This window comes from Salvia hispanica, chromosome 5 (genome assembly GCF_029641045.1).
Source record: "Salvia hispanica isolate PSC_SH4W2 chromosome 5, Shi_PSC_v1, whole genome shotgun sequence".
In the NCBI taxonomy this organism is placed as follows: Eukaryota; Viridiplantae; Streptophyta; class Magnoliopsida; order Lamiales; family Lamiaceae; genus Salvia; species Salvia hispanica.
The window spans coordinates 29,019,668-29,128,956 of NC_142696.1; the positions used below are offsets into that span (position 1 = coordinate 29,019,668).

Sequence of the window (109,289 nt, forward strand, 5' to 3'; positions counted from 1 at the left end):
GCTATCTTGACAAACGGACAAGCATGATTAGGTAGAAGAGGGGAGGGAAATGAATCTGAGATTGTAGACAATTGGATTGACCTTAAGCTTGTGGGGACAATTGCCAATAAACATAAACCAGTTCTATCCTCTCTGTTTGTTTTTCATTTAAGTGTCAATGTGTTTAGTTGCTTTTATGTTTTTCCTCCTTTTCTAGATTTTTAGGTTTTGTTCTTGGTTTTGCCGTTTTTCAATAAGAACTATGCATTGAAACTTGCCTCTTGTCTTTTTCTTTTCTTTCATACTTGAGAACAAATATGGGTTAAGTGTGAGCAGTTTGATAAGGCTCGTTTCATTCATGTGTTCCATAGTAAAACTGCACCTAAATCCGTGAATTTACGACCCTTTTTGAGTCAGGTGTGTGTGAAATTCGCCAGAAACTAGAGATCGCACAAATCTGGAGGACGAAGGCAATAATCAAGGAAAAGAGGAGAAAAAGACGGCAACAAGCTGATCAAGTCAATATTTTACTGGAGCCAGCCAGAGTTCTGCATTGGAAAGAAAGCGAGAGACCCCACCTAAGAGTGTGAAGGGAAGCATTGTCGTTTTGGAGAGGTGGTACCGTAGGGATCAGAGCCCTACGCCTCCCTATATAAAAGAGTCCAATAAACGAAGAGAATGGAGTTCCCCCATTCTTATTTTCTGTGTTGTAGTTTAGGGGGGTTCTCAACAGTCTTCTTAGAGTAGGTTAGAGTCTTAGCTCTCTTCCAGAGCTGAACGCAGAGCTCATTTCACTTCCTTATTCTCGATTTCTCCACACACGCACTTGGTTCCTGTTTTATTCGCTGCTAGTTCTTGTTTGGTGTTTGTTTCTCGCACAATTTTCCATTTCTGTTCTGTATTCCATCCCGAGAAGGGATGATGAGACAATTTACTACTTTCTTATTTGCGTTCCAACTTAGTTTCCATGTAATCGACTCTTTAATATTTTGATTTGAACTTCTGTTTTCATTTTCCAACTTTGTGTCATGTTTATGCTTGATGTTTTAGATCTTTTTTTTTTTGCTTCTATGTTTCGAGTCTTAGCTTAGATCTGTTTTGTTCTGTTTTATTCCGTTCAGATTTGATGTTTTATGTTTGAGTCATCTTCGTGTGTTTAGATCTAGGAGTTTATGTTTCGTTTTTGCATGAAAATGTCATAGTTCTTGTTTTTACGTAGTCGTAGCTTAGATCTTAGGAGTAGATTTAAGTTTTAAGTGTTTTCTGATGTTTCGTCTTCTTAACTTTCCAGATCTGTTTCATGTTCTATTTTCTATGTTGATTAGTTGAAGAAGATGAAGTTGTTAGAAAGTTTTTATTTTATAGTGCTTTATGTAGGGGACTGACAGTCCCGGTTTATTCTGTTTGTCTATTTATAATAATGTCAGTCTAGTTGATCAAGTAGTTTAGTTAAGTTGTTCAGTCCAGTTTATTTTTCAAGTCCAGTAGTTAAAATTTAACCCACCCCCTAGAAAGTGTGGAAGCAGCCAAGCAACCCATGCCGTGTCATGCAAACAAACCCTTACCAACGCCTCATCTCTGTGGGATCGATCCTTACTTCCCTATACTAATCAAATAGTATTAGTGGGTTAAGGTTTTGAAAGCACGCACTTTTGAGTTCCTCGTTTCATATCACTCGAGTCGGATATAAGCCGAGTTGATCAGCCTGAGCTTTTACCGGATCCACTCATCCGCGTTTTACGCAGGTAACCGGCAGAAATAGGCTGGCCTGATCAGGTCGACGGTCCAACTTGAACAGCCCACAACAATACACACACGTTTTGAAGAGAATGAATGAGAACACACAGAAGTCGCAACGTTTTAGAGAGCCAAGTTTGAACATTGTTTGGACTTGGTTAATATTCTGCGAATTGGAGCAGGCGCTTGATTGCGCCAATATGAAAGCACCCCGAGTCATTTATTTGGGTGGAGAAGATTCTTGTTCGGTGGAATTTGAAATTTTTCCAAGGTGGAGATTTGTTGAAGTTTGCCTAAAAACTTTGACAAATTGTCAAAATTTGTTATCCCACACTAGTGAGTCATAGGAAGTTTGGGGGAGTGGCTGCCTATAAAAGGAGAACTCCTCCCATTTTGTAAATGTACCTCAATATATTCTCTTCTCTATTTAAATATAAGTGGGCTCTGCAGAGGGTACTTGGAGACATAGGCAATTTAGCCGAACTCTGTTATCAAAGTTCTGGGTGTGTTCTTTCTTTATTATTTATTTTGTTCCGCATTTATTCCTGGGTTTTATTTTCTGTTGTGACATTGAATTCAATATTATTTGCGGGTTTAGTAATAGTGTCTTGTGCGGTTCTTTTGGGTGTTTTTATATTGTGATATATACACCGTGTTGATAAATTCTGCTAGGAGTCTGGTATTTAAGAGGGACATGTCCCCACCAGTTTTTCCAAAGAATTTATTTGGAGTAGTAATTTTATCGAGTAAACTCCATTGAGTTAACTCTAAAATTACTGAACGGTTCATTTCACTATTTGAGATTAAATTATCCGGTTTTCTCAACAAAATATAGTACTTCCTCCGTTCCCTCATAATTGAGTCATTTTTCCATTTCGGGAAGTTCCCTTATAGTTGAGTCAATTTCATACATAGTACAAACTTTTTTCTCTTTCTTACTTTATTCGCTTTTACTTTATTCTCTCTGTTTTATTCTTTCTACTTTTTTCTCTCTCTTACTTTTTTGTATATTTATTTAACACACTCAACATCCATTTTTTAAACTCTGTGCCGAAAAGTTTTGCCTCAACTATGAGGGAATGGAGGGAATAGTAGACATGTCATGGGAAATATCAAACAAAGTGCAAAGTTTGTGATATTATATACTCCCTCCGTCCCACAAAAGATGTCACACTTTCCTTTTTAGTTTGTCCAACAAAAGATGTCACATTTCCATTTTTGGAAAAAGTTCTCTCTCACATGAATATAAAATTAATATTTTCTCTCTCCAAACAAACACACGAAATAAAACCTCCTAAAATCCTATGTTGTCTCACAAGTGTGACATCTTTTGTCGGACGGAGGGAGTACCAATTTTAAAGTTTGTGAGAAATACCAAATTTTAGGCAAAGATTGTTATTTTAGGGACCAATTTCCCTATATAAAAATGGATCCCACATTCTAGTTTCTACTATCTTTTATTACCAACTTTTATTTATTTACATTTCTTAAAATTCATGTCAAACTCAAATAAGACTCCTAATGGCAGATGGAGTGAGTATAATATATTTAGAATTGGCCTAATTGGCTTTAAAATCACGAACTTTAATAAAAGTTCGGTTTTTCCCGTAAACTATAAATGTTGCGTAAAAAATCATGAACTTTACCGGGTTGTGTAAATTTCCTGTAAGACCAGACCCGGTATATTTCCGGCCAAAAGTTATCCTACGTGGTTGCCGGAGTTGTGACATGGCATACCGGCTGTCAATATACAAAACGGCGTCGTTTTTACACGCACAAAACGACATCGTTTTGTGTAGTTTATGTTAAAAATTTAAATTTAATCAATTAGGGTATATGATTCTTCTTCAATTTCTTCCTCCTATCTTGAAGTCCTATCTGCAATTCCTCCATCGCGATTCCTCCTCCTCCAGTTGCAATTCCTCCATCCCATCGCTATTCCTCCCCCTCCATCTGCAATTCTCCATCCCGTCCTCCTCCTCCAGCCGCAATTCCTCCATCACATCGCGATTTCGTGTTCAATCAAATAAGAGGTTAGATTTAATCGATTGTTAAATGTAAGGTTCGAAACCGATTGTTAGATTCCATAGCCCTCGCCGCCGTTGTCGTAGCTGTCGCCGTCGCCGCCATCACCGCTAAAGATGGGAGCACTTGAGCGCAGAAGATGGGTTTGCCAATTCTCGTTTGCGTTGTGTTTCAATTCAGTCAATTATGGGATTTAGGGATATGGGCATGTTAGGGTGCCACCACCTCTTAAAATAACACCATATCACCATTCCTAGCCAATCATTTGTACACGTGGACGAATAATAAGCTGCCATGTGGCAAAAAAAAGTTGAAAAACTCGGCCAACAATTTGTTGCTCTTATACAACAATTTTTCTTGTCCAGCAATATCCAACACGCTACACAACAATCTATATAATATTGCTGTATAAGTGGTGTCACGGTGTCGCTTTAAGAGGGGTTGTCATTTTAACACAAACCTTTAGGGATAAATATAATAAGTATAATAAGTAATGCTTTTGTTTATTAAAAAAAAATTCCATCTCATCAGCCAACTCATCGTCCACGTCAGCGTCAATATCGCCATCTTAGCCGGAATACCCGATACAGGAAATTAGCACACGGAAGCAAAGTTCATGATATTTACGCAACATTTATAGTTTACGGGAAAAACCAAACTTTTATGAAAGTTCATGATTTTTAAGGCAATTAGCCTTTTAGAATTTAACAATGAGTATTTTATATTAATTAATATAATTTATATTAAATTGATTTTTTGTTACCGTATTTAATTTAAGGTGTAAATTGCGTATTTTATCAATACAATTTATGAAAATAAGATAGAAGATAAATAAAATAAAGCAATGAAAAAGGTGAAAGTTAAAAAAATAATGAAAAAGAACTCTCATTCTCAGTACCTCTCATCATTTCCCAACAAAATAAAACAAAAAAAAGTAGGAGTATTTAGTATATAAATGGGAATTGATTTAGACGGAAAATTATTTACGGTATTTCCTTATTTTACAAGATGTGGATACAAATCCTAGCATTAATACATTTATTTATATTTATCTTATTTATCCATTGTTGAAAATTGAAATAATATACAAGAAGGATGTTGACTTCAACTTCAAAGGCCCACGAAGAAGAAAAAATAAACTTCAGAGTTAAAGAAGGCCGAGAACATACAAAAGTCTCAATTTTAAATTTTAATTGATCCAGCCCTTCATTAAGAAAATAAGAGTAGTAGTACATCATTTTTAATTTGCAAAATTCTTTTTGGAGCAGTTATAATTATTATGAAGATACGTATAAACTTAATTAGACACATCAATCTTATGAGATTAAAGTTTAAAAGGGAGCTATGAAGATGAAGTACACGTTTATAATAAAGCCAAATGTATAAAATATTAACGGTCGGCTGTATTTGGACATACGATTCATTTAAATTAAGGCACAAATGCAAAGCCGCCACCAATTCATATATATTTTAATTATTACCACAAAGTAAATAATTTGAGAAATGGGACTTTGTTGACCCTTGGACGTTACACCCATTATTTGTTTTCACACGCTGAATAACAAGTGTTAATTACTAATTAGACGACCATTATTCTTAAGACTAAGCTCTTCCTAATGATAATTAATGGAAAGCAAAGTCTGCTCAATTGTGATTTAGTGCATTAGATTAGGTGGGTCTTTTCCTTTTTTTGAAAATTTAGAGCTAGGATGAAGTTTAGAAATATAATCTCAATTACTATGGTTTATGGAAATGATGAATATCATTAATCTAAGTACGCGACTTGTACATAATTAGTGTTTTTTTTAACTAGGGTCATATTCTGATGCTTATAGCACCTTAATCCAAAATCAAGACCAAATCTTCACCCTTAAATTTTAAAATGAGCGAATGAGATTAAATCTTACGAATCTCAATAAATAGTAGACAAAATATCAACAAAAGGGTAATATCATCATTATGTTATCATATGATAATTTTCGTGAATGTTTTTTTGTATCAACATAGTGTATTACAAATATCAACAATATAACATAAGAATATCAACACTAGTACAAGAAAATATCAACACATATTTATTGAGATTTTTTGATATATTTGTTGATAAAAATTTGGTTATCAACATTTACGAAAACTAAAATAAAAAATATCAAATTTCATCATCCGAACGTCGTCGGAACATATGCAATTGAGATCTCGTTGGAATCCTTATAAAATTATCTTTAATTTGATACTACCTCTGTCCCTGAAAATTTGATACAGTTTACTATTTCGGTCCGTCCCTGAAAATTTGATACACTTTACTTTTACCATTTTTTGTAGTGGACCTCATATTCCACTAACTCATTCCTACTCACATTTTATTATAAAACTAATACTTTAAAAGTAAGACCCACACCCCATCAACTTTTTCAACTCACTTTCCATTACATTTCTTAAAACCCGTGTCGGGTCAAAGTGTAGCAAATTTTGGGAGACGGAGGTAGTATATTTTTTGCGAAAAAATAATTTAAATCGAGAGAGTTACGTAAATTTAAAAATTTTAAGATGATTTTAATGAGAGAGAATTGACATTAATACCCTCTAATTTTATTTATTAATTTTCTTAATTAAAAATATAATCTATGTGACATTATTTCAACTACTAGATCTTCTAATCTAGGCTATGATTTAGTCTTAGTTTGAGATTAATAATTAGTTAACAATTCATCAATCTCTTTTTAACGAACATATAATTTTATTATTACTAAGATTTTGTGACGACAACACAATTGAAAATTTGTGATGGTATGGAACATGCTTAAAAATACTTGTAGATCTATAAATGGATAAGAGATTCCTGATTTAAAATTATTCTTGAATCAGTAGAGATTATTGTTTGCGAATAATAGCCAATTTGCCATCAAGGCGCACATGGGCCTTGCAACTTTTTGTTCTTTTTCATGTTACCTTTTCTAATTAGGATCCTACTAATTTAATGAATTGTTTAATGACAATTGTATATTAATAATAGTGATGCTCCGCTTCTATATTATAAACTACAGTAATTGCTTTTGAACTTAAAAACACAGATATAAGAATATTTTGCCAAAATGGATCCGCCCATTTGTACTTCTTTGAATAGTCGTGTAATCAACGATTTTCTATGAACTTTTATAGCATCATACATGCATATAAATAATTTATTAGTATGTTCGTGTTTATTTTAAAAAAAAATAGGTATTTTGAGTTTTCTGCAATTGTTACTGTATCAATGTGAAAACGACCTTGCTTGTATTTAAATATGACATAGGAAAATGCTCTTTTAAATAATACTTTTAAACTAAATTAGTACGGACCTTGATAATTATAAAATGGCATATTGTAAGTAAAGTCAGAAGTAAAAAATTTCATGATATTGGATGAACTTTGTGTGAAGTGAAATGAAAGCACTATTATTGTAGGCGGTGCAGATTATATTTGTTATTATTTAAAGAAAGAAGTTTATGACCTGTAAATGATTTTTAACTTAAGAAGAAGGGAAATGATTTTTATTTTATAGTAGTATATATTGCAAGTGGGATATGTCGTTACTATATAGCAACTTGTAGTTGTATTGTTCCGCAAAAACAAAATATTTTAGTCACAGCTAACACATCATCGACGAGAACGACTTGCTTATTGTTTATTTCTTTTTTCCAGAAAGAGACTTAAACATAAAACATAAAACATAAAATTAGTAAGTTTAATATCTTAGCTATAAAATTCTATTCAAACAAATATTGTGCCACAATTCATACTCCTAAAGTTTGTGGGTTAAGGATGACCATGTATACTCCATCCGTCTGTTCGCATTTCTTTTTGGAACGTCTCCTCTAAAATGAGTTATTTCTCTTTTAGTAAAAATAAAATATCTTGGGTAATTTATTCTATTCAATTCTCTATTTTATTCTCTGTCCACTTAACTTTTTAAATAGTACTAATTACTACACTTTTTACTCTCTCCATTTCATTCAAGAACGACCACGTAATTACAAAATTTAGATAAATAGAAAAATACGTTACTTATTAGACAAACAGAAAAATATATTGAATATTTTAATAAAAAAATAAACTTTTATTAAATATGAAAACAGAATATCTCATTTTAAATTTAAAATGAGACAGATGAACTAGAAACCTTATTGTTTACCATATGCATGATTATACCACGTTTTATTTAAAAACAACAATTTGTAAAGTAATTGTTCTTTTTCTACATTTATGCTCTAGTATTACTAGGATTGAAAAAAAAGAAGAAGATAGCACAAATTAAACACAATAAACTAAAGCACATTGTAGGCAATAAAATCCTAAAGTGAAGATGGTTGATCAATTGGTCAACGTCAAATGCATACATCTATACTTGCAGAATGAAAACAGTGGTATTTTGTCTTGACGACTTTTCTAATATCCTAAAAAGTAGAATAAATAAACCAAAATCCAATCAAAGTCAGTAAAACTAAAATCATTTCTCTTCCCTTTATTGAATATATTGAAATGTCAATAATTTTGTGCTCAGCAGTCATCAACCAAATGAACAGCTACTCCAGTTGTTGCATCTCAGAATAAGTGGTATTCTGCGATCAAATAAGAATTTCAAATTAACCGGTAAGTTCGTTACCTTGCCTTGATAGATAAAATAAAATCCAAAGTCCTTATTTTCTTTGTATAGATAGTTTTGAATTTTGATCAAGATTCAATTTTTATTCTCTTAGCTTATAATGGAAAGTGAAATATCAGTGGGTGGAAAGGGCGGAAATTTAGATGTTGTTTTGGAGATTCACTCTCCCAAACCAGAAGCTGAAAATTCCAAAGACAATGGCGATTCCGAATCCGATATTCAGATGAAAATGAACTTATTCAACACCGCCGCCGCAGCTCCGGCTCCAGCTCCAGCGGCGGCTCAGCTGGTCATCCCAGCTCCATCTCCAGACTCGAAGGCGGACATGCGCCGAAGACCGGTCACACAATCGGCTTACTCGAAGCCGAAATCACGAATCGCCGAGCCGCCGTTCCCGAGCAGCTTGAAGCCAGCCGCCGCCAATTCCTCTCCTTCGCCAAAGCCCACTCCAAAAACATCCGCCCCCATCACGCCGCGGACGCCCCTTATGGCCTCGATGGACGACGATGATGATGACATTGACAACAACGATGACGACGTGTACAACACGGACATCCTCAAGCCCCAGGCCGCAAAGCGGAGCAGGAAGTGGAGGGCCATGCTCATTCTAGAATGGATTGCATTTGTGAGCATCACAACTCTGTTAATCCTGAGCAAAACGATAAGTAAGCTCGACAACGAGGTCCAGATATGGAGCTTGCAGCTCTGGAAGTGGTGCGTCCTTGTGCTGGTGATATTCTGCGGCCATCTCTTCACCGAGTGGGCGACCAACCTCCTCGTCTTCCTTATCGAGCGGAACTTCCTCCTCAAGAAGAAGGTGCTCTACTTCCTCTTCGCCCTCAAGAAGAGCGTGCGCATTGTCGTCTGGCTCGCCCTCATCCTCGTGGCGTGGGTGCTTCTCATCAACCGGGGGGTCAGGCGGACCAGAAGGGAATCCGACATCTTGAACAAGATCACCAGAGGGATTGTGTCCACTCTTGTGGGCGCAGTCATGTGGATGGTTAAGACAACGTTGGTTAAGATAGTCGCTTCCAATTTTCATGTCAAGACCTACTTTGATAGGATTCAGGAGTCGATTTTTCATCAGTACATACTTCAGGCGCTGTCGGGGAATCCCGTCTGGGATGGCGTGAGTGAGAGTTACAGGAGCAGCGGGCGGTTGAGTTTCAGGAAGGGGGTGCAGCAGAAAGGGGAGCAAGTGATTAATGTGGATAAACTGTACAAGATTAACAGGGAGAAGGTGTCTGCTTGGACTATGGGAGGGCTGATGAATGTGATAAGGAATTCCGACTCGCTTACCATGTCAGAGATTCTCGATGAGAGTGTCGAGGAAGGGGGAGGAGGCACGGTGATGATCACGACCGAGGTTGAGGCCAGGGCGGCTGCTAATGCCATATTCAAGAGAGTGGCCAAGCATGGACACAAGTGAGTTTGTCATCAATGTTTCCGTCTTCTTGTTTAATTTTCAACTTGAACCGTTGATGTTTATCTTTGCACTCTGTTGTGGATTAGATTCATTGAAGAAGACGACATCCTTCGTTACATGCCTAAGGAAGAAGTTGATAACGTTTTCCCACTGTTCGAAGGGGCTGCAGAATCAAGAAGGATCAAGAAATCGGCCTTTAGAAATTGGGTGGTGAGAACCCTGAATCAATTCAACTAGTAAGGCTATGTTCACGATATTTATGAATCCAAACTTGTATCTTACTCAGGTGAAGGCTCATAATGAGAGAAAATGCCTAGCCGTGTCTCTGAAAGACTCGAAAACAGCAATAGAGGAGCTAAACAAGATCGCTTCATGCTTTGTGCTGGTTGTGATTGTTATAGTCTGGATTCTTCTGATGGAGATTGCAACGACCTCCATTCTAGTCTTCATCTCGTCTCAGCTGTTGCTCGTAGTGTTCATGTTTGGAAACACGGCCAAAACATTGTTCGAAGCCATGATCTTCGTGTTTGTGGTGCACCCCTTTGACGTTGGTGATCGTTGTGTCATTGATGGCGTGCAGGTACACCCCTTTTTTTCTGCTCCCATCAAAACCTTTTCATCTGTCACCATTGTATAATTCATCAAGATTCCTGCAGATGTCTGTGGATGAAATGAATATCTTGACAACAATTTTTCTCAAAGGCAACAATGAAAAGGTGTACTATCCTAATGCAATCTTGGCTACAAAAGCAATCAGCAACTATAACCGGAGCCCAGAGATGATGGGTGATGCTGTCGAGTTTGCTGTCGATTTCACCACTTCGGTTGAGAGCTTAGCATCCTTGAGGGCTAAAATTAAAGGGTATGGTGCTTCTCAATATGTTATATACTTGTAGAATTGAAACTTAGAGAAGGTGTGGTATAGTATTAAACATAGAAATGAAGAATTACTTAAAACATATACTACTAAAAAACTCTTAGGAAGTACTATCTACATTTTGTAGGAAGCCTAGCAAGAAGCTTGATGTCCTGGCAACTGATAGTCATGGCAGGTTCACTAATGCTGTAACTTACGGACCCAATTCTTCTGCTAAGGTCCGTCTCGTGACATCAAATGCATCAAGTTATCCCTATTCCGACTCCCACACCCAACCTTAGTCTAAATTGTTTTGTATTGAATCTCATGAGTAAAAAATCTTGGTTCATTTTATTGGATGATATGAATGGTGCTTAGTGAATGATGGTTTTGATGAACAGATATTTGGAGAGTAAGCCTCAGCAGTGGAGCCCCCATCACAGTATGCAAGTGAAAGAGATTGTGGATGTGAACAAGATGATAATTGCTCTGTATGTAACTCATACAATAAATTTCCAGAATGTTGGAGAGGCGGGAAACCGGAGATCGGATCTTGTTGTCGAGCTTAAGAAGATTCTGGAGGAGCTTGGCATCAAATACCGTCTTCTGCCTCAGGAAGTGCAGATTAGCTATGTTTAATCAGCTATTACTGCAAGGTGATCCATTTTTTGTAAGAGTTAGAGATAGAGAGAAATGAGTTAGGTTTATTGTTCTGTGTAAATGCATCAACCACATGTACTATCAAGTTCATAATATTATTTATGAATTCTCAAGTTCAAATGCATTCATGGCTCATTCTCTTGAAGGGTCAACTGCCTATTTATGTTGAGGGAAACACCCCCAATTTGGGATTCTCTGCTTAGAAAATATAAAAAATTCGATATACTTACGTAAAACAAATGATTTAGTCAAGATACAAGTAAATGCCCACCTCAAGAAAATACTATCTTAGAACTTAATCCACATGTTTCTACGGCAAAACTAATGACAAAAAGGCTACTTACTTGAATTATATGGCAATATTGATTGAATTTTCCACCCTTGTAAATGATTAATACAAACTCTTAACTCAATAATTGTTATAGTGTAGGGACTGCCGATAAGTTTTTCGCTAGCTAAGTTGAGAAAACATAAATATTGGTCATTCTAATTAAATTTAATTGTAGTTCATTAATACTCACTCGGTCTCATTTTAGGAGTCACATTTGATTAGGACACGTGTTTTAAGAAATGTAAAAGAAAGTTAGTGAAAAAAATACTCCCTCCGTATCCCATTAGGAGTAGCACTTTGACCGGACACGAGTTTTAAGAAATGCAAAGAAAAGTTGGTTGAAAAAGTTAGTGGAATGTGGGACCCACTTTTTTATATTGGTTTTATAATAAAATGTGAGTGAAATGAGTTAGTGGAATGTGGGACCTACTTACCATTTATGGTAAAAATGAAGTGCTACTCTTAATTGGGGACGGGCCAAAATGGAAATTAGTAACTCTTATTCGGGGACGGATGGAGTATAATGGATGGTGGGTCCGATTTTTATATACTCTCTCTGTCTCATTCTAAGGGATACGTTATTCTTTTGGGATCTAAATGATTCATTTCGAAATGTAGAAATATCTCTCTCTCTCTCTCTCTTTTCCTTATCTTTTCTACTTTAAACAACACTATATAAAATCTCGTGCTGAATTTGCTCCACTTAAAGTGGGTCTAATGGAGTGAAAGGAGGTTATGGAATATTCTAACTAAAATGGTAGGACGGAGTGAGTATTTAATCAGTGCACCTATATTATGGAGTATCTCCAAAGGTACCGGAGCTGGAGCTTGTCTCCGAACTCCGAAGGAAATAGGGCCCTCGGCGAATATGCTTAAGTTGATTCGAAAAACAATAATAACAAAAAGAGAAATGAAGAAAATAGTGATTGGATAAGCTTATCTACCACATGCAAGTCGAGAAGGTGCCACGTCGGACGATGTAAGATACCGTCGATTCTCCACCTCTGCTTTGATCCTTTTCCATCTCCCACAAATCTCTCTTCCTTTATCAAAACACTCCCACATCCCACCTTCACACAAACACATTCAACAACACACAAATGGCCTCAACTTCAGCTCTATCAATGGCGCTGCCGTTGCCCCGTGCCGGCCACAACAACGCCTTCCTCAAGGGAAACGCGCTCCGGCCCTCCAAGCCGGCCGCCCCGGTGTCCAACCCCGCCGCAACACTCCAAGTCAAAGCTTCCTTGCAGGAGAAGGCCGTGGCTGGATTGACCGCCGCCGCATTGACCGCTTCCATGGTTGTCCCCGACGTCGCCGAGGCAGCCAGCAGCGCCTCGCCCTCTCTCAACAACTTCTTGCTCAGCATCGCCGCCGGTGGCGTAGTGCTCACCGCCATTTTGGGGGCTGTGATCGGCGTCTCCAACTTCGACCCTGTCAAGCGGGGCTGAGAACCCTTTTTCTCTCTGTTTCAATCGCAGATGTATCACTGTATTACTTAATAGACTAAAACTGTTCCTTCTTCAACTTCAATTCTTACACAAACCTGTCTATTTATATCAATCATATTCCAAAGTCTTCAACAGCTCTAAACAAATAATCAAAGAAGCATAATAATATGACTAATTTGAACTGAGAGTTAAAAATGTTGCTATAAAAATTATTTAATAGAAAAGGATGCATGCCATTCTAATATGTAGTGACATGGCGCTTTGTGATGCTATCAAACAGAAACCTACTCTCTTCAGAGTAGTTCAATTTGTCTGCCTTGACAACAGTGATCTTCAGCTTTTGTTCGTCGCCATAAATCTCCTCTTTTATTTTGAGCTTCAAGATGAACTCCCTGAAGAGGCAGTTTTGAATAACTTCAAGGAATTTGAGGTCATCTTGCATTTCGTTTTTCCACACGTACAACTCCTTGGCAGAGCACCCTAAGATCTCTTCACCGGCTTCCTGGAAAGCGGTCACCCATGTCATGCCGCTGTAGTCTTGAATCTGAACCTGAAGAAGGTATCTGTAATCACACTCTTCGAATTCTTGATTGCACCTGTCGCATAGCCACGCTGAGTTTCCAGACTTCGTCACTTTCTTGTTGCACTGCCTGTCACCGATCATCAAAGGGCAGGCTGTGTAACAGAACGAGTCTGTTTTGATAAAGGACACAGTTGCCTTAACTGCAATCCAGTCTGGTTTGTCTGATCTTCCCAGCCCTTCATCTTTTATCTGTGTCAAGCACTTGCGTGTCTCGTTCTTCATTCCACCGAGTATAGCGTCTTTGGTTATGGAATGAGAAGCAGTGTCTTTTCCCCCTCGATCAAACCAGTTTCTCAAGCTGTCAGCCTCTGCAGAGTCGGGATTTATGAATAGCTGTGTGGCAGATATGGTACCAATGGACTTCCCACTAAAATCATTAACTTTTCCAGCTTTGACAGCCAAAATGGGGAAAATTCCGGCTTCTACCATATCATGAAGCTGTTGTCCTTCCCTGTTGCAGAAATCTCCCCATAATGTCAATTCAACAGTTAACCCCGATTGATCCTTCAAGTTCAGAATTCGCCTCTGCGTTTCCATTCCATTCTTCCGCATTATGGGAACAGAAGGGTTCACTGTTACAACAACACCGATAATATCCAGTATGGAATTGCTTTCAGCATTTGCAATTTCACTGATAGGCCTAAATGAGAACTGCTGCCTGGGTATAGATGTATCTTCATCTGGACAAAGATCTACTGATGATGTTGTCTCCAGAAATATCTCCCACTCATTGTTTAGATGGTTAAAATTCTTCTGAGCAGGTTTCAAGCTGCCTTTGGATATCACATAGACTTTACCAACTTCGATAGTATCATAAAAACGGTCCACCACAGCATTGAAGCATGTCACCCTAATTTCCCCTCCATCTGAATCAAGAAGATCAAAGGAGAATACTTTTCCATCTCCTCTTGCATTGTTGTAACGACGGAGATCTCCTTTTGCTGTCACCCGTGCCTTGATAGCCCATCTACCTTGATAGGGATTCAAGGCAGCAATAGGTATAATGCGTGCAGGTGCCTCATTTCTCATGATTGCTCCATGATTCTTATAATTTGGAGGTGGCTGGTATGAAGGCTGAACAGTAGGACGGAAACTCTGCATGTTACCACCTTGGTTTAGGGAGCTTGAAGTTTTGACATTATTGTAGCTTGTTCGTGACAAATTCTGAGCACCAGCAACACTATTGTTTATTGATGGTCGGGGTCCAGATGATAATGGCTTTTCAGGTAGTGAATCAAGTTCCAACACACTAGGGTTACCAATTACATCGCAGTCCAGAATGATGGTTTCCATGTTTAGGATCACAATAATTCTGCAAGAAAAATGCATATTAATGAGTTTCCAATCTATAAAACAAAGAAAGGCAATCCAATCAATCAGCTTAGTAGCGTTGGTTTGCATCTTAGGTACTGCAAGTCTTTGTTTCACTTCACTCTAAAGTATCCTAAAATGTCTAAAGTCAAGTTTGGTGTTGTTCAACCTTGAAAAAAATACAGGGCATACTTATGCCAAGAGTACCCTACTTAATATTAGTCTGACTTGCAGAGGAACTGTCATCAGCATTGTGAAACCAAGTAACTCCTACCCATTCTGGTTTTTCAAACTACCGGAGGATGAAGAATCATGTACCGATGAAAAATGATATAGTGTGCCATCTGATGTCTATTACTATTATTTTGGGACATATAAAACGCATGACATTTTCAGTCTAGTGCCTGCATGTTCAACCACAAAATGTTCAAATCTAACAATTTCAGTAAAAACATAATATGATTTTCACTTATTCCCTACTAAAATTTTGCAAACCTTTCCTCTTAAACATTCATTGTCAATGTTCTATCGGCCGATGAAGTTCCACAATCCCACTGTGTCAAGTTGACTCGTACAGAATTAACTAGAAGCAACCGTATAGCCATTTTACACAGTTCTATCTCCATTTTACACAGTTCTATCTCCATTTTACTCCGGCAGCTTTAACATTATTAGCATTCAAAGGACAAATTAACAGAGAATTGTTGACACATAGTCACTTCTCCTTATGGAATGAAAACCTATTCAATCAACTAGCGGCATCAAACATGGTAACATCTCTCTGTAAACACAATAGGATAATAACTCGTACATTCTATAGTTTAAGCAATTTTCGAGGCAGTTAGTGAGAGCTCAAAATGTATATACCTGTTCTACAATACAAACAGGCAAGGCGAATAGATCATAACAAGTCATATACTGAGACACATACAGGCACTAGCACAGACACAGAGTTGGAATTTAAAATCAATTTACACAGAGTTACGCTACCTACTTAGATAATTAGCAGGAGAGTAGGGCGGAGAATTTACTTGCGCTTCTGGACAGTGCTGCCGATGTACTCGATGAGCTGGATGACGGATCCCCTGCGGACTCGACCGGTTTTGACTCGGTCATTGAGCTGTGTGGCGAGCATAGCGTGCTGAGTAGCCACAGCGTCAGAGAGGAGAAAGCGATAGCGCTCCTGCGAGGAGCCGATGAGCTTGATGTCCAACACCTGCACCAGCGGCTTGGCGTTGACGTCTCCGGCGTCTATCGCCGCAATAGCGTTGGCCGTCAAATTCACCGGCATTGATTTCAACTTTTTGGTGTATTTAATTGGGGATTTTTGTAACCGAAATGGAGAGAGGGGGAAGAGTAAATTTGAAGGAGAAAAGGGGTCTGATTATATATATGAGGATTAGCCGGGAGAACAACCGACCTATCCCGTGCCCGTTAATTTTATTTATATTTAATTACGATTTTAATCGTAGTTTAACTAAGTCATCACCATTCACCAGATTTTAGATTTAAGTAATTAGTAGTAATAAGTAATAGTACTAACTACTTTCTCCTAATTATAACTACTTTCTCCATTTATAGTTCCAGTTTAATTTGATATGAGTTTTAAAATATAATGAAAAAAATGGTAAAAATAGTCTAAGTGAAATGTATGTTCCATTTTTATAGGAGTATAAGTTTTACACTCCCTCTGTTCTCTTATAGAGGAGTCGCTTCTTTTTTGCATTACCATACTCACTCTGTCACACTTTAGGAGTTTCGGTCACTTTTGCCGTTTTGCGTATTTATTTTATAAAAATGATAATAAATAGTTAAAGTGGAGAAATGCTAAAGTAAGAGATGAAATCATGTAGATAAGACTCTTCTCTACATTATTCTATCTCTTACTTTAATTTTTCTTCACTTAACTGTTTATTATGATTTTTCCTAAAACTGAGCGCATAAAGAAGCGACTCCGCTACGAGGAAACGAAGGTAATAGTACTAGTATAATATGAGTGAAAGATTTAGAGAAGTATGAGACCTATTGCCTAAAACAGAAAAAGAAAAAGAATAAATGAAACTTTAAATTAAGGACGAAAAAGAAAAAGTAAATGAAACTTTAAATTAAGGACGTCGTAAAATAGCAAAATGAGATATTATTGACTATTGATGATGGAAAAATATCCAACAACAGAACTACTCTAAGTCTCAATTATGGTTCCTAACCAAACGGACCATATGGGCCACATGATCCAAGAGTAGATGGCCTCAGCCCATTACATGCAGTCTACTAATCTATAGAAGACATTACACCCTCCTCCATCCCTGGTCATTAGACTCTTTACTCATTAGAGAATTAGAACATTTGGTGTTTGGATGGAAAATGATGAAGAAATCAGAATTTAAACACAAATAAAAACTTCAAATTAAATAGCTCGTTTAATAATACTGTATATACAAAAATATTTAATGACTTAGAATTTCTACTTATGAATTCATTTAATTTTTATAGCAACTGCCAACTACTAAGGGGTAGCCAAATATCTACCGTAAATTAGATTTTTTTATGTAAAAAACTGTAATGATAATATATTCTTGTAAATAAATGACTGCACAATGCACATAAACTTGCCCTAAGTACGAAAGAACGTAACATTTTACAAATGCATTTAGTAGAATTTTTACGAACCCAACTTAACTAATTATGTCTCTTTAATGGCGAAAACTTAAATGGGCCACTCATGAAAAGTTGAAATAAAATTCAAAAAAAAAAAGAAATTTGAAATAATATAATATTTTTAACACTTAGAGCATCCACGATGGATGCCTTAGTGGAAGCCCTAGTGAGAGCCCTAGTGGTTGCCACGTCAGCATGCCCTATCTTTCTGCGATGGTGGAGCCCTGGTGCATGCCCTATCTCTTATCCACTTTTCATTTCAATTTTAAATCATTATTTTTTAATTTTATTTTTAATTACTATAAAATACCATAATATATTATTTTAAACACCACAAATGCTACAAAAAAAAAAACTACATTACTTAATAGAAAAGTGGAACTACATCATACTTAGATAAAAAAAAAACTATATTAAAACTAAAATACTAAAAAAAAAGAAAAAACCAAACTAGTCATCTAAATTCAACCTCTGCGCCAAATTCTTGATCATATTCTCAGTCCTCTGTCGGGCTTCCGGATCGGTTTCTTGACGAAGGCTGTTTTGGGCGTCAAGTATAACCTATACTCAACCACCTCGCGGTAACCTCCGAACTCCTCGATCGCCCTGTCCATGAGCTGAACAGATGGAGGAGGCGCAGCCTGCAGGGGGGCCGCTGATCCAGACGCGCCCGCCTTCGCCTTCTCTTTGGCCTGGGCTTTGGCAGCCTTGGTACCAATGGGACGTCTAAAAGTAGACGTAGGCGTGCCGAAACTCCCTTCCGGCTCAGCGTTCAGATCCACGGGAGATGGGCCGCTGCTCGTGTAATCGCCAGCGGCGGTGTTCTTCGTCCGCTTCGGAGCCGAGGATCCAACCGGTATCCCTCCGTTGAACTTCCCCTTGTCCTTCAAGATCAGCCAAACATTGTACAGCTTGAACGGCCCGAACTGCCATTGGTACTCAGACAACGACTTGTTGAGGACATCCTCCATGCTCTCACCGCTAGCCATTCCGTCCCTGTTCCTGCTGTAGATATAGCAGAAGTTGTTGATGTGGACCTTGATCCGATCCCAACACTTGCGCAGCTGAACCTTGGTCCGCTTGAACACCCACTTCGGTTTCACCTCGTTGTAGCGTTCCTCAATGCGATCCCACATCCTGGCCGAAGTCTGGTTGTTGGAGGCTATCGAATCCTCCGATACATCGACCCAACACTGAGCCACCTTCAGGTACTTATCCAACTCGTAGTCAGTACGCCCTGTTGCGTACTCCTCGTTCGGCTCGTCGTGTGGGAGTGGGACTGGAACCGATGGCGCCTTTTCTTTCCGCGCCATCTTCTTCCTCCCTTTCTTCGGCGGCGGCCGCACAGGGGCAGGAGGTTGCCCACAACTAGGCTCTATATCCTCAACCCGATACTCCTCGGTGCCGAAGAACGGATCGAACTCAGAGACAGAGATGAAAGTGGATCCTACAGATCCGGGCGTCTCAATCCGGTAGTCTTCGTGGCCGTGCCACCGGGCTCCGCCGCCGCCGCCGCCTCCTCTAAACATCGGCATCGTCGTCGACATTATTCGGACTTGGGTATTGACTCGGATCCATTGTTGAAAGTGTGGATATTGAGTGAATATAGAAGAGAAAGTGAAAGGTTTGGTCAAAAGTGAAGAAAATGGAGTATTTATAGTAGTTTAAATTAAGGTTAAATAATTTTTAAAAAAAAACAAAAAAAATCGGGCTCGGGCCCGGGCGCAATTCTGCAATGGGCGCCCGATCTCACGCCCGATCGATCGGGCGGGCGATCGGTCGCGACCGAACTCTCGGTCGCGCTCGGGCGTGACCGACGCCTGCAATGGATGCCCGACCACGCCCGAGCCCGATCTCGGCCGATCGGGCGCGCGATCGGGCATCCATTGTGGATGCTCTTAACACGCACCACACAACATACCAGAATCCACGTGAGGATTGTTACTTCTGCAAAACATGCATATGATCAGTTAACTATAGATGTGACAAAACAAAAGCAAAATAGCACCCCCTCTGTCCATCATTAGCCACATTTGACCAGACACGGATTCTAATAAATGTTATAGAAAGTAGGTGAGGAAATGTTAGTGGAAGGTGTATCCTTTTTTATATTCCCTCCGTCCCATTAAATATGCAACATTTGAGAATCGGCACGAGATTTTATGCAGTGTTGTTTTGTGAGTGAATGAAGAGAGATGAAAAAGTAGAGATAGAGTTATTTCCATTTTAGGGAACGTTTCATTTTAATTGGGACAATCCAAAAAAGACAATATTTCATATCTAATGGAACAGAGGGAGTATAATTAATTTATAATGAAATGTGAGTAAGATAAAGTTAGTGAAATATAAGATCCATTACAAAAATAGTAAAAGATAAATAAGATTTGTATTGGTGGACCGTGAACAAATAACAGTTAACTATAGATGTGACAAAACAAAATCAAAATAGTACTCCCTCCCTCCATCCATCATTATAAAGCCACATTTGACTGGGAACAGATTCTAATAAATGTAATAGAAAATGGACGAAGAAAGGTTAGTGGAAGGGGAAATGGATCACTTGCTCTGCTTAAAAGCATAGAAGCATTTGTTGTGGTCAAAACGCAGGGGAATGAACATTAAACGCAACACATTCTTCTCCTATTCTTGTTTTCTATTTTCTTTTCTTTTTTGTATTTAGTATTTTTATTTTATAATTCACATGTTTATTGATCAAGCAAATCATGGGAGTTTGAATGGAGTATAATCTGATCATTTTATTTTAGAAGTGATAATCATATTTTTATAATTGAATTTAATAATATTTATTTAGTATGGATATAATATAAAAAAAAAATATAATAATACTGCAGAAAAAAAAAGGAGAAGAATGTGCTGCGTTTAATGTTCATTCCCCTGCATTTTGACCACAACCGTTGTGCTTTTAAGCACAACAGGTGATTCATTCTATAGTGGAAAATGTGTCATTTTTATATAATTAGTTTTATAATGAAATATGAGTGAAATATATATGATCCATTACAAAAATAGTAGTAAAAGATAAATAAAATTTATGCTGGTGGACCGTGAACAAATAAAAATTACAAAATAAGACAGAGGGAACACTCAAAATCATTTACTACGATGTACTGTATTTGAGTTCCTAGTTGATTATATTTTATTGGTGGACCGTTTCAAAACAATTTTACCTTCTACATGTTGCAATATTAGCCCGACTTTGAGCGCAAATTGCAAATATGACCAGACTATTTGCAATATTTCAAACACCTCAGCCCAAATGCCATGCTATAATTAAAGTACTAATAAGTATTCTAATTATTTTATTAGTTGTATAAACTATAATTCATCTTATATTATCATTTAATTAGTTCCATTTTTAAGTATGATCAATATGAAAATCTAAACTTCTAATACATCATCAACTTGCTTCTAGAACTCGAATTTTACAACTCCAGGATCGCAATAGACTTAGTAATTATTGGAAACAGATTAAAATTACGATAGTTTTATAACTACAAGGTGGAAAGTGACTTTCTCTAACCAACTGATTTTATAAGAATTAATTATGGTGGGATGACACGAGGTTGATGTAATTTGGAAATCAATAATAGAATGATTATCTTGTAGAGTTTAAAGGCCATCAGCCTAATAAGGGCAAAATAAACCATCATGTCACCGGTCACCCACTAGATTATATGACAAAAAATGATAATACATGAATCTACACATAAAATGAAAATTCAAAACATAATTAAATGAAAGAAAATTAAGATCAGGAAATTGGGAGACACTAACAAATTAAATCATAGCTACAAGTACAATAATGGAGTACATAATTTTGTACAGTATTTATTTATTTTCTTCAATATCAATATTTGATGATTAAGTATACTAATCCACTCGTGCTTTTCAATTAAATATAATTTTTTTCAAACTTATTACTTGTGAGAACAGAGAAATATAATTAAATTACATAGTTATTAGTTAATTGTCTATAGTTACAACTCCGTTATAGTTATATGGCCAAAGCCTATATATACTTGCTTGATGTAATTTAAGATACGTTTGTCATAAGCATTTTTACTTTTACCAAATAAAAGAGAAAACTATTAGTACTTATGTTTGGCCAATCCAATCTGTTCTCAAGATTCATAATTAACATTCTAGTTAAAGATTTACATCAAGATTCTTATCTTATGTCTCAAATTTTATATGAGAACTCCTAAACATAACCAAACACATGAAACTAACTAAAGAATAGTGGTTTGATTTCATTTTTAGTTATAACTAGTATCTCCCCCTTGTTATGCACGGCCCAATTAATTTTCTATTTGTACTTATTCAAAATCATGAATTCATATTTAAGACATGAGAAACAAAATCGTTACATCAAGTTCTAAACCCAAAAATAAATATATAATAATAATTCATTGTACCAATAAAAACTATATAATCAAATAATGCGTGGGTGGCTAAGATCTACCCTACTTCAGCAACACATAACAGAAAAGATATCAAATGCTTTTTTTGTATCAAACAAAATCGATATAAAGATTTAGGTCTTATATATTACCCTAATAGATGCATATAAATCAGTATACATAATAAAATTACATTATCCTCTACTCCTTTTTCTCAAAGCATAGTGTTAGATCCGAAGCATGTATACTGCAGCTTCAATTTAATTACCAAAATATAAATTAGATTACTAAGAACTCAATTCATTGTAGGAAAAATTATTGTATTTAATAGGGTTTCTATTTTTGTTTACAGTAAAAATAGTTCCGGGAATATTAGTATACTTAATAAGGTCTTTCACTTTTTGCATACAGAATTAATTTCACATACTCGAAATTATGTACTCCAAAGATTTTATTTTTATGACTCTTTACATCCTCTTGAACTATAGTAACTTCTTGTACTAATACATATTTACATTTTCAGATTCCTTCTGCATAGGAAAGAGAAGACTACAAATGCCAGCTTTTGAAAAAAGGCAAAACACGAATTTTGAAGACAACTCCATTTATAGCAGACGAAACAATCAAGTGAACAAACATTTGTCAATTTTGGAGCTAGTTTTATCATCATGAGATCTAAATTTCAGCAATCATATAATAGTATTCCGACCCATTTTTCTTTGGTTGTGACATTGGCAAAAATTCACGTATGTTTATACAAAACATAAAAACATGAACACTCTCCTACAAATGCCTTCAAAATTGTGCTTCAAATTTTGTCTTCTTTTTTAGCTATTCATTATCCCAAGTCTAGCCCACAGGGTAGCTTGAATATGTTTTACTTTGTTCCGTGACTTTCGTCCTCGTCGCCAAGGAATCACCCTTGCACTTGCACCACCAAAAGAAAGAGTGTTATTCCTCTTCCAGTGCTGCAATCTCATACCGGACTTCTTCCAAGTATTCGTTTATAGAAATGACCGCGTCTTGCATACCTTTAACAGCTTCCTCGAGGGCATTATCATATCCAGAATCGGGCTCAGCCTCCTCGGTTCCAGATTCCTCAGTTATTTGCTGGATGTGCATGCATTTGTGCCCCGTATATCTGCAGTTTTCATGGCTTACCAAGCATTCTGAGGGCCGTCTGGGAGAAAAAGGAGCACATGATATTTAATGAAACAGAGCATGTATCAGAAATGGCCTACACAAAAAAACATCAATGGATACTCGAACACAATAGACATTTGAGCAAGGAAATATGCAAGTATGACCAAACTACATAAACATGGACCAAGGAAACAAAAACCACATAAAAAACTCTTAGGACCCATTCGGTTCCGACTATTGTTCATGCTCCTCTTAGGACCCTTTCGGTTCCCACAATTACCGAACTTCCAAGTTACTTCTTACCAGAGATGTGACACAAATATGCAACAAAAAAAAGATGAAATAGTTTGTGTAGATTATGGCTTCTATGTTCGAGTTTAAATGCCACCCACAGGAAATGTAGATATGAGCGCATCTGCGCATGGATACAACAGAATGGAGTAGTCTCATTTTCGATATTAGTAAGCGTGACAACGCTAAACTATAAATAATGTTAAATCAGAAATATTCCAAGAAAACCATAGAAGCTAACCGAAAACAGGATGACATAGTAAATTCAATTTCTCCTTTTCTTGAAATTGAACTGATCTCAGCAAGCTAGCCAGATACTCTCTGCAATAAGCCGGGCTTGCAAATACCGATTCCATTTCAATAACCCGAGATAACAAAATGCACCCAAAACACCTCATGTGCTCCACTACCCCACTTCACATATAAAATGGCATTTCCCTCAATATCTCTAAAATTCTCCTTATTTACTTAAATACCCTCAAAACTCCTCAATTATATATTGTATACATTTCTAGTTTCCAGAGTCGTTTCGCATTTTGCAAAGTTGAATAAATTTTAGGAAAAGTGCGTTAGCTCTTGTGTGAAAATGGAAATATGGCTCTAATGAATGATATGACGTTTTAGAATTATTGGTTTAAAAGAGTGAAAAATAAATTAATTTGATCGCAATTTAATATTTAAAGGGGGTTTCTATTTTGAATTGTAAAACCATTTTATTGGGTCAATTAACCTATCAAGTAACAAAATTATTAGGTTTAAAAATGTCGATCTTGATTCGAATGAAGGAAAAGAAAAAGCCAAGTAGCCCAGTCAATAAGAAAAATAAAAAAAATATTTTCTCGAGACAATGTCGGATCGCTTTAACAATATGCCCCAATGTATTAACAGTATATTTGTGATTGAAAATAAATAAAGCAAAAATAATTGGTTTAACACATTATAGAAACAAAAGATGGATTGCCATAAATAAAATAAAACTTCAACATGAAATGGAAATGGGGAAAAAAGAACCTAATTAGAGTAGTGATAATTGATAAGTGAAGCATAAGTTTTGATATCATAAAGGACATGTATTGGGGCCCTTGTCAATTTGTTGGGATCTCTATTCACATATTTCCGTCTCTTCTTCTCTCTTTCTTTTCAAACTGCTTTGGTTTGAACTACTCAACTTTCTATTTGTTGATCCAAAGCTCTCCAATTATGCATTTCCTCACATTTTTCTTTCACAGGCAATGGCATCCAAGATTTTGTCATTGGCATTGCCCACCTCCGAAGAAAAAATTAAGTAAAAAATAAAGACTAAGGTTAACAAAGATAAATCATAGTAGCGTTCGTCTACAAAAAATAGACTACTTTTACCATTTTGGATCATCCATCAAAATTAAACTAGTTCTATAAATTTAGAAATTTTTAAACAAATACTAACACTACAAATCATTCTAAATGTAGACCCCACAATCTATTAGCACTACTCCACTGTATTTTTCCTCCCTCTATCTTAATAAAATCAATGTCATTTACAACATTGCCTTTTTTTTTTTGGATGAATGGTTATACTAAAAAAAAGTCAAAAGACCATCATCATCTCATATCTGAGACGGACTGTGATCGGGAACTAGAATGATCTAAAAGCTGCATTTCACCAGAGCATCTTTGCAGTGAGTTTATTTTCTTGGTACCATTTTCTGATCACTTCTTCACATACAATTTCTCTAATGGTCTATTTGGTACATGAAATTGGAATTGAATTGGAATAGGAATTCCATGGAATTGAATTAGAATTGAATTAGAATTGAATTAGAATTCAATTCCAAATCCTTTGTATGGCAAAATAAAATAATTGATATGGAACTGAATTTTAAAAATTGCGCGAGAACACACTACACACGTTGCACAATCATTAAATACACACACATACTCACTAAAAACACATTGCGCGCGCAAACACACTACACACAATCATTAAAAACATACTACGCACACATACAAGCACACACATACACAACTCACTATATACACACACTACACCACACACTACATGCCACATGTGTGTATGAGTGTGCATGTATGCAACGTGTGTGAATGTGTGTGTGAGTGTGTGCAGTGTGTGTGTATGAATGTGTGCAGAGTGTGTGTAAGAATGTGTGAATGTGTGTGTAAGAATGTGTGCGTTGTGTATGAATATGCGCAGTGTGTGTAATTTAATAAATATTTAGAACTCTACAATTTGGAAAGTAGGGGTTTCGGAATCGGAAAGAAGGGATTTGGCGAAATTGAGAGAGCCGAGGAGATTGCGCCATGGTTTGCAAACACATTTGCTGATTGCAATGCTTCGGAGAGGGAGGCGTGAGAGGATGTTAGTGGTGAGTTCTGATGGTAGATTTGTGAAGAAATCACGCCGCGCCATTGATGGATTGAATCACTGCTTGAAGAAGAAATGGTAGTCGCGGCAGAGCTGCGTATGCTTTGTGAAGTGGTAATTAGGGCTTCTCCTCGATAGTATTTATTCTTTTTTTACTATTTAAATCCAATTAATTTTGTATTTATTCTCCTCAGTAGCGGTAATTAGAATTCCATGCAATTCTAAATCCTTTGTATGACAAAATGAAATAATTGATATGGAATTGAATTTTAAAAATTGCGCGAGAACACACTACACACTATGCACAATCATTAAAATACACACACATACTCACTAAAAACACACTACGCGCGCGCGCACACATACTACACACAGTCGCTAAAAACACACTACACACATACACAACTCACTATATACACACACTATACCACTCACAATACACACACTACATGCCATGTGTGTATGAGTGTGCATGTGTGTTTTTTCAATGTGTCGGTGTGTGTGCGCGCGCGCGTGTGTGGGTGTGTGCAGTGTGTGAATGTGCGCAGAGTGTGTGTGAATATGTGCAAGAGTGTGTGTGAATATGTGCAATGTGTGTAATTTAATAAATATTTGAAATGCTACTACTTTTGATATGGAATTCAAATTGTGAAATTGAAGGATTTGGAATTGTAATTTAATTCCAAATCAAAGAATTTTTACGATACCAAACACTGGATTTGGAATTGAAGGCTCCAATTCCAATTCCACACCTCCAATTCCGTGTACCAAACGGAGCCTAACAGTTTTTTCAACAAAAAGCAAAGGACCATTTTTTTTTTTTAACATAAATGAAAAAAGGAAGTCAAAAAGAATAAAGAGTTCCAACAAAAGGCATCAGTAGTAGGAGAAACAGAATATCAATTAAAAGATAAAAAAATTGAAGAAAAACTATTACATAAAGATGCACATGGACTCATGATAGTCAACCTTTTGACAAACACAAAAGGCAAAAGCTCACACATTTTGCAATGCTACTAGCTAAGAGCAATTTAGTGCCTATTATTTTCTTCTATGAAAATTTTTTGCATGGCAAATATACAAAACAAGCTAAGCATGTTTATTTTTTGTACACTACACTAGAGAATCAAGAAGCGGGGCGACGCCTCTTGTGGCCATCAGACTTGAAGGCCCCACTCGAGTCGCCCTCAGACGAAGCAACATCCATTGATTTGGTGAAGGAGGTTGAAAGATGAGAATAGAGATCAACAACACTCCTGATATTATTGTTGAGCTCCCTAATTAGGCCAACATTTCTGCTCAAATTATGAGGCTGTGTTTGGTAACACGGAATTGGGGCTGGGGAATTGGAATTGGAGCCTTCAATTCCAATTCCGCTGTTTGGCAATACAAAAATATGTAGAATTGGAATTGAATTCCAATTCCACCAATTCCAATTCCACAATTCTAATTCCACACATTAACAAAAGAATTGTAAATCAATTCCACAGAAAATCGGGTCAAAATTGAAAAAAACGAGGATCTTAGTTCCGGGTCAAAATGTAAACGGGTCACATATAAATTGAAAAAAAAAATCACTGTGCGCGTTTCCTTTCTCTCCCCCTCTTTCTCTCTGTGAATTTTCCCATGCCGCTCTCTCTCTGCTCTATGCCCTAGCTTCTCTCTTTGCTCCTGTGCCGAGCGATTCATCTCTACAATTGATGGATAATTAGGTAATGATTCAAACTCTTCCCCACATCTGCGTTTCGAATTCACCTTTCCTTCTCTTTTATGCTTCCGATTTACTTTATTTCATATATTTGATGGGAAAAGGGATGTTGGATGTTTTATGCTTTCATAGGCTGCTTGTGTCTTCTTAAATTGCAATTGCTCTGCTAGAGGCCACTGACTCAACTTCAGTTTGCATTTATTGTAGCCATTAGAATAAACAAATATGCAGATGATAAGCTGTTGCTCCTTTGAAGTTGTTTCTGTAGAGAAATTTGGTGATCCTTGTATTTTTTTTCATCTCATAGTGTGATTTATTTGTTGTAATAACCTACATGAAGGTGCTAAAATGCGTAATATAGTAGAACCTGCTCCATTTAGCTCATGATTGAGTGAGTGAAGTTAGACTTCATTCATTTATTAGTTTAGAAGTCTTGGTGCTGATGAAACTGTGGATTATGTCGAACTTAATTACAGCTTTGCAACAACAGACTTCATGGACATGGATATTAGCTAAGTGGAAAAGGGGATCAGTATAATCCTATGGTTTTTATGCATTGATTAAGTATGATATGTTGACAAATAATTGAAGTATGCATAGTTGTTTTGACCAATCTCACACTTCAATTTCCAACACACATATAAAGATTGAACCTTTAATTTCATGTGCTTAGGGTTGGTTTTCGTGGAAGATGGAGGTGATTCAGTTCGATGTCAGAGACCTACTCTCAACAACTACAACTTTGATAAAATTGTAGAAGCAGAAGCAGAAATCCGCTCTTAGGGAAGCCTACAAGAACAAGAATTATCTGCCTCTCGATCTCTGCCCTAAGAAGACTCGCGCTATCCCCCGCCGTTTAACCAAACACCAGGTATATCCCTTTTGCAACCTTTACCGTTTTAATTCAGTGATGAAAGTTTTGCCAAATTAAAATGTAGTTGAATTGTTGATCTTTATCTGGAGTTATTGGTTAACTTTGTATCTGTTTATATGTTTTTCTTTAGCAATATATATTTATGACTTACTTGGATTTTAGATTATGCAAGCATGGCTATAAGCTTTACTTGGATTTTATCTTTCTTCAGTAATGTGAATTGTAGTATATGTTTAGTTTACTAGTTACAAATTGGATTATTACCCTTGCAATCGTTTTGATCAAACAGTGGCACTATCCTATAGTTTAAAATTTGCTAAAGTTTTTGACTTTTGTGTCTGATTGGTTTTTCTACATAGTAAATTTATGCTATCTCATTCATATTTTTGTTGATTGTTGTTTGGATTTTCAGATCTCGATTGTTTGTAACGAAGCTATATAAGTTTTTATTGGAAGTTATATTCTTAATCAAGTGTTTAAAGTTACATCTTCTGCCACATACCTCATATTTCTCATTTTTCCTCAATTTTTTTTGTCATGGTTGTTGTTTATATTATAGTTAGAATGTGATTATTTTATAGCTTATAAATTTTCACTATCTTTTAACTTTAGTACATGGATATTTCTGAGTATGAATCCAGTGATGGAAGTGACGATGATAGTTCTTCGACAAAGGTGTTCACTATTCTTCAAGTTGTGAAATTTGCTACATTAGTTAGTCAATGGCATGAACAACACATGGTGAAAGACCCCATTCTTGACTTTTCCATAGCACGCGAGTTATATGTAAGACGGCTCTATTATGGAAGTGACAGAACTTGTAAGGAACAACTTAGATTGACTAGGAATTGCTTTACTGTGCTATGTTTTAAGTTAAAAGAGATGGGTTTGAAAACCACAAGAAATATCACGGTTGAAGAAGTAGTAGCCATGTTTCTATATGTCATCTCTTTTAATTTAACAAACCGTAAAGTCGGTTTTGATTTCATTAGATCCGGGGAGACTGTTAGTAGATACTTCCATATAGTATTAAATACTGTACTAAAATTAGGAAGTCATTATGTTGTCCAACGAGAAACAGTCATGGATGGCTTCGAAGATGAAAAATGGGATTGGTTTGAAGTAAGTGTTATTCTATTTGTTTACTTTTTGTAAATCTATCTAAATTATACTAATTAATTAGTACTTTCATGATGTAGAACTGTCTCGGGGCACTTGATGGAACACACGTTGAAGTAAGTGTTCCATTGAATGATCAAGGAAGATACAGAAATAGAAAGGGTGGGATAACAACCAATGTTTTGGCTGTGTGTTCTCGTGATTTGAGCTTTACATACATTTTATCTGGATGGGAAGGATCTGCAGCAGACAGCAGAGTATTACGAGATGCACTTACTATAAATTATCCATTCATAGTACCTAAAGGTATGTTCTAGTAAACAAGTTTCAATTTTTTTCTTTGTTATCTTATTTAAGCTTTAAGTAATAATCAGAATTTACTTTTTATCTCATAGATAAGTATTTTCTAGTAGATGCTGGATATACCAATGGACCTGGCTTTCTAGCTCCGTATAGAGGTATTCGATACCATCTCAATGAGTGGTCCACTAGAGGCAACAATCCACAAAATCCAAAGGAGTTATATAATCTGAGACATACAACTGCTAGGAATGTGATAGAAAGAGCTTTTGGGTTATTCAAAAAGCGATGGAAAATTCTTAGAGAAGTATCTTTTTTTGATGTCAAAACGCATGTGAAGATTATCAATGCTTGTGCTATTCTTCACAATCTTATTCGAGTAGAATCACCTAATGATCCATTGTTGGAAGAAGTGGATGCTGAGATTCAAACTAGAGTTACTCAACAAGTTGATGATCATAATGAGGGGGAAGAGACTCAACCAACTTTGCCGGGTGATTATCATAATGCGGAAGAGGCTCAACACTCGGATCGAATTACAGTTGTTCAAGTTACTAGTGAGTGGACTAGATTTAGGGATAATCTAGCCGAAGCTATGTTTCTTCATTATCAAAATAGGCGTAACTTTTAGTGTCGTGCTTATAAAACTAAATATGTAATAGAATTGGTTTTGTGGTACAATGTTTTGTGGTGCTTATTAGACTAAAAGTTATGTTTTGTGGTGCGTATTAGACTAAAGCTCAACGCAATAAGTAAGTTGTCTTTCAATTTGACTTTTGTTTGGATTTAATATGTTACGTACTGTGTAAACTAGTACACTTAGTTTATGAAGAATAGTAGTTTTTAATGTATTGTTGAAACCTTAGTACGTACCTTTTATACATAAAGAATCTTAACTTACATAATTAATCATCATTGCTTCTATTATGATTATTATTATATACTATTATATTACGTACTAATTCTATAGTATTTTTTTATCTTTGGAATATAAGAAAAAAAGTTTAGATTTACTTAGTTAGTTAACGTATATATAGTATATTGTTCAAAATGAATGCGAAAGTAATTATCAAAAGATAATAAAAAATAATATATAGTATTTTTTTCAAAGTGAATGTTATTTTAAAAATAATCAAACTAATTCCAAATCTATGTTAATATTTTAAGTTACCAAACAATGGATTTGGAATTATAATACAATTCTATATCAATTCTGTAATAATGCCAAACAATGGATTTGGAATTGAATTAAAATTCAATTCCACCAAATTGAATTCCATAGAATTCCAATTCCAATTCAATTCCAATTCCGTGTTCCAAACACACCCTGAGGGATTTTGGACTCTTGGTTTTGATTAATCTCATTGATGAGCAGCCTGTTCTGATCCAATATATTTTGAACTTGCCCAAAGCTTTTCTGAAAGCTCTGCATAGCCTTTCCATCTAGCTGGCTGCTTCCATTGCCAAGCCCAGAAAATGTGTCTCCCTCCATTTTTCTTCCAAATTGAATTGATAATAATCAACTCAAAGAGAGACACAACACAGCACCTAGGAACATAACAAGATTCAATCATGTTAGTTTTATTTGTTTTTGAGTTAGTATATCATATGCACACGTGCTTGTGTTCATATTAACAAAAAGACCAGACAAAAACATGGTAAGATTTGAATTCATTAAGCAGAATATGGGAATATGAGACAAGGCTTGATTGATATCACACCTACCTCACCCCTATATATATACTACTCCTTCCGTCTCATAATAGATGTCTCACTTTTCTTTTTAGTTTTTTTTTTTTTTTTTTTTTTTTTTTTTTTTTGTTAAACACCTTCACGGTGGAGGGTTAAGTAGGACCCTCATCCCATATATATCATGCAAACAAGGCGGTACAATCAGTCGATCCCAAAAGTGAACCGACTCAAAACAACGAGAGGTGTTACAATCAATCACCCCTTATACGTAACAAAAACACAAAACCAAAAACAAAAACTATCTGCCAAAACTAAAACTAGGCATGCCAATCTTGTCAAGGTGAGCAAGAGCTTTCACACGCGCCGGTGATGAGTCTGCCGTATATCTAAATCTCTCCCAACTATTTTCTCCAATGGATGCCAAAGCATCCGCTGCTTTGTTTCCTTCTCTCCGGATATGAGAAATTTTCCAAGTGAAATTCTGGAGTGCCACTCTAAGTCTTGTCATTATGTGCCTTGTTTTTGCAGGACCAAGCTGTCCCCCCCCTAGGTAAGAACACAGCAGTTCTGCGTCTGTTTCAATCCATAGGTTTCGACAGTGGCATTTTGCCATTTCGATTCCCTCTAGGAGAGCCCTCATCTCAGCTTCCCATGCAGATTCAACCTTCAGCGGTGCACTGAACGCCTCAACTATTTCTCCAAGGTTATTGCGAATCAGACCGCCACCCCCGGCTCTGTTTCTGTCTCCATCAAAAGCTCCGTCTGTGTTCAGCTTTAGCCAACCCTGCTCAGGGGGTCTCCATTGAACCTTTTCAACCCTTCTTTTCTTGCTGTAATGAAGATTAGAACCCATGCCTTCCATTCTTGGTTCACATCCACTCCACTGCCTCGCCCCTAGCAGACCTGCCAGAACCAAGTTCCTTAGATGCCTTATGATTCGGTGACAGACATTGTCTACCTTGAAAGTTTCCTCCGCATGGACAACACCATTTCTCTCTGTCCAGATATACCATAATATCAAACAGGGAATTAACACACACACATGCTGCTTGTCTCTCTTTCCCAAATGTGTCTGCCACCATCTCAGCCTGACTTCTATATTGTTACCTGGCCAAACAAAGTCTGGCGCTTGGGGGAACCACTGCGCAAAGTAGTTCCATATTTCTCTTGCTGCTGCTCCATTTGTGAACAGATGCAGCCTTGATTCAATGTCAGGATTTGTGCAGCATCTACACTTAGAGGCCAAGGAGATCCCCCTCCATTGAATCTTCACATCCACTGGAATACGGTTGGCTAAAAGCCTCCAAAGGAAAACAGATATCGTGGGATAAATACCTTTGTTCCAGATTATGTTATAAACTTCCATGTTTTCTCCTCTATGTCGCACCATCTCCCAGGCTGAGGCCACCGTGAAATTACCGTGAGGGGTCAGACTCCAACGAGCTTTATCCTCCCCATTTGTGTCAAACGGAACATCCATAATTTCCTCCATCACCACCTCTGGAACTCCCCATTCATTTAACATGTTGCTGAGAGCTTCTCTATCCCACTCTGAACCTCTCCATAGGTCCTTCACCCTTGCAAAATCTGGTCTCCCCTGTCTCATACAAAAGTTCGCAACCGGTTGGTCCATTAGCCATGTATCCTCCCAGAAGTTTATCTCTCCTTTCCCCATCATCCAGCTGATTAAGTTATTGCATTCTATACCTGCTTTAAATATTCTTCTCCAGGTAGGGCTGAACCTATTGGAATTGAAAATAAGGAGTGAGGAAGAGATTGACCAATACTTCATGTGCATGTATTCAGCCCACAACGACTTTTTCTCTCTGAATCTCCACCAGAGTTTGAGACTATAGGCTGCAACAGTGTCTGTCATACGCCGCAGCCCCAGTCCTCCTTCCTCCTTAGGTCTGCATACATCCAGCCACTTTATCCAATGTGTCTTGGAAGTAGAGTTACATGATCCCCAAAAGAATCTGGCAAGGACTTGTTCCATCATCTTTAGAGCCCCTTTTGTGGGTTCAAGCACCTGAAAAATATGTATAGGTATGGTTTCAAGGATACTTTTGATCAAAGTTAGTCTTCCCCCGAAGGAGAGGTGTCTATGACACCAACTGTGAACTTTTTCAGAGATTTTGTCTCTAATGAACAAGAATAAATTAGATTTCTTTCGACCACGGTAAATGGGAACCCCTAGATAAGTGCATGGAAAAGTCCCCTGTTGAAACCCTCCCGCCGTGATAACACCTGCTGCCCACTCTTCATGTTTATTATCTAAGTAAAAGCAGCTTTTCTCCACATTTATCAGCTGCCCAGAAACTTCCATGTAATGCGTAAGACATTTCTTAAGCTTCCTTATGGTCGCTCTTCTTGCTTGGGTAAATATAAGAATGTCATCTGCGTACGCAAGGTGTGACACTCCCATCGTATGTCGTGCAGTACAGAATCTCATTTCTTTTTTTCCTAGGATTAAACGATCCAGAAGCCTTGAGAGGTAATCAGCTGCCAGAATAAAAAGGGATGGGGAGAGGGGGTCTCCTTGTCTTAGCCCGCGAGAAGATTTAAAAAAACCAGTCGGAGATCCATTAATGAGAATAGAAAACCAACACGGATTTACACACATCTCAATCATCCCAAGCCACCTCTCCGAGAAGCCCATCTTCTTCAAAACTTTTAGCAAAAAAGGCCATTGAACTCGGTCATAAGCCTTCGCCATATCTAATTTAATAGCCAAATTTGGAGAAGGGTTGCATTTCCAGATTTCATAAAAGATTTCCTTCGCTAGTAGCACATTATCGCTGAGCAATCTTCCCTTGATGAAACCGCTTTGATTTGGAGCAGTTATCATCGGCAACAGAGGAGCCATTCTTGAAGCAATCAGCTTGGAGATAATTTTATTTGAGACGTTGCACAAACTTATCGGTCTGTACTCACCCCATGTTGTAGGATTTTTCTTCTTAGGAATCAAAATAATCATTGTTGCTGCGGTTCCCCTTGGCATTTGCGATCCCTGAAAGAAGTCAGACACAGCTTCAAGAACATCCAAGCAAACAATATTCCAGCATGTTTGGTAAAAAAGAGCAGAGAAACCATCAGGGCCTGAGGCACTTTCTGCATTAATGCTGAAAACCACATTTTTAACTTCTTGTTCAGTTGGCATTCCTTCAAGATCCTCCATGTTAATCTCACTGGGGAGTGAAGTCAGGATATCCAAGTCTGGCTCCTGCAAAATCTCCCCATCAGAGGATAATAGTTTTTGAAAAAAGTTAACAGCCGAGCTTCTGATTTCCCCATCCTCAGAAATGGTTTGGCCACCATCTTCAATAGAGTGGATCTTAGTTTTGGCCCTCTTGTGTTTTACCCATCCTTGAAAAAATTTGGAGTTTCTCTCCCCGTCAACCGACCACTTTATAGCTGCCTTCTGCTTCCAATAGTCCTCCTCCATCTTTAGCTTTAGGACGAACTCTGCTGCTGTTTTATTCATCTCAGCTCTAGATGCAGGAGAAGGATTTTGTTCAAAAAGCTTGAGAGCATCTTGTGCATCTTCCTCAGCTTGCTTCAACTTCACAAAGATGTTGCCGAAGACAGTTTTATTCCAAACTTTCAGACATTTCTTAAGCCTGCCCAGCTTTATTTGAAGATTTAACATTCCTCTTTCCCCTGTAGAGGCTGACCAATTCTTGTCCACCTCTTGCAGAAAGGTATGATGCCTCACCCACATACTTTGGAACCTAAAAGAAGGCCTAATAGGTGGTCCTGTAGCCTGACATTGTATTAGGAGGGGACTATGATCCGACATCACCCTAGGAAGATTTGTGACTCTGGAAGCCGCAAACAGTTCCAGCCAGCCTTCACCAATTAAGGCTCTATCAAGTCTTTCCAGCACCTCTCCTCTAGCCCAAGTAAACTTCGCACCATCTGCTCCGATATCAAGAAGATGGCACTCATTAATAGTATCAGCAAAATCAATCATTTCCCTTGTTCTATTTAAGTTGGAACCCTGTCTCTCCTCCTCCGATATAAAAATATTAAAGTCTCCCCCAACAAGCCAAGGGAGCCCCTCCATTTTAGCAGCAATCTCTCGGAGTTTGTTCCATAGCGGATGCCTCCCAACTCTAGAACATTTACCATAAACAACTGAGATATGAAAAGGGGCAGGGTGCATCAAAGAAGAAAACCGGGCATGTAGAACTTGCACCGAGCTGTCCCACTCATCCACTTCTATCCCCTGTTCCGCAAACAACCAAATCTGTTCATTCACGTTTACACCCTTGTATTGTAGCCCAAACTTTCTGCCAAAAAACTCAGGCCTTGGTTTAATCATTGGCTCAATAATTGCCAAAATAGAGACCCTATGAATTTTGACCAAATGTTTAATGATGTTTTGGGTGCTTTCATTTGCCACACCCCGGGCATTCCATATCATAATGTTGAAAGTCATGATTAACACATCTGAAGGTCTTCCGAGAGATCAAACCTCCCTTTCTTTTGTACACTATCATCCTCTAGCTCTCTGTCAATATCTACATTGGCTTCCCTTTTCTCCGCAATGATTATCTGTTTATCTTTTTCCCCTCCCTCATGTTCCTCCTCTGGTTCCCAATCATTTTCATCTTCATATTGCTCTGTGTCAAAATCCCCATTTGGAAGCGTTTTGAAGTATTTTGGGTTAGAGAGAGCCCCACAACAAAGCTCATCCTCCATAGCCACAACCTTCCTCACCGGAGAGCTAGATCCCCCATACACCTTCTCCACATACCCCACAGACCCCTCAACATCCTCCCTACGGGAAGAGCTTCCCCCCCCCTCTTCCACGATCAAAGGAATAAGACCGCCCAAAGCCTCTGCCTCTATTCCTCCCATAACGCCCCCTTTTGCTCCAGGACGTTTGAAAACTGCTCTCATCCACCTCTAAAGCATCGAACGAGCCAGTTACCGACACCTGCCGGTTGTTAGAGTTCCCCACCCCTGCTGGTAGGACTCCCACGTCCAGAGAGCCTTCCCCCAGCTGCTTTCCCATCTCTTTTTGCTGCTCAACTTCCCTCACGCCCATTTCGACTTGCTTGATACCCTCATTTCCAATTTCTAGCCCTGCTAGTTGTCCCTTGGGAGGAAATTTAGTGTAATCTTTTTTATTCGGCTTATCTCTATTACCATTTGCATAACAAGTATCCGTGGAATGTCCCACATGTCTACATTCCTGGCAGTATTTCGGAAATTTATCCCATTTGACCCTTTGTCGAATTTCCCTTCCTTGTATGTCAATCACAATCTCTTCCATCTGCGACTTAGAAATGTCAATTTCAATGCAAAGCCTAGCAAATGATAACCTCCTTTTGGATATAGTATCATGATCAACCTGAATTGGAGTCCCCAAGAGCCCTCCAATAGCAAATAACGCTGATTTCTCAAAAAGATGGATCGGGAGACCGACAAGATTGCACCAAACTACAGCAATAGGTGACTCAAAGAAAGGATCAAAGTCTGGTGTCCACTTGAACACTCTCATCGGGTGACGCTCTATAAACCATACTGGCCTTCCATTCGGCCCACTCAGAATTTTTGCATAATCTGAGAGCACCTCAAACTGGATTAATACATGTTTCGCGTTTATATAGCTCCATGAATATGCTCCCCAAAACTTTAACCCTTGGAGTGCTTTTTGAATCTGTTGAGATGAAGGAATTGAGTGGGAAAACTTTCCTACTACGGCATGCCCAAGCTTCTCTGCAAGGTAAGTGTTATCCGAGCCTGAAAAATAAATGGCCGGGAGCCCCGAGCGTTCCCCTACAACACCAATCCGTTTAATTTTATCTGGTTCAAACATCACCGGATCCTTCTCTCCTGCCTTGAGCATATCCGCCAAGGATTGTTTCTGCCCCACTCCATTACTTCCTTGGACATGAAAATGCTGCTGCCTCACAAAGAAGGTACCAGATTCAGCAACAAAGGGCCTACCACTCCCTGCATCAGCACCCCTTTCCAGATTACCCTCCATTTTTCCTGCCCTCCCCTGCTTCCCCTCCCCTTGGGTTGATGTTTTTGATTTTCCCCTCGTGTTAATCTCTTTACTCAGCGGAGGGAAATCCTCCTCTAGGAATTTCCCACCTAAGGGAAACTTCTGGGGGCTAGAAACATTCATTCCAGGTCCCCTTAATCCTTCCATACCCTTCCAAGCATTGGCACCCAACACTTCAACCTCCTTCCCACTCCCTTTCTTTAAGAAATCCATATTTTGAAGCGATTGAGCTTCACAAAGATCTAAGGCAATATCTGTTTCGGACATGACCAGTCCTGTTTCATTCAACACCAAAACTGTCCCATTATATATCCCCAAGGGCGCTTGCTTTTCCTCCTTTCCCACATCAGCTTCCCCTTCCTTCTCCAAAGGACCCGATGCCTTCAAAGGCATCCCCTCAAAATCGCCCTCTCTCTGGGGCAAAATATCGAACACCTTATCTGCTGAGTGAACTGAGGAATGGGTCTCACACACAGCCCCACCAACTTCTTCAGCACTTTCCACCACCATACCATCATTAGTCTTATCCTCTTCCTCTCCAATTTCTGAAAAAGAAAACAACAAATCAGCCCCCCTGTTTCCACCTCCCTTTTTTCCCTTGTTTTTGGTATCATATTCTTCACTACCCAATTTTCCGACCTGTCTTAAAGCTCTCCCACGCAACCCATTCTTCCTCATCTCAGCCATTCTCATCAAAGGAGATTTCGGCCTTGATTTTGCCGGCCGACCACGCGCTCGCCGCAACATCTTCTTTGGTGCAAAATCCAAAACCGGCGACCCAGAATCGCCGGCCTCCAAAACAGATAAAATCACCTCCTCTAGCCTCACCGGGGGAGGATCCCCACCCACTGGCACCCCCTCAACCAAATCCGTCATACCCGCAGAAAAAACTTTATACAACTAAGCACTAGACCACCGTCAGCTTCCGCCGGAAACCAAACGCCCACCGTCGCCTCCCATCGGAATCAAAGGCGGCACCGAGCAAACGAAGACCTAAGGGAACCCGATCACTGTGTGCAAATCGCACGCACACTATGTGTCAATCGCACACACCGAGCGTGAAAGGAGGAGCATTTTTCACTTAATTCTTCTTTTTAGTTTGTCTCACAAAAGATGTCACATTTTCATTTTTGGAAAATGTTCTCTCACATTAATATAAATATATCATTTTCTCTTTCCACCTAACACACAAAACATCTCCTAAAATCTCGTATCATTATCCAACTATGTCATCTATCATGGGACGAAGGGAGTACTTAAAAGCTACTTCCTCCCTCCTCCCTCCGTCCCATAAAAATAGACTAATTGTGGATGACATTAGTTTTAATGCATAATTAGTAAGGAGAAAAAATAATTGAAATAATGTAATGGATGGTAGAGGCCACAAATGACAAAGTACAACATAAGGTGAAAAAAGTTTCCATAAGTAAATATGGACTATTTTTATAGAACGGATAAAATGAAAAATTCAATTTATTTCTATGAGATAGATGTAGTCTAGTACTCTCTCTGTCCCATTAGAAATGAAACGTTTTCCTTTTTGGTTTATCCCATTAAAAATGAAACGTTTCTAAAATTGGAAACAATACTCTCTCTACTTTTTCTTCTCTCTTATTTTACTCTCTATTCATTAACTCACAAAACAACACTACATAAAATCTCGTGCCGAAAAATAAACGTTGAATATTTAATGGGAAGGAGGGAGTATTTCATAAAAAATGGGGACTAACAACAAAACTGAAAACATGTACAATTAATTATTTTACTAGAATAAGGAGTACCTACTTATATCAACATGATTGTAATTGGATGGGTTCAAATTATTGCTTTTGTTCAAGTGTAATAATACTCCATAATAACATAGGTGTATTTTTTTTAGGTATGATGAGATGTGGAAAAGCAGAACCTATTTCCAGAAAAGGGGACCTTTTTGCAATGTACTCTCAAATTTGAAAGAAGAATCTACACTGAGAAAGAAACCTAAAAACAGTCAAAGAAACCAAATGGAGAAATAGTGCAAGTACAATTCACCAAAAATATTAATATCGATAATATTGGTAAAAGCAGTAATGTGTTGGAATAAATAGTGGCGGTGTTTTTATTTTCTGGAAAATGAGAATTATTAAAACATTTATGTGAGAACTGAACCGTACATCAAAGATTTATTGAGTTACAGAAGGGGGGCGTTCAATCCAAATCCTAATTTCTTTAAATGGAAACACACAAGGGAACAAAAATAAAATCATTATGATCGCCAAACCCATTAAAGACAAAAATACATGTAGGAGTATCTTTTATATATATATAGAGTAAAGGCCAAAATTGGTCCTGAATATATGGCCATTTTACCTTTTTGGTCCTAAACATGATCTTTTGAATTTTTTGGTCCTGAACATATAGAAATTTGATCATTTTGGTCATCCGTCAACATTTCCGTTAAAAACTAACGGTCAACGGGTTTAATCCCGATTTTGACCAAATTAAACTTTCAATTCTGATTTTTTATTTCCTAATTAATTCCCTAATTAATTTTAAAAATATTCTAAAATCTAAACCCATCATCACCACCCACAATTCTGCTCCAGCGACATCTCCGGCGAGCTTCAGCGCCTCGCAACTCTCCCGGATCCCACTCTCAGTCAAGCTACCGCCTCTGACCACAACCAGGAGCCTTGTTTCGGTTTCCTATAGAGAGAAACGTTTTCTATGGAGATAATCGAGAGCATCTCGCAGGAAGACCTCCAACCAACCGTCAAGCTCTGCGTCGACGGATTGCAGTCTTCTTCAATTGCAGTCAAGAGGTCAGCGGCGGCTAAATTGCGGTTACTGGCAAAAAATCGGGCCAATAATCGGGCTTTGATTGGGGAGTCGGGCGCGGTGCCCGCTCTGATTCCGCTTCTCAATTGCTCGAATCCTACAACGCAGGAGCACGCGGTGACCGCGCTGCTCAATCTGTCCCTCCACAACGGCAATAAGAGCGTGTTAACCAAAGCCGGAGCAGTCAAATCCCTAATTTATGTGCTGAAAACGGGTACCGAGGCGTCCAAGCAGAACGCTGCCTGCGCGCTGCTGAGTTTGGCTTGGTCGACGAGTACAAGCTGTCGATTGGGGAATGCGGCGCGATTCCGCCGCTGGTTGCGTTGCTGATAAATGGCTCGGTCAGAGGGAAGAAGGACGTGCTCACGACGCTTTACAAGCTGTGCTCCGTCTCGTTGAATAAGGAGAGAGCGGTGAGAGCTGGTGTCGGAAACCCTAATTTCTCTTGATATTTGGTTATACATAATTGGGGAGGTCGTGGCTTGACTGAGAGTGGGATCCGGGAGAGTTGCGAGGCGCTGAAGCTCGCCGGAGATGTTGCTGGAGCAGAATTGGGGGAATGACGATCAAAATAATTGAGGAGGTGATGATGGGTTTAGATTTTAGAATATTTTTAAAAATAATTAGGAGTCGTTCGCTTAGCTATTTTTCTAAATGGGCGGTTTTGTATGCGGTGATATTTGGGAGTGTATGGCCCACCACACTCTGATACAAAACATATGTTTGGTTAACATGATTTGGAGGATTTTTTCAGCTGCATTTTTTTATTGTATAAATAAAATGTACCTTTTGTGCACTATGATGACCAAAAACACCTCTAAAACTTTCAAACTTCCAAGTACTACCCTTCCCCTCTAAAGCGCGGCAAATGAATATTTCCAATTGTGAAATTTCCCTCCCAAATTTTGAAGGGAGTCCATCTGCCCTCCATTAAATTGGGTCTGTATCACTACGCCTCATTGCAACATAGTAACTGGTAATTTGGATTATCTTTGCGAGATTATCGTCGACGAAGGTAGACTTCGAGCATTTGTTATCCATCCTTCTGTAGTCGGCATTGTGATGCTTTAAAAATTGTGCTCCTTGTTCTTATGCGTTAATTGTCATTTGTAAATTTTGCCTCATATTTTCGCATAATTATTTCTTGTGTGACACAATGTCTATAGGCGTTGACCTAATTTAGCTATATAAAATGCGTACACCTCACAATATGCTATATAATCTTTGTCTTTACATTGTGATAGGTAGTATGTCTGCTTCGCAACGCGCAATTGGTTCGGGGCGGGGGGGGGGGGGGGGGGGCTCCGTCCAAGGTGGTTTAATCTTTAGTTATCCTGGGTTGCTAATATGTTAATTTAAGTCTCTTTGTAAGCGTATATTTGTTTGTGTTACCTTGTTTTGCCTCAGGTAGCAATGACTCTACATATCGGAAGTTTCGTAAGGGGGATCAGTCTCGTCGTCTGTGGTCCATGAGGGAGGAAGAAATCATGGCCGCTATGTTGCTGGATCTTGTGGCCCGGGGTTGGAAATCCGATAATGGCTTCCGTACGGGATATCTTCAGCGGATAGAAGACAGCATACGCAAGGAGTTTCCTAACTCTGATGTGAAGGCGAGTCCACATATTACATCCAGGATGAGCGCATGGAAAAAAAACTACAACAGCCTTCGAAACATTTTGGCACGGACTGGGGTTGGGTACAATACCCATGGCGATCACAAGATTGACATAGACGACGACCAATGGGCACAAGTCGTCCAGGTGCGCATACATTCTATCCAAAATAATTGATAAATGGAATACAATTTGATGCGATTGCACTCCTTACTCGTGTTTGATCTGTACTTGTGGCTCACATTTACAGGTGGATAAGGATGCCAAGTTTATGCGTTATAAGTCTTGGCCACTTTGGGAGGATTGGAAAAGCATCTTCGGGAAAGATCGTGCGACTGGCGGAACAGCTGAAGACCTTGACGAAGCCACTGACGAGGTTCGTGCCCAAATGGCTAGGGGAGGTGAAGACCATGACAACGACTACCATCCTAGTTTTGAGGACTTTTTGCCAAATGATGTCCCACATATGGTGCCTGATACAACAAACCATAACAGCAGCTCTGCTAATACCGATCACCAAGCCTCGAGCTCGAAATCTGGTCGTGAGAAACGTAAACTGGCCCCTGCTGACGCTGCACTGATGGAATTCCTCGGACATCTACATGCAGATACAAACTCCCGCCTGGACACCATTTCTAAAAGGATTGGGTATGAATTTGATGTTGCAAAGGCAAGGGAGACCATTTTCACCAAGCTGGGAGGTGTGGCGGGTCTTACTCTTGCTCAGAAGTACAAGTTGTGTAATATCCTTGGTGATAAACCTCAGCGACTTGAAGTGTTCAATGGAATCCCAGATTCTGAAAAGCTGGGTTACGTTCTCATGCTCATTGAGGAGAACAGTTAAACAGGTTGCCATCGTGGTTGATGCCCTCCTGTTGGGGTTTTTATGTTTTGGTAGTAAATGTTGCAGTATGAAGTTACATTATGGTTTGTTGCGGCCTTATATGATTCCATTCTATATAATGGAATGGCCTGAACTTTTTTGGGTAAGCCACCACCCCCGTAAGTGTCTCACTTGTGATTGCGGGACTTCTTTTGTAACTTTTGTAGCATGGTTCAGTAGAATCATGCATTATGGATGCATAATATAGCTATCTTGTTGATTAATGACATTTTTTAAGCTTTTAGGATGTCTGTGCATAACAAAATCTTCCTAACTATTATTTTACAACCGTGTTCTTCCGGTTTATGCGATATGCAAACCATTTCAATACTAATTTGATACACATAAACTGCAGAGTTAACACTCAACAAATGTTTAATATCACATTACATAAGCACGAATACTTGACCACTTAGTGATGCCCGCAATACTACGGTCAGCGTGAAGGCATCAAGCCAAAACATTTGAATCTAGGAAGCGTGGTCCCTTACAAAAACATATAAACTACTACATAAATATGAAAGAGGGAGACGCCTATTACCCAAAAAAAATGGCCTCGACGGCCATATCCCCCTGTATATCAATATATTATGCATCAACCTAGATGGTCTGCCCCCGTTTCTCCCCACACGGCTGCTATCTTTATTTGTGGCTGCGTGGCCACGACCCTATGGGCGAGTTAGAGCCACATGAGCTATTGCGAGCAGAGAAGGCAGACGGCCCTGCACCGTCATGCTGGTTCCGTGGCTTTTTATTTAACATCTTACCTTTGTCGACCCTCGTACGTACTTGCACATTTTCGTCGACATCAATGAAGTAGATGCCTTTCTCTGTTGTGGACTCCCTATCCTCTGGTTCCTCTGTTTCTATGAAAAGCTTGCGGTGGACGGTGGTTGGTGGAATCGCAAAGGGCGAGTTCACTTCATCGTTGTCTTCAGCCGCAACGTCACACCCAGCCTCCTCAGTCGACATCTTCTGCGTAGTCTCCGATATGACAATCACCTCTTCGTCTGTCTCCAGCTTAACGTCGTCGATTCCAAACAAACATGCAAGCTTCGTATGGAGAGGCTCATCGTGATAGTAGTACGCACCAGTCAAGCTGTTTTTCTACACACGAAATGAAGACATGTCGAAAACCGACACAAATAATTATACGCATTCAGAACGTAGGTAGTGTACATTATATGCGTCATACCTACCTTGCATAACTGCTTCCAAACCCAATCCTCGGCGCTGACAAACCTTGTAGGTATATCCCACTGAACTCCATGTTCCGCGACAAGGGCCTTGAATGTTCGATACCTCACATGCAGCGTACCCACACGGTCGGTGAGCTCGACCTTAGTGAACACTTGTGCAGTTTTGGTGTGAATCTCTTTTGCTGCCGTTAGCAAGAAGTAAGAGGGGAATTCCATGAGAGTCCATCCCGTCATATTTTTAAGGCGTATTATAGTATCGACGAGGATGTTGTCTACAAGGGGGGACCATTTTCCTTTGTAGAAGAATTTTGACTGGGGTGGGATATTCATGTTGGGCAGGCAGCCGAGAAAGATATTTTGGGAGTTAAATTTGCAAGATGATCCCCAACGATTGGTTGCTCTGTTTATATAAACTAAATTTGGCTCACATTAATGCGAATGACAGTTATCTACCTACATTAATGCAATATGAGAAGACATTATACAGTTGAGTGCACTCAATTGACTATTTTTGTCAGTCATTACTAACCTCCGCCGAAAGAAGCGAGTGTAAACGTGCCCAACTGTATTCAGTTTGACAAGCTACTATTAATTGTGGTTGATGGAGTTGGTGACTTTGCTCTTACTCTAGAGTTTGGATTGAGTGTATCATTTCTACAAAACCTACTAAGTCTTCAAACTCCACATTCACTATCCAGAAAGGCTTCTGACTTGAGGAAATTGGCATAGCATTCGATCGAACAATGGATGACAACAGGTATGTGACTGATTTTCTGCACTAATTCAAGCCTTATTTTTGCCGCAACAAGGTGTGACTGTGTATCTATTGTCATTCTGAAGTCGTTGTATCCCCGATAAATATAACGACAGACAGTATTTTGAAGAATATAATAGGCTCCCTCAATTCTTCAAATTGTTTTACTCAATCCAACACTCAAACAGTCTGGTCAGTTTAATTCCCTCATCCATCATTTGCTTTTTTAATTCCAACATTTGTGCAATGGTATATCATGCTGACCACAACGCTCACGAATCAACTATCTAGCGCATACCTCCAGAGTTTGTGTCCGAGCATGGCGACACGATCCCTGATCAATGTGTACTCGCTATGCCAAATTGTGTGAAATCTGAAGTCTCAATTGCAAGAAGGTCATGCGGCTGGTACTTCCATCAGGGGTGGTCTGAGTTTGTGTACAAGCATCATGTTTCAAATGGAGAATGGATCACATTCACTCATGCGGGAGATGGACTCTTCTACGTGAAGCGATTTATGTTCACGAGTGGATGCGCACCTCGCCGTGATCTCGAAAGTAAGTTTTGATTATTAGATTACTGCAATGCTATTAATACAATGGCGTAACAATTCCCTGATCAATGTAGTTGGGGGTCTCGCTGTTATGACAAGTGACGACCAACTGGATGTGGAGTCATCGGACGGATGGTTAGATTCACTGTCGGAAGCCGAGTCTTTAACTGGAACGGGCATTGATGCCGAGTTATCCGAAAGTCACATAGAACCATCGTTCACCATCACTTTGTCCGGGTCAGCGATAGAACAACATCCAGTGCGTGTTACATATGCTTATCAACTCTTTTTTTTTTTTTTGGTGTGATCCCTTTGCTAACATAGTCAATCGTCATGTTCACAGAATATACCTACCGATTTTTGGAATGCACACATAGCAATCGAAGGACACGGGATAAAAGGATGCCTCACCGTGCATCACCGTACTTGGGACGTTCTTATAGTAAAGAAAAACAGGGGATATGTTGTCCACGGTGGTTGGAAAACTTTTGTCCAGGATAACGACTTAGGAACTGGCGACCGTTGCACTTTTAACCTTGTCCAGGCAGACGGACTCCACTTCCATGTTAGTGTGATCCGATAGATAAAAAGGTATCGGGATATGTGGTAATGAAAGACATCATTTGGGATAGGCCACCACCAATGTCTGTTACATCGACTGTAGGTAGTATTATTTATTTTTGAGTTGCTAATATATGTTGTCAATGACTCATATGAATGTGTGCAGTAACTATTTTGACTTGATTTGTATATTGTGTGTATGCAATGCGAAATCATCAGGGTAGCAATGTCAGGTGTTCAAGTTCAGTTGAATCCATACACGTACAGTCCCAAATAATAGAGTAGATGAAGCCAATATCTTTCAAAACCCATAGTTGTTCGAAATATTTTAGTTTTAAGTACATACGATTGCACTTCAAAAGAGACAACAATATAAGAAGGCACACGAGGTCCTCAATCTTGGAGTTCTTATAAATTACATATTAAACAACTCATTACTCTGCCGCATGCTAAATAAACTTGCCAATTAAAATACCAAGGAGTACCAAAACCATGCACATGAAACCGATTAACATCTGCGCAACGAGGGGATTGGAAGACTTGATTCCACAACAATGGCCTGCACCGGCTTTGTAGCCCTTCGCATCATGCATCGGCACTGGAGGTACTGACGCTCCCCATTGAGGTTTGAGAAGGTCCACATCGGAACCTTTTCGTGGTTTGTCTGCATGGTATTCGTCAGCCCACTTGAAGTAGCCCGGGTGTTGTCCATCTACGGGGCACTTGTAGTACTACCTTCCAGCATTTTTAGCGGCGGGCCCGGCACGACGTAGAACCATTTTTCCCTCTCCACAAGGACATTCTGGCGGAGCCTTCATTGAAAATCCGGTATACATACAGCTGCCATAAAGCAAGACACTATGTTCACAAAATAAACGCAATACTAAGTTATCACAAAAGGGCATAGTATTTAGATAAGTAACAAAAATATACATCAGTTTAGTGGGGAAGGGGGGGTTTGGAACAGATCTATCTACTGTTCCACATATGCATCGCTATGTCATCACGCGTCTGGTTCCACTCGGCAGATGGTTCAACACAGTCAACATATTCTAGCCCTATGTTTTGTTCATCCTCAGCCAGTACCAAACTATCTCCGTCAAGTGCAGCTTCAAAAGGATCAATTGGCATTTCAAGACGGATGAAGTTGTGGAGTAGGAAGCAAGCCATTATCAAACGGATTTGGGTTTTTATCGGGTAAAATGAAGCAGACCTAAGGATACCCCACCGCATTTTTAAAACTGCAAATGCGCGCTCAATTATATTTCTGGCTTTGGTGTGCCGCATGTTGAACATTTCTCTAGGGTTCTCGGGCGTTGCATTACCAGGACCCCATTCTCGAAGGTGATAGCGCACACCCTTGTATGGGGTTAGGAAACCACTACTATTGGCGTAACCATTATCGCACAAATAATAACATCCTGAAATAATATGAAAGATAGTGTGAGATTGAAGTACGCGACTGGTATATAACCATACTGTTTGAACTAATCTGTAACAGTACGGACCTTGCGGAACCTTCAAGCCTCTTGGACGTGCGACTGCATCCCTGAGTACCCTGGAGTCGCCAGCTGACCCCTCCCACCCGGCCAAGAAGTAAACAAACTGCAAGTTGCGGTCGCATACAGCGAGCGTGTTAGTTGATATCTGGCCCTTTCGCGATCTGAATCGTGGTTTGTCCTCATTACTAACCAACACATTGATGTGTGTACCATCTAAAGCCCCAAGACATCCCTGAAACAAAGCAACAACAATTTGAATTAGCATTAGAGTGTGCTTTGTCAGTCGATTACATGTAAAATACACAAATATTAGCATACCTTGAACCACTTCCACCGGGGATCATCACAGTTATCCGGCACTGGTTTTGGTTTAGCAAGGAGAACTGAAGACATACTTAGAACTGCCCCAAGTACTTTGTTAACATAATGTGAAATTGTGGACCCAGACCTCCTAAAGGTGAAGCTGACCACCCGATTCTTATTGTGATGTGCAAGTACTCCCACCATAATGGCAACTTGCTCTTCCACACCAACATGATGACCACAACGAAGTCCGCCCCGTTCACCTAGAACTCGACATAACCTTCCAAATGTATTACGGTCCATTCTGAGATTAGCAATACAATCTACGTCGGTTAGGTGGACAAGTCGATCTAGGTGTTCTAACTGACGGGTGATTTTATCCCGAATACTGTAATGTCTTGCTTGCTCAAGAATTATACGTCTTCTCGTTCCGCCTCGGGTGCTAATATATCGTCATATGAGGACAGCTGACTCAATCCGATATATAAGAAGTATAACTTCAAGAAGCTTGCGCAGCTCTGCGTAATTACTAGTGGGTGTTCGCATCCTTTTTGAAATTTGTTATACCACAACAACCACTGCATCATACATTATCAATTAAGATAGCGCATGCCAATTTTCGTACTGAATAATAACCAACCAACGTAGCATATCGATTGGGAGAGGTGCATTTCCCCTTCGCTCCATAAGATGAGTACGGATCCCCAAAACAACATTTTACAGTTGAACTCAGGCATACAATACGCAGTAGCATAACAAAATTATGTTAACTGAAGTAAACTAAAAAATATCAGATACTTTCAAACAGGGCCAAATCCAAAATTGCCTCAAAGCATTTCCACAACGAATAATATCTGCAATTTTAGGAATTCACCTTACGGATTTGATATGCGTTGCCAATGATATTGTTGGAGTTGTGCGAACACCGGCCAAGCTGCTGCGACAAATATACAAACACATATCAGAAATCGAGCAGTTGGAGAGGGAAGTAAGATGAAAGTTCGAATACCAATAGAGGTAGCTGGATGTAAACGATTCCGGCAAAAAGAGGGAAGCGAAATCCACCTGCGACGGCGAAATTAGCTCTAATCGTTGCGCCGTCGATGCAGATGGGGAGAGATCGTGCTAGGGTTCAAATGATTTTTTGGGGGAAATAATGGGACAGAAAATGCTTCTGGAAGGGGTAAATTAGTCTTTCACACATCCATATCTGGGTTCGTAAATCAACGCAGAAATGTATACCATTCATTTTTCGATTTTTCATTCTGGTGCATTTATGGTGAACAGTGCGGGCCTTGGGATGATTATAGGGCCTTCAACAATTATAACATGTTAACCGAACAATGGTAATTGGCAAGAATTGGGGCCTTATCTGGCCAATTCTTCTCAAGCGAACGACTCCTTAGAGAATTAATTAGGGAATAAGAAATCAGAATTAAAAGTTTAATTTGGTCAAAATCGAGATTAAACCTGTTGACTGTTAGTTTTTAACGGAAATATTGACGGAGGACCAAAATGATCAAATTTCCATATGTTCAGGACCAAAAAATCCAAAAGATAATGTTTAGGACCAAAAAGGTAAAATAGTCATATGTTCAGGACCAATTTTAACCTTTACTCATATATATAATATTAAGAACTTCAACTTTTATTTCCAAAAAATAAAACTTAACTATCTCACAGAATTTTAGTTAAAAAAACTAGAAAAGCAGAAAGAGAGGCTATGTAGCGAAATTTGAAGAGTGAAGAAAAGCGGAAACGAAGGAAGCAGAAAATGATTATGAAGAAGAAGAGAATTTTATTTTCAAGTCTGTGAAGATGCATAGATTCATATAGATATGTGTATTCATACCTCGGAAAACTGGGAGCATTAGAAAAATAATGAATCGCTGATGAAATGAATCGAATCTCCGAGGAGAGAGAGAGAGAGAGAATATGAAGATGCTATGATTTTCACTATAAATATGAGTATACTTGCATATGAATTTCGATTTCCTCGACTCTTGCTTCTCCACCTGTCTCTTTTTTTATTTACAGTATTTATTAATTTATTAATACGGTTTAAAATGCACCCAAATACCCTTCATTCCATAAAAAATATACATTTTGGGATGAACACGAATTTTAATACATAATTGATAAAGTAGACTAGAGAGGAAGAGAAACATAGTTACAATATTGTTAGTAAAAAATAAATCTCATTTTGTTTAAAAAAAAAAGTTCAAAATTAAAAAATATAAATTTTTATAAGACAAACTAAAAAATATACATAGAAATTAATAAAACCTCATCACATAAAATAAATAAAACCTCATCACATATGTACAAGCTACTTTCTTTGTTACATAAAAAAAAGTGTAATCACCGTTTTTCTTTTTGCGTATCACTCCAATAGAAATTATCGTAAATTTTGGGACTTAAAATATGCACGTAATTTTTTATTTTTGCCTCTCACTCCAATAGAACCGATAAAATAAAACTCTTATCAATTTCGTTCTTTCTTTCTTTCTATTTATCAATCTACAGGTTACAACTAACGATATTTCAATTATTCTTTTCTCTCTTAGATAAGTACGTAATAAAATTCATACTATCATTATTTACCAATAAAAAAGTGGAGTACTAAATTTTCTAAAACTTATATCCAGATTTTCACTCATGTTTCTATTACAGTGAAATCGTATCATACTATTTTATTATGACCTTAATTAATTTTTTCATTGCCCTCTCTAAGAATGTTAGTTAAAGGACTCATTTATTTGTGAATATGAAATGACAGGATACATATCTCATGAAAATTAAATACAGGCTGATATTAAGATTGTGTAGGATAGATAAGTTCTTTTGTTCTTGTTTGATATAGAAGATATTATTCAAAATTATTTACTACAGATATAAACTTCTCCCTCCGTCTCCGATTAAGAGTCACACTTAGATCTAGGCCTGAAAATTTAATCTGCGGGTTTCGGGTATTCCCGACCTAGTCCCAATACCCGACGGGTTTTGGGTACCCGAAACCCGAAATTATGGGTTCGGGTACGGGTTTGGGTAGTTAATGTTAGGATTTTTCGGGTTTAGGATAACCGAAATCCGTATTAGGGTACCCGACTAATACCCGATTAAACCCGATTAATCATGTATTTGTGATAAATATTTTTATTTAGTATAGGGCCTATGGCTCGTAGGGTAATTCTAGGGTAACTTTATTTAATCACATGTAGATTTAATACTTCTTTATATTCGTGTTTGGTTCATGTTGCATTATTTATGTTATTACTTGTTATCTTTTTAAAATATATAGTTAATTAGTTATTCTTTCTCCATTTTATTTACATGTTCATTTAATGTCTTAAAAAATTATTTTAAATCTCTTTTATGTTTCAAATTATACCAAAAAAAAATTTATTTTAAAATTAAGTAGTGTCTATTTGTGTAATGTCTATGTCTATTGTATATAATATAGAATTATAGTCAATAAATAGTATAAGTATTGTGTTATTTTTAATAATTTCTATTCTCATTACAATTTAATTTATATAAAAGAATAAATTTTAAATATAATAATTCCGGGTTTATGGGTACCCATTAGTTGGGTTCGGGTACCCACATCGGGTATTAGGGTACCCGAATTCACATACGGGTCGGGTATTGGATGCTATTTTTGAGATTTCGGGTTCGGGTACCCGAATTTTCGGGTTCGAGTACCCGCGGGTACCCGAATTTACACCCCTACTTAGACCGGACACGGGTTTTAAGAAATGTAAAGAAAAGTTGGTTGAAAAAGTTAGTGGAATGTAGGACCTACTTTTTTATATTGGTTTTATAATAAAATGTGAGTGAAGTGAGTTAGTGGAATGTGGGACCTACTTGCATTTTATGGTAAAAATGAAGTGTGACTTTTAATTGGGGACAGACCGAAATAAAAAAGTGTGACTTTTAATCGGGGACGGAGGGAGTATGATGGAGTTATCTTTTATGAGTACTAAACATGAATATACTTTTCATTAATCAAAGGAGTATTTTACTATATTGGGGAGCATAAATTTTTAAAATAATTTTGTGACTGATTTATAAAAAGCAAATTTCCTTTTCATTAATCAACTTTTATTGTAAGTAAATGTAATTTATAATTTTAATATTAAATTAACTAGATTATAATTAAGTTATTAATTTGATTAAATATAGTTTTTTAGTGCAAATGTAGCAAACCTAATTTTTAACTTTAGTCTATTATTCCATCTGTCCCATAAAAATTGAGATAATACTTTTGGACACGAAAATTAAAAATTTATATTAAATAAATAGGAGAGATGAAAAAAATAGGAAAAATAAGAGAGAGTAAAGTAAATAATGAAATAAAGTAAGAGTGATTAGATGTTTTGTCTTTTGTTAAAAAAAAATGATTCAACTTTATTGTGACAGATTAAAAAAAAATACGACTCAATTTTTATCGGAGGGAGGAAGTATAAAGTAATACAAATTGAATTTAAAAAAAAAAAATTAGGTCCTAATCGTGCGGTAGCCACTCGTTTCCACTCCAAAAATGCTGTGTGTGAAAGCCGCGCTTCGCACCAACGCCCTCTCCTTCTCACTCCGCTCATCGCCGCCTCTCCGCCGCTTTCCTTCCTCCGTCAGAATGTCTTCCTCCGCCCCCACCCAGATCATCGAGCACGTCGTCCTATTGAAGGCAAAGCCCTCTGCCGACCCGTCCGCCGTCGCCGACATGGTCCGCAACCTCAACGGCCTCGCAACCCTCGATTCCGTCCTCCACATCTCCGCCGGCCCCGTCGCCCGCTGCCGATCCACCGCCCTCACCTTCACTCACCTCCTCCACTCCCGCTACAGATCCAAATCGGATCTGGTCTCCTACACCGATGACCCCGTCCACGTCAGCGTCGTCGCCAATTACGTCTTGCCAGTCGTCGAGGACGTCATGGCCGTCGATTGGGTGGCCGACGACTTCTCCGGGCCGGTGGCGGTCCCTCCAGGGTCGTCGCTGCGGCTGACGGTGATGAAGCTGAAGGAGGAGGGGGTCGGGAAGGGTGAGATTTTGGGGATTGTGAGGGGGATGAAGGGGAAATTCGATTCGATTGAGCAGCTGACGGCTGGGGAGAATTTCTCCCCCGGGAGGAGCAAGGGTTTCTCGATTGCATCGATTGCGGTGGTGAAGGACCTTGAATCGTTGGGCGAGCAATCGGATCTGGTGAATGAGCAGAAGGATAAGGCTAGGGAGTTTCTCGACGGCGTCGTGGTGCTCGATTATGCGGTGCCGGCTTCTGTTCCGGCTAGTCTTTGATTTGAGCTTGCTCTTCCTTTCTTTTTTTTTTTTTATTGTGACAAACAATGGTTATTGTTTTGTGGTGTTCATCTAAATAAATGGAAGAATGATTTTATGATTTGGAGTATTTGATGGATTATAATTGTGTTAATTGGTTGTTGATAGACTGATCAATTTCCAGATAGGGATAAATTCGAGTTTTGGGTGAATTTATGAAAAGCACATAGAAACTTTTTTGTGATTTAATGGTGTTTTTAGTAGAAAAACTACATTGTTAGCAATGTCTCTATTTTTAAAACGAAATCTAAACTAGAATATAAAAAAAAAACAATTATACGAGTTTTAAAAAATTATTTGAATTTATTAATAAAAATAGTTAAAAAAAATTAATGGAATATAAGTCATACTTTATATACTTTAATAATTTTATAATAAAATTGAGTGAGGGGAATGTAGCTATCAAAAATAATGATAATAAAAATAAAATGAAATATTTATTAGGATTCATTCAAATAAGAAAACATAGAACATTTAATGTTGACAAGACGAAGATGAAGTAGTAACCATCTTCAATAGAACATTAAAATCTAAAATAATTACTTAAACAACAAATCTCATTTTTGGTTTTGGAAGAAATAACTATTTTTAAGTTTATTAAAAAAACCTAAAAACTTTTTCAAATTTTATAAGTTAAAAAAAGGCATATATTGAGTTTAATATAAGTAGTAAAAGTAAAATTACAATTTAATGTGAAAAGGATTATAGATTAGACGTGGCCACGGTTCAAAAACCACCGGTTCCGGTTCGTCGAATGCTTGAATCGTAACCGGCCCGGATACCAGTTATCCAGTTCCGGTTTCGATGCCGGTTTTTCAGCGGTTCTGGCGGTTCCGGCTCTTTTTTTTTTTTTTTTTTTAATCTTATAGTTATAACTTATAACTTTTAAATTCTATAGTAAAATCCAAAGAGAATTGATAACGATAAAGAATTGCAATTTTATTGATTTGAAACTTTGAATGTAAATTTCTATAATACAACTACAAGTTACAACTTACAAGTTACAAAATACAACAATACAACTATACACTTGAATTTAAAATTTAAATACAAAATTACAATTTACAAAAAACATATTAAAAGTAAAGTTGTAACAATTAGAAAAAAAAAAAGAAATAAAAGGAAAAGGACTTGAGCTCAACCGAAATGCCGAAACGCTGGTTTTCTGACCGAAAACCGGCGGTTTCCGACACCTTTTCAGACCCTACGCTGCAACCCTACGCCTACGCCTGAACCCTAGCCTTGAACCGTCGGGAACCGGCGGTTGTGTCAGAAACCGCCGGTTTTTCGACACAAACCGACGGTTTTTCGACACAAACCGGTGGTTTTCCGACCTTTTTCAGCCCTACGCCTGCAAACCCTAGGAACCTACCGGCGACGACTACATATTCCCGGTTAACCGGCAGTTCCGAACCAGCGGTTAACCGCCGGTTCCGATTTCGTATTTTTTGAACCGTAACCGGTCATTTATAACCGTGAAACCGGATTTCGAACCGGAACCGTCGTCCGGTTCCGGTTCCGACCTGCCGGTTGGAAACCGACGGGCCGGTTGGGTTTGGCCACCTCTATTATAGATACTCTTATGATTTGTTTTTGAATTTATAGCTTTTATATAGGTTAATCATGGATGATCATCAGGTGGTTTATTGATTGATTGGTTGGAGATACTCTTGTATAGCCTTTATATTGGCCAATCATGGATGACTATTAGGTAGATTATAGATTAACAATTTGTTCTTGAGAATTTACTCTTGATTTCCTTATTTCGGAATCATATATTCGTTTCCGAATAGTTTATATACGCATTAATCCAACTTCTACATTTTCTTGTGCCAATATTCGTTCCATATATTTTGTTTCAAAGTCCAAGTCAATCTCTGTTCCAAAATGTTATAACATCCATATAAATTCCAGAACTGGTCACAGCCATTGGATTGAATTTTTTGAATTGTCAATTGTATTTATTTCATACTTGATCGTATCGTGGGGAGGCTCAATCACTTAAGAGACCAAAATAGGCTTAAATTTTTAGTATCACTTCATTGTCAATCAAGGTAATGTTCACAACAGTTTTTCATAGGCTTTGTCCAAAATTACATGACTCGACCACTTATCTGGTAAGATAGTATACAATGAGAAAAACAGCCACAAAAGATGCCACAAGTGTAAACATCCTTCTACTCGATTTCGTCTCGAACACCTGATGCAAGCAAAGTAAGAACACTTGGAATTGGAACTCAGAAACACAGGGAAATGATAGAGACATCAAGATTATGAAATACCATCTTAAATTTGTCCATGGTTCCAGATAAAACTCCCCTTGATGCATCCATCTCATTTCCCTAAAATCAGAAATAAGGAACCATAAGTAATACTACAACTGTGCTGTTGAAGAATATCAAATTAACTATACACAGACCATTCTGTCGAGCATGCGGTTATGAGAATCAACCTCCTCGTGTATATCACCAGACAACTGTTCATTCAAACCATCATCAGTAAGCCAGAAACCCACATCTCAACAAAAACTCAAATATATTATTATGTCTTTTCTCAAATATTTGTACATGATAGTTTTTCTCATTTTTTCATCAAAATACTATCATCACTTGTGTCAAATGACAAAATCCATATTTCTGTCTCCATCTTCAAATAACAAGACCAGATAAACAATTCTAGAGTAAAGGAAATGTTGTTTTGTTATGAAATCTCCTGAAGAATTAGACAGAACCTAATTCAAAGACAAAAGATAACTCTTAGGGAGTGTTCGGTTTGCAAGATTGTATCCAGAGATTAAATATGTAGTGTGTTTGGTTCATGAGATTCAATCCCACAACTTAATCCTAGATGGATAATCATGGGATAATTAGTCATAGCTAACCCCATATGACTAAAATAATCTCACAACTCAATCGGAGATTATATCTTGATATTATTTTATCTAGGAAACCAAACACCACCTTAAGGTACTAACATACTAACAATATATAATACTCTATAACTAATTCAAGCACACAGGAAAAGCATTAATAACTCCATCCAGCAGTCACAAGACCCTTCCATTTAATAACTTTATCTGAAAGTCACGAGTCCTTCCGTTTCCTCAAATGCGCTTCAGCAAGATCAACAATAGAAATGAAAGATACTAATGACAACAATTGTGTTATTAATAATATGGGTCAACTGAAGCAACAATGTATTCTGTAAGTATAAACTTACCCTTTTCAGCATGATAACTCGATCTTGTAACCCTTCCATGGCTCGATCATTCTCTTGCTCATCGATCTCATGAGAGGAGTAAGATGATGATGCCCTAATACCTCCTTCTTCAATACCATCAAAAAGAGCAGCTCTAGCATTCCGATCCCTGAACCCGATGTTTTTTCAAAAGCATAGGAAAGTTAATTTACAGAAAGGTTCAAGATGTAAAAGTTGCTTAAGTATAATAAGTTTCTCCCTTTTACATACACTGTCAATACTAAGATAGTTAAACCATTATACATATAATAGTTTCATTAAATAATCGACTTTTTTTAACTACGTATTACATTGTGGTAAGATCCACAATCTAAAAATACTACTTTCCCCATGTAAGATGCACTGTAAATAAACTAGTAAAACATATAAATAATTTATATTTGATGATATCGAATTATTTTCTTATTATTTGGAGTACTAGTTTAAACAAAGATAAATTCATTAAGAATTTATTTAATATCATTTTGTAATTTTACATGCATCAAATCAGTGAGTATGATTACATAAACACATTTAATTTATTGATAAAATTTCCTTAAATATCTCTACAAAGGTTTTTACAAAGCCAGAACTAGTTTCTAGAATTCAACTCAAACTGTATTCTGACTTCATTAAGGTGAATACAGCACATGGAAATCCAATGAAAACTCGAACTTTTGCTTTTTGATTCATGTTCTGCAACTCTGACATTGGAAATGATAGCTTCAATGAATGACAACAAAGAATCAGATCTTGAGCTCCATGAAGAGCACTAAGAAATGATAAAGTAAAAAATCTTAACCACATAATTAAGATGACAGGTTCAGTGCCCTAGCAAGAATATGCCAAGAAGCTATCATAAAACATAGTATTATGCAATTTTGCATATCCCCAATCTATCAAATGCTAACTCAAAGAAACAACAACACATCTAATCGATCCTGTAAATAACATAAAACGGTAAGACTTGAGCATTCAGATCTCAATTTCCACTCCGATTGCTAGTCATGAGTGTATGATCACAAACTGATTCCAGAAAAAGGAATTAAACTTCCTTGCGTACTCCTAGCTTCATAAATTCGAGAATCATTAAAATAGCAGCACACATAAATAAATTCAAAGTTGTGGAATCAAAACCTTCTAGGATTCATAATTGAGGAGATGCAACTGTGCAGAGATCGCCAGAGATCACGCCGCGGCTATAAACGCAACCTGCGAATCAATTCAGATAAAAAAAGACTAAGAAAATTGACATCAAGTAACAAAAGTTTGATCCGCATCGAATAAAATCATAAAGGTTTTAGAATACCAAACCGCTAAATTAGGGGATTAGAATCTGAATTCGTCGGAACGGTGAGAGAATATCCAAATGAAAATTTATAGATCTGAATGAAAATGAATGACAAGAGCGTTGGCCCACCGTGAAGTAAAAATTAAAATTGACGCTAATAATCTGAAACCCAAAATTTATATAGGAGTATTATTTATAAAACAGATAAATATGAGGTTAGAGACCCTAAATGGGCCCTTTTACGGCCTATATGGGCTTCAGGTACCACTATTTTATGATTGTATGATGAGATTAATTTCATTCAACATTATCCAATTTTAATATTCAAAGTTGTTCAACGGCTTCAACCAGAAAGAACCTTTTAAACATTTATACTGTTAAGTGTTAACAATGAATGACTAAACATAAAAAATAAAAACAAATAATTATAGGAATTATGACAAATAATTGTAGCACTCATACATATCCTCTTGGTCTTGGACCGTGACTGATCCAAATTTTAAGATTCGAAGTATGACAAATAATTATAGGAATTTAAAAATTCGAATAATTTTTTTTTTTTTCTCTTAGTTATGAATATCTTGTATTGTACTGAATATAATGACTTAGCAAGAGATAATTGTATAATTTATAAATAAATCTTTGAATATAAAATATTTGAGCAAAGTTTCAATTGCTATTTATAGATAACAATTTTTAGAAGTAAACCTTGTTAATATAAATAATTTATATAAGTAAAAATTCAATAGACTTCAATTAATTAAGGAACATTTATATATAAATTTTTGAATAAACACTGTTAATATAAATAATTTATATAAGTAATTTTTAGCTAAGTCCACTCTCAGAGTGAATAAGATACTATTAATTAATTATTTCCATATTAGACTTCAATTAATCCATGAATATTTATATCCTAAACGTGAAAAATAATTAATAAAAAAGGACGATCAGATTAATTATGATTTCGGATTTGAATGGTCAGCCAATATTAATCTTAGTAGTGGCTGGTAACAATATTCTACCAAGATTAAAAAACTGAGTTCCTCTTCTCAGTCAAGACTCGGCTTCATGAAAATGAGTCAAGGTTAACATGGAAATTGGTGAATGTTTTGGAAATCTAGTTTCTGGGGGGCTGTAACTGAGAAGTTGCTACAATTTGAGCAGTGATATTGGCATACTGAATTGCTGTATGCTGCATTCCGTATTGATCAGAGAGGCCGTAATCTGCAAAGTTTGGTTCGTTGTGTACAAAATGACCAGGTAACGATCTTTTTGAAAGAGCTTCCTGCCAAAGTTCAAAGAAATCAGCCATGACTTCGCGTGATTTCTCCCACGATGAAATCGGTACATACTCCATCTGCAACACAAATCACCTCATCCTCAAACTATGCTTCATAATCAACAAAATCAAGCATTCCTCATGATAATGGCTAGTTAAATAGTATAACTTGCTGAAGACTCAGAATAGATGGAAAATTAATAGGGGAGATAGATGTTATTATTACTAATATCTTTTCCCTCCCATTCGATTCCTCAAAATTTTTGAAGTAGAAACAAGAAGCATGTATGCTCCATGTCAGCCATCAACATACCAGAAATAGAGACTCGTGCAATCATGCATAGATCAATCAAAGAATATTGGCTCCAGTTGCTCTAATATAACATTATTAATTATTCCACTATGAGGTGATTGTTTTTCATGATTAATAAGTTAAAAGATTGACTAACTTTATTCTCATTACTAGGATTTGTCTAATCCCACATTTTCAATAGAAACAACATTAGCTCAAATGATAGTAGTTATCATGGGCCTTGGGATAGCCAAACTCCACACCTTCAAAGTAAACAAGGAATTAAAACTTTTAGCTATAATGGTTTTAAGCTAAATGTATAGCATCCTGCTATAGGCTGAGGCTGAAACTTTGCCTGATATACGGAGTATATCATTATTAAAGTCAAGTCACCTTCAAGAATGCACAATAACATCTATCACCTTCTCTCGTGTTCATTCAAATATTTGTAATCGGGGCAAAGTTCCTAGATGATAACACACTCTAACATCTTGCTTCATTTGTTTTATTTTTGTTATCTACTCTCTTTAATCAGCTATGGAAGAAGTATTTGCAAGGAACCACTGCCTAGACACCACATTATTAATCCATTAGAATCTATTAATTCAACAATGCAAACAAATAATGCACAGTAACAGAATCCCAGTGGTGTATGATCATACAACCTAGATCATATAAACAAATAGATTTAGCGATAGCTAAAGAGATTCGAAAGCCAGTTACCTCCATAACTATGCCCCTCAAATTCTCCGAGTTCATTGGGACCACCTTCCCTACTCGCAACTGAAAGTCGCCGAGTTGATACTGGTTTCCCTGCACTAATTTTAACCTTTGCTGAACAACTTATATCAAAGGAAACATGAATTTTTACTTTCAGTTCTTCCCATTTTGAAACTACAGCTCAATAAAAAGACGATTTTATCGACCGAAAAACAACATCTATTTCTACAAAATCAGTTTTACCTCGAAATTAAGGGCAACTCGGGTTTTATACGACTGCAGTTTCTCCATTATCATCTGAATGCTCGACTCCGCCTCCACAACAAGACGCTGACCTCTAATTACTAAGAAATATTTGCCGGGCTGCTCCGCAAGTGAGATCCCCACAAAATCACGAGGAAATTCATTCACAATAGATTGTTCTTCAGCATCACCACAGAAAAGTAAAGTTTTTAAGTAATTTTTAAGAATTAGGGTTTAAGGTAGTGAATAAATTGGAGATGATTTCATAACCAATCAGCAATCGAGCCAAAACAGCATCAAATTCGACTAAATACAAGATATAATTCTCGAAATTTGGGCTTTAAACCCTAAAAAAAAGTTACAAAATGCGCGAGATACCTCTAGCCATGGCTTTGTAGAAACTGAGAGTGGTTTTCCAGCGCCCTTCTTTAACGCCATTGATGCTCTCAGCGCACTGAGATACTTCTGAGAGGATTTGGGTGTTCACCGTCGTTCCCGGATTCGGATGCCAGTGCAAAATCCTGCACGAATCAAACACATCAATACGCAGACTCGTTTACGATAATTGAATCGAATTCGAGCAATAGAAAAGGGGGGAATATGGTTCCCAATTCCATTTCCGATTCACCATTTGATGGGCATAGGGTCGATGAATTGAAGCTCGTTGAAAAAGAGTGAATAAATTTGAAATTCTGAAATTGAATATTCGAGCAGCGCAATTCTGAATCATATTGTAACAAAAAAGCACTCTGAATACTCGAGTACGTTTTTAACTTCACTCCAAATTTACAAAATATAAAAAAAAATTGGATTTGAAAAAATTTGTGAAGTATATATAAATTAGTAGTACATCTTTATATATTAATTTTATAATAAAATACTAGTGATATGAGTTAGTAAAATGTAGACCTATTTATTATTTATAGTAGAAATAAAAGCGAACTTTTATTATATTTCGGTATACTGATATCTTTAAAAAAAAACGAACTTTTATTGTGGGACGAACTAAAATAACAGAAGTAAACTTTTATTATAAATAGCTATGTTATGTTTGGTAGCGATATTATGTTTTAATTAGACATGATGTGACAGTCATCATAGTTTCGATTAGTTAATTTATCTTGATTCAGTATTTGGTACAACAAATTACAAATAAAGATAAAAATTAGAATTGTCAAAATTATCTTCATTAATTTAACTTAATGATTACATTATCCCCATGTTGGCTTAATTTTGGGTGCTTTTGTCAATTTGTTGAGGATGAAAAATACCCAAACATGCCATTTTTTATTATATAAAATGCTAAAAATGGAGTACATAATAAATACAATCATAACTTAAATTTTTCAATTTTATTTATATAAAAAATATCCAAGCATACCATTTCTTATTACCTAAAAATACTAAAAACAAGAAATTAAATAAATATGACCATGACTATATATTATTTTTATTATATATTTTATGTATATTAATAATAGAGTATAGTACTATTTTGGTCCTTTACATATGGCCGATTTTTTATTTTGGTCCAGAACATTCACTTTTAAAAAAGTAAGTCCAAAACAAATGAAAAATGATATCGTTTGCATCCTTTTTTGACGGCACCGTCAATTCTCGACGGTCAACCGTCAATTAGCGAAAATTTGACCCGATTAGACTTAATCTCAGATTATTAGTTGGTTAATATTATGTTAACTGTTTTGCTAATAATTCAAAATTTTTAATATTTTTAAATATGAATAATCAAACAACATTTTTCACTAAGTATGGAGTTGGAAAATCAAACGACACACTCTCTCTCTTCTTTCATCTCTCTCGTCACTCTCTAAGAATCTTAGAACCCTAGTTCTGAATTCCGACAAAGAAGCCCGATTCCGACCAAAGCCACCCGGTTCCGACCGATTTCAACCGATTATTGTTGGTTGCCATGAGTTGGAAGTCGCCGTACCCAAACCACCGTTACACCGAAGGTCTCACCGACGTGAAAAAATCATATGCGAGGAAGAGGAAGAAGACTGAAACGAGCGATTCGCGTCCGCCTGACACCGAACAAGGACCGTCGGCTGCATCGGGATTTGTGGGTTCTAACCCTAGCTCCGACGCGGATGTCCATTCTTCTCCAAAAATGAACCCTACTTCTTCAGTCGGTGACCGTCGAGCTTCTCCAGAAAGCGACCCCGATTTTGAAAGGACGAAGAAGGCCCGATACCCCCGTCATTTTCACCAGAAGCCGCCGCTCCATCTACTTCGTCGTTCTGAACGGAGAAGACCTTCGCCTTAAATTCCAGAACGTCCTCCTTCGCCTCAAATTCTAGTTGCTCCTCCTCCGCCTGAAAATGAAAATCCAGTTCCTGAATTTCATTCAGAAGGTAATGTTGTTTGAAATTTGTTTGAAATTTGATTGAAAATTGTTTGATTGCATGTTTGCTTACTAGGGTTTGCATTTATTGGTTGTGGTGTATTTAATATGGTGTTGTCTTTATTAAGTGGTCCCATTTAGTATGATTTGAGTATATGCCAATGATTTTGAGAATTTTTAGGGTTTGGTGTTATGCGGAAAAGGGTTTATTTGTCTGCATACGGATACTTGGAGTTGGTTTTTAAGTTTGTTGGTTAAGGATCTGGACATCAAGGATTCGAGCAAGTGGACATTCATCTCCGATAGACAAAAGGTACACAATTACATTGTAAATTAGTCAGTTAACTATTAGCTAATCTTCTTTCTTCGTCATGGGCAGGGCCTTAATGCTGTCCGAAGTTGCTGCCATAATGCCGAACACCGCTTCTGTGTGCGGCATATGCACAACAACTTCAAGAAGGTGTTCCCATCTCCAACGCTAAAAGACAAGATTTGGGAAGCAGCCCGTTCAACAAATGCATACGCCTTCGAGAAGGTGATGGAGGAGGTGAAACAACTGAACACCGCTGCACACACGTGGCTTACCGTGCACACTGCCAAGGAGAGCTGGAGTCGTGCTTTCTTTGGTTTTGAGGCCCATTGTGACATTCTAGTCAACAACATTTCAGAATGTTATAACAAAGTCCTATTGTTTGCGCGGGACAAGCCCTTGTATGGCATGCTGGAATGTATCCGAATGTATTTGATGGACAGGTTCACCACCCGACGGAAGATGGCTGCAAAGTTGGAGGATTGTATCGGACCCAAGATAAGGAAGAAGCTTGAGAAGCTAAAGGAAAAGGTTGGAGATTGTATGGTGAGAGAGGCTGGTGAATGGGTGTATCAGGTGAACACCAAATTCAATGAGCAGTTCGTGGTGCATATACGGGATCGGAGTTGTAGCTGTAGGCATTGGATGTTGACCGGGTTACCGTGCCCACATGCGATTGCTGCTATTCAGATGACTGGGGAGGATGTGGACTCCTTTGTAGCTCAATGCTACTCAACGGAGACGTTGCAATTGGTGTACGCGCCCATCATCTACCCGGTACACGGACCAGATATGTGGCCAAGGACTCCTCATCCCGATATCGTTCCACCAGACCTTACCCGATTGCCCGGACGTCCGAAGGGAGCAAGGCAAAAAACGGCTGAAGAACTGGCTGCAAGAAGCAAGGTCAAAGCAAAGGCAGCAAGGATAGCCCTTCAAGTTGTCACGGTCCGAGATGGGGAGGATGGACGCCAGAAAATGTCGAGGAAGGGGTTGATGCCGGAGTACAAGTGTCGGCTTTGTGGTGAAAAAGGACACAACAAAAGGAGATGTCCCCAAGGCATTCAGTTGGGCAAATCGAAAGGTATAACTTTTTTTTGGAACTATTTTCATTCAAATAATCAATAATCAATGACACTTCTTTTCTAAACTATTTGTAGGGTCAACGGTTAGGAGGGAGCGTAATCGTGATAAAGAACAGCAGGCTTGTACATTGTGCCACCAACCCGGCCACAATAGGGCAAGTTGTTCAAGTGCGGTTGCGGATATGTTTGCAGAACCCGGCTCCTCATATACTACTGCCTCTGTTCCCGCGAAGAAGAAACCACCCAGCAAGAAGAAGGGTGTTTGATGTTGGCATTTGACTTTAAAAATCGTGTCATGTTGTGTAACAAATACAATGAATATTTGGTGTTGATGGTTTTGTGGGGTTTGATGGTTTTTGGGGTATTGATGGTGTTAAGGTTTGATAGTGTTGATGTTGGCATTATGACAATATTTTTTTGTGGATGTAACATGTAATTGTGGCTGTTTTTGAGCATGTATCAGGTGTAAATGGCTTATGACATTACCTTATGACATAATCAGGTTCAGGTGTATTTTGTTATCCATTTATTGGTTCAATTTGACGTCGATTTATTGACATAGTCGACGAAGAAACAATCACATAGAGGCTTTGGTGTGCTTAAATGTTCAGGACCAAATGGAAGTAAAAAATTTATATGAAGGACTACTTTGACTTATACTTTACGACTCTCCAATTAGGGCTTTCTGGCGATTTAGAACATCACTGCAGAATTCAAATACGAGCAACACAACAACAAATTCAAACCTACTTCGACATTCAAAAAGGATTCACAAATACTACATCAAATTACTTGAATATACACATAAGTGTTGCAACAACAACAAAACAAAGAACAACAAAGCTCAAAATATTGATTAATTTCTGGATTTTTTTCGTAATTACGGTCAAATTCAAACCCAGTTCCTCAAAATCGGCACCACCGACCGAGGATGACGAAGAAGAGGCCCGATTTGGCCCGATTTGGCTCGTAATTTCGACATTACGATTCGGCTCGCACCACTTGAAGAAACCGCATTCCTTCGTCTCACATGTGAAGTAAAGCTTCCCCCTCGACGGTTTGCCTTGTCCGATGACAATACGGAGCGCCGCCATCTTCTTACAATAGCAGAAAGGGTAGCTAAATCGGAAGTCTCCGAAGTCAAGGACGCGGTCGCGGTCGACGGAGACGACGTTCTGGCTACACGACGAACGACCCATGTTCGAAGGTGTTTAGTTGTTGCAGAGATGGAGAAAAAGAATTAGGGTTCTTGGGGAAGAAGAAGAAGAATGAGCTGGAGAAAAATGGGGGAGAAATTTGAATGAAATGAATGTTAGGATTTGTTTATTATTATAGTATTTTCATTGTTTTAATTTAGGGTTTAAAAATGTAAAAGCGGAAAATAGAAAAAAAAAATAGTATTAAATTAGCTAATCGGGTCAAATTTTCACTAATTGACGGTTGACCGTCGAGAATTGACGGTGCCGTCAAAAAAGGATGCAAACGATATCATTTTTCATTTGTTTCGGACTTACTTTTTGAAAAGTGAATGTTCTGGACCAAAATAAAAAATCGGCCATATGTAAAGGACCAAAAGGGGATTATACTCTTAATAATATTCAAGCATAACATAACTTAGCATTTCTCATTGTACATTAATTATATGAATAATTATATAGTTTAACTCTTCTTTTATTATATTATTATTATTGCACATCATTAATTACATTAATTATATGTGTATAAATTATTGTGTGTATATATATTATATGTGGCTGTATATAAAATTGATGGTAAAATTGTATTTTCTTAAAACTGACTAGGTTGACTAGATGTGTAACTTAGGCAAATGAGTAGTTACATTGTTGCTTGAAACATAAGCTTTTAAATGGGCTTTGTCCGACTGAATACAAAATACGGATCATATAGATTTGTAATATAGCTATCAAACACACAACTAAACCCGGATAAGTCCTACTATCTAGCTGTAACATAGCTACCAAACGATCCCTAAGAGACAAAGGTAGTATAAAATATTTCACTTTTATTTCAAACTAATATAAAAAATTTCAAGTTTATCTAACTAATACTTCATCTGTCCCGTGTTATAAGCAATTTTAGGTCATAAATTTTGGATTGATTTTTTGGCATAATTAAATTAATATTTTAAATGTAATGAGACGAGCCGAAATTGAAACGTGCGAATGACAGGGACGGAGGGAGTACAAAAATGTTGTGTCTTTGGATTATCATAGTCTTTTTAACTGTTAATGTATTTATTTATGTGGCATCTTAACTCATCAAAACACGCCAAATGATGAATATAAAAGAAAGGAACACAAATTCATTACCAAATTGTTGTTTTGCATTTTCCCATGCATTAAACAGTTTACAAATCTATACATTCACTATTTGTATAAAATATTTCAATTTTATTTCAATCTGATACACAAAATTTCAAGTTATCTAACTAATACAAAAAAAAATTAGGTTGGCGTTTCATTATAACACAAATTGTTACCATACTCACTAACACTAACACTAAGAGCATCCGCAATGGTCGGCTAGCGACCGGCTAGCCGATTCGTCGCGCTGGCCGATCGGCTAGCCGAACCATTGCAGTCGGCGAGAGCGAAATCGGCGAGCCGATCGGCGTGGGCTGGCCGATCGCTCGGCGCTGGCCGATGCGCTAGCCGATGCGCTGGCCGCCACTGTGGCGGCCCGATCGGCCAGCGCCGAATTTTTTTTTTTTTTTTAATTCTTTTTTTATTTTTTATTTTTAATTCTTTTTAAAAAAAAAAATAATTCTTTTTTTTTTAATTTTTGAAAAACTATATAAACGCGATTTTCTCTATCTCTAAATTTCTGTACAAGAGCAACATCCAGCGATGGACAACTAACTCTGTCACGACCACAACTCCCTAGTGGTAGTGATTACATCTATACGTGACTAAATAACACTTTAAAAACAATATAGTGGGATAAACATAACTGATAAGTCGAATATAGGACATTAGTCTCATAGGCGAAAGTGAATCAAGGCCAAAATAAAGTCAGAGTGCGGTCTAGGTTCATAAATTTCTAGTACAAAATCCTAATGCAGCGGAAAAGTCCAAGACAAAGTAGTATGTATGGAGACATACTACCTTGGGCTACCTATCTACTTATTTAAGGATCGTACCCAACACCTTCGCCTGCTCGTCCACGTTCAACCTGCACATTTGAAAAATAACATGCAGGGCTGAGTATTTGATATACTCAGTGAGCACATTGCCAAAAACAGTTCTATTTGAGTACCTAGTACTTGGCTATTAACTCCCATTGTTTGCTGGTGGCTGGTGAGAAACAGGTGCTGCATTAGGGTGGAGAATTTGCAGGCTGGACTTGCCCCTTTTGGGTAAGTCTTTGGTCTCTCAACTAAAGAGATGTTGTCCCTTTTCTTCAATTAGTAGCCCTTAATTACTCTTGTTCCTTAGCCATTAAAACTTGTTTTTATCTTGCAGGTGAGAGAGAAATCTTGGCTACTACCTAGCTGTACCTCGAGCGGGCCTGGGTTCGTTGTCTGGGCCGACGGGCTGCTCAAAACGGGCCCTAATTTGGGCCTGGAGAAAAGGCCCGAAGTGCACCCAAAATTTTATATTTCCCTTTCCTTGTTTTCTTTCTTTGAGGACTTTGATCCACGTAACCTATTTTATTAGTTGTTCATTTTATTGAACATGAAATGCCATTCGAAACACTCTATTTTTCACGAAATGAGAGAACGTTACATTTCTAGTTCCACATTACTATATCGATAACAAAATACTGGTGCGGGTATTACAAACACAAATTCAAGGCATACTAACATTTTTTATGTATTTTTTTAATAAATTAGTGAGGAGTAGAGTGGGGCGGTGGCTCGTGTGTGGAAGCCCGGATTTTTTTTATCTATGTAACTTTTTTAAATGCAATTAATGAATTTTCCCGTATATGTGTCGTAAATTTAATTCCGTAATTTAATCGTAATTTTAATTCCGTAAATGTAGTATATTTTGAATTATTTTTATTGCGGCTGGCCTATGGCTAGCCTATGGCTGGCCTAAATCTGATGTGGCAGGTGGATTTTTTAGTGTTGCTGACGTGGCAGGGGAGAGAATGGCTGGCCTATTGCTGGCCTAAGCACCATTGCGGATGCTCTAACTAGATTGTTGCAAGTATTTTGCTTTTTTTTTCAAACATTTAAACACTACACAGAGCTACAAAATACCACCTCAAGAAACCACCTAAGGTTTACCATATTAAGCTACACTTTGTATTATACCGTGTAACCGAAAAATCCTCAAAGAAGCAAAAAGAATTGAATCCATTAGATTAGAATATAAACTTTGAACATCAATTCAGTAGCAACATCAACTATCAGCAGATATAAACACAATGAAAACTTCACAATTTTATGATCCAATTTTTTTTGTACAAATGTCACACGACAAAAAATTGTAATCATCATTAGCTAGCAAATGGAATAAATTAACTAAAACTAACACTAATCGGTCACAACTATCAGCATATATATTGACACACTGAGAACTACACAGTTTCATGATATTTTTTTCTACACAAAGTCACGCAACAAGAATTTGTAACATCATTAGTTAATAGATGGAATTAGGTGGCGTTCGGTTGTCATGACTAATAATGAGACTATCCATCTAGGATTAAATTGTGAGATTATTTTAGTTGGAGGGGAGAGGCTATGACTAATTATCATGAGACTATAGGATTAAGTTGAGGAAATCAATCTTATGAACCAAACATGATACATATGTAATCATGAGATTTTATATTGCCAGCCGAACACCCCCTTAGTTGACTAAAACTGATCATGAGCAAGAACTTATATTCCACATGCCCAAATTCCGCAGAACTTCTCATAATTTTGTAGGATGAAGATAAATTACAAAATAGGAGTTACATGAACATTAAAATTAGGGGTGCTGCAAGAAATGGGATACCTTGAAAATCTGGTGCCGATCTAAAACAATGAAAATAACAAGCGCTTAAACATACACATACATAATGAAAATTTCAAAGAGTTTGATTGAATCTAGAATTAACAGCTGGACGTGAAAAAGAAACTTTTTTGTTCTGTCGTCGTTTATACTACTCCCTCCGTCCTATAATAGATGGCACATTTGGGGATGACACGGGATTTTAGGTGATGTTATTTTGTGTGTTAAGTGGAAAGAGAAAATAATCCTATATTTATATTAATGTGAGAGAAAACTTTTTTCCAGGAAATGTGACATCTTTTATGGACAAACTAAAAAGAAAAGTGTGATATCTATTATAGGATGAAGGAAGTATTACCATCACTCAAAAATAAGCAATACTGATTAAAAATAAACTAAACATTACAACAAGGAAATTGACTGTAATGTTAAACTGTCCAATATTGCAATAAGGAAATTACAACTTAGAATCTGACTTGATATCTAACGAAAATTGGCAACAATTAATATTAAAATGTCCAATATTGCAACAAAATTTAACAGTAAAGTCAAGATAATCTACTCAGAGGCACACTTAAAAGTCATCCAAAAAAGGACAAGAGTTGTCACGATTGTCTTTACTACGCATAGTAAAGACAACGACAGAGATCAAATCAAAAGGACTTTATATTAACTTAAAACCTTAAAACGAATATCGAACAATAAGGGAATCGAATTAATGCATCGGATTCAATTTCTCAAAGGAAAGAACGTTGTAGACGTGTACTCATATCGCAAACAGAAGACTTAGAAAACAAACGAAACATGAAAGCAAAATATAGTCTACCGAGAGTTAAGGAGTAATGCCCATGTACGAAGACACGACACACTCAGAAACCATCAAAGCTCATCTCAACATCTGTCAGACGATCACTCTCAATCTGAATATAAGGAAAACATAGGGATGTCGAAATGGGTAGCGGGTATCGGGAAACCCTCAATCTGACTCGCTACCCGGCGGGTAGCGGGTACCCACTACCCGACGACAATGGGAAACGGGGCGGGATCGGGTAGTTTGTTTTAAATTTTTGCAGGTATGGGTATACCCGCTACCCGGGCGGGTATACCCGTTAAACCCGATAATACCCGTTATTTTTAGCGTTAAGATTTTCAAATATTTTATTTTAGTTAATTAGTTTCAAATCTCCATATATTCCCCGAAGATACACTTTATTTCCAATTATTTATCCGCTGCCAAATGAAGGATTGCAAGATCGGTGCAAGTGAAACTTTTATTAGTTTAGTGTCTTTAGATTAGAGATTTAAAATATTTAGACTTTTAGTTGAAGTTATTTATATTTAAATTTTTGATGAAAAAGTCTTTTTGGTTTTATATTAAATTTTTGAATGGTGATTTAATTTTAGACATGCTTGATGTTTTAATCATAGTATTTGCTTATTTGAAATTTGGATTTTGCATTATATTTCATACGTAGTTATATTATACTTAAGAGATGATAATTCATCATATTTGTGCATAAATAGTTGGAAATTATGCAAATACAACAAAGTAAAAAAAATAAAAATTTAAAATCATAGTGTAGCAACTAGCAACAATACCAAAATTCATTCTAGAATTTTGGACATGTACATGAAATTATTGTATTAGATTACTAGCATTGATGATAAGCGAAAACTAAAAGCACAATACCATTGAATAATATAATACACAACTCAAATTATGTATGCGGGTTTGGGTACCCGCAACTGCGGGTTTGGGACACCCGATGCGGGTATGGGTTACCCGTTTAATTATATGGGTCGGGATTGGGTAGTAAAATATTGAAGTTTTCGGGTATGGGTACCCGCAAAATCGGGTTTGGGTACCCGTGGATACCCGTTTCGACACCCTTAGAAAAACATATGCAGGGCTGAGTATTTGATATACTCAGTTGACATATTGGCAAAACATTTTATCAACAGTTATGTCACACATACTACAATGAACTCTGAGTTTTTCTTTTTAAAATAATTGAGAATTAGTAAAATAGTTATGTAACACATACTACAATGAACTCTGAGTTTTTCTTTTTAAAATAATTGAGAATTAGTAAAATATTTCATAGACTTCAGTGAACTCCCTTCATTATCATCAATCATCAATCACATCCTCTTTCCATGGTGCGACGAAAGTGTAGCCAAACTTTTCGCCCACGAGACTAGCCGACTAGCAAGGTCGGCTCCCAATTCATCTGTGCACAAGCCTGGTAGGGTTTGCGGCCCATACTCAGATCCGAATTCATTTCACGTAATCATATCTCTATCATCAAAACACATTGGCAGACGTAACCTTTAAACCACTCTTATATCACTGTAGTCATGCTTTTGAAAGCGTAAAATAGTTAGTTCACAAAAGCCCACATTAACAGCTTATTGGCGAAGTTCACAACTTCTTGCTTCCTTCATAATCATGTACGCACAACATCTTCTCAGCCATTCATGTATTCACATAACATGAATTAGTTTCTCGGAAACTACCCAATCGAACATGCATGTTCTAATCATCTTCCCAAGTTGATTCGTCTTCACATACAATCAATTAATCAAACATACTTAACTTCCTAATTTACTTTACCATGCAATCACTTACATATACATACTTTATAACTAAGATCTACTAGCATAATTTCACAATCATGCATAAACATTTGCATTCGTACATATAACTCGCAACACACGCACACACAGTGTTGGGGTTAGGATTATAATTCTGGGGGCCCAAATTAGTGTTAATATTTGTTGAGTGTTTTAGTGTGAGCGGTGCGGAAACAATTCGGACATAAGTAATAAAGAATTGTGTATGAGAGATTGGATAATGAGATAAATAATTGTAAATATTATTTATTTATGTATTTTATTTTTTATAATAAAGTGCATACAAGAAATAATTTTATGTGTAAGCGGCTCGGAAATAGCTCGAAAATAAGTAATAAAAATTGTGTGTGAAAGATGGATAATGAGATAAATAATTATAAATAGTACTACTATATTTATGTACTTTTATTTTAATAATAAAATGCATAGATTAAAGAAATGGTACTTATTAACCTTAAATTATGAAAATCTTTTTTTATGATTATAGAACAAAGTTCTTTATTCAAAACAAATTATAAAATTTAAATAGGAATGGAAAACAATTTCAATCAAAATGGCCAAAGGGGGGATCGAACCTGGGCCTGGCTCCCCAAGTGACAAGCCAAATAACCAAACAGTTGTGCTACTTCAACAATAATTAAGTATTTCATATATATATAATATATAGACAAACTTCGAATGGCTGAGGGGCCCAAGGAACCCCCTAGTCCCACCGTGGCTCTGCCACTACACACACACGTGTGCACATGCACTTGTGCACACACACAAACAATCACATGTACGTCTCATACTTCTCACATTTCAATCCTTTCTTACTCGATAGCGCTCTTGATTGTAGATAGACGTCTTCTTAGACCGAGCCAAACCTTCACCTCTTCCTACACCTTCTTCATCTTTGGGTAGCTAAATAAGAAATGCTTAGAGCATTCACAATAGCAACGTCCGACCGGGGATCGGGTCATCCGTCCGGGACGTCCACTATTGGGGCGGATGAGAGGTCGTCTGTGGTCATGAGCGGACGTCCGTCGGGATGTTCGTCGCCTCGTCCGCTATTGTGGTGACTCGACGGACGTCTCGTCGAACATCCCAATTTTTGTTTTTATAGTTTTTCAAAACTCTATATATACGACTCGTTGTACTTCATTTCATTTGCACCACTTGTATTAACGAGTTTCTCTTCTTTCTCTCTACATTTCTCATTTGATCGGTAGATCCAAAAATGGCTAGTGGTAGTGGTGGGGATTGTAATATTTTTATTATTTTTTATTTAATAAAATTATTATTGCACTTCACTTGCCCGTATTCTTGTCGAAATTTTAATTCTGTAATTGCGTATTTGTGAATTTGTGAATATTTATTATTGTGCTTTTCCGCCGGAATGTCCGCTATTGTGTAGTGGGATGTCCTTATGGCGTGGCAGTGCAATGAGATGCGCTTATGACGTGGCAGGAGGTGTTTTTGAGATGTCCTTAAGCTTGTCTGCCGGAATGTCCGCTCCTATTGTGGATGCTATTAACCGTCTCTTTGGTTTGACACGTCATCACCAAAGGTGAAACAATTTCGTCTCAATTGTGACAACACCACAAACAAACAAGCTTTGACAAGCTAAATTAGATGAAGACATGACTTCCACAGTGAACTTATGCACAACATATGGAATGCTTGCATGAGATAACTATCCTATATATAAGGCAAAGCTCTAGATGCAGAGCATGTTGGTGTGTAATGACCCAGAGTTACAAAAGGTTAACGACGTGTTCAGATCGTGATGTAACTGGGCATGATGTATTTGATGTGCACACAAGAATCTAGGAAAGATGGACTATTGATACGCTCGGATTTTGCACTGTTTTAAGGCCATTATTTGGTCCATTTTTGATGTCAAAGTCACTCTACACGTCCATTATTCGCATATTTTGTCTATTTTGGTATTTTGACGTGTTTTGTGAGAAATGTGCATAATTGAGCCAAAAAAGGGAGCCAAAACGCCAAGTTTCGGAATCTGGAGTCAGACGGTGACCGGCGACCGCCGGCGCTCGGCGGGCAGATCAATGCAGCGGTCCGCCTCGGAAAAATGTGCTTGGAAGAGAAGTCTCGTCCGGCGACCGCCGGAAGATGTGCGGCGGTCCGCCGCGGAGGGAACAGACTCTCTGGACTCCAACGCGGTGACCGCCGGCCAAGGTGCGGCGGCCCGCCGGAGAAAGGCGGCGAATCCGAGAAGCCCTAGATTTGCGCTCAGTTTTACCATATTTTGGAGATTTTTTCCTTCTACAACAAGGCATGGCTTTCCTCTATAAATAAGACCTCAAGTTTCATCAAAAAAGAGAGAACTTCTACTTGGAAAATACTTCATAGAGATCAAGACCTAGAGTACTTCATTGGTGCAAGGAGTTGGAGAAGGATTTCAAGAACATCAAGAACGACAAGGATTCAACCCACGGGTTTTATTTGCTTTAGTTTTATGTCCAAATTGTCTTCCCTTCAATCTATGTTTTTAGCTTATTCAATTATGTGTACCTAAACTCATAGGATTTTAGGGATGTGTTAGTAACGACTTTGGTTATACAAATTCCTTTTTCTATCTAATATCCGTTTTGTTTTTACTTTGTTTCTTCCCTAAGTAGTTTTGATGCTGCATGATTGAGTGACACAATCGTATATGATTTAATATAACTTGCTTCATAACTGTGACAGAGTTCTAGCGAGTTAGATTCACTTAGTAGACACTACAGTTAGCTTCCCTCAAAACGGCACTGTTAATTGAGAGTGAGGACTTTTAAAGGGTCTTAGGAGCTTTTTGAAGTTAGGATTGACAACCCTAATCTTGTAATCAATATTTGTTTCGCATGAGCATAAGTTAGGTGACTCGTCCTTTCAAAGTATAAACTGTGCTAGGGTATTGTAGTTGAAATTTTGTATAATCATAACTGTGAACACACATCCCTGGGATTCCCTTATCTCTATCGTCTTTCTCTGTGTTTTATTCGCTTTTTAGTTGGTCTATGCTTTCTATTGTTTTTAGTTTTTCAAAAGTTTTCAAAACCCAATTGTTTTTCCAGATAGTATTTGAGTCTAGTAGAGGATAGACACTTTGTGTTCGTCTTCCCCGTGTTCGATATCCGGTACTAACCTTTAGCTATACTATATATACTCTGTATACTTGCAGATTTATTTAGTGCTAATAAAAAGTGCATCAACTATTTCGTTAGTTGGATAATTTCGGTGTTGTGCAATATTTAATTAGGTCTATTTTTGTGGTCTAAAAAGATCAAAGTGGCTCGAAGTAAGCCCAAAGAACAACCCAATTGTCAAGTGCTAAGAACCAAGTCCAAGTCCCAAGGCCTCCAGGCATGTGGCCTTAACGAGGCTTGAAGGCGACAACGGTTGTGGACATTAGCATCCCATCACTTGTGCACATAATTGTTGCAATTAATATTTTAGTCCCTTAAATACTCTCTCGTCTCAAGGCAGACGCTACACTTGTGTGATGGTACGAGATTTTCGGAGATGTTGTTTTGTGTATTAAATGGAGAGAGAAAATATATTTTATACTCCCTCGGTCCTATAAAAATATGTGCACTTTTCATTTTCGTCTGTCCCACAAAAATATGTGCATTCCATTTTTAGAAAGTTATATTAATTTAATAATGTAGGTTCCACTATCCACTAACACTACTTCAACCAGCATTCACCTCCTCTCTCTTACTTTACCATACTATTCTCCCCATCTCTCTTACTTTACCAATTTTGTCTTATTTCCCGTACCATATTTATCGCCTATATTTGTATGGGACAAAGGGAGTATATTAAGGTGAGTGACAACTTTAAAAAAAAGAGAGAAATTTGACTTCTTTTGTTAGGCTAAAAATGAAAGTGTGATATTACCGTGAAAAGGAAGGAGTGCAAGATTAATGAAGAGTTATTTATTTTTAATTAATCTCATAATTCACAAAGTCTAATTCAATATTTATTACTCATCGAAAAAGGTATAGAGAAAATAAATATTCTAAAATCATTTCACTCGTAATATAGATCAATTTCAATATGATTTCATTTTGCAAAACTAAAACATTGATAAACTCGGTCAAACTATGTTGGATTCGGTCAAACTATGTTGTATAGGTTAGATTCCAATGTATATTTATATCGTAAATATGGTACTCCCTCTGTTCTTCAAAATTCGTCACCATTTGACTCGGTACGGGTTTTAAAAAAATATAATAGAAAGTGAGTTGAAAAAATTAGTGGCACGTGTGCCTACTTTTATATATTAGTTTTAAAATAAAATGTGAGTGAAAATGAGTTAGTGGAATGTGGGGTCCATTACCAAAAATGGTAAAAGTGAAAGGTGACAAATTTTTAGAGACGGACAAAAAAGTAAATATTTGACATATTTTTAGGGACGGAGGAAGTATTATTGTCTATACCTTTGAAAATATACTCCCTCCGTCTCAGTTTAAGAGTCACATTAGAAAATTTCATATTAGGTCATATAATTTTACCCAATTGTTTATCAAATTATATCAAAATGTCATTATCTACATTAAAATAAACCAAAACAAAAATAAAAAACCAAAAAGTCAAAAAGGGACCTACCTTCAACCAACTCACATAATTTATTACACACTCCACCATCTCACTTCATTTATTACACACTCAACCATCTCACTCCATCATTTCACTACATTTATTACACACTCAACCATCTCACTCCATCATCTCACTACATTTATTACACACTCCACTATTTCACTTTATTTATTACACATTCCACCACCAAATTCTTAAAACCGGTGTCATAACTAAATGACACTCCCAATATGAGACGGATGGAGTATTTTGAGAGTTTTTGCAGTACGTGTGAACTGGAAATGTGGTGTTGACTACGGTTGAATCGAGAACAAATTACATAACTTTAATAATTTGCATGTCAAAATCGTGCGCAAAACTTTTAGGCACTCTATAAAAAGCTGAACAGCAACCCCCACTAGTACCCTACCACTAGTAAACGTTGATTATTGATCTCCTTTTCTCCTCTCCTCACCGTATTCTGCCTCAACCCACCGGCCACCGTCCTCCTTTAAATAGCGACTACAATTAGTTGCAAATCAGAGTCGGTAAAGCAAGCATCCATGGCGGAAACGAAGGCGTCGCTCTTCTCCCCTTGCAAGATGGGCCAGCACAATCTCTCCCACAGGTATGTCTGTGAATTAGATCGGATTGTGATTGGTTGTTGTTGGATGAAATCTGATGATGAATGTTGTATCAGAGTGGTTTTGGCGCCGATGACTCGATGCAGAGCGTTGGGCGCGATGCCTAATTCGGCGCTAGGCGAGTACTACGAGCAGAGAGCGACGGACGGCGGATTTCTGATCACGGAGGGCACCATGATCTCCCCCTATTCTGCAGGGTAATCTCGTCAATTCCTTCCCACTTCAATTTCATATAATTAATAATATGTGTGTAATTAATTGCAAACTGCAGGTTCCCGCACGTGCCTGGCATCTTCAACAAGGACCAAGTGGAGGCGTGGAAGCCCGTGGTGCAAAAGGTTCATGCTAAGGGCGCTGTTATCTTCTGCCAGCTCTGGCATGTCGGTCGGGCTTCTCATCCAGGTAACCCAGAGTAGTCATAATCCACAAACTGCATCTTTTTTTACAAACTCTAAACTATAATCTCGAACGTTAGAATTTAGATTTCAATATTAGATGCTAACAAATAACAAATAAAGTCACAAAAGAATATGTCAACACAACATCAATTTAGATTTCAAGACTTTTGAGATGTCAACAGATAAACAATGTTGACATTGTGTTGACATTTTCTGTTGACATTATTTGTTATGTGTTGACATCAAATCTTGAAATCTAACGGTCAAGATCATAGTTTGAAGTTTTTACAACTTGTATTTGATTATATCTCCGGTAACAGAACTACAGCCTGATGGTATTGCACCAATCTCTTCAACGGACAAACCAATATCCAAGAGGTGGAGAGTGCTACTTCCAAACGGAAAGTACGAGATTTATCCCACCCCCCGCAAATTGGACACCCACGAATTGCCTCAGATTGTACACGAATATCGCCAGTCCGCCATAAACGCAATTGAAGCAGGTCTGGTCTGGTCTGGTCTGGTCTATCGTTTTTATCGAAAATTCTGCATACTAACCTGCATCAAGTGAACAGGATTTGATGGCATTGAGATCCATGGAGCTCACGGTTACCTCCTCGACCAATTTATGAAGGATGGGATCAACGAGCGCACAGATGAGTACGGTGGATCTCTCCAAAACCGCTGCAAACTTATTATCCAGGTTGTTCAAGCCGTTGTTTCTGCTATCGGTGCTGATCGGGTAGGCGTAAGAATATCACCTGCAATCGATCATCTTGATGCTATGGACTCCAATCCACGCAGCCTCGGACTAGCTGTCATTGACAGACTCAATAAACTGCAGTCAGACTGCGGTTCCAGGCTTGCCTATTTACACATCACTCAGCCGCGATACACAGCCTATGGTCAGACAGAGTCGGGCAGGCCAGGCAGTGAAGATGAGGAGGCACAGCTATTGAGAACCTGGCGGAATGCATATCAAGGAACGTTCATCTGTAGTGGCGGCTTCACCAGGGACCTAGGGATCCAAGCCGTGGCCGAGGGGGATGCTGACTTGGTGGCCTACGGACGCCTCTTCATTTCAAACCCGGATTTGGTTGAGAGACTGAAGCTTAATGCTCCTTTGAATAAGTATGTCAGGGCTACCTTCTATACCCACGATCCCATTGTAGGATATACTGACTATCCTTTCCTGCAATCTGATGCCGGAAAACCTGCAACCAAATCGCGGCTTTGAAAAGTAATGTTACTACTCTTGGAGCCTTGAGATTCTGTATCATTGTGAGTAGAGGAGAATATGTGTAATTTACTCTACTTAAACTCAACTATTTGTGCTTTTCTATATAAGATCACATCTATAATGTTACAGGTGTGTGTGTGTGTGTTGTAGGAGAATATGTGTAATATACTTCAGCTTAACTATTTATGCTTTCAATATAAGAGCACATCTGTGTGTCTTTGTGTCATGTTATTCAGACTCATAATTCATGAACTATTTTATATTTTATGAACCAAAGAAAGAAATACATTTATAGATAAATAAATAGAATTTGAAAGTGGAATAGCAGGGTGATCAAATTGGGAAAATGAACATGCTAAGCTAATATGGCAAATTTAATGTACCTGTCAACATATTAACAATGATCTAGAGTGTTATTTTATCTACTAGAATAGTTCACTTATCAACATGCCACTGCCTCTCCATCAATCACTTACAACAAATATAGAAGCAATTAACATGCATCACTTCTGCTCCATTTTACCAAAGCAACTTATCCCAACATAAAATCAAGCACAAAATCTACAGGTGAAGGCCTCTTTCCATCATCACACCCCTTACTCTCTCAGCATCCTCATAACATCCAGCTTTCTGATAAATCTTAATCAGGAGCTGGAAATTATGCTCACCATCCGGCTCCAACTCAAACAGACGCTCTGCAGCTCTCTCCCCAAGCTCAACATTACCATGAAGGTAACAACCATACAGCAACGCTCCCCAAACAGTCGGCCCAGCCTCCATCTCCATTCTCTTCTCTATAAACTCATACGCTTCATCAAGCAACCCCGCCCTTCCATAAAGATTCACCATGCACGAATAATGCTCCATGCTCGGGCTCATCTCATACCTCTCCACCATCATCCGAAATAACCTCTCTCCGTCCCTAACCATTCCCGAGTGAGCACATGCCGACAACAAGGAGACGAATGTGATTCCATCTGGTGACGAGGCATCACACTCAAACATCCGGTCAAAATACTCTAGTGCTACGGGATCTTTAGAGTTAGCTGAAATTATAGAATTCCACGAAACTACATCCCTCTCCGGCATACACTCAAACAACCATGTCGCTTTGTCCAGATCATTCTGGTTCACGTAGAAAACCATCAATGAGTTGCACACGGATAAGTTCCACTCCATCCCTCTACGGACAACCCATCCATGGACTTCTCTTCCAATTTTCTCAAGCAGCACGCTTGTCATCACCGCTGATAGAGTGACACCATCAGGCTCACTTCCCTCGACCACCATCCGACGAAGTAGAGAGAGTGCTTCAATTATCAAACCATGCCTAACATATCCATTTATCATTGAATTCCAAGAAACCAACTCCTTTCCCTTAATTCCATCAAAAACCTTCCTAGCTCTAACAATGTCACCGCATTTTGCATACATATCGACAAGTGCATTCAAAACAAACGTGTTGTTTCCAAAACCAGACCGAACCACCCAGCGATGAACTTCTTCCCCGATCCGAACCACTCCAACTCCTCCACACGCTTTCAACACCCTCGGAAATGTGTACTGATCGGGCCGAACTCCATCCTCCACCATCTGAAAGAACAATGCCAACGCATCTTCGTATTGGCCCATCTCAGCATACCCAGAGATAAGCGAATTCCAATGGAAAGCCGAGGAGTTCCGGTCAGACATTCCGTCGAACACCTCGTGGGCTTTCTCGATTTGCCCACTACACGCGTATAGCCTCAAAAGCTTCGATGCGATCCCCACATTCTTGCGCAGTAGCTTCTCAGGAATAAGGTTGTGAACTCTTACGCCGTAATCAATGGCTTCCAACTGGAAACAAGACTCCAAAAGGGATGCAAAAATTTGGGGATCGTTTAATTGAATGCCATTTTTGGCGGAGGACTCTAAATCGGTTATGATGTTTTCTAGGGCTTGCTTCTTGGATTGGGGTGGGAGTCTCCGCTGGAGCAAGAGTGGGGTTGGGTGTGATTTCGGGAAAGGGAGACTTATTGGGGTCTTGTTTCGGTAAATGGGATCGTGTTTCTTGTCTTTCCTCCTCGCGGCGGAGTATGAAGAGGTTGTTATCGAACACGGTGGCTTCAGACACAGATTCATGCCCTTTTTGGCTCTCTATGATGAAGAAAATGGAAGATCTTGTATGTCAGTATAATATCCAGCTGCTATTTAACTGATTTGATTGAGTTTGTAATCAATAGATTCTTACAAGAAAGAAAAATGAATACAATTGTAAGTGAATCTTCTGTGTTTTGAATATAAACTAATAAATTGTAGCGAGTATAAATTATTTGTGAATCTGTTGAATAGTATAAACTAATTAAGCACAATTTCAATTATTTTTGTATACACGGAGTGTAATTTTTTTTTTATAAAGATATTTTTACTACTGATGAATGTCTTATATGGCCATAAATATGATGACTATTATATTGATAAAATAATTTAAAATTAAATCCTTTGATTATTTGGATTTTGTTTATGAAGAATATCAATTTATTCTTTCGGTTATTTTAATAAAATAGGGAAAGAAGTAAAATACAATAGAACTCTAAGCAACGGTTTTCAAAAAAAAATAAATAAATTAATTAATTAATTTGTTTTAATAAAACAAAAACAAAAGTAAAATGCAACGGAAACACGATTTAATTATATAAGGGATTATCTGCAAAAGAATAATTGTACTCCCTCCGTCCCATAAAAGTTGAGTCGTATTCCTTTTTAGTCCGTCCCAACAAAATTGAGTCCATTTCCTTTTTTAACAAAAGACAGACCATCTAATCACTCTTACTTTATTCCATCATTTACTTTACTCTCTCTTATATTTCCTACTTTTTTCATCTCTCATATTTATTTAATATAAATGCTTAATCTCCGTACCCAAAAGTTTTGTATCAACTTTTATGGGACGGAGGGAGTACAATCTCGCGTGACCACCCATTCGATCATGATTGATGACAACATACCCTAGAACTGATTTACAATATATTTGTGGACTTTGATGGCCACATAGGTATTGAATCAACACGTTGGTGTTGTTGATACTACGCTGCATATTTTGCATATATTAGTTTAAAGTGAATATCATACGAGAATTTTCACCATATTCATCACAAAATGGTGACCTATTGGAAATAAAATTGGGATTCATCTAAAGGATAGATGAAGTTGAATGAATGATTGATATGACAAATAATTAAAACATGTCTTAAATTTATAATGATTTTACAAAACCATAATTCTTATTGCTTTCAATCTTAGTCACTTATCATTTAAGTATAAGTAAATCCTACCCATCTATTAAAAAGAGAAAAAAAAAAAAAAAAAGCATAATCCTTGTGGTTTCAATCGTAGCCACTTATCGTAAAAATAGAAGTAAATTCTAGCAATCCATTCAAAAAACATAAAGAATAAAAGCACAACCATTATGCTTCCAATTGTAGCCACTCATTATTAAAATAGAAGTAAATCCTAACCATCCATTCAAAAAGAAGAAAAGAAAAAAGCACAATCCATCCTTGTGCTTTCTCTTGACTGTATCAGCATCATTAGGTTAACAAAATATAGAGAAAAGTAGACAGATTGTAGTTCATGGTAATGGCTTGATGCTTTTATTCAATGATATGTTAATGTCACCCTTCATATCGGGCATTACAAATATGTGACTTGTGCATGGAAAAAATAAATTTAATTCTAGTATGTAATCAAGCTATTCTTGGGTTCCAAGCTAATATCTTTCTTGGGCACCAAGTTAATAGCTTTTCATCTTCTAACACTTTCAATTATAGCTACACATAGTAAAAGTAAAATTAAATCCTAGCTATCCATTCAAAAAACAAAATAATCATTTCATATCTATAAATACAAGAGAGCACAATAACAATCATCTAATCTTCATCTATATCGTCATCTTTATCTTTTCCTCACAAAATATAAATATGTAAAGAAAGTCATTCAGAGACTGAAGTCATACTTTTGTGACAAGTTTATATGCAATCAGAGATATCACAATAAGGACAATGATTCCGGCAGCGTGTGAAAGATGGATTCAGAAAAGCTAGAGATCCAAATTGGCTAGAGTGTATGCAAAGATCTATGCGAGTTCGTATTCCAAATATATAAAAAAAAACAAAGAAATTCTATACATGCATCCAAGCAACTGAAGCAAGAAATCAAAGTGATGCTTCAACTGCAGATATAGTTGATTCATCAATGGAATTGAAAATTAGTGAAGGAAAAATGGCTGTGGAGCCTTGGAGAGATGCAACCGATTTTGGTTGAAAATAAGGAAGAAGTTCTTTTAGATTTTAAAAGTCGCCCCAACTATTAAATTTCTAGATTTTTCTATATTTCAAAGGACTAAAAATTAACTCATCATATGGATAATACTTGGGGGGAAAATGTCGCCACCCCAGACTAAGACGTTAGCTTGCCCTTCTATTAGTTTTCTATCCAAACCTTAATTAAATTCTTATTTCTTGCATAATATTACTCACATTATCCTTCCAGTATTTAATTTTAATGATACTTTGGTCATCAATAGATATTAAAACTTATTTTAATTAAATTAAGTCCTTTTAGGTGTTAAACATTTGCAGAAACCAAAATTTTAATTAACCATTATGTATATCATGATTTAAATCCTTAAAATTTCTTTATCTCCAACTTTGTGTTAATTCTAAAACTTATATTCCATCACATTCTTATCATACACTTTAATACTTTAATTTGATATATTTACTATTTTGGAATTATTCAACAAATTGCAAACGTGTAATATTTATATTTATTACTTATTGTTATTTATGACGTAGATCTTAATAGTCCGAAACTCCTAAATTGGAGTTATAAATTTCTTCTAGGGGCATTTTCTAGGACTTACAACAATTGATAAAGTAAAATTATTTATATAAATCGAATAGCTAAGTTAGAACACACAGGTTAGAAGATCAAACATTTAGTACAAGACAAGATACAACAAGAACCCTAGCACTACTTAAATCTCTATCATGCAAGTATCACCTATACACTCAAGAAAACAAATCAGTAACACAAGACAATAGATCCTAAAGGATCTATACAAAAAAAATATAACAAAGGATAATAGGAAGATCTAAAGCAGTGATGGCTCAGGTTGTTGCAAGCAACTGCACCGGCCAAAGACCTCTTCCACTTAGAGAGAGAGAGAGAGAGAGAGAGAGAGTGTATTAGTGAGAAATGAGTGAATGAGAGGGAGATAAACTGTTTGACGAAGTTGAGCCCTCCCACAACAAACACACTTAGGATCCACGTGGAGGTCAACAGGCTGAAGTAAGTCATTGGGCCACTTACACATATACGTGGGCTGAAGATATAGCTGAATTAATTAGGGCCCAATTAGGATAGGTCCAAAACACTCCACAATATTGATTTAATTAGTCTTTCACTAATAAGAACATTTCTATATTCTTAATCTTGAATTAAACGCAATTTTAAATGGGTTATACGAACAATGTAATTAGATAATTGGCACTGGACTCTTTACGCTTTGTACCTTAAATACAGCACAACACACCCTAGAGAAATTGATAAAGGCATTTCGAACAAACTAGTACAGTATGCAAATATACTTTTAGCATACATAAACTTTTTAAATTGTTGTATCTGAAATTTCCTAGAAGATAGGGAAGCAATAAGCTCCACACATTGCCCTTTATGATTAACCTTACCAAAACAAAATCTGACTTGCAGAGATCAAATGTCCCTATTATACAAACGCTTACTTTTTCAATTTTTATGGACCACCTCACATGGGAGAAAATATTCCTTTATTTAACCCTTTCATATTTGTAAAGCTAGAAAAATAAATTCGAAGTACAAATAGCAGTTAGATTAAATAAATTATAGTATGTTGGCGATGCTTATGGACGCTGCAAAAATTTTAAATAGGGAATAAATGGTCATGAAGACAAAGTCGTGATTAAATTTGTACTATTATGGTTGTGATAATAATGTGATAATTAGTCATATCCGAGCACCCCCTCCCTAAATAAAATAATCTCACAACTCAATTTTAGATGAATTATTGTACATGATAATTAGTCATGACAACCGAAGACACCTTAATTGATCAAAACAGAATTGAATATATAAGTTGTGTTTTATCCGTTGAGGAGAAATTCGGCATGGAATTTACAAGTACAAAAGAAGGTATCCGAGGCATGTATATATAGTTACAATTATAAACTTAATTGTTTCTAAAATTGTGACTTGACAATTTGATTGTGATATAAATATTAGGCTGTAGATGGAACATGCCTAATACGAGCAAATTAATCTGTTAAAATCAGTTGCTTTCTTTGATATCTTTACCAGTCACTAAGTTGACTGGAGACGTTAATTTATTATATAGTTGAAATATATATATATGTCGATATTTTAGTGACAATTCACATCAGCGCCATGTACGCATCCTTAATTCATGCCAATAAATACTAATGTAAGAACTTATATAATTGTATTGAGGACTTATATAGCAACCATTTTCTTATTTTAAATTAAAGACCAAAATAGGAAGTGGAGTGGTAGTGATAACGGGAAGTATAATATAGAAATTTTGAATTAATGATGGCAAAAGGAAATAGTAGGTGTTCATGAAAAGAGGGTTTTTGTTTGTTGTGAAGAAAAGGTCGATCAAGTATCACATGCATCACAGCCCCATTCCATACCCTCTGTCTTGTTCTACCTCACTGCATGGCATTCCTGCATGGCAAAATATCTTCTCTTTTTTACTCCCAATGCATGCCAAATATCTTCTCTTTTTTCCTCTCCGTCCCACAATAAGAGTCACATTTTGCAATTCCGATCGGTCCCACAATAAGAATCACATTTCATTTTTACCATAAATGGTAAGTACGTCACACATTCCACTGACTCACAATTCACTCACATTCTATTGTAAAACCAATATAAAAAAATAGACCCCATATTCCACTAACTTTTCCAATCCATTATCCTTTACATTTCTTAAAACTGGTGTCCATAATAAATGTGACTCCTATTGCGGGACAGACGGAGTATTTTTTTTTTGAGTAACTGAATTTAAATTTAAATGTCGCGCCACGGAGGATTCGAACCTAAAACCTTTGGCCTCAGGCATTAACCTATTTGCCGCTTACTAGCACACACAACCTCTCTACCGCTTAGCCAACTTACACACACACCAAAATATCTTCTCTCATCCAATAGCATTCCATCCTCACACATTCTATCTAAAATCTCCCAAACCCCTATAAAACACCCCATTCCACTCCACTCCACCAAAATACACTTATCCTCCAAGCTAGCACCAAAAACAAAAAAAGAAGAAAGAATGAAGGTCCAAATCCAATACCTGGTGGCGCTCTCCCTCCTCCTGGCAGCGGCGGACGGCCTCGTCCAAGACTTCTGCGTGGCGGACCTCAGCCTCCCCGCAACCCCCTCCGGCTACCCCTGCAAGAAAAAGGTGACTGAGAAGGACTTCGCCTACAGCGGCCTAGCAGCCGCAGGCAACACCACCAACATCATCAGCGCAGCGGTCACCCCAGCCTTCGACGGCCAGTTCCCGGGCGTGAACGGGCTGGGGATCTCGATCGCGCGCCTCGACCTAGCAGTCGGGGGCGTGATCCCCATCCACACCCACCCGGCGGGCTCGGAGCTCATCGTGGTCATCGAGGGGACCATATGCGCGGGCTTCATCTCGTCGTTCGCAAACACGGTGTACCTGAAGACGCTGAACAAGGGAGACATAATGGTGTTCCCGCAGGGATTGCTGCACTTCCAGTTCAACTCCGGGAAGGGGCCCGCGCTCGCGTACGTCAGCTTCAGCACGCAGAACCCGGGACTGCAACTCACGGACTATGCGCTGTTCAAGAACGATTTGCCCACTGAGCTCGTCGCCAAGACGACCTTCCTTGACGTCGCGCAGATCAAGAAGCTCAAGGGCGTCCTCGGCGGGACTAATTAATTAAATTGTTTTATCACTTTCGGTTTTTTTTCTTATGCAATTGTGCTGTGTCTTTCCGTCGTTTCTCATTCGTCATATGTCGATTTGCTTCTCATGAAATTTTAATAATCTTTTCATCATTGTATTAATCAAACCAGAATTCTCAATTTTAATACACCATATTCCAAACCCAAAAAAGTGCAACTCAAATAAAAAGAGACTTTTAAGTTAGTAGTAATATTAATTTATTGTAGTACAATTTACGAAATTTAGGGACCACTGATTATTTTATAATTGTTAATATACTCCATATAAAAAAAATACAATCGTTTGTATGATTACTTTACATTATTATTACATCATTATGATAATTATATGTGTATATTGTTAAGGTCAATAAATACACTTTTAATAATATTTTGTTGATATATGTAACTGTTTTTAGATAGTAGAATATATAACTAGATTTGTGGCTTGTATCTTATGTTGAGCAAATTTTATTATACGGTCTTCAGTTTTCTAGATAAGATAGTATATTAAAATATAATTTATGATTTAATTGTGAGATTATCCATCTATGGTGATTAAGTTATAAGATTCAATCTCAGGAACCAAACACACTAAATATTTAATCTCGAGATACAATCTTGCAAACTGAACAACTCATAAAATATATGCAAACAGGAGGATCATGCATGTCTAAACATATTTAATTATATTTTTTTTATTCCATGAACTTAAATAATTTATTGACTATCAAGTATGACTTTTGTGAAAATTAAATATTTAAATAATATATATTTACTTTGTTCCATAAAGATAAAAACTTTTGGATGACACGAGTTTCAATAAATAATTTATAAAGTAAGAGATATGTAAAAAGAAAAAAATATTTGGAGTTGTTAGTAGAGAATAGGACTCACCTCACCATCGGGTCGTAGCGCAGATGGCAGCGAGTAGCTGTGGTGACCTTGTGGTCACGGGTTTCAAATCCCACCACTCGCTGGGAGATTTTCGGCCTTAATTCACAAATCTGTTCGAATAGGATTAGTCGGATTACGCCAAAGGTGGATTCGGTACACCTGTGGTCAAACAACAAAATATGACTCATCTCATTAGAGAGAAAAGAGTTAAAAAAAGGAGTACACTAATTTTGTGAGACGAACCAAAATAGAAAGAGTTTTTTTTTTTTTTTGGGATAGAAGGTGTATAATTTAATTTCTAACATAGATTTTGAGAAGAAATATGCTTATATTGTTAAATGTACTTTGATAAAAAGAAATAACATAAAAAAATTAAATACTATGTCAAAAAAGCTTCGTATCTCATCAGGTATCCATACAACCATAATCACAGATAGAGATGCCTAAGATTTACGGTTCGCATGGTTAACCACAAAACTGTAACTGGCAGTTACAGTTCCAAATCGGAATCGTGAGATTTAAATGGAACCGAAACCGTCACATTTGGACCATGGTTCAGCTTAGGTTTCCAAAATTTTGGAATAGAAACTGTGCCAGAACCGCGAAAAATCGCTGGAAAACTGGGCCGAAATCGCAAAAAAACGTTGGAAAATGGCGGTTTGGAATTGTGAAAAATTGTCAAAAACATCCAGAATATCGGCGGTTCCGAACTAAAACTGTAACACCGGTTTTGGAACTAGAACCGTAACCGCGAAACATCCTCGCGGTTCGGTTCTGGTTCGACAATTTCCACAACCGGAACCGGGGTTCTGAATCGTAACCGTCGGTTCCCAAACTGTTGGCATCTCTAATCATAAATCAGTACTCAAGTTGTTACATAATGTTTAACATACCCTTTAAGAGGTTTGGGGTATTTTAGTTAAAAGGTTAAAAACGGAAAAAATAATTTCAAACATTATTATAAGTAGGGGTGGCAAAATGGGTAGCGGGTAATGGGTAATTTCCATCTCGACCTGCTACCCGCTGGATATTGGGTACCCGTTACCCGACAATAACGGAAAACGGGGCAAGATCGGGTAGGATGTTTTAGAATTTTGCAGGTAGCGGGTATACCCGTCACCCGCGCGGGTATACCCGTTAGTCCCGATAATACCCGTTATTATTAGTATTAGTCATATTCCATCTTTTAATACTCTCTCCGTAAAAAAAAGAGTAAATAGTTAGATAATGATAGCCATATACACACTCATTTTGGAAAATTAAAAATAAATAGTTAGAACGGAGAAAAAATAAAGTGAGAGAGATTATGTAGAGAAGAGTGTTTATATTATTATATTTCCAAAATGAGTGAAGAAAATGAAATGCATCTATTAAGGCGGACCAATGGAAGTACTTTATATAATCTAAGAGTTTTTTTAAAAGATTTTTATATTCTAACGAACATACAATTGAAAACTCACCGGAATTAGCTATAGAGTGTCTCATCACTTTTATATTCAATCTATTCAACGTTTACCATCGATATTAATAGAGTAAATTAGGGAACATTGACGGTTATTATGATTTTTAAATTTTTTATTAGGATTTGGGGTCGGGTACGAGTTACCCGTAATGTCGGGTACGGGATACCCGATAAGGGTATCGGGTAATCCCGGTATGTCGCGGGGCGGGTATTGGGACAACAAATTTGGCTAAAATCGGGTATGGGTACCCGACTTGTCGGGTGTGGGTACCCGCGGATAACCCGTTTCGCCACCTCTAGTTATAAGTATAACTGATGTACTATTTATTAGCACTAAAAATACCTGCAAGCATATAGGGTAGATCTAGTATAGCTAAAGGTCAGTACCGGGATATCGAACACATGGAATAAGATTGCAACTGACTACCATATACTAAGCATCACATACTATCTAGAGACATGGAGTTTTTAGTTTTGAATTAATTAAACTAGACAGAAAATAAATAAACAAATAACAAAAAGCATAAAAACAATGATACAAAGCAGGCGTATGAAAGTAGAATTTAAGGATTCAAAACACAATTGACTTTCTTAAATTACGGTCTCTAGAGTTATTAAGTCGGTCACTTAACTAGATTAAACCCCCTCCCGAGGTGAGAAATCCGTAGATTAGGTGTAATAATTGAAGTCCCCTTCTAATTCTTAGATCTAACTCCTAAATGATTGTAAGACCAATGACCTCAACTCTCCCGAGTTCTATTGAATTAAAGTGTGAATTATCCCTCGTCCAAGTCAATTATTTTGTCTCCCGAGTACTCTAATCAACTCTAGCATGTATTCAAAAGGTAGCTAATAAATTGAACATAGAAAGCACAAGGATAAATCAAATAACTGCAAGAGCTAACGAGGAAAATCAATTGAATATCTTCACCAAAAAATCCACAAAAGATGTTCTACTCATAGACAAGTAAATATACCAATTAAGTACGAGACATGAAAGAAATAGATAAAACCCAAGGTTGAATCTTCAATTTTCAGTCTTCTTTTGCCTGGATCTGCAAAGCTCCGCTCCAATGAAAGATGGAGGAATATAAGTGTGGAATGTGGGATGAGAGAATGTGTAGAGGGGGAAGGATTGGAGGCTCTGAGATAGAGATTATGAATTAGGTTAGAGGTATTTATAGGTTGGAAAAAGGTTTATTTTTTGATAATTTCGTGGCCTTCAAGAAATAGGAGAGATTGGGCTTCACAATATAATAATTTCTTTTCTTCCGCGAATTTCCGCCTAAATTCCCGCCAGCTTTGACTGCACTGCGCAATGTTCGTAGAATAGCCATAACTTTCTCCACAGAACTCCGATTGATACATGCGAGATATCCACGCGAAGATCTTTCGAAGACGAAGAGAATGGTATGCATTAAGCAATGATTGGACTTCAAAATCGCTGGCAGAATAAGCTCGAACAGAGGCTGCTGCACCTTGGCCTTTTTCTATCTTTATTCATTTATCAACAAACACATCGAAAATACCAAATGTATAACATATGCAATTTAAGAACATAATTTGCATGATTGACATTTAAAACGAGTCAAATCTAGCCCTTAGAAACATGCAAAATCCGTGTTTGTCAATAACCCTTAAGAGTTTAAAGACCCCTCGCGATATTATAAATTCACTCTAAGACTTGTCTTAGCTAACTAAATTTTTTTTTTTGAAAATGATCAACGAGTTTGTAATAAAAATGCACCAATAAATTTACTTGGTATTTCCTTTATCCACGAAATAGTTTCCATATTTGTTCTTTCAGTCCATCTACGAAATAATATCCATATTTATTTTTTCCATCTTTGGTGTGTGGATCTCACTTTCCATTTAACGCATTATACTCAAATTTTATCATTCCCTCCGTTTAAAATTACCTAAAAATTAAAATGGAGAAATGAGTTAGTGGAAAGTGAATCTAACTTTTATATATTGAATTTATAATAGAATGTGAGTATAATGAGTTAGGTATATGATGAGTTCAATAGAGAAAAACAAATGAGACTCTCAATCGTGGTCATCCCAAAATCGCAAAATTAGACACTTTTTCACGGACGGGGGGAGTATAATTAATATATTTGAAGTTACTTGCTTTTGATAGACAACTTTAAGCTAAGTAATCAACTTTCATCAGTCAATAATACTCCCTCTGTCCCACTTTAGCAGTCCTGGTTTACTACTTTTGGGTGTCCCACTTTAACAGTCCCGGTTGGAATATTCCATAATTGGTAATAGGCCTCATATTTCACTCACCTTTTTCCACTCACATTTTATTATAAAACTAATATATAAAAGTAGGACCCACATTCCACTATCTTTTTTCATCAACTTTCCTTTGTATTTCTTAAAACCCGTGCTGAACTCAACCGGGACTGCTAAAGTGGGACAAAGGGAGTAATAATTATGCATGTGACTCATCCCAGTAACCCTGTAGTTGTGTTTTGATATGATAATTATTACTTCATCCGTCTATAAAAAAATATGAACATTTAATTCGGCATGGATTTTAATATATAATTTATAAAGTAAAAGAGATAGATAAAAGGTAGTGAAAGTAGTGTTAGTGGAGAGTGAGTTCCACGTCATTAGTAGTGTAGTGTAATGGTATAAGTTGTAAATAAAATGATTTACAAGAATAATGTGTTGTTTAACTATTCTAAAATTAGAAAGTTCATACTTTTCAGAGACAAACTAAAATAGTTTGCACTTTTTAGGAACGGAGGAAGTATAATCATTACATGATAAATATTATGTTGATCCATATAATTTTTTGGCAACATAAATTTAGGGTAGCAAGAATTTCCGAACACCCAAATTAAACAAATAAAAATACACAAATCTCCATTAATCAATGAACATCAATAGAAACCTAATTATTTATGAACAAAATTAAACATAAAAATAAATAAAATAAACAATGATATACTAGTAAGAAAGAAACAATCAGACATCAGACTCGTTCCATTTGCCATACTTATTGATCATCTTCTCATCAAAATCCCTGTTTTTCATCTCACTCGCCGTTGCCGTTACAACCGGCTCCTCAGCGATCTTCCCCTCCGCGTTCACACTGCAGCTGTGCACCACACAGCTGAGCAACAGAATCCACAATTGCATCACAATCATCGCCATCAGAAGCCCGCACTCCAGCCTCACCAGCAGCTTCGCCTCCCTCGGATCCCTCGGGGATCTCAGCATCTCCAGGCTCGGCTTCTCCTTGGTGAAGAGGGCCAGCATCCCCAGCAGCTGCCCCGCCGACGACGCCAGGAGGAGCGAGGCGTGCGTGACGAAGCAGAAATGCGAGTAGAATCCGACGAACGACGACAGCAGCGACACGGAGGAGATCATCAGGAACGCCCACCCGAGGGAGGTCGGCGGCATTCGAAGGGCGAGCGTAGGCGCTATGGAGGCGGCCGAGAGGATGAAGAGGATGAAATTGAAGAATGAGAGGAGGAGAAGGAGGAATGAGCACGAGCGTCTCGATGAAGAAGAAGCCATTGCGATGCGTGAGGTAAGGTAATGCAATGCTCTGTTTGTAACTGTGAGTGAGTTTGAATTGAGAGAAAGATGATTTGATATGATATGATATGCTTTTGGGGAAAATCCTCAACCGAGTATTTGTAGAGAGGGTGGCTTCAATTTAGGCCGTTTGAAATAGTAGTAGGATTTTGATATTGCAACGGCTATATATAAGTAATCATTTAAGAGTGTGGGCTTGCTTCATTTATGCTTATTGCACTGTTAATGGGCCACCAAATGTTTTCTATTTTGTTCACAAATTTATAATTACGACTATAATACTCCCTTTCATTCTTTACATTTTCATCATCTTAACAAATAATTATTCATGTTCGCTAATAAAAATCTTACATCTTGTGCTCGAGTATGGTTCAACTTCCATGGCATCATCCGATGTTGTGCTCGTATTCAAGGCGATATGCCACATGTCCTATTCGTTTGGTGATTGCAAAAGGTCTATAGAATCAGCGTGAGAGCTTGACATATTGCGGACTAGCCACCTAGCCTTGCCGATATGCTTGTACCCGAGTAAGACTAAATCAGCCACCTTAAAATTGGACATCCTGTCGAAGTCGGCTTGTTGTTCCACGCATCCTCTGCTAGATGTGGCTTAAGTTTCTCTCAAATATTTTACCCACTTTTATTTTTTCTCTATCATATTTTACTCATTTTTTTTCTTTTTGTCATATTTTACCATTTTTTTCGATCTTTTTTCTCTTACTTTATCAATATCTCATTAAACCCCATGTCATCCACCCAGGAGAGTATTTTTGGTGGATAAATGTAGTATATATACTTCTATATTATGGTGCAGTTTGTTAGATATTTGGTCTCAGTTACTATAGGTCCAGAGACCGAGCTCTTTTTTATTCTTATTTTTATTTTCTATTTCATTTTAATTTAAATTTAGTTTAATATAATTTAAGTTTAACTTAGTTTTGATTTTCTATTTCACTTTAATTTACCTCAGTTAAGTTCTTTTTAATTATTTCGTGATTTACTTCTTTATCTCAAATTATCTTACTCCAAAAAAATATGAGCTTCTTCTTTATATATTTTCTCTGTCACTTTATTTAGTTTTTAGTTTGTTATTTCACACAAACTCTCACAAAAATCTATTCTATTGTTATTAACATTACTAATTATACTTTATTTTGGTTCAAGTTCATTTGACATTGATTCATTTATTTATGACATCCACGTAGATGCCACTTTAAACAATCACTGCCCGCCGCCGAGGAAATATCCTAAAATTGTAAAGATGACTTAAATGCCCTACAATTTTTAAAATCGAACTGAGTCCACAAGGTTGGAATCCTAATTCCATCCCTGATAGATGTGGTTGTTTGTGAGAAAATAATACTTACTCCTAATATATGTGACACATTTTGATCCTAATATATCCTAATTCCATTTTGATCCGACACATATTTTTAAAAATACTAAGTCGAAAAAATCAGTGAAATGCGAATATCATATTATTAATAATTAATTGTAATATCATATTATTAATAATTAATTGTAAGTAAAGTTAGTTAATGAAATGTAAAATACATTGGCAAAAATAGTAAAAATAAAATAAAACAATTAAAAAGAAATAAACTAAAATAGAAAATTGGGACCAAAAAAAAAAAATACCGAGAGAGCAGTAATAGTAATTTGCTTGTGTAAATAGAGGATTACACGAAAGAGAAGAGTTGATCACATGGAACGACTTACGACTCTATACAAAGTAATCCTCACTGATACTTTGGATGTGTCACACGAAATACTAACAATTATTGGAGCTCAGAACGTTAGAAACACCTAATTAATGGCAAAATACGAGGAATAGAACATGGTTTGAAAGGGAGAAAGAGCAAACAATGTCAAAAAGACCAAAAACCAGGAGATGAAGTGACAGAAAAAAGAAAGTAAAACGCATTCAAGAAGAGTTGAAACTTGAAACACCTTGACTTCAATAGTCAAATCCAACTAGGATTCATTTTATAAAACGCTATCCATCCTAAAATGAAAACAAACTTTCCCACAGAATTTGTTGGCAAAATTTGAACTTGTTTTTCAATGAAGGAAATTGGCAGTAAATGATACTTCTCCTTCTATATATATTATGTGTATAATAAAAACATTAAATGTAATTTTCCTAATATCTGGCGCTATGCATTTCAAATTAACTCTTAATTCACCCACTTTTGGTAAAGTCTGGTGTAATTCATCCAAAGCCATAAACTAACAAGGCTTTGATACAATGTTCGTGAGACTATTCATACAAATTCAAGACTAAACACACACAACAACCACTAAAAGGAGGCATCTTAAATACTTACATTTCATAAGAAACAGCAGCTACAAGCTCCAAGCATCTTCAAGGCGCCTGTTTGTTGCTCCTGGGTACAAACTTCCTCATCCAGATATGCTTACCGTTGATGGTGAATTTTGCCTTGCTCACTCCTTTGAGAATGGCACTGATGAACGATGGCCTCAAGAACACGATTTTAGCATACAGAGATTGCTCTTCGCGCTTTACCTCCTGCATGTGGAAGGACTCAATGCAGTTCCCCAGAATCCTGCTGAAGAATTGCCTCACCTCCATTTCACTCACCGGGTAGCCTTTGGAGAATGTCACGAACATCGTCCTCTCATTCCGTGACACTTCACCCTTGCCACAAGAAGGGGGGTAATCACCACAACTCAAGCTAGCAACGCTTTGCATCGGCAGGTTCTCAACAGAAGATGGTTCCCGCACAGAGCTCACAGATGAAGTCGATGCAGCATGACTAGGTGCCATTATCTGACCTTTCAAAGGAGTATAGACATAACCACCATAACCATCTTTTTCCAGCATATCAGATAGAGCTGGTATGCAGACTCCTCTTACCAAACCTTCAATCCCATGGAAGGCGGTAAGATGGTTTTCATGGAAAAACCGCAGAGATATATCTTTTTTCACAAGACTGTGGGTTAATGGGATTTCAATCGATTCAGATGAGAAAGGGAACTGCATGTTTGTGGACTTGATGCATGTCACTGCTTCATCAGCAAGCTCGTTGATCAGAAATGGGGGAAGAGATAGGATCTTACTTATGAAATGATAAAATCCTGCTCGTTCCAACCATAGCCACAAGCCCAATATGTACAAGCACTCCAAGGGGTTACGCACCAGATCCCTGACGAGAATAACATACAGTGATATGTCAATCCTATGAAAAAGCTTGAACTCATCCAGTGTCACTGTATATCGTGCACCATCCATGAGGCTATGCACAGCTGGCAGATGTTAAATCCTGACAACACAAAAATATTTAGAAAGTATAATCGAAGAGGGAGTTAATGGACAAAATGTGCTATATAGTCTATGCAGATGAACCAGCAAGAAAACGGCAGTGGTATCTGGTAAAGTCAAAATTCATACTCAATGCAGAAAGAAAAGAGGAATCACCAGAAGAAGGTGCTCTAGAGTCATCATACCAGAAAATACAACCAAATAAACAAGAAATAAAGTAAAAAGGATCAGAAGGAAAGCATCGTCAATTCATCACAGGAAAACTCAATTAATGACTGCCATCATATCCTGTCATGAAATCAGATCCAACTAGCATCCACAACTTTGCATATAATATTGATAAGAAAACAGGAAAGAAATCCAGGAGTAATTAGTATGTGCCTAAAAGTAAGATGCCTAGAAGTTCAACCTACCGAGTGAAAAAAAAGGAAAATCTCAAGGAGACTAAACAGGAGTGGAAGCCAGATGCTCAAGCAATATCTACAAAGCAATCCTGATTTATACAAGTTGTTGTGGCAAGCTATGCACCCTAAATGCAGGATGAGGCAATGAAGTTGTTCGTATCATAGTTACATAAATTTAAAGGGTAATAATTATTATTAGGTGAATAAACTCAAAAGAGAAATCATATTTGGTAAACAGTAATTAGTATCACAACTGGGATCACAGCATAGCATCCGGAAAATATGCATGATTTTTTTGGCCAGCCTGCCTAGAAATCAGTACACATTTCATACGCAAAGAATGGCATTGATATCATCGACCTAATACTACTTTCCTAAATGACCATGATTCAAGGGATTACAGAAACAAGGCTCTAATAATAAGTTCAAATTTATAAAGCTTTCTTAATGATATTACAAAAGGAAAATACATCTAGAATGTGGTTCGTTTATAAGTTCCATCAATCTAAGGCATTGCTAAATAATTTGTAATCATATTCTCCAGTTTCACACAATACACCCCCTTGAGGATAATCAGATTTTCCACATATGACAACAGGGAAAATAAAGGCTAAAAACAATCAATGACATTTCTCATAAAGTTTCCACCTTTTATTTTTTTATTTTTTTCATTATTGTCAAGTACTATTATCCCTAAGAACATAATATATGTCAACATTTAAACAAACCGAAATATTATAGTTTAGCAAAACCACTCGGGTAAGAAATCTCATTAGTCTTATAACTTAGTGGTCATAAATAAAACCCAACAAGCAAACACCTTAATTCAAGAATTCAAGAATTCAAAGTAAGTTTAAAGATGCAGTACATAATGGTTGATTTAATTTAACTACAAGTGGTAGCCTCGTGACGGTTTAAAGTGCGGGTCATAGATTCAAAACGCCCAGTGAAAAACTTCCCATGTAGATTTTAATTGAGCAGCAAAGTCTCATATATTAGCAATTATTGCAAAGCACTCAAATTGGTTGATTACTTGTTTACATAAATAGCAATTATTGCTAAGTACTCAAACTATTGGTTAATTACATACATTAGCAAATAGCAATTATTGCTAAGTACTCAAACTATTGGTTGATTACACAAGAAAGAGTGTCTGCTTGATCAACACAACCATGTATGTACATTTTCCTTTCTTTCAATGAAGGTTCTTATATATGTAACTAGATTCGATCAGCCATTATAATGTTTGTCGTTCATGGCTCAATAAAAGATTAAGATAAACGACAAATATAGATTAGCGGAACTTCCATACAGTTAATGCATAGCGGAAAGTAGGACAACAGTTTCAATGTGATGCAACAAGTTTGCTCCACTGTGTGTGCATGGATATTTTTTACAAATAATATAATTTAAATTATTAAAAAATTATGTGAATAATTTAATAATGAAGAATGGTAGTTTTTTTCTCTTTCTTTCAAGAGGGTAATAACTAATATTGCATATCTACTACTATTGAGAAGAGCCTGATTCATTATCAAATTGGCTCTGCCTGTTTTATCCCTTTGCATACTTAACCCAAGGGCAATAAGTGTAATATTACATTTTACTCCCTCCATCCCATTAAAGATGACCCACTTTCCTTTTTGGTTTGTCCAAACCAAGATGACCCATTATTTAAAATGGAAACCCCTTTATCTCTACTTTATCCCATCTTTCTTACTTTACTCTCTCCATTTAACACACAAAATAAAGTTGCATAAAATCCCGTGCCGCCCAAGAAAAGGGACATCTTCCTTGGGACGGAGGGAGTATATGTTAATAATCACTGAATTTTTTATAAACAATTTTTTAAAATCATCTTAATAATGCTGTACCATCAGAGCTCTAAATTCCAGATGATATATAAAATATACTCAAAAGGTGTTATAGTCATATGTTTGTCATATGTTGTAAAATATTATTCTAATTCTAAAACCTCAGAATATGGAATGTGTTTTATCTACAAATTTTAAGAAATGAACAAAATATCTTCTAAAACTTCATCATATAAACAAATAATGACGAAAATTTGAAATACTTAAGGATGTATTTACATAGCTAACTAAATGAGTAGACTTTATCATTGTATTTGGGATGATTTATCAAAATCAGAATCAAACAAAAACACATGCAACTTCATCAAAAGTGGGATAAACCTCAAAACCAATTCCATCAAAAAGGAAACGTATATGCATTGTCGCATGCGAACAATTTATAGTTAATGTTCTACTCATCTAGAGAAACAAGTTACCTTCATTTATAGATTTATTTACTGTATTAAACACATTTAATGCATACATACTCATTGCATATAAATTATACGATGTATATAGACTAAAAAAATAAAATATACTAGTATCAGTGCTGAACTGAAGTATGAACTTGTTTGTTTTTAATGTGCATAAAGTCATTAAACTATTATTCATATACCTTGAAATTTATTTACAAGGATTACAATTTACATTACAGATATACTATTTGTTCATATGCATATACAGTACATAATTTTTCACATACTATCATTCTCCTTATATAATTTGATATTGTGGAAATTAATTATACTTTAATAACTGAATACTTACTATTTATAGAAAGGCATTAAAAGCTCTTTACTTTGTTTTTGCTTATGCATACATATTAGATATTCATGATATATACGACTCAACATTTCCATAACACTGAAGACCAAATATTGATATATCGATATAATGTTCCGTGTAGCATATAGACTATAAATGGTTATAACTTGCAGGTTCTTATAATATGTCACCCCATTATAGTTCCATAACTTATGAAAACAATACATGCATCCACAAATAGAAATTTTGCAATGCACCAACTTAGTCGTGAAAAGACATTTATGTACAGCATGAGTCTGAGGTAGAGCTATCACGTTGAGGGTATATCAAAATGCTCATGTATTTAAGAATTAAAAATGGTTGGATAAACTAATTTATGCTACGGTGAACAGTTTGTCAAGATCTAGCTATGCGAGAGTGTACCTTTGAGGATTTCATCTGTCACTTTGCTGTTGCAACTTAACCACTCCATTCAGAAACTTCAATAGTTGATTTCCTTTCTATCCTCTTGCACAGATTGGCATTCCTACAATCCAATCATCTGGTAGCAACCAGCATAAATCTTAAGCTCCTCTAGATATTGAACCCAAATGGAAGATGGGGGGAAAATAAGAGGAAAGATTCTCAATAAACCAATATGTGAGAAGATTTTAGAAACTGTGTTAAGCAGCAGAAATCCCCTCTGCGAGCAAGCAGACTTTGCAAGCTCATTCACACCAAATCCAAGAACAGAACAAACAAAAATTGAACCCGGCACCCTTCATCTCAAGGATTGATTCCAACACTTACTCTAAACATATACAACTTGAGAAGATTTCAAAGGCAATGACAGCCAGAAGAAAATATAGTTTGTAGCTAAGACTTTGGGAATTTTATTCAAATATATAAAAACAAAGTTAGATGCAAAATCTAATTATATTTTTAAGTGTTTACACTCTAAGGATGTATGGGAACAGGTGATGCCTAAACAACAGCTACAAGAAGCAGAAGCAGAAGCAGAAGCATGAGCACAAGCAAGAAGATGGTACAAACGTCTCCGCCGCATGAACATCTATCATGATATAGATTCATAGGGTGATATGAAATAAAAACACAGTTAAATAAGGCTTTATTTTTCTGTGTTATTGCTTCATAAGCCACCAGTGTTGGGAGTAGCAACTTCAGCATCAGCAACACCTTGCAGGTCAGATAAGGAGAAAGACCTCCATGAAGGAAACTTATCAACAGGAGGTGATGATGACAGTTCACTTTTCATACTTCTCCTGACATGTGGTGGTAAAGGAGGAAGACTGCAACCAGGTGGTGATGAATTTGAATTACAGGTGTCACCACTATTGCTTCCAGAGCAGTTCGTGTTAGCGGCAAGAGACAGCATACTTCTAGAATTGGTCGGTCTTTTTGATATTCCACCAATCCGATTCCTTACAATGCTATTCTGATTCTTGTCCCATATATTATTGAAGACCAACAGGTTCTTGCGTTTCCTTGTATAAGCATTTTCTGGTTTTGTGATTTCTTCAATTGAGGGGATTGATGCAGCATCAGATAGGCTGGTAAATGATTTGGATTTACCAGAGTAGAACTTTGATATGCTCTTCCTATAAAATTCCATAAACCATGAAACAATCACCACACAAACATGGAGCATATTAAAGAGCACGGTCTTAGCATTCAGTGAGATCTAGCAACAAAAGCTAAAAAGAATATAATCCAATCATATTTACACAAGACAGATTAATCAGTCCGCATTTAGATGACAACTTCATAAACAGTGGATGAATGCAACAAGCGAACAAGAAACAGCAAACAATACCATTTGCATGCATCCTTTAATTGGAGAAATAAAACTAGTTATTGGAGGGATCTTTTTTCCCAACTGTTTTGTGGTTGAATCCAGCTACCAACATTCTTCTACAGATTCATAAAGACTGACCTTACTAAGAACATGACTATATTCAACAGAATGTAAAACAGAGGAGAAGGACATATCATTGCCTTTTTAAAATTGTGAACATTCATATGAATTTACACAATGAATATCATCTTCACATTAAATACTTCTGCTGACACAGAAATTTTGGGATGTTGATGAAGTAAAGACACAGCAGCACAAGATAAGCATGTGCTATATTGTCTATGTCTAATCAGTATCAGTATCTTGGCAAGCCATTTTTATGATGGTCGCCTTTCATTATATAAAGTGCACAACAATGAGAAATTAAAGATGACACCATAAACTCATTACAGATGCATAATGATCCAAAATTAATCCTCTATGAAGATTTTGTGGGATATGGAACCAGACAAACAACTATCACATATAATAAAATGAGTTCACTCATCAATAAATATAGAACCTTCTCCAAACACAAGTCAAGTTAGAAGGCTGCTTTATGAACAGATATAATCATAAATCTTTTGCTCCGTGCATCAGAATAAAAAGACCTTTAGGAATCTCTATTAACCAGAAATAGTTGGATGCACAATCCAAAACAGGATTTTGGAGGACACTGGCTTCTTAGCAGAAGAGAAATCCAGGGGTATTAAATGGAACTCGTCAAATCAATAGTTGCAGTTGGTTACGAAACAATTAACTTAGCACTGTATACTCCAATTCACTTCCAAATAAATTGGCAATTCTCATGAGAGACAACATTGTAGAGCCAAAATGGAAGAATGGATATGAGATACAAAGAAGCCTAAAAACATACTCATGTTTCTATTCACAACCCAGTAAAAGAGTTCAGCATAGAATAAACACATTTCTCTCCTAATAACTTAAATTTTTTTCTTTCCAATACAAAATCCGCACATAGCTTGATTATAACTAAATGAGTATTAATACAGAAAATATTACCCCTTCCGCCTAATCGTACAAAACAAAAAGCCCTAAAAACCACGGAACATCAGAGCAAGCTAAGATAATTATACCAATTCACAAGATTCTTCAAAAAATATGACGGAATAAACAAGATCACGTACTTTACAGGAAGAACTTCCTCCAGAGAATCCAAGGTGTCCAATGGTCCTCCTTTGAAGTTACTTTGCACCTCGTCTTCATCACTGCCGCTGCCTCCGCTGGGATGCTCGTCACTGTTCTTTCCGATTGAAGAACTGGCTGATGAAGAAGAGAACGAACCGCGATCCTCATCCGATGACCGTTGATCGGGCGGCGAAAGCTCCGGTGGACCGTACGGCGACGAAGCAAATGGCATATCGCGGTGAACGAAACCTGGCTCTTCGATCGGGTGGGCGCCGCCTGAGTTGCACCTCTGCAAGGCGATCGGCATCTCGGCTACAGTATACGGCGTATGTATTGGTGGAGACTGGAGAGAGAAATGGAAGAGTAGAAACTAAACAAGAGAAAAGATGCTGAATCATCGTCAAAGGCCTTATCTTTATCCAAACACAAAAACAGCACAATTTCTAAACTAGATAAATGGAGTAAATAATATTATCCCTTTTTCTCATTTTTTAGTCTAGGAGGCTCTATTTTGGTGTCGAAAGGCTTATTAATCAGGGGTGGGTCGGTAAGATATACAGTACTGAAAACGTCATACTGCATATCGTATCAAAAACTGCGATATGATACCGATATAATATTGAATTTTCGGTATATTTAGTACGATTAACTTTTGATAATGTTATCTTACCGTTATTGTACCGCACTTTTTACGATATACAGAAGTACGGTACGATATATAATATCGTTATGCAAAATAAATCTATTTTATAAACAAAATATTTAAAAGTAGGATTTTGGGTGATTATTTCTTTTTAATTCTATTTTATATATAAATATAATAAATATAATATAATTATTTTATAATATTTCAACATATACCGAGATTTTTCGGTATGCACTTTTTCGGTACGGTATGATAAAATTGCGATATACGAACCGAAAATTGCGGTATACCGAAAAATCAGTATTTTTTGTTTTTTTTCGGTACAATAAATGCGGTATTTCGATATTTTTCTCAACCCCTAATCGTAACTACACCTATTAGAGATGGAGCCAGGAAATTATAAAAGAAGGGAAAAACTATTAACATGCAAAAAAATAAATGTAAAAATATATATACATATATTAAAGTAATAAAATAGTCCATGTGTTCTTTAAAAAATAGATAATATTTTAAAACAACACGAATTTTAACGCACAATTAGTAAAATAAAAGAGAGATAGAAAGAAAAAGTGATTGAAGCATTGTTAGTGGAGAATGATACTCACCTTAATTGAGAGAGAGAGAAAAGTTTTCTTAAATAAAATTGATCTCTTTTAAGGGACATTGTATTATGGCAAATGTGATCTATTTTTAAGGAACTGGTGGAGTATACAGCCTTATTTTATGTGTGGTTAAGGTGCTTGTATCGTAAGGGAAGAGCAAGTTAAATACTCCCACCATCCACCAAAAATAGACAAGGTTATGAATGACACGAATTTTAGTGTATAATTGGTAAAGTAAGAAAGAGATTGGAAAAAATAGTGGATTGTGAGTCCACATTTTATTTTTTTTGGACAAGGGAGTATTCTTTTTTTTTTTTCTAAAGGGAATGGGGCAAGCAAATTAGTTGAATATGCATATACTAAAGTATTCCCTCCGTCATAACTAAATTGAGTCAAAACTTTTGAACATAGAGATTAAGAAATTGTATTGTAAAGTATGAGAGATGAATAAAGTAAGTAAGATAAGGAGAGAGTAAAGTATACGATGGAATAAAGTAAGCGTGATTGGATATTTCGTGTTTTGTCAAAAAAAAACTCAACTTAGTTAAGACATTCCAAAAAGAAATACGACTCAACTTAGTTGTTACGGAGAGAGTATAATATAAACTATTTCCTTTTTGGTTGTCCCCTAAAAATAGAAACTTTCTATTTTAGGATATTTCTTTCTTTCTAATGAGGTGAGACTCAATTTCCACTAACACACTTTTCTTTCTATATTTCTTTTACGCTATCAATTTAACATTAAAATTTGTGTAGTTTCAAAAGTTTCTATTTTCAGAGGACGGATGGAGTAAATATGTTTACATGTCTATAGAAAAATGAGGTGGGGCATTTTTCCCTTCTCAATATACTCTAGCTCCGTCCCTGACATTTGCGGCGGGATACCATTATGCGACACGATTCAATCCGTGTCGAATAAATTTGCAGAGTGTTAAAAGTAATTTGCTTCATTCTGCACTTAATTTTGATATTATTTTATCCGGTCCTTAATAAATGTCTCAATTCACTTTTATTATTTTTGAGAGTGGACTTTATATTCTACTAACACATTCTCTTTCACATTTTATTATAAAACTAATATACATAAGTAGATCCACATCTCACTAATTTTTTTCTAACATTTCAATTAACAAAGTTAAAAAATTTCTTAAAATTAGTACCGTTTAAATATGAGATATTTAATGGGGTATACGGAAGTATCATCTTACTTTGAAGCGATATGATTTGTGTTCCATAATATCTTATGTTACAAACAATAGTCATGGTAACGAATGTCACAAATATTAATGCGTAAAATAAAAAGTACTATATTAAGAAAAAAATGGTTAAATATTGTTAGAAAGAAAACTGAAACCTACCTCCAAAACTGGCAATTTGAATACTACCAGACCCGATTTTTTTTAGGAATGGATACCTAATATCTAATTTTTTTAATATTAGGGCATCCATTACGGGACGGAGGATGCGACACCCTAAGCCCTGCCCTATACTTCGCCACATCAGCATTCTATCCTCCGTCCCTTCCACCTGCAATGGGACGGACTATAGTCCGCCCTAAGCATTTTATTTATTATTTGAATATTTAAATACTAAAAAAATTGAAAAAAATAACTTCATTTCATTAAAAGTTCAGATTACAGTAAGAAATAAAAAAAAAGTACAAATTCTCAATGGCCGTTACGCTTCCGAACTTCTTCAATCATGTCGTTCATGAGCGTTGCATGGTCTTGTTGGCTGCGCATTGAGGTCTGTCTAGCTAGAACCTCACTGAAGCCCATCAGTAATCCTCGAGCGACAGGCGGGGTCGCCGTACTGGAGCTAGATCCACCTTCATCACCGGCATAATCGGTGACATGTCCAGCTTCTTGTTCGACTATCATGTTATGCAAGATGATACACGCATACATGACATCGGCGATGACTTCCTTGAACCACAAACGCACCGAACCTTTCACTATTGCCCACCGCGATTGGAGCACACCAAAATCCCGCTCCACATCCTTCCGCGCAGCCTCCTGCTTTGCCGCAAACAACACTCTCCTGTTACCCATTGGGTAGCTGATCGTCTTCACAAAAACAGGCCACCTTGGGTATATGCCATCGGCCAAGTAGTACCCCATATGATATTGACGTTCGTTGGCAGTGAACTCGATGGCCGGGCCGCGCGCCCCCTGCAGTGATCGGCGAAGAGGGTGGACGAGTTGAGGACGTTGATGTCGTTGTTCGACCCGGCTACACCGAAGTAAGCATGCCAGATCCAGAGCCGATGGTCAGCGACGGCTTTGAGAATCATCGTTGGGTGGCTGCCCTTGTATCCACTAGTAAATTGGCCTCTCTACGCCGTCGGGCGATTCTTCCACTCCCAGTGCATACAGTCGATGCTCCCTAGCATTCTAGGAAAACCGTGCACCATCTCGTGCATCCTCATCAGGGTCTGGCAATCCTCAGCAGTCGGCCTGCGCAAATATGTGCTGCTATAAGCCTCCACAAACCCCTACAAAAAGTCTTCAGACAATCACGACCATCTGTCCCCCCGACGTGAAGGTACTCGTCGAACATATCCGCCGTGGTGTCGTAGGCCAACTGCCGGATCGCAACCGTGCACTTCTGCAACGGCGTAAGTCCGGGTCTGCCGATGCCGTCTTCCCGATACTGGAAGTATTCATCACGTCCCCCAACGTACGGACAATGCGGAGAAAAAGATCTCTCCACATTCTAAAACGGCGGTGAAAAACCGTCGGGCCCCACCGTGGTTGCTCGGCAAAATAGTCTGCGAACAGACGTTGGTGAGCTATGTCGTGCTCGCGGGGGACAAACGTCCGACGTCAAATCGGCCGAGGGATCCGCGCCGCCGCTGCCGCCCTGCTCTGCTGTTTCACGCCCGCGCTCCATTTTCTGCCAAGCATTCTGCCGCATCATCATTAACGCAATCGAATAAGGCCCGAGTCATGGCTCGAGTAATGGCTTCCGATGTACTCCATTCGTCGCCGCCGGGATTCATTTTTTTAGTGAGGAAGTTGGAAAGTGAGAGATGTTGAGAGAGGTGAGAGAGAAAAATTGGGAGATGAGAAATTGAAAGATGGGAATTGGTATGGAAATTGGGCGTTTAAATAGACAAAAAGAATTGAATTTTTTTTAAAAAAAATCGAAAGCGCTTTCTATCATCCGTCGCATCGTCCGCGTTGCCCACAGTGGCTGACGATGCGACGGACGGAGGGGCGGAGGAGGCGCTTCGTCCGCGGACAATAGATCGGGCGCGGACGATGGCTGCATTGGCGGACGAATGGGCGGAGGTCGGAGGATGCATCGTCTGTCGCATCCTCCACCCCATTGTGGATGCACTTATACTCCATCTGTCTCCCATTAATTGTCCACTTTGGTTTCGACACGAGTTTTAAGAAATGTAAAAAAAATTGGGTTAAAAAGTTAGTGGAATATGAGTCACACTTTTATTTATTGGTTTATAATAAATTGTGAGTGTCATAAGTTAGTAAAATATGTGGTCTACTTATCATTTATGGTAAAAGTGAAAGCGGGCAATTAATGGAGGACAGACGAAAATGTAAAAAGTGGATAGTTAATGGGGGACGGAGGGAGTATACAAGTTCTGATAGGATAGTTTCAATTTTTTTTAGGGTATCCGGTATTATCGGATTACCTTATTTAGACTTGGTCAATTTTTAATTCAATTTTATTTTAAATCACAATTACAACGATATAATTTCGAAAATTGACATTAGGGGTCCCACTTCCCAAACCAGTTTTCAGCCTAACTCCAAATCGCCTCTTCTCAATTCTCTTTTTTTTGGTTTAACCACAGGTGTACCGAATTCATCTTTTGGCGGAATCCGACTAATCCTGCTCGACCAGGCTTGCGGATTGAGGCCGAAAGTCTCCCAGCGGGTGGCGGGGTTTGAATCCGTGACCTCAAGGTTACCACTGCTCCGCGCTGACTCATTCCTCGCGTTTTTCTCTCTCACGGCTCCCACGGGCCAACCCCTACTCCTGAATGCCATCGACCGCCTCGCTTGTGCCGCACAGACATAATTGAGAAGATCAACCCTAGGGATTGAAGTGGAGCTATGCTATAAATAGAAGAAATGAATATGAAGAAAGGGTTCTCTCCATACTCTTGGAGGCTCCACTTTAAGGAAAATGATGTGTTTATTCTTCTACTTGTTTCACGTACCAAATGAAAAAAGGAAAATCATGATAATAAAAACTCAGTAACACAATATATATCAAAATTAATGCGCTGATGAGAAGAAAACGTATAGGTAGGTTTCTTTGGTGATTTATGAATGATGATTCATTAAAGTTAGGTGATAACTACATTATTTATATAAAATATTTTGCTCTTTTTTGTTATAGTTACAAATTTATTCATATCTTTCATTTTAATACCTTTCGATAATAAATTAGCAAGTTAATAACACTATTCACCGTAATATATTCTAATTGATCTTTTTTAAGAAAGGCAAAACACATTCTTAGGTCCTTATACTTTAATCAAAATGTTCATTGGATCCTCGTACAATTTTTTCGTTTTAATAGGTCCTTGTACCTTTCTCGTAAATTTCATCACATCCTCGTACAATTTTTTCATTTTAATAGGTCCTTATACTTTGATTATCTTTTATTAGGTCCTTATATAATTTTTTATTTTAAGACATTCTTTTACTTTTATCTTAGATAATAATTTATATTTAATTAAATTTAATGAAGCTTTTAATTTTATTATTTAACTTATCTTATGATTATAAATATTAAGGGAAACGTATCTTTCAATATAAATATAAATAATCAATTAAAAATTCAGATAGTTATTCTAAAAAAAACTTCGATTTTAATCTTCAATCACCACGATTAATCTTTTTTATTATTCTCTACAACTTATTGAGATTATTGGATAACAAGATGATATTATCTTTATAGACTATGCTAAATTAAACAATGGAATATTAAAAAGTTCATTAAGTTAAATTAAATTTAGATTATTATCAAAAATAAATGAAAAAAAGTCCCTAAAATAAAATATTGTACAAGGACCTAATGAAAGTTATGATAAAAGTATAAGGACCTACTAAAATGAAAAATTGTACGAGGACCTGATAAAAATATTGTGAAAAGTATAAGGACCTATTAAAACGAAAAAATTGTATAAGGACCTAATGAACATTTTGATCAAAGTATAAGGACCTAACAATGTATTTTGGCTTTAAGAAAAAAAGGATCTATAATTGTTCCCCATCCACCCATAATGACTCGAACCTCTAACATAATGGTTGAAAATGAACATTTTATCAACTGGACTACGCTTACAGTTACTTGGTTTTATACTATTCATTTTAATGGAGTACATTTCAATTGATCATAAGGCACTTACAATTGCTCGGTTTCAACCCTGTCCACACAATTAAGTACTACTCCCTCCGTCCCACAAAAGATGTCACACTTGTGGGACGGCACAGGATTTTACGAAGTTTTATTTTGTATGTTAGGTGGGGAGAAAATATAATATTTATATTGTTGTGCGAGGGAACTTTTTTCTAAAAATGAAAATGTAAAATCTTTAATGGGACGAACTAAAAAGGAAAGTGAGATATCTTTTATGGGACGGGGAGAGTACAATTTATTTATAGTATGTGTGTTAGTCAAGCGGTTTAGTGGTTAATGCTTGGATTAAAGGTCCTAAGTTCAAGCCGACCATAACCGTGGCCTTTGCAAATTTTAATTCATTTATCAGTAATAAAGTATAGTTCATTTGTAAACAGTGAGGCATTATCTAATTTGTTATCAACACATTAACATGAATATATTTCGAATGGTTACAAATATTTTGAGTGGTTGTTAATTTGTTACGGAGTTGGTATAACTTAATTGGAAAAAGATGTTCTCTTTAACAAATAAGTTACACTATTAGGTACCTACTATTGTCTCTACGTACTCTTAAAGAAGGAAAAAATTACAGTTGTTTATCTATAGGAGAAAAATAAAGTTTTTATGCTGCAGCTATATTCATGTTGGTGGATAAATTGCTGCTTTGAGTTAAAAAAACAACAACCGTGTAGTCTATTCTTTCAATCGAGATGGAGTAAATTGCTAGGACATCGCACAATTAAAATGTTGTCAAGAATGACATGAAAGATGACAATTTAAGTTTATATACAGAGGGTGTACATTAAAAAACTTAATTGGATCTAACTCTTGTCTTATTTTAGTAGTCCATTTATGCAAAACATCAAGGACAAGTAGTGCAAACTGTAGCTTTTGTTGAAGATGTTTGCTTAAGCAACTATAGGGTATGACGCACAGGTAGCAACACCTGCAATGCCATCCAGCTCTCCATCATTACTCATTTTAACACAAAAACTTATAGTACAAGAAATTAAAAAATAAAAATAAAAAATTTACTTACCACACATGTTCTTGCCCATCTCCA

The 109,289-nt window shown here is 37.2% G+C and overlaps 16 protein-coding genes and 1 long non-coding RNA gene across 20 annotated transcripts in view; 7 read left to right on the plus strand and 10 right to left on the minus strand.

The window, feature by feature from the left end:
• The first annotated feature begins 8,210 nt into the window (after nucleotides 1–8,210).
• Nucleotides 8,211–11,449, plus strand: LOC125187242 (mechanosensitive ion channel protein 10-like). Of its 3 annotated transcripts, XM_048083798.2 has the most exons (7): nucleotides 8,211–8,370; nucleotides 8,478–9,808; nucleotides 9,896–10,019; nucleotides 10,096–10,389; nucleotides 10,466–10,671; nucleotides 10,814–10,904; nucleotides 11,067–11,225. In XM_048083798.2, the coding sequence occupies exons 2-7, from the start codon at nucleotides 8,484–8,486 to the stop codon at nucleotides 11,079–11,081; spliced, it is 2,055 nt and encodes a 684-aa protein (XP_047939755.1). In that variant the 5' UTR covers nucleotides 8,211–8,370; nucleotides 8,478–8,483; the 3' UTR covers nucleotides 11,082–11,225. The 3 variants fall into 3 exon arrangements, with proteins under 3 accessions (XP_047939755.1, XP_047939753.1, XP_047939754.1); XM_048083796.2 differs by lacking the exon at nucleotides 10,814–10,904 and having other exon boundaries at nucleotides 11,067–11,449; XM_048083797.2 differs by lacking the exon at nucleotides 10,814–10,904 and having other exon boundaries at nucleotides 8,212–8,370; nucleotides 8,503–9,808; nucleotides 11,067–11,449.
• A 1,259-nt stretch (nucleotides 11,450–12,708) lies between these two features.
• On the plus strand, nucleotides 12,709–13,183 carry LOC125187244 (uncharacterized). The gene has a single exon (XM_048083800.2). It carries the CDS (start codon nucleotides 12,757–12,759, stop codon nucleotides 13,105–13,107), a length of 351 nt encoding a protein of 116 aa, XP_047939757.1. The 5' UTR covers nucleotides 12,709–12,756; the 3' UTR covers nucleotides 13,108–13,183.
• Nucleotides 13,184–13,265: 82 nt separating this feature from the next.
• On the minus strand, nucleotides 13,266–16,348 carry RPA1A (replication protein A 1A). Its single transcript, XM_048083799.2, has 2 exons — nucleotides 16,033–16,348; nucleotides 13,266–15,002 (listed from the first exon to the last, which is right to left on the minus strand). The coding sequence occupies exons 1-2, from the start codon at nucleotides 16,290–16,292 to the stop codon at nucleotides 13,346–13,348; spliced, it is 1,917 nt and encodes a 638-aa protein (XP_047939756.1). The 5' UTR covers nucleotides 16,293–16,348; the 3' UTR covers nucleotides 13,266–13,345.
• A 6,370-nt stretch (nucleotides 16,349–22,718) lies between these two features.
• Nucleotides 22,719–23,875, minus strand: LOC125187818 (uncharacterized). Its single transcript, XR_007170671.2, has 2 exons — nucleotides 23,756–23,875; nucleotides 22,719–23,260 (listed from the first exon to the last, which is right to left on the minus strand). It is a non-coding gene; the product is annotated as an uncharacterized LOC125187818 (long non-coding RNA).
• Nucleotides 23,876–27,002: 3,127 nt separating this feature from the next.
• On the minus strand, nucleotides 27,003–31,369 carry LOC125189554 (protein ELF4-LIKE 3-like). Its single transcript, XM_048086821.1, has 2 exons — nucleotides 31,202–31,369; nucleotides 27,003–27,188 (listed from the first exon to the last, which is right to left on the minus strand). The coding sequence occupies exons 1-2, from the start codon at nucleotides 31,367–31,369 to the stop codon at nucleotides 27,003–27,005; spliced, it is 354 nt and encodes a 117-aa protein (XP_047942778.1).
• A 10,469-nt stretch (nucleotides 31,370–41,838) lies between these two features.
• On the plus strand, nucleotides 41,839–42,862 carry LOC148926597 (uncharacterized). The gene is made up of 2 exons (XM_089059187.1): nucleotides 41,839–42,165; nucleotides 42,269–42,862. Exons 1-2 carry the CDS (start codon nucleotides 41,875–41,877, stop codon nucleotides 42,860–42,862), a joined length of 885 nt encoding a protein of 294 aa, XP_088915313.1. The 5' UTR covers nucleotides 41,839–41,874.
• A 2,346-nt stretch (nucleotides 42,863–45,208) lies between these two features.
• LOC148926598 (B3 domain-containing protein REM9-like) lies at nucleotides 45,209–45,989 on the plus strand. The gene is made up of 3 exons (XM_089059188.1): nucleotides 45,209–45,410; nucleotides 45,481–45,665; nucleotides 45,750–45,989. Exons 1-3 carry the CDS (start codon nucleotides 45,209–45,211, stop codon nucleotides 45,987–45,989), a joined length of 627 nt encoding a protein of 208 aa, XP_088915314.1.
• Nucleotides 45,990–52,265: 6,276 nt separating this feature from the next.
• LOC148926599 (stress-response A/B barrel domain-containing protein UP3-like) lies at nucleotides 52,266–53,168 on the plus strand. Its single transcript, XM_089058339.1, has one exon. It carries the CDS (start codon nucleotides 52,316–52,318, stop codon nucleotides 53,066–53,068), a length of 753 nt encoding a protein of 250 aa, XP_088914465.1. The 5' UTR covers nucleotides 52,266–52,315; the 3' UTR covers nucleotides 53,069–53,168.
• Nucleotides 53,169–55,122: 1,954 nt separating this feature from the next.
• On the minus strand, nucleotides 55,123–57,804 carry LOC148926600 (bet1-like SNARE 1-1). Of its 2 annotated transcripts, none has more exons than XM_089059379.1 (6): nucleotides 57,659–57,804; nucleotides 57,482–57,556; nucleotides 56,327–56,474; nucleotides 55,527–55,583; nucleotides 55,390–55,449; nucleotides 55,123–55,307 (listed from the first exon to the last, which is right to left on the minus strand). In XM_089059379.1, exons 2-6 carry the CDS (start codon nucleotides 57,493–57,495, stop codon nucleotides 55,218–55,220), a joined length of 369 nt encoding a protein of 122 aa, XP_088915505.1. In that variant the 5' UTR covers nucleotides 57,496–57,556; nucleotides 57,659–57,804; the 3' UTR covers nucleotides 55,123–55,217. The 2 variants fall into 2 exon arrangements, with proteins under 2 accessions (XP_088915505.1, XP_088915506.1); XM_089059380.1 differs by having other exon boundaries at nucleotides 57,654–57,802.
• Nucleotides 57,805–58,568: 764 nt separating this feature from the next.
• LOC148926601 (mediator of RNA polymerase II transcription subunit 20a-like) lies at nucleotides 58,569–60,908 on the minus strand. The gene is made up of 5 exons (XM_089059378.1): nucleotides 60,801–60,908; nucleotides 60,551–60,693; nucleotides 60,173–60,351; nucleotides 59,933–60,022; nucleotides 58,569–58,995 (listed from the first exon to the last, which is right to left on the minus strand). Exons 1-5 carry the CDS (start codon nucleotides 60,812–60,814, stop codon nucleotides 58,756–58,758), a joined length of 666 nt encoding a protein of 221 aa, XP_088915504.1. The 5' UTR covers nucleotides 60,815–60,908; the 3' UTR covers nucleotides 58,569–58,755.
• A 15,604-nt stretch (nucleotides 60,909–76,512) lies between these two features.
• Nucleotides 76,513–78,607, plus strand: OPR3 (oxophytodienoate-reductase 3). Its single transcript, XM_089058838.1, has 5 exons — nucleotides 76,513–76,727; nucleotides 76,800–76,940; nucleotides 77,015–77,145; nucleotides 77,462–77,644; nucleotides 77,717–78,607. Exons 1-5 carry the CDS (start codon nucleotides 76,663–76,665, stop codon nucleotides 78,376–78,378), a joined length of 1,182 nt encoding a protein of 393 aa, XP_088914964.1. The 5' UTR covers nucleotides 76,513–76,662; the 3' UTR covers nucleotides 78,379–78,607.
• Nucleotides 78,608–78,711: 104 nt separating this feature from the next.
• Nucleotides 78,712–80,649, minus strand: OTP70 (Tetratricopeptide repeat (TPR)-like superfamily protein). The gene has a single exon (XM_089058837.1). The coding sequence runs from the start codon at nucleotides 80,500–80,502 to the stop codon at nucleotides 78,943–78,945; it is 1,560 nt and encodes a 519-aa protein (XP_088914963.1). The 5' UTR covers nucleotides 80,503–80,649; the 3' UTR covers nucleotides 78,712–78,942.
• A 5,046-nt stretch (nucleotides 80,650–85,695) lies between these two features.
• GER3 (germin 3) lies at nucleotides 85,696–86,505 on the plus strand. Its single transcript, XM_089058219.1, has one exon. It carries the CDS (start codon nucleotides 85,754–85,756, stop codon nucleotides 86,384–86,386), a length of 633 nt encoding a protein of 210 aa, XP_088914345.1. The 5' UTR covers nucleotides 85,696–85,753; the 3' UTR covers nucleotides 86,387–86,505.
• A 5,102-nt stretch (nucleotides 86,506–91,607) lies between these two features.
• LOC148926605 (Putative membrane lipoprotein) lies at nucleotides 91,608–92,436 on the minus strand. Its single transcript, XM_089058613.1, has one exon. The coding sequence runs from the start codon at nucleotides 92,288–92,290 to the stop codon at nucleotides 91,736–91,738; it is 555 nt and encodes a 184-aa protein (XP_088914739.1). The 5' UTR covers nucleotides 92,291–92,436; the 3' UTR covers nucleotides 91,608–91,735.
• A 2,038-nt stretch (nucleotides 92,437–94,474) lies between these two features.
• Nucleotides 94,475–99,172, minus strand: LOC148926606 (uncharacterized). The gene is made up of 2 exons (XM_089058860.1): nucleotides 99,040–99,172; nucleotides 94,475–95,595 (listed from the first exon to the last, which is right to left on the minus strand). Exon 2 carries the CDS (start codon nucleotides 95,562–95,564, stop codon nucleotides 94,677–94,679), a length of 888 nt encoding a protein of 295 aa, XP_088914986.1. The 5' UTR covers nucleotides 95,565–95,595; nucleotides 99,040–99,172; the 3' UTR covers nucleotides 94,475–94,676.
• A 466-nt stretch (nucleotides 99,173–99,638) lies between these two features.
• On the minus strand, nucleotides 99,639–102,011 carry LOC125192918 (protein OXIDATIVE STRESS 3 LIKE 2-like). Its single transcript, XM_048090594.2, has 2 exons — nucleotides 101,599–102,011; nucleotides 99,639–100,214 (listed from the first exon to the last, which is right to left on the minus strand). The coding sequence occupies exons 1-2, from the start codon at nucleotides 101,904–101,906 to the stop codon at nucleotides 99,746–99,748; spliced, it is 777 nt and encodes a 258-aa protein (XP_047946551.2). The 5' UTR covers nucleotides 101,907–102,011; the 3' UTR covers nucleotides 99,639–99,745.
• Nucleotides 102,012–108,895: 6,884 nt separating this feature from the next.
• Nucleotides 108,896–109,289, minus strand: part of LOC148926607 (vanillin synthase, chloroplastic-like) — a 1,988-nt gene continuing 1,594 nt past the window's right edge. Inside the window, exons 6-7 of the mRNA XM_089058360.1 lie at nucleotides 109,266–109,289; nucleotides 108,896–109,172 (exon numbers count right to left, since the gene is read on the minus strand). The exon at nucleotides 109,266–109,289 is cut by the window's right edge and continues 112 nt beyond it. Of these exons, the coding sequence (XP_088914486.1) occupies nucleotides 109,135–109,172; nucleotides 109,266–109,289 (62 nt within the window). The 3' untranslated portion in view covers nucleotides 108,896–109,134. The remainder of the gene's footprint in view (nucleotides 109,173–109,265) is intronic.

Coding starts and splice junctions, on each gene's coding strand:
- LOC125187242 (XM_048083796.2), top strand. CDS start 8,484: ATGGAAAGTGAAATATCAGTGGGTGGAAAGGGCGGAAATTTAGATGTT. Junction 9,809..9,895: donor GTGGCCAAGCATGGACACAA/GTGAGTTTGTCA, acceptor GTTGTGGATTAG/ATTCATTGAAGAAGACGACA. Junction 10,390..10,465: donor GTGTCATTGATGGCGTGCAG/GTACACCCCTTT, acceptor AGATTCCTGCAG/ATGTCTGTGGATGAAATGAA.
- LOC125187244 (XM_048083800.2), top strand. CDS start 12,757: ATGGCCTCAACTTCAGCTCTATCAATGGCGCTGCCGTTGCCCCGTGCC.
- RPA1A (XM_048083799.2), bottom strand. CDS start 16,292: ATGCCGGTGAATTTGACGGCCAACGCTATTGCGGCGATAGACGCCGGA. Junction 15,003..16,032: donor AGCACTGTCCAGAAGCGCAA/GTAAATTCTCCG, acceptor TTTTTCTTGCAG/AATTATTGTGATCCTAAACA.
- LOC125189554 (XM_048086821.1), bottom strand. CDS start 31,369: ATGGAGGGAGACACATTTTCTGGGCTTGGCAATGGAAGCAGCCAGCTA. Junction 27,189..31,201: donor AGTCCAAAATCCCTCAGGGT/GTGTTTGGAACA, acceptor TACCAAACACAG/CCTCATAATTTGAGCAGAAA.
- LOC148926597 (XM_089059187.1), top strand. CDS start 41,875: ATGAGGGAGGAAGAAATCATGGCCGCTATGTTGCTGGATCTTGTGGCC. Junction 42,166..42,268: donor AATGGGCACAAGTCGTCCAG/GTGCGCATACAT, acceptor TCACATTTACAG/GTGGATAAGGATGCCAAGTT.
- LOC148926598 (XM_089059188.1), top strand. CDS start 45,209: ATGCCAAATTGTGTGAAATCTGAAGTCTCAATTGCAAGAAGGTCATGC. Junction 45,411..45,480: donor ACCTCGCCGTGATCTCGAAA/GTAAGTTTTGAT, acceptor TGATCAATGTAG/TTGGGGGTCTCGCTGTTATG. Junction 45,666..45,749: donor CAGCGATAGAACAACATCCA/GTGCGTGTTACA, acceptor TCATGTTCACAG/AATATACCTACCGATTTTTG.
- LOC148926599 (XM_089058339.1), top strand. CDS start 52,316: ATGCTGTGTGTGAAAGCCGCGCTTCGCACCAACGCCCTCTCCTTCTCA.
- LOC148926600 (XM_089059379.1), bottom strand. Junction 55,450..55,526: donor ACCGCATGCTCGACAGAATG/GTCTGTGTATAG, acceptor TTCTGATTTTAG/GGAAATGAGATGGATGCATC. Junction 55,308..55,389: donor CCATGGACAAATTTAAGATG/GTATTTCATAAT, acceptor TGCTTGCATCAG/GTGTTCGAGACGAAATCGAG.
- LOC148926601 (XM_089059378.1), bottom strand. Junction 60,352..60,550: donor CTACAAAGCCATGGCTAGAG/GTATCTCGCGCA, acceptor GTGATGCTGAAG/AACAATCTATTGTGAATGAA. Junction 60,023..60,172: donor GAGTTGCCCTTAATTTCGAG/GTAAAACTGATT, acceptor AAATTAGTGCAG/GGAAACCAGTATCAACTCGG.
- OPR3 (XM_089058838.1), top strand. CDS start 76,663: ATGGCGGAAACGAAGGCGTCGCTCTTCTCCCCTTGCAAGATGGGCCAG. Junction 76,941..77,014: donor ATCTCCCCCTATTCTGCAGG/GTAATCTCGTCA, acceptor TGCAAACTGCAG/GTTCCCGCACGTGCCTGGCA. Junction 77,146..77,461: donor CGGTCGGGCTTCTCATCCAG/GTAACCCAGAGT, acceptor CTCCGGTAACAG/AACTACAGCCTGATGGTATT.
- OTP70 (XM_089058837.1), bottom strand. CDS start 80,502: ATGAATCTGTGTCTGAAGCCACCGTGTTCGATAACAACCTCTTCATAC.
- GER3 (XM_089058219.1), top strand. CDS start 85,754: ATGAAGGTCCAAATCCAATACCTGGTGGCGCTCTCCCTCCTCCTGGCA.
- LOC148926605 (XM_089058613.1), bottom strand. CDS start 92,290: ATGGCTTCTTCTTCATCGAGACGCTCGTGCTCATTCCTCCTTCTCCTC.
- LOC148926606 (XM_089058860.1), bottom strand. CDS start 95,564: ATGGATGGTGCACGATATACAGTGACACTGGATGAGTTCAAGCTTTTT.
- LOC125192918 (XM_048090594.2), bottom strand. CDS start 101,906: ATGCCGATCGCCTTGCAGAGGTGCAACTCAGGCGGCGCCCACCCGATC. Junction 100,215..101,598: donor GAGGAAGTTCTTCCTGTAAA/GTACGTGATCTT, acceptor GGAATTTTATAG/GAAGAGCATATCAAAGTTCT.